This window comes from Tyto alba, unplaced genomic scaffold (assembly GCF_018691265.1).
Source record: "Tyto alba isolate M040663 unplaced genomic scaffold, T.alba_DEE_v4.0 Super-Scaffold_28, whole genome shotgun sequence".
Lineage (NCBI taxonomy): Eukaryota > Metazoa > Chordata > Aves > Strigiformes > Tytonidae > Tyto > Tyto alba.
Window position 1 is genome coordinate 13,749,618 of NW_024881302.1, and position 142,209 is coordinate 13,891,826.

Sequence of the window (142,209 nt, forward strand, 5' to 3'; positions counted from 1 at the left end):
TGAGCACTCAGATGTGTTTAAATCCCTCTTGGTGACTCTTGAAGTATGAATGTGCTAAGATACAGAGTATTTGTCATTGTGCACACAAAATGTTTGTATCGGTGCCATCGCCTGTGGCCAAAACAATGAAACTTTCTTGTCTCCAGAAGTGGGAACAGAGATGGCCCTTACAAAGCTTGGCTCTGTTTAACATCAAAGTGAGTTTTGCAAATTTAAGATGAATTCAGCAGCTCTGAGGAGTTGCCCCTTCCTGCATCACTGGCCTCACCTTGGAAAAACCTTGTACAGAGTTAAAGCCTTTTGGAAGGGATTCAGGTAGGGGGGATCTGGGGAGCGCAACCGTGGCAGCCACGGGTCCGGGAGAGGCGCTGCCTGGTGTTTGGCAGCTCAGCACAGGCATCACTTTGGAGGGAAGGGGGGAGCTGGTCCTCTCCCAGACCTGTCCAATGAAGGGGAAGAAAACAGCAGACTGGCACTGGGGATAAAACTGTGTCATGTATCCCACATGCCAGGCGCTTTGTGGGAATGGGGGAGTGCAGAGACTATCCATCATCATACCCGGATGCTGCTGCCTAGCAGTAATTAAGCGCAGGTTTAAGATACCAAATCTACTGTAACATTTTGATGAAAGCCCCTTCCTCACGGTCACAGCACCCCAGAAAACCCCTTCACACCAGCACCGTTGTGTGTCAACAAGGTACGTGCTTTGCAGGTGGGGATCCAGGCGTCCCAGGGCCGGCCACGGCTCCCTGGCCAAGGCACCCGAGCTGCCAGAGCTGCCCGGGGAGGCTGAGTGCCGGGCTGCTTTGTAACAACAGGCAATACCCCCTTGGCTTTAAAGGAATGTGCAAGGTTGCAAAAATGGGCATTTCCTCACCAGAAATATTTCTCTCCAGTTTGTTTGTCTTTAGGTGCTGCGTAGTCCTTGGCTCAGGATCTTAGTTCCTTGGTCCCTGTGTTGTGTAACATCCAAAATCCAAGTGGAGCAGCTTATATCCTTAAATTAGGTTTGAGGATTTTTCATTGTGCAGCTTTACATTTATTTCTTTCTAATGAAATAAGAAAACCAAACTATGATCCTGAATGACTAATGCCACTGAAAAGGCTTCTAAAGCAGATGTTCCTAGGATAACAAGTGGATGAGTTATGCTTTCTGGGAATAAACGATTTTCACATACCTTAATGCTGATCTGTCACATAAAACCGCACTCTACTTACCTGTTAGAGGGAACAGAATCTCTTTCAGTTGCATGTAATTTTTTTCAATTACATCCATTCCAATTAATTTTAACTCACTGACTTCCAATAACTTTAGGTTCAAACAAATTAGAAAGCCTTGACACATATTAAGATTTTGCATTTCATCTGAAAATATCCATTTAGTTCACATAACATGCCATCTAGTTGCCTTCCTAACGCTGCTTCACAGACTCATATAAGACAAATACTACTGTCAGTTCCATTTCATGGACTGAAAAACCAAGGCACGGAGGGGATAAGGGCTGTAGGAGAAACTGGAAAGGGTGGTGGCAGCTGTGAGCCTGGTTTTGCCTTCTTGTCCCACCACTGACTCAGCCAAACCTCCTCCTTAATCACTGGCTGGTTTCCTGGATGCTTCAGGGACTGTGTGATTAGCCAGGGGAACAGATGTAAAACACAGCATGTGTATTTAAGGAAGAAAGACTGAAAAGGTATGCACAATAATGCTGAGTGCTTTGGAAATCACAGCCATTAGGTCAGATTATCATTAAATCCCCACCTTGAGCAGAGCCCAGGGGCTGGGGCCTCAGATCAACCCAGGAGCGCCACTGAACAGGGGCCCTTGTGGGGCTGCTCTGCCAGGTTTTTCCTGCTGAGGGGCTTTAGCACTCACAGAGATGTTGGCTCTGTGCTTGGAACACTCCAACCTCTGCTTAACTTTCCATTCAAGTACTAAACTTTCATGAAATAAGTAAACAAACATCTATTGGCCACTGAAAGCTGAGACACAAAACATGAAATTAAACAATCTGTAATGTATATCTATCTTTTGGCATTTTTAGAAAATTACAGCCACTAAAGGCAAGTAGTGATCTCTCATAAATTTCCTAATTCATTGGAGTTAGTGCCATGCTGAACTTTTGGGTTGGCAAGGCGAGAAGCCAGCTTACATAGGAGAATTACATCACTGTCCCTCGCATCATTCCATCATTAGTCTTAAAATGCAACACATAAATGCCACTAAACCAAAACTAACTCAAGTAATTTACCTGCACCCACTGTACCTCACGGACCTACGGGACGTTCTGTACTCTCAGTTTTCAGATATTTCAGATGCTACATTAGACACACCTAACTTACTGCAGAAGCTGGCTGGGGCGTGGGGGGTGGCATGAGCACAGTGTCCCCTCCCCGGGGAGCGAGCACCCCATCTGCATGGTGAGAGCAGAGGGGGCTCTCCAGGGAGCTACACTGCCAGCTCCAGAGAGAGGATGCTGCTGGTGGAGGCAGCAGGTTCTGCCCGAGCCTTTGGGGAGCAGACAGACGTACGGACCCAGCTGGCCAGCTGTGCACTTAGGGGCTCACTTGGACCATCTTTAAGCAAGCGTGCTTAGCCTGTGTATCAGCTCACACATGGCCCTTTCAGCACTGCTGGATGAGGTGAGCTGGAGGGCAACTCTCCTGCTAATCTCAGGAATTCTATGATGCCCAAGTGCAGCAGTGCACAGACCCTTTAGTTCCAGCTTTTTAGAAGTCAGTTCTCCAGAGTCAAGGAATGACTACCCTCTACGGGGAGGGAAACAGCAAAAGAATGTAATCTTCTCCAAGGCAAGTAAATGTTCCAACAATATCCATCGCTTAGTCAAATAACTGCCATAAAAGCAATACTTCCTCACCTCCTGAGAGGAGTTTTGCTTTAGGCACAGACCTGACTGACAGTTAGGAGACCTGCAACTGATGTAACGGAGACCCCAAGGAATTCAGACTCACACAAGGACAGAAATACCAGGACCAGGATCCCCATGAAGCTGAGACAATTCTATAAGACATCACTTCTCTTTTTAAGTAAACCCATGGTAGCCCTACCCCATTAACACTATCAGTTTTGGAAGTGAGAAACACTCAGTAGCTCCAGCCAAAGTGTATGAGTTTTTTTCTGTTGGACAAGAAGATATCAAAAATTGTCAGTGTCACCCTGTTAATCCTTAATGTCAAGATGTTTTTGCATTGAATCTTGAGTGTTGAACACCCGGGACCAGCGGGGCTTTGCACTTCTCACTTCACATGTCATTTATACAGGAAAGGCAAGTGAGGGTAAGGATGGAGTACATCTCCCTACTTCGTATCAAAGCTCTCTATATGCTGGTACAGGTCTCAGAAAAACATTTAACTTTATACTATAGCTATAGTTAGAACAAGGTTTAGGAGACACAAGTAGCTTCACTTTAGAAAATTGGAGAAGTGCCTCCTTGGGAATAGGGCTGTGTTAGCAGAGTATTTTGGATGACTAAGTGAATTTGCATGCAGACTTTGCTGCTTCAACAAAGCAAAAGAAAAGATTTTTCATCCTTTTTGGCTGTTAATTTTTCCAGAATTTGCCTGCCAGGGTAATTGTCTAGGATGGCGGGCGATTAAGATCTGTTTTGCAAACAAAAGTATAATGAGGTTTTAATATCTGGCATTTCCACAGCAATCCCCATAAGATAAAATACACAGTCAGGAAGAACAACAGACATCTCCTGGGTTGTCACCAAGGAGTCTCTGGCTTCAGTGCCTTTGTGCGGTTTATAAAAAAAATGAATTGAGATGTAAGATTATAATTATCCATGATGGCAACACAATGCTCATAATGAGGAAACAATGCTCTTTGGACTTCAACCCAGGGCAGCACCCGCCTCTTCCTCTCTCCATCCCCCTGACTAGCTGAATTAAAAATAAAATATGACCCGGAAGAGCAGGCGCAGTGCCCATCGGCAGAGGGAGCGCTCCCAGCCATGCCATGCCAGCCCCGCGGCCCCGCTCCGGCGCGAGCCATCCAAAGGCCCCCGCACCCTAATAAAGTGCATTTTGGGCCCACGCCAGCACCCGTGCAGGAGGATATTGGATTATTTCTCGCTTTGACAACAGGAAGCCTCAGACAAGGCATTTCCCATTCTTGTTCCAGCATTATGTGAATGGCTTTTAAAAGTGCTGTGGAGAAGTAAACACAAAGGAATGTCCCACAAAGGAATGGTTTTTAACAATGCCCCTGTTTTCTCCGTGTTCAGCTGCCTCCTTCCCTCACAATTCTGCTCACATCATGGCCTGGTGAACTTCTTCCTCAGTGCCCTCCTCTTGATGTCACTAACCGTGAGACCACTTGCACTTTAAAAATGGCCCTTCACCTGGGGCTCTAAGATCAATGATCCTCACCTGGCACTCAGGGCAGATTTCCAACAATATATGGGGGTTTAGATCCAGACTTGTTTTTCCAGGTGCTGCCCTGATCAAGTGTTTAACGCTTGCTTCAGTCATGGAGGGGTAACAGTTTTAAACTGAAAGAGTGTAGATATAAGGAAAAAATCCTTCCCTGTGCGGGGGGTGAGGCGCTGGCCCAGGGTGCCCAGAGCAGCTGTGGCTGCCCCCTCCCTGGAAGGGTTCAAGGCCAGGTCGGACAGGGCGTGGAGCAACACCATCCCGTGGAAGGAGTCCCTGCCCAAGGCAGGGGGTTTGGGACTAGATGATCTTTAAGGTCCCTTCCAACCCAAACCAATCTACAATTCTATGATTCTGTGATTTTGGAAAGAGCATTTAAATGATTCAAATATTGCCTGAAATTTTCATGGGTCTTCTGCAGAGGGGTGATGTTCATCTAAGCAATCATCTTTGATTTGCACCACATGGGAAATGGATCAAAGAAAAGTTAAATGCTCTCATCGGGGTCATGTAACCGTCCAGTTAGAGAAGTAGTTTCTTGACCCTGATCCCAGACCTGGCCTCAAACCATGTGGCAAGTAGATATTTAACTCTTTAGGAGGATTGCCATACTGGTCTCATCACTGGCATCTCACTCACCCACTTCTTTATCTCTAATTACATACCAACATACTTATCTTTCACCACATAGAGTGCGCACTGTGCACACACAGATAGAAAAATAAACTATGTAGTACAGCTGGGGCATGCCTTATTCTGTCTAGCGGTAAAATTTATCCACCATCATCAGTTTTTAACTATTGAGTGTAATAGAAACCAGTGTGGGGGACAAGTTCTCTTTTTCAGGGTAGAACTGCCCTGGTGTCATGGTTTACAGTTCATCCATAAAGACACAAATTGTTTTCATTTCTCCTTGCTTCTGTTCTGCAATTTTCTCCAATATTAAAGCATCTTCTGGGATAGATGTGATAAAACTGTTATTGCTAAAGCTTTCTGCTTGGTTCAGGGCACTTTCCCATGTCATCTACCTGTATTTATTTCTCCTTTGCAAGGATATAAATAGACAAAATATATTGCCCGAGGCAATCTGAGTATAGTAACTACTCCTTAAGTCACCAGATGGAAATCAATCTGTTTTTTACTAAGTAAGAGTGAATAAGGATAAGGATCCCTGGTCTGAAGGCTACCATCCTTTGGCTCATCCACGAGTGAGCTTTCGGAGAGGAGAGGAGACTACAACTGAGATTTTGATGTTACACAAGAAGTTTAGACACACATCTGCTGTTAATGGCAGTGGTGATGAACAGTGCTGTTCAGACAAGTTCACCAGGCCAATCTCACCCAAATGGTGCAGCAGTTGGTGGTGGAAGCATGCCAGGTCCATGGTTTACACTTACTGTCCCCAGGATCCTGCAGAGACTTCACTGCGCTACTATTGCCCGTACATCTACCTGCACCTTTCCTGATAAACTACATGCAGTTAGTGTTATTTGGGGTAAATCAGGAATAGAGTCTTACATCTGATCAGAAGAGTGTTCACCCTGCATTCTGAAGAAGGCAGCGAAGGGCCGTGGTTTATGGTGCTCGGGGTTTCTCAGGTGGCATGCTGTGCCTCCCCGTTACAAACAACTCCAGTGTCCGATGCCAGTGGCCTATCACTGGCATATGGCACCTTCAGATAACTAAGCCATTTGATGACAGGAGTCTATTTGTCCAAATTGGTCATAGGTCAGTGCTATAAATATTAATATTTTTAATATCTTGGTTTCTCTTTAATGTTTTCTCCTTTCATTTTCCCTATTGGAGTCAACCTGAGAAAGAAAGAGATGATTCCTGGTGTAGTATAAATCTCTGTTTTAACAGCTGAGGATGTGAACCGATATGTCTGATACCACCTAGGAAAGGAACTTCTCTGCTGTCAAGAGCTGCCTTTCCCATTTAATTGAGTCCTCCATCCTTCTGCCAAAGGAATGAGTGTCAGATTCCTCTGAATCTTCTTGGATGAATGGTTAGATCATGCTGGTTTGCAAATTTACTAAAAAAAGGAGGCAAGGCTGCATTTTTGTTTGCTTGCATTGTTTTAAGCAAGTTGATATGTTCCACAAATAAAAACGTTCTTTGTTTTATGCATAACAGTGAAAGAGGTTGGGAGACTGAAGCTCTCCAGAAAATCCATCAGGAATTCTCCAGTCTGTGTTTTAACCTGTGTCGCCTCACCAGGAGTGGGGTGTTTTGTGACTGATTCGTGTTTTGATAGTGCTGTATTTTAGGTGCTATATATCAGGTTTTGGCACCATCAGAAAAGTTCTAGTGAAACATTTTAGTGGGAGGCAGAATGGGAGGTAGACAGGGGAGCTTTCCCCTGTCTTGGTGAAAGGAATGGAAAATATCTCCCATAAAAAAAGAGAAACTGCCAGTTCACAGGAATGCAATGCAGTCTGCCTGTGGCTCTGTCATGTACTGGGTTCAGAAATTCTAAAAACTCTTAGTTTTTTTTCTTTTAGAATCAAGAGAAGCTGTATAATATTTACACCTTTCTTTAACAGACTAAGGGAGTGAGTCATCACACTTATCTCACACCGTGGTCCCTGACAGCATCATTTGAGGCACCATGCAGCATCATGTTATTCAGAGTAGGATGAGCGAGTCTGCACAAGGGCTGGCACTGGAGGACCAGATCCAGGTCTGGCTGCTGAAAAGTGACTTACACAAGAATCCTGCCATAGCAGAACCTATATTTCTGGGTTATACTCCTTCTTAAATTGCAGCATACTATTAAAGATTTGGGGACTCTTGGTGCAGTTTTTGTTTTTAAAGAAATTTTTGGGCAAAACCCAATCAGCTTTAACTTGATGAGCCAATGTTTCTTTCAAGCTTTTCACCTCATTTGTAACCTGATTGGTAGCAAATTGTACTCGAAAGATTGTTTTCATCTGATAGTTTATGCTATTCCACTGGATCAATGCAATATTAGTAACCATACAGAGCAGAACAAGCTGAAATACAGCATTGAAACTGTGCGTTGCTCTTGCCCGGGGTACTCCTCAGACACAGCTCAGCATCAGGCTCTGTCAATGCACCTTAAATTGACCTTTTGTTCTTAATCCTGCCTCCTCTGAAGATAATATCCAGGGAAATTACTGTAACTTTATTTGGGGAGGTCTAATGTCAATCAAAGAACAGGATACTTTCACATATGGAACATTATGAGATAAATACCAGTCTTGGAAACAGAGAAGATGCAGAGCATGCTATGTCCTTTCATAATGAGCTGTGACAGGGAAATAAAATTACTCATCTAATACTTCTGAATTTGGGAGGCCTGAAGAGAGGTTTCAAATAAGTCTTTGTGTTACTTTGCTCAATGACAATTACATTATTTTTATAATGTTTTCATACTAATAGATTTTTTTATATCCTTTCATATACTAATATTGACATTTCTACTTCAACATTCGCGACCTTTTATCTTTCCTACCACTGTACTCCACATATCCATTTCTCCACTGAGACTATTCCAACACTGAGCCATGTTATCACTGTCAACCAACCACCTTAATATTTGAGTATTGTATCATAGCTGCCTGTAATGTGAGCTGTAAGCTTCTCGGGACAGAGACTACAATACACATTTAGAGAGCCGTATGGCTAAAATAACAGAGAGGAGCTGAAAGATGGTCTCCTTGTTACAGAGCCTTCCTATGACCTCCTGCAAGACCTTCAACCCTCCTCCACTGAGCTTTGCCTCGTATTTTTTCACAAGAGCACTGCAGTTCCTTACAGTCTCTTCATAAAGCAGGGCAGCACATTTTGCTCTTTCCCCTGAAAGATGCCTTACACTTTGCAATTCAGGAATTGAAGCAAGAGGTAAGCAAGTTGTTTTCAAAGAGCCTCACAGTTTGACACTATGCCAGTGCTAACAGAGGTTTAAACCAAAATGAAAAGCAAACAATATTAAGCAAACAGGAGGTGATGATGGGAGGGGGAAATGAACATCCTGGGACCTGCCAAATATTTTTTGAGCCACTGTCAACCTACAGGCTTGTTTTCCATTGATTTATCACTTTATTGCTCTTAGTATCAGGATGACACAGATTCCCTCAGGTATCTGATAACCAGGGAGAATCCTTCTCTTACATGGTCTCGCATGCACTGCATACTTCACATTGGTGGTCATGCAAGCTGTGATAATGTCCTTCCTATGTATCTCAAGATAGAAATAAAAACTGGATGTTGCACAGTAACTTTGGCTACATCTATGTGCATTGCTTAGAAGTCTGTGACATTTAACATGTTAGGGGCTCTCCACTGTGATACTCTGGGCTTTACACAGGGCTCTAATTCTGGATCTGCGACAAGCTCCTTTTGCCTATGCAGTATGTCTCAAAGTTTGCTTTTATATGCCCCACCTTGCTTGTGACTTGAAGTGCAGTGCACTTAGTGATGGAGACCACATGGGAGACCTTGTCTTGGGAAACTTACTGCAGCCAGTCATTGAGACAAGCTTATCTCTTCAAAGACAAGCTAAAATTTTCAAAATCTGACGTGAGAATCACTCAATATATGTTCACCCTTGCTGCTTTGTCTAGTCTCTGCAAGCCAATCCTAATAGCCTAGAATGACTCCTGCTGGGAAACATTCACCAACATCCCCTCACTTTGATATGCATCTTTAAAAAGAGTACAAATTTAATATTAGAAGCAGAATATAACCTTTTGCCTTAAGGAGCAAGGTCATGCATTGGAGGCTCTGGTTCTCAGGTTTGGTGTGTACCTGACATCCACATTTACTGTGGTGTACCAGAGTTTCTGAGTGTGCTCCTCTCACACGAAGGGTCATATGTTAAGAAATATGCCCCAGAATCCTTTAATTAGCCAAATTCAAACTGTAGAATTGAGTGGCTTTTCCACAAGGCGTCCTTTACATTTACCCAAGAGCAGTACCACGGATGCCTGGAAGCTGGCTGTCAAGAAGGTTCTCACCTTCACTCTGGAAAGAGTTCAAGTAGGCAGTTAATATAAAATTTCCTTTTATCTTATATTTGCTTCTTGCCTATCTCTTTTCAGCCCATTAGGAATTAAGGTCAGCATCACCTCAGAGAATACATTCCACGTTGTTTTGCTGTCTCCTATTTCTTTGTGTTCACCAGAAGCAATCCTGATCTAGCCTGATCTTTGATTCAGCCCTCATGTCTGGAGGGTCCATGTAGTAAGGAGCCAGGAACACTGCATAAACAAAAAGGCCCATTCACTAAACTGGAAAGGTTATTCTCCTTAAAACTCTTACTGCTATTTTATTTTCGGTGAAGATTTGAAAATTCTCCCTACAAGAAAGACCCAGAGCTTTACCTGTCTGCAAGGCAGTGAAGTATTTTCATGTCTCGTAAGGATGCCAAGCTCTCATAGGACATGGGGTGCTTAAATCCTTCTGCAGTAATGGCTCCATCTTCTGGGATGCAATCAGTGAGCTTTCCAGGTACCTTCTCAGTTTGATGTCCCCAAATTCTCACTGCTCCCTAAGCCCTACAAGCTTGGTAATAAGGTCCAGTGAAAAATTTTTTAACCTGCTGAGCCTGCTCTCTGGTGGGAACTTCTCAGTCCTGCTGCCTCTCTAGTAGCAAGTCCAAACTTGTCAGCAGATGACTTCTTTCAGGAGTCCTACGTGCTGGAAAGCAGATTTAGTTTCATTATCATCTCCTATGAAAGCAGGATGACTCAGTCATGGGAAGAAGTAGGTCATATTAGGGATACTAACAGGATTATGATCAGTTCAGTAGGACACTCAGAAGGCCACATATTTCTCCCCCACCGCAGCTGACAAGCACCGTGTAGCACATCTCAAAGTGCTGAATGTCCCTGACAAAGGAAAGACTTAAATTCTTGTTCCTTGGCTACACACCTACATCCACCTTAAATAAATCAAAGAAAGGACAATCTCATAATGGGGTACAGGGAGCCATTGGAAACACAATGCAAAATGATTCCCATTTTACTCTTGACTCATCTCTTTATTCATTACTCCTTGAAATTCCCACCGTCAGAGCGGAGCTGGGAGTATGGGTGGGATGCAGGGCAGGGCACAGACCGCAGTCCCTACTCTAAATCTCCGTCAGCTGTCACAACAGCAGCAATTATATCCTCTCCACTGCCTCTAGAGGGTAGAGCAATCATGAGTCTCTAACAGGGCGGGCAGGTTGAACGGTGCCATTTCAGTCTCCTAAAAGCTTTAACATTTCCTTAGCAACCCAGCACAAAAATTGCCAGTCAGTGCAGCCAGCCAGCAGACCCGAGACTGGTGATACAGCAGTTTCGCAGCGCTCTGCCAGATTCATCCCGCTCCAAACATATTCATAGCAGTCTCATGGAAGTCCCAGGACTGCTTTGGCAGCAATTGTGCAGGATAAATAAAGCTCCCATTGTTGCAGATGACTCTGCTTTCAATTGCATGGGAATCCAGGACAGCAGGGACTTCTGACTGATAAAGGTTAGCACATTTGTACTACTTTTCTAGTAACACAGGGCTTGAACTGCGGCACTAAATTGCACCTTTTGGAGTTTATTTTTGGGCAGCTGTTTCCTAATTGCTTGCAGCATTTTTCTAAGCAGCTACGCCGCCGCTACAATGTTTAATTCTCGTGTCCCCAGCCTCACAGCACTGCCATTTGAATAGGCATGAGTTAATATATTCTCAGCTATAGGTATGTCTTGCTCTTCACATAAATATGGAGAGAGCCTTTGCCTCAAAAATCTTTGGGGGAGGAGGGGTTTATATCGTGGGAGCAGAACTCAAGTCTATAATCAAGGGCTTGTGTGATTTCTGAATTGTTGAGTGGAAGAAATGCTGCTCTTTTTATGATATGCTTTGATAGAAAGTCTTTTTATAGTTAAGTATGAGCCTGATCATGACCTCTGAACACATTGCTGAAAACTCTTTGGATTTCACTAGCTGTAAATATTCCTTCCATAGAATAAATTAAAAAGACCTGATGCAGCGCCTTGCATTCTACCTTAACATTACATTTATTTGTCCCTCCAGCAATTTACCGAAGTTACTGCTGCTGAATATACAGCATCTATGGAATAGAGATACAATATTTTCAAAGACAAAAAGCAGTCCATCTTCATTTGCTTAACTACCTTCCTCCTAAAACACCTAAGAAACTGCATGCAACTTCCCTGAACCAGAAATTTCCCACTAGTAGGCACCTGAATAATTAGAAGCACTATTGAAAATTTTATTCCAGCAATCTGCTCTGCCTATATGGCATGTTTTTTTGAGCCTAATCAGACCTCAGAAGGCAGTTTATATAAATCAGCCTCAGGATGGTAATATGATATCAGCCGTGCTTGTTTATAATGCAGCCTTCTACATGGTACAAAGTCTGAGTTTGATTGTTTATAGCAGGCAATGAAAAGGCATGCTTCTGCCTTGCCCTTTGATTGCTCGCCTGATCTGAACCATTGTAAGCTGCAAAAAAAAGTTGGCAGCCTTTTTTTTCTAGATGTTAAGTTCACCATGTTGCAGCTTGTAGAATAGGAGAAAAAAAGTTAAATGTAACAAAGTTAAGGCGGACAGTTTTTCAGAAGTCTAACCTCCCTCACATTGTCCAGAATGGAGTGTAAAAGCATGTGCTTCTTCATACCAGCACAGGGACAAAATTTGCCGTGGCACGCTGAAGTGATGGCTCTGTAGATCTGAGCCCAGTAGTGCAACAGCTCACTGCCTGCGTCCTTGCAGCCAGCACGCTCAGCCACGCTGGTCACAAAGAGGAGGCAAAAAGTGGAATTGGGACTGTGAGAGAGTTGTTTGTTTTCCCACTTCTCTGGATGCCAGACATCTCAATCTGCCTGCAATTTGGGGAGGGAGAAGATCCCCGAGGGAGGAGGGAAGGGAATGGAGGAGGCTGCTTCCTTTGCTCTCTCAGCATGGCAACCCATTGAGAAATAAGGGAAGACAGACAAGAATCTTGTTAAAATATAGTCAATTAGGGCTAAGGATCATACAAAAGGAAGAAATGTTGCTTATAAACAATGCTCTACAAACAGCATAAAGGATGAGACTCAGTTTCTGCACGTTATCCCGTGCAGATTCTCTGATGCCTAATAGCACAGTTGTGCTCTATTTGCAGCTTTTATACTTGGGGAGGTATGGTAGGTTTCTCCCCTGTGCAGCACTCTATTACAGTGACACATGGAGCACTCTGGATTTATTCATTTGGGAGCTAATCTCCTTGCTTCTTTTGTGAAAAATTAGAAATGTGTAGGGCATAGCCTAGCCCAATGCAGACATGCCAGGAACCAACAATGAGGGCATTTCCTCACCGTTAAAAGCAGGTTGGCACAGCTGAGCTTTGTCCCAGGCAATCACAAGTAACACCACATGTCTAACTTGGGGATCATCTCTGCTTTTATTAGCTAAATGGCAATATTTTTTCCTAAAGGACTTCGGCTGTTCTCCAGCTGTGCAGAGCGCGCCTGGCTGGCCAGAGAAGGCAGAGAGCCCTTCCCAGCACTTCTGCTCCATCCCCAGCACTGCACACATGGGGACCCCCTGTCCTCCAGTCACCAAAATAATATCCCCAACACCTGTGTCTCCATCATCCCTATCATAACTTGCCCTTCTAAAGCTCTCAGTGAACAGATCATTTGCAAGTATGTAAAATATAATGAAAATACGAGTGGCCAGGACTTGCTTTGCAGCAAAGACGTCTGTATTTCTTCTGAGCGTGCAGCACGGGAGGGCGATGCAGGCCTGGTTTATGGCTATCATAAAGGCTACGTGGAAAGTCACCTGATGCTGGTGGCTTAACACAACCGTAGTTAATAGCACATTGTTTTCCCCTTTATTGTGCTTCTCCAGGAACATGGTGTCACCTGAGATTTGCAAGATGCATACTCTGCAGCGCGTAACAGCCCCGAATCCTCCAGTGGACTGAACTGACATACACATATTGACTTCATTGAACCGCTCAGTTTTACAGCAGTTGAGAATTTAGCTTGCAAAGCCTATAGCATGTTAATTATGCTGTCTTTGTAATTTTGTTGTCAGGCTATCCTATAGCTCCCTGGGAGGAGGACTGTGTTCACCCATTGCTGTCCTGTGTTCTCCCTGCAGGATGAGCTGCTGTTGGTGAATGAGCTGATGTGTGCTTCTCCTTGGGGAGCTGCTCCAGGCTGTGCTTTCTGTGAAAGACCAGGATATTCAGAGGATTTGCTCAAGTAATTTTTTGGTTCCCTTTATCAGTTCTTGGTATATTCCTTTAACATTAGTTTTATATTTATACTTTTGGTGACTACTATGACTGCCTTTCCTTCTCTCTCTTAACATTGTTGACCGTAATAGTGTAGCTATACAGACGCATTGTTCTGGTTGGTGTACAGCAATGATTTTAAATCCATAAAGAAAAATTAGACTTAGAATTGTTATTTTGGTGCTGATCTTTTATATTAGAGTGGGATACAAATCATGGAACTCTTAATTTTCCTTACCTTGCTGCCCAGTCCCCTATGTTCTTGAATTAGCTGGCATCTCTTCCAGCTTGTCATCAGTGTGCTAAGATAGCAATAAACCTTACAGCTAATTATTTTGGGAGTGGGAGTAGGTAGTCTGAATTTGTGAATTTTTAATTCCAGATATCTTGTAGAACGATTTTGTCTTTCTGTTACAAAATTCATCTGGGACAAACTGAGATTGCCTAGAGGTTACTTTTATCCTTTTGTGCTTCTTTCACTTAACCTATTTTTCTGCTTCCTGGATTCAACCATTAAGGCTATCCAGTCCTTCAAGGAAAGATTCAAATTTCCTAATAGTGAAGTCCCTAATATTTGAAGCCTCTTCAGTTTTTACAGGACCTCTGCAATAGCTAAACTTTATTTTTTTTCCAGTGTAAGGGTTAAGGAACTGTCCCAAGCAGCAGAGGCAACATCAGTCTGCTGGAGGCAAAACACCACACAAAGGCATGCCTTCCGATTGTTACATCCCTATTCAAGTGTCTTTTGCATAGTAAAAGCATTTAGCAACAAGTACAGGCTGCAAGGAGTTTATTGGTATCATTGTTTGATACAATAAATGCCATACGTGAGCATCTAGTAAACTGCAGATTTTTAAAAACAGTCACCAAATGTGTTTTTTGAAAAAGAATCTCTGTATCTGCTAATGCAGAGCGAGATGACAGATCTATATGGGAAGACATGGTCTAACACTCTTCCTGCTCTAATAGCCAGCCTTCCTCTGTCTTCCTCTTTTTCACTGAGATGAGCCTATTTCATATAATTTCTGTGGTAATTTTTCTGTAAACAAACTCCCAATTACTACAATATGCGTGTAATTGGTTGTTGTGTTAGTTAATCATGTGGCCAAATAATCTCTCCATAAATAAAGCAGGAAGAATCACACACCATCAATCTAGAAAAACAAACGAAAATAAGATTTTCTGCATAAAGATTTGTAAAAAGACTTAATTCCCTTAGCCTCAAGAAAAGACAGAACACTTTTGTCAGCCTTGCTGCTGCTGGCTCTGGCTGTCCCCTGCTCCCCTCTGGTGCAAGCTGGTGTTCCCAGAGTGATCCTCCACCCTGGGGACTGTCAGACAGGTTCTGGGAGTATTCCATAGGCATTAGGAAACACAAGAGTTGTTATTTCATTGATCAATCTGCTTCACGTTCTGTCTTTTGGAATGGAAAGAGCTGGATTCAAAAATAACAGGGAAAGAATGAGGAAGCTCCTCTGGGCAGGAACCAGCAGAGAGCTGATGGAGCCAGAAGAACAGGAAGAACAACAACATGAGGATCCAATAAGCCTTTCTCCTTCATGAAGGTTATTGATATTTTGTCTTCCTCAAAGTCTCATATCCCCAGAAATGACTCCTGAACCAGCCTTGGCTCCCTCCAGTTTCCTTGTACGACGTTTTTTAGTGGGAATTTTCAAGGTGCTCTGAAGAATAAAGCTTTGAAGATATCTGGCCTATCTGATGATTATAAAATGGTGCGCTTTTTTTCCAAAATAGTGAGGTTTTTTCCAAAATAATGGGGAAGGAAAAGTAATGAACTTGAGTTGTATGTGACAGAGACATGAGAATATGAGTGTGGGAGTATCAGCACTGCACGAGGAGCACGTGTTTGCATGTCTTCCTGTGAAACAGCAGTTTCCTTGCAGTGCTTCAGACCACGCAGGCTACCAGGCAGAAAATCATGAGCAGGTATGCACTGTTGCACTGAAAAATGATCTACACATCAAACGACACCTCCGGAGCTGCACCGAGGTGTGCATGTACACAGGATCTGGGTACGTGCCTGTCCTCCCTGCTCTCAGGAGTGCCTACCTGGGCTATTTCATCCCTTTCTGGCAGGACTTCCACCTTCCCTGAGAAATTCCCTTCCCTTCAGGCAGTGGGGAAGCCTGAGATTCCACTCCTGCCTCCTCCCACCTCCACACGCAGCTGTAGCTCCCTCTACTTGGCCACCAATTCCCAAAATCAGTGGCCATTCTTTCAACCCTTTAAGAGGCAGCTAGGATCCTTCTAGCTGCGACTCCTGCACGTTTCCCTGCTGTCCTGCCTCTGTGTGTATAAGATAACTACTTCACTTTTCTGTCTCGTCCACTGGGGCAGAAGAGGATTGAGGATGTCCCATGAAATTCTAGCCAGTCCTCAAGCTTTTGCCTGGCAGAATTCAAAAATAGCTTATCAGTATGTCCAAGCTCTCCACAGCCAACAAAATCAGTCCAACAATCTACCTGGCCTCTAGTACCTGTCACGTAGCCCAGAACCTCTCCATCACTGTCACTATCTGATGCTTAAACAAGCTCCAGCACACTTGGGACAGCAGATTAAAATCAGCCGTCTGAGGTTACACTGCCTTCAGCCTTACTCCTCTCCAAGGCAGAGACATCTGATCCTCTGGGGAATCAGGTCCTAGATTGTCACTGTCGGCCCAATATACCAAAGGAAAATAACTCCAGCCTGGGTTGTCCTTAATATAGAACTGCAGCAGTCCCAGCACTAATTCACAAAAAGTTGTCCTTGCTTTTGAGGGCAGTGACACCTGGCAAGAGGGTGGGAAAGGTGGCTAACAGTAGTGACATCTTTAAGCATACTGACCTTTGCAACGTAGTATTTCTGGGACTGAGTGACATTGATATAAATTATTGTTCAGGAACATAGTGTTGTGCTTTGAGGACACTGGACTGGAAAATGTTTCCTAGTTCCCTGAAACTGGTACCTAGCTGTTGTACTGAGAGATGATCAGTAAAAAGTTAGAAGTATCTTTTAAAAACAACCTGTTTAAACATCAAGTTACCCTCATGTTTAAACAACACTCTCTCTATTATAAATGATTTTCAGCTCTCAAATTATAGGATATAGAGAGGAGGAAATCAATTGCATTAGATTTGCAGGTCTGCAAATGTGTATATGTAAAGTTATGCATAGGAGTATCCCCACTGAAAAGCTGTGTGTGAGCCTGAGGGTTTCATGACTCATCCTCTTCCAGCTGTAGCTGTGCTGGCTAAGGCAATTATTGCCTTCCTCGAGTCCTAAGTGGCTGTGTAACTGGTACTTCTGTCCATCCTATCTGCTAATGCAGGATTGCTTCCTACTATTTTAAACCCCTTAAGGGATAGGCTTCCACCTTTTTCCTTGAAAAGTATGTACATGATTTAGTAAGTAGCACTAAGACATTTTGCACATACTCAGCCTGAAGTTTTTTGAAAAATGTACTTTCTCCTCTCTTACCTTTACTTAAATTCTCAGAACAAATAATGGCTCTTTTTTCTTCATACCTGTGTAAATCCAAAATATTTCATAGAATAATCCACTTCTGCATTAATGTATGCATGGTTTTGCTGAGTTGTTGGTTTGTTTTCTAGTTTTGGTTAAGCTTTAATGCCATGAATGCCTAATGAGATCTTGTACTATACTAACAACATCCCAAGCAGTATTGATTGTGAAATATCAGCTGCCTGAAATGAGAAAGTTACTGACCCACAATTTTTGTGTTTGAAGAGTACATTCAGATTCTCACTGCAGTGAAGATTCTCAGTCCTACATCTTGACTACCCATAATGAGATAAATGCAGGCCTTTATCACCCTGAGAAGTTTGGGTCCATCCAGCGGGGGCTTGGTACTAGTGCCAAGCACAAACTGGTGGTCTCCACAACTGGATCAGCTGCTCCATGCAGCTCCCAGTTTGAGCAGGAGTTAATGTTTTACCAGAGAAATAAACCAGCCAGGAAGGGCAAAAAATAAAAGAGGATGGGAATGGGAAGAAAGTCTGATGGTATCGTACCAGAGACTCTCTAACAATAGGAGAGAAGTGAACAGTCTCTTCAGGGAAGTCAGTTCTAGTGAGTGGCTGGCCGTCTCCAGCAGTCTGTCTGGATTCTATCCCTGGAGTATCAGAAGGTGACAAAAAAGAAGCTACAACAATGAGAAAAGCCATGTAAGGAGGTAATTGGTATGAGAAAGGGATGGATACAGAAGCCAAGCCATATTTAAAACAAAAGGTAAGGCAACTCCAAGCAACCTCCAGTATAGCATTTCTTACTCTGGAAGATGAGTGCAAGACTACAGCAAAAGAAACTTAGAGCTAAGTAATGTTATCCTGCAACAGATGAAGCTTCTACTGGGTTGAACAGCTTGATTTCTGTAATGATGGAAACAATTTCCACAGCACAGGATGACTAAAATAGGATTTCTTTCTGTAAACCAAATCAAAATCTTCATGGTTTTGTAAATGCATGGAGAAAGTCCACATAGCTAGCTTGCAGTTGCCTTTGATGGAAATATCCCCAAGACAAATAGTTGAGGCTGCTTTGTTCAGATCAAATGCAATTTGACGTAATTTTAAACTTCAGGTCAGATAGGTTATAAAAAACAAAATGTACTGGAGTAGCTTAGCTGTTAGACCAGGTCTCCATAACAGAGTTGTGTGTTGTGCTGATACCAAGTGAAACAATAAGTTAGATAGACCTTCCAAGGGAATTAGTTTGCTCAAGTAGCACTTTACAACTTGTTTCTATCAAAAATTTAGAACAGAGCTTCATTATAAGATGCGGGGTGGAAATGGCAAAGTAGCTCAAGTCTCCTCTTTGCAGTGATTCTCAGATGAGTTCTCTGCAGCACTCTACCATGTAAAATCTAAGAGAAGATAAATAAGTGACTGATGCATGAAACTCACTTGTCACCAAGAAATATTAAGAAACCAGAGAATGAGTGGTTCCAAGGAAGTCAGCAATGGCAGACTCCATAAAGACCCTAGAACAGAGCTTTTTGTAGCAGACTTCAAAAACACCTATTGCTCTGTGAACTTGTAACAGAGTCTTAAAGAGTCTACCTTGGAGTAATTCAGTTTAGGTAAAACTTGTTGGCATTTTTACATCAAGGAGCCTGACTACTTGGATGTACTGTTTCCCAGGTGTATTGGGGAAGGTCAGTGCTTTAAGCTTTGGGTTCTGACTGACTAAATCACCAAAGAATAATCAAATAAAAGTGTCAGTTCTTCTTTACTTGCAGCTGTAGGTCTTCCCAGATTTGAAACTCAGCTGAACATCACTCAAAATCTTGTGCTTTTCTGATCTGAGGCCAGAAGTAAAAATTTGCCTTTGTTAGAAAGCTCCTGACAAGATCTTTAAATATTCCAACCTCTTGGAGCTTGGTCTGTGTTGAAAGATGGCTTTTGCTCCTTCAGCTTCTGCTGTGGAGGACCTCTGGGACTTTCTTGAAGCTACTCAGAAGCATTAAATCCTATTAATAAAGAGGAATGCCTCTCCCCTGCCATGATGAAAGCATTCAGATGAGTCCATAAGCTAACCCTTGGCAGAATCCTCCAGTTGGATGGTTATAGTTTATTGGGCTTATGGATAGAAATACGAAAAAGCCATCCCACTGAGCACGTAGAAGCACCAAATTAACACTTTTCTATCGAGAAAATAACGTGTGTTATTAAAGAAAAACTTATTGAAAGTATCAATGCACCTTGAGCATTGAGGTGAGAAGTACAATGAGTACCAAAAACAGCAGTCTGCCAAAACACTGAAGTAGCCTCCAGAGAAGCCAGGGAAATCAAGTGTCAGAGCAGGTTCCTACACGCATCATATCACTCCAGGCAACAGCCTTCAATATTACAAAGCAGTGATGATTCTGCAAGGACTTCCTTTGCCAGTCAGGAAGAAATGATGGGGGATATTAAATATACATATACATATGCTTGGTGGAAAGGGTAAATGATGACCATAGGACTCCTGCTTTTTGCTTAATGCAGCAACTGCAGACATCGAGGATCAAAAAGTTATTGAAAATTATCTTATCGTAAGGATCCCAGACCAAGAAGTGAATTCTGATCAGAGGCTATCTTTAAAAATTATCAATTCAAGGGTTTTCTATGCATAGCATATATGAAAAATTAAACTGATAATTCTCTTTCCTCTCCATTCCCTACTACTACTGACTGCACCATGCATCAGAAGCATTTCAAATACAATATATCTAAAACTGCCCAAAAGATCTTTTTCTCCCCAATTTTCTCAAAATAATGAAATGATTTATTCTTGCTAAAACTCAAGCTCAGTCAAAATGTACCCTGAGTGAAAGGCCACTTCGCTTCCAATACAGTGGACATAGGAGGTATTGCCTAGAAAGTAAGGCATGCTGAAATAATGACAGCCTGCTTTAAGCTGTGATGTTAGCACCAACTGAATGTTTAAGTAAGTTTCATATTCAAATAACAAAACAGCTTGTATTAAATATAATTAATATTCATTGCTAAATATTGAGAACAAATAAAGGCAGTCAGATGGCACATTTGGCTTTGACTTCACCACTCTGGAAATGTTAATTCATGCTCTCATCTTGCCTCCTACATGCTAATGTCAGTTCTCCTTCTATGTTCTTTAAAAGTCCAGTCTACTAAACTCCTCTGAATGTAAACTACCACTGGTAATAGGAAGAAGTGCAATTATGCGATTCCACCGGCAAACAACTCCACCAGTTTCAGTTCCATTTCAGGACCCCAGTTAAATCCATCCTTCCTATTTTTAAGTCTTCTAATGCAATTGCCCCAGGGAGCCTTCCAGATGTTTATCTCTGTGCTCCCAGCCCTGCTCTTTCTATTACTCTAATTGGTATCTTCCTTCTCTCTGCAACATTCTGCACAATTCTGGCACTGCTGTGGTGAGAAACTCCTCCTCCTCAGACCCCACATATCGGAGAAGTTTTCTAGCAATTAATTCTCAGTCTCTGCTCAAATATCTGTAGCAATCATTCCTGTTCACATATGCCTCTGAAAAGTATTGTAAAGAGGAGAAAAAAAAAAAAAAAAAAAAAAAAAAGAAAAAGTATCCGATTTGTTTCTATTGGCTTTTTTGACAAATGGCTGAAGATACCTTTTTTTATTCTGTCCTGGGTTTTTGGCTGGCTTGCACTTTGACGTCTCCAGCTTTGCTAGCTGGCAGATAGCATAGGAAAACCGGGAGGATGACAATGACAATAGGGCTGACATCTGAACAATCAGAGGGCAGAGGTTTCTAATCAAACTACTTCTTCTTCCTCCTACTGAACTCAAATTCCTCATAATACTTAGGAGACAACTTACTCTGCGAAAAATTCAGCAGTCACATCTTTATCAAAAGCCAAAGGGCTTTCACTTCAGCAGTTTCTTGTAGGAACAATGAACCTTCATCACTCTGATATTCCTTTCACACACAAACACACATTAAAAAAAATAAAAAAAAGGAAAAAAATACTTTTGTTCATTTTACTTGGAATTTCTGACCTGAAATCAAAACTGAAGACACTGAAGGACACCGCATTGGTCCTTGGATCTGCCTGCACAGAGCTCCCTGCAGGATCAGGGCTCTCATTTGAAAGTGATAGAAAAGGAGTCATGTCTTCTAGGACTTAGTTCTATTCACTTCAAAGCAAGAGGTGTATCTTCCCAAGCTTACCTTTAAAAAGTTTCTTTCTGTTACTAGTTTCACTTCTTTTAATTTATTCCCTCTTTAGGATTTTTTTCGGCCACTTAAAACAAATGGATTAATTCAGTCAATGCTGTAATATTCATTTGAAGTAAAAATGCCAACTGCAGACCTCAGTTGCCCTGTTTTATTTGGTCATTTTGTGACTACAGATTTTGTGAGGTTTGCGTGTTAAAGAGTTTACAAGAATAATCTCCAATACTGGAATCCAATCCATCTGTGCAGACTCCACTGACTTCATTGGGTTTACCTGGGCTGATCAAATTGCAGGATCAGTTCCTACATTTGTACTGAACTCTGACAGATTGTAAATAACATGCTGAAAAGAAATCAAATCGGCCTCTTAATATATGACAGATTATTCTAATATGATAGATAAAGATTCAATGTAGCCATAGCATCACCTATACTTATGTCGCCCTGCCCTGGTTTTAGAGTTTGTTAAACTATCAGGATCCAGTGAAGACCAGGGTGAGGAAGAATCAGTGGCAGAGATGAGGTAATCATTGATGTGGACTCTTGAAAGGAGGACAGGATTTGTGGAGGCAGGTTTTTCTTCTGAGGAAGAAGGTAGAGGAAGGAGGTAAGGAAATTGCAGTGGATAGATGGCACTGTAGGTCTCAGGGTGATGCCTCTGCTGCCATCAGCTTCAAGGTACACAAAAGCTAAACTCAGGATCTGGGTGGGGATTTGGTGCGTGGCCACGCAAAGGGAGATGACTTCAGGGAGAAGAAACAGCTCAAATTTTGAAGTACTGAGATTTTTCATGTTATATTCTATATTTATTTTCATTTGAACATAACAGTTTGCATAATAGTTTGCTTGCTTAGCAGCACTAATACCTGGCAGACCTAGTCAATGTCGGGAAACATTTTATTTATCAGAGACAGTACCTGCCCATCTCTGTGTCTCTTTCTGGTGACTAAACAAGCATAGAACTACATTTGTGGGTACACAACTAACTCCTCTATTTAGCAAGACCCAACTTAAATGTGTGTTGCGGTCTTCTGGATCAGCCATCTGGTACTTTGCAGAGGAGGTCTGTGACAAAGCCAGGAACTGAAGTCCCATCTCCTAAGTCTCAGCCTGGTACCTTAACTGGAAATTTTCTATTCTTGTTGTCTTCAAGACCTCTCTGGGCAAAGGGCACAGAAATTCTTTGGTATCCTCCACAGTGGGATAGAAAAACAGCCAAATACAATTACAGGTGATACTTGCTTTTGATGTCAAAAGTCAAGAGACAAACAATAGAAAATTTGCAGAAGAGTGATCAACTGCTATACCATGCCTGAAGAATTCGCCGAATTTTCATCCCACTACTCTGTGCCACCTTTTCTTGGATGTGTGATACAGAGATCGCCAGAATGTACAAATCATTTTTTTCTAAAAAAGACCACATAACTCACTTCTTTAATACATACCCAGCTCACATTCTGTCTCTGACAGTGAGTTAGCTGCTGTATGACCTGTGGTACATGATAAGTCACTTCATCTTTTGCTGCCCATTTGTAAATATGGTGATCTTAAACACTTCACCTCCCTTACAGAGGAGAGGTACAGATTATTCAAACACCACATTACAAACATTTTGAGAACCTCTGCAGGTCAAAGTGCTTTAGCAGAACAATGTGTGCTGCACAGGAGGCATCAGTTTTCTTCCTGGCAATCCCTATCTTCCACTAATAATACATTTCTTTTAAAGAGGGCTGTTGCAAATATACCTAATTGCATAGATACTTTTCAGTTCCACCTTCTGCCTTCTATTCCGAGTGAGACACCACTTTTACAGCTACCCTTAGTTGACTAATTACAGTTGTACAGAAAAAGATGGACCCATAAAGTACCTTCCATTCCCTTTTTACTTTGGATGTATATCACTGTAACACTTGACTTCATAGTTTACTGTGTCCAACAAAATCTGGTGAGAAAAAGGCATCATTGGACTTTTCAAAAATGGTAAACAGACTGAGTTACCACCTAGCAACTTAGACATAAACATATGACTTTTTAGCAAAATAGGTTTGGGTTTATTGTGAAAATGAACTTCATCGTTACTTTTTCTTTTTTTTTTTAACAGCTATGAAATCAGATGTCTTGACTCTCTGTGAAAGTCATATGAAAGATATGGCTTTGGAAAACTGCTCAGAAATATATGTTAAACCATGTAAAGCTTTGAACTGTGAGATTCACTCAGTTGTAATGGATTTACTACATATTATTAATAAGGAATAATGATTTATATCTCTCCTTAAAAGATAATATTTGTTCAATTAAAGAGAAATCATCAAACCAAAGATCTCTGAATTGAAAACATCCCTGAAAGTTTTGTAATTATGTGTTCTACTCTAGTTTCCTGAGAAAACAGAGCTTAGGTTATTGCACTGTCTGACTGTCTGTCATTCTCAACAAAATATGATAAAGGGGTAGAAGACTGAGCTAGTAAATACCTGCAAACTTTGTGGAAATTGCTGGCCTATTAAAGAACCACAGAATTATTTCAGTTGGGAGGGACTTGCAGAGGTCATTGGGTCCAGACCCTGCTCAGAGAAAGACCGGGGTTATTTGGAGATATTTGTCACTTTGTGGAATAAAAAGCCATGGAAGTCTGGGGTTATTGCAGGATGCTGAGGGTTAGAAAATGTGGAAAATACATTTACAGGATGTGAAACTCCATCCATCCCACTATTTGTGCCACAAGTTGCTATAGCTAAATACATACAATGCAGACAAAAAAATTATCTAGTTTTTCCATGTAATTTTGTGCCTTTAACAACATTTTCTGCATTTTGCCTGTTGCCTTCCTGTCTCATGTGCTGCAGCAGGCTCGTGATTATCTTATTCCCCACACTCAGCTTGAAGGCATTCACAAGAGCCACTGATCACCTGGTTCAACTAGAAGGTCTCTGATTTGCAACCACATTAATCTAGAGCACCCAAACCGATGGATTTTATTCTTTGGCTCCCTAAATAAGGTCTCCTGGGATCCATCTTTCACTCTTTAGGTACAGAGAAAACCAGGCAGCACTAGCAATGGGGCAAAGCATCAGGACCATGAACAAGGGAACAGAGAGCTTCTGGCTACAATGAGAGTATTTTAACTACTTTTATTATTGTAGCACCAAGCATCTCTGATCATGGATATGGGACAAAGGAGGAAAACTGGGAGAGACCAGAAGAGGCTGCCTGAGTGGGGAAGGCAGCCTGGTATGACTGTGGGTATGGTCCCAGGAGTGCAAGCTCCATGACTTGAGGAAGCACAGTGCTGGCACAGAGGCACGTTTGCATTGTATATTGCACATATATTCATCCAGAAACATAGTAGAGTAGCTGCACAAGCAGCAACCCCTGTTTTGCTGGTTTAGTGCATCTATATTAAGGGTGTGTGCTGGTGTAATTGCCCTTCTGTCATTAAATGGCTATAAATTTTCTTAATTATAGACACAGCCACCTGCACGCACTATGGAGCACCATAAGTGGTGCTGGAAGTAAATGCAGAGACTGGCCAGGAGAGGACATCTCTGAAGCTGAAGCCAGGGAAGCAAATGGAGCCAAGAGGGAAGCAAGATTTCCTGAAGCAGCTGAGGAACCGGGAGAAAATAAGCAGACTGGCAGAAACACTCCTGGTCTAGCTGATTCTGCCAGGGGGCAGAGGATGAGCTAAGTATCTTCCTCCTTTCCCTCAGCCCAGTTTTCTGTGGTTCCCTCCCACATTTTTCCCGGCAGGGGCCATCAGGCCCTGCTAAAGATGGGGAATATCCCAGCAGTGGGACAGGGTGAGCCTCCCCGGCTCCGCCACGGCCAGGACCTCTCACTTGGAGGGCAGAAACACAGCAGAGGCATGGGGCTCGCCCTGGTTCCTAAAGGCTCAGCCTGGCAGACAGGCAGACAAACACCAGCCTATGAGCGTTTTAAAAATAAACAGCCTGAGTTGGATTTATTTTTAAATTTGAGGGAGGCTCGGGAGCAGGTCAGCCTCACAAAATGAAGCCCATTTTTTCAATGGCATTTTAAGGATGATAGCACCTCTTTACTTCATCTCTCGTTACAATGACTAATGTGGAGAGAATGCCGGGAGGCTGCAGTCAGTTGGGAGAGCCCTACTGACCCTGAGAGCAGGCAGTAAGGGATCTCCTCTGACTCCTAATCTATGCTGAGACCTGGAGGATGAAAACCTTTGCTCAGGTGCAGCTTCACCAGATTCCCCAGGGCTTTGTGTGGGCACAAGGGCCAAGAGGGACTGGATTAGTTGACAGTATAGAAGCCTAAATTTAGACAAGATACAGTAAGTGGGTGTAGGAAATGAAAGGAAGGAGTGGAAAAGGAAGGACAAGAATAAAAGTGATAGGAATGGATACATAGATTGTATTCATCATGTTCCTGCTCGTGATCTTTATTTTTATTTTTACATATCAGTAACCCTTGCCAGGAATTTGCCCAACTCTCCTGCACAAGGAATTTTCCAGAGTAAATGGGAATCACTTGCAGAGGGATGTGGTTGTTGAGGATGGGGTGTGCAGTGCAGAAACAGATTTATTACGAAAATAGAAGGCATTTATGGAATTGCTGGATAAGTGATTGGATATCAATGCTGGAATAGAGGCTGGGTGAAATGCCGGTAGCAATGACATGGCCGGGTGGTAATACAAAAGTGACTGTCCTTTCCTTCAAAGGACAGAGCTTCTGTGTCTTGTACTAGAGAAAAGTGAATGGCAGAAGCTTTCAGGAGGGAGTGGCAGTGGGCCAGAAATATTCAGCAGAAGTATTCTTCATGTAGTTGGGATAAAATATTAGCATATGTTGAGATCTGGACTTTACCTTAGTCTTGGCAATTAATAAGATTTCTATTTCCTGCAACAATCAAATCTTAGTGCTACAATCAATGGCTGATGGTGTGAAATGCCTACTATTTATTTCAGAACTGCATTTGAGATTATGATATACATATACTTAAGATTTATTCCCTCTTAAATGTAAGTACCTGAATCAATTCTCAATATATACTTTTTTTTTTTTTTTTTTTTACTCACAGGTATTTTCACACAATATAAATGCTGCATTTTCACAACATTATGAAGTCATTTAGTCCATATTGCTGGACTCTGAAAAGATGAAGTTCACTTAAATTAGGAATATACAACCAAGTGCTTGGTTGCGAGATGCTGTCTTCACAAACTGATGATACATCAGTTCCTGTGTCCAGTTACCAACAGGAAAATTCCTGCCTCTCTCTTCCCTACTGCCCTTTCCACAGCAAAGAATTTGGACAGATGCAGTTCGCACAACTTCTGCTCCTCTAAAACAGGAGAAAAACTCAGTGATTTTTGAAAATTAGCTACCTTAAAATGAATGGAAGCCCAGAGAAGTTTTTGTATACAAAAGAATGTTTTCAATGTTTATGGTAACATCCACTTACGGTTAACTTAAGGGACTCGTTCCTTGCAGTGAATTGTTTCCCTCAGTTGTTCCTTGCCCACAAACTCAGCGTCAGTGGCTGAAGAATTATGGAATAACCCATAGCCACCTTCTGTTGTGACATACTGGTTCGTCCTGTATTGGGGATCACTTGTGGAGGGAGGACGGAGGAATGAGTTTAAACCTGCATATGATTTAGGAGGTTGGAATGGAAGTCATTAGGAAAGAGCAATTGTTCTGGGAGGTAATTATAGGGAAAGACTGGCGGTGGGGAATTCGACGTTTAGGACACTAAGAAACTAAAGAGACGTGCATCAATCTCTCTCTGAATTTCTTTCCTAATCCCCGTCTTTTGCTGAGATTTGTAAAGCCAGGTTTAGCAGATTTGTCATGTTTTTGCCTGGGTCAATAGCAACAAACCATTTCCAGGTTTGTAAATCATTTTTCTTTAAACAGCTTTGGAAATTTGAGATGAACAGGGAAAGTGTGTACTTTTTGGAAGGCAAACTATCAAATTAACTGTTTCTAAAACCTGATCTTCCCACTAATATCCTCAACTTCCATTATTTTTCCTCTTTCAAGCCGTGGATTTTTACTATTTGAGGCAGGGCTTCAGAGGTGGAAATGATATTCCTCTCCTGCCCACCCCTGCCGACTCCCATGTTGCGGAGCAGGGGCCAGCTGGAGTCCAGATAGGCTGGACTTGTCCCCTGGATTGGTTCCGATTTGCTCACTTTATAAACTAGAAAAGTGGATCAACTTTTCATTCACTTATCCACTTGCAGTCAGACCAACGCTGCCTGGGTACATTTTCAGTCCCTTCAGGAGGCCCAATTTTACATGTCCTGAGCCCTTCCCTTCAGAGACTATCCTGCTGCGTTTCTCAGGACCTTGAGGTAAATACCGGCCTGCTCAATGCACCTCTCCACAGCCTTCCAACTACTCTTTCATTCTGAAGTGAAGCTGCTTCCTTTGCTGCTCTAACCCCAAACTGGACCAGCCGGGTGTTACTCGTTCACCCGCGCCCCCGCATTCTCCTTCCATCACAGGAAAACATATGGGTCTCTTCCCTGGGAAGGGCTGCATCGGACACGCAAGCCTCATGAAACATAGTGGCATCCAGGCGAGGAACAGTCTTGTTTACAGCAGGTTTCTCTCTTTCCGCACACCATACGGTTACGTCCTTTACCTGCCGGCCCGTGCCCTACCGAGCGCAGCAGCCCGGGGACGTGGGGCAGCGGGGCGCGCTGCCAGGGAGTGGGGCGAGCCCCACCTCAGACAGGGCCGGCCTGCGTGCCGGCTGCCCGGCCGGGCGAGCGCCCCAACGCCGGGCCCCGCGCCGGGAGGGCCCCGCGCCCGGAGAGCCCCGGGCGCCAGGCCTCGGCCGCCAGGGGGCGCGCGCGGGCGGCGGGGCGCGGGCGGTGCCGGAGGCGCCGGCGGGCCCGGCTCCCGCAGGGCGAGCCGCGGGCCCCGGCAGCCGAAGTCCCCCCCCACCCCCCCCGCCGAGCCGGCGGGAGGAGCGGGTCTCCGCCGCAGCAGCCGGCAGAGCGACTCGGCGCCCCGGCCGGCGGGCAGCGGCGGCAGCGCGGGGACCCTCAGCGGCGGCGCTCGGCGGGCTGCGCGCAGGTGGCGGCGGGGAGGCCGCGTCGGCGCCCGGGCCCGGCCCCTGTGGCCCCGCCCCTCCGGCCTCCTGTGGCGGCGGCGGCGGCCGCGGCTGCTGTTCCCGGGGCGGCCGCGGCGCTGCCTCCCCCTCCCCGGCTCGCTGGGCTGCCCCTCATGCGGATGTGACATTTCACGGCGTTTACCGCAGCCGCCATTTTGAGACAGAGAAGCGCTGGCGGCGGCGGAGCGGCACCAGCGCGCCGGGGCACAGGCAACGGGGGCGGCCGGAGGGCCGGGAGCAGCGAGCCGGGCGTCGGCCAGCGGCTGTGCTGGGGCGCTGGGGGGGGCGGGAGGGCAGAGGAGGGGCCCCGCGGCGCCTCCCCGACTTCGCAGCGCCGGGGACACCTCGCCGGGGGAGGGGGAAGCGCCGGGCGCCGCCGCCGCCGGGCCCTGACTCCTGGTCTCCCGTTCCCCCCCCCCCCTTCCCCTCCTCCCGGTCCCCTCCCCTCCGGCCCCCGGGGAAGCCGCCACCCCCGGCCGGTTCCTCCTCCCCACCCCTTTCCCCCGACCGGGTGCCGCCGCCGAGATTGGGCGAATAGCGAGCAAATACGTGCGCGTCTCGCTGCCTCCGCCGGCTGCCCGCTCCCTGCCCGCCGGAGCCCAGCCGCAGCCCCCCGAGGCGGGTGCCCAGTCCCGGCCGCTGCCAAGGCCCCGCCGCTCCTCCGCCCCTTCCCCTCCCGACACAGGCCTGCAGCCCCCAGCGGGAAAGGCCCAGGCCGCCGCCGCCGAGCCCCAGCCCCAGCCCGACATGAACCACCATCAGCAGCAGCAGCAGCACCAGAAGCCCGGGGAGCAGCAGCTGAGCGAGCCCGAGGACATGGAGATGGAAGGTAAAGCCGGGGCCGGGCAGGGCCCCGCGCCCTCAACTCTGAGGAGAGTTTCGCCCCCCGACCCCCTAGCCCCCACGCTTTGCTGCCGGCTGCTGGGGCTCCCCGGGCGCCGCGTCCGCCCCCGGGAGCTCCCGTCCTCCCGCCGCTCCCCTGCGAGCAAGGCCGGCCACCGGGGTCCCTTCTCCCGGGACGCGGGGAGCTCTACCCGGCGGCGCTCCGGTGGGAGCGGGGGGACGCCGGGGAAAGTTGCGGCGGTTAGGAGCGGTGTGAGGCCGGGGGAGGTGGCCCGGGCGGGCGGGGGGGGGGAACGCGACTCTGCAGGAATTTGCATCGCGGGAGGGGGAGGGTGCGGGGGAAGCGCTGCTACAAAAGGCGACCCGCTCCCCCGGGGCGAGGCAGGCGGCCGGGAGCCCGGACCTTCGGCCTGGCGGGGACCGGGAGCCTCCCGCCGCGGGGAGGTGGGGGACGACACCGCGCAGTCGCGCCCCGAGGAGGGCCCGGCCGGCCCGGGAGGGGACGGGGGTCCGTCTCAAAGTAGTTGTGATTTCGGGGCGGGGGGGGAGGTTTTTGCCTTCCGTGGGGGCAGGGGACGCGGCTATCCCGAGGGCTGCCAGGCCCCCGGGGCTGCCGGGCGGGCAGCGGGGCCTAGCCCGGGCCGGCCCGCCGCGGGGTGGGCGGTGGGCGCGGGGCTCAGCCCTGCCCTGCCCGGGGCCGTGCGGGGTGGCGCGGCGGCTCGGCCCGGCCGCTCATTGTATGCAAGGCAGCCACGCTGCTCGCCATTTTTAATTAACCCTCCTTTGAGGGTTATTTACAGAAACCGCTGCCGGCCGGGCCTAGCGCGGGGTCGGCGGGCAGCGCTGGCCATGTGTAGCGCCTGCACAGCCCTCGGCCCGGATCCTGCACCGTCATGCAGTTGCGCTGGTTTCATAAAGGAGGCACTACATTTTCAGGCTTGTTCCCTGCTCCCGTCCGGTGCAGTCTCCGGTGGTGCCTTTAGCGTTTTTTGTTTGTTGTTTTTTTTTTAATTGTAGTGTTATTTTTACACACCCTCTCTCCCCTTTGAACAACACCTTTCGACTGAATTCAACGATGTAGGATTATTTTGGGAAAATGTACGGTAGGATTTTGTTCCCTAAGGAAGGGCAGCCACAGTATGCTGCTCGTGCTGATGGTATTTGACTTGGAGGTCAAAACCACCAACTACCTAAATATCGTTTAGAATGTCTGGCTGTGAAGATGCCAGCTCTGTTCCAACCATTTTAATCAACAGTGACATAACTATTCACCAACGCAAGATATTTTGCTTGGAAACGCGACAATCAACCTAGCAAATGTACCTTTCTGCTAAATAATAGCCACTGAAATCGGGAGGAGCAAAGGTGTTCTAGTGGAAGTTTGTCACGGTGACTGTGAGATTACGTTTCAAAATTAGAAGGTCATTACATAAAGCCTTGCTTTCTTAAATGTGAATCTATTTCATAAAATGATAGCTAAAACTTATTTACTATTGGAACGACTGTTTTGGGGTTTGTTTTAGAAGAATCTCCAAACTGGTGTTTCTATACTGTGTGATAAATATGTAAAAGGAGGTGATTTAAAATATACCTCATGTTTGTATGCATACAAATATTAACATCTTGTGGGTTATATTTTCCAGCAGATTTTTTGATAGCCTTTAGCAATCTGCTTTTTCTCAATATCCTTTTCCAAGTCCTTTAGAACATTGGCTGTATTTCATGTTTTAATTTTGATTTTTATGGGCTTGGTGCTCTATCATGCTGGACACACTGTGAAATGCTGAACATTTTTATGCAGTGTGAAGGTGTCCTGAAGTTCTCTGGATTGCATCCTCTCTGTCAGTGAGGATACAGGAGTCCAAAATACATGCGGAAGTCCCTTTGATGGTTGTGGAAGTCGTACGCTGGTGGCCACCTCCATTGGGGGGGTGAGGAAAGAGTCTCTGTGTATATCAACATAGCAACACTGAGAATCCAGCATTATCTCCGAAATCTGTTTGAGATCTATTAGGCTGCACATAGCTGATTCCGGGTGATATTACAAACTTCCTGATTTCTGAGAGCTTACAGAACTGCCCATTCATGCAAAAACAAAACCAGAAAAGTTTAGCCCTTGGAGGTTTTCTTGCAGTGCTTGTTTTTTCTTGAGGAATGTATTAAGTTTACAAAATTGCAGGATCAGATTATTGTTAACTTTGTATAAAAGTTGATGTGACTGGTATATATTCATTTAGCGTGCAAAACTGTTCATCATCTTAATGTATGGGTGTTTGTGCTTTCCTGAGAGATGCTTTCAAGCAGTGAGGAAAATACTTAATAACATGTAGTTAGCTTAATTTTAACATGCACAGAACAGTGTCAGATGCCATTCTTCAGTGAGTGATCACGTTAGATTTAGGAGGTATGCGAAGAATGTGTGGTGGAAAATTGCACATCTTGATTTTGAATTACATGAAGGTTTGCTTATTCTGTGTACAGCTATACTAGATGAACAATTTTTGATGAGTGAAATAACCATTTCAGACATAGTAATAAAAATGTGTAATTAAACTCTTTAGGATTAAGTCAGATACGGTATTTTGAGTGTCTGCTCTCATGTCCCTGTTTTTCTCTGATCCCTTTCCCTTATGACTAATTTACTCTTCCGTGATGACCTTATGGACACTCTGTGTAAATGAAAGTAGCACTAGACAGAGCTATTGGACTTCAGGAGGGAGGAAGACATTCCATTCAGAAAGAAAAATTAATCTCTGCATCATGAAGGAAAGAAGCAATGGCAGCCTTGATAAGGGGCAGGTACCTGCTCAGCAGGACCAGGTGTGATGCAGACTCACCTACCTGCAATAAATACTTAGCTAGAATGCTGTGGTGTTACAGATCACCTCTTTGTGTATTTAGACTTCTGTTACCTGTGGATGTTGTTTGTAATCAGCTTTAGTCTTACTGAGGCTTGGCGACAGTGATATGTGGACAGAGAAATGTTCAATTCATGAAAACTGGCAGAATAGATTGCGTCCCTGTGGCTAAAGGCAGCCGCTTCCCCAACTGAGGGTACAGTTGGACAAACGCAGAGTTTGCTGCTGCTTGTTTTCATCTCCTGTGCCACGCCAGCGGTTGGGCTAGTGCACCTCCCTGTGATTATGAAGTGATCAAAACTAAAAGCAAAAAGTGGGGGTTTAAAATTAAGTTTAGGTTTTTAATTTGGTTCACCCTGCAGCCCCATTTAGTGTTGTATGGATGTGGTGAGGGTTTGGCATTGGGGTGGGAAGGAACAAGAAGAGCTGCTTGAGGTGGCACAGATGCTGGCAGTTACCTGGCCAAATTCTGTCACTAGTCATGGATTTTCTGTGCATCCCTCATCCATTGCCGCATAAAAGCGTGTGATGGTGGCTACCTTTGGGCTGAAACAGAGTGGGAGTGCACAGTTGAGCTGCTGGTGCCCGAGTTTTAGATAAATTAGCAGTTCGTGGTGGTGATTAGTGAAATATCCTGTAGAAATTATGAAGGGTTTATTTGTATGCTAAATAAATTTAGTGGGAAAAAAAAATTGTTTTTCTGTACTGTAAGTAGAGTATGTAGGTTGCTTTATCATGCAAAGAATTACGGCTGTTTAGTTGCTAGTGAGTTGCTCTATAAAGTGTAATTGAATTCAAGTCCCGATACTTTATATATGCTTCCTCTGTAACATCTTTTCACAAATGTGTCTGCACTTCAAAGAACTTGGCTTAATACAAATCTACAGTTACATATTTCATAAAGCTCTTTCATGGAAAGTCTCATTTGCAGCTTAATAACTGTAAGTTTCCTTTGTTTACAGTTTGAATCTGCTTTTTTTTGTAGGTTCAGCCTCTGCCCATAGTTATGTATGTACGTGTGTTTTGCATTATGGAAGTTTCTTTTCCAAAGTAGCCAGCACAGGCTTATCATGACTGCGTCACAGTCTGTGAACACGCGATGACTGGTAGTTCAGGTTGCACACTTATGTTCCCCTTGTGTCAGCTCTGCAGCCTCTCAGGCAATGCAGTCTTTTAAGTTTTTCCCTAGTCAGGGCAATTTAAAGTTGAGATTTGAATTCCAGGTGAAATGGTGCAAGATGTTCATGAAGAACAAGAAAAAAAAAGCATGGAAGGCGTTTGTGTGTATGTATGTATGTGAAAAGTTTAAAATTGCACTTTTCTGCAGTTTCCATACAATTGAAAGTTTGTGTTGCTTGCTCTTCATTCCTGTTTTGCTCACTACTGACAGAATTTACTAGATTGTCTGACCCACTGTGTGATACTGGTCTCAAGTACAGAACATTTTTGTGCCTGTCTTCTGAATGCTTACTCCCTCTCATATTTTGTCCTCATTAGTATTCTCAATTCCTGGCAATTTAATATCATTTGCATACATAACATGGTGTTTATTTTTTTTTTGCCTGTTTCCATGCCTTTCTCCTGAAGGCCTGTATGCCTTTCTTTCCCTGAGCTCCTTCGCTGGCTTCTATATTGCTTCTAGCCAAGTGGTGATAAAGTGAGCCTGTATGTTTGAGAGGAGAATATGCAGACTAAATTCATCATAAGACTGTGGGTATCTGCTTGTTTATATGTTCTTCGTTCCCCTCTCCAGCCTTGACGTTTTTCCATTTTGACCATTTTGAGATGATGCTCAAGTGAGGGGAGACAAAAATGCCGATGCAGCAGACAACAAGCAAAATTAAGTTAATTCTGAGGTTATACCTAGGGTGAAGAACCAGGCGTGGCCTCTTATTCCCAGTAACAGTAACCCTTAGTACCTCTGGAAACAGCATGCTTAGCCTTGTGAAGGGATGTGCATTGCATCGTTCTCAGATAGCCGCTTCATGCCAACCGAGAAAGCTGCATCGGTGACTTTTGGAGAGTGCTAACTATGTCTAGAGTTTCTTCTGTGCATTCTTCATGAACTGGGTGCTCAATAGCTTGCCTGAGTTGATAAACTTTCTCTGAAAGAGAAGTGGAAATAGTGGAATAGTAGAAAATGTGTGTAAAATTAAGAGGGAAGTGTAGATAGCATGCTGTTCAGGAAGAACTATATATATATATCAGACTTTCTTACTCTATTCCAGTTGTTCCATGCCCTTGACTGAATTCAGAAGTAAAATCTGCTCCCTGTCATTACTAGGTAGCTATACTAAGTAAAGAAGCAAGTTGTGCGTGTAAAAGTCATGTAAGTTCAAACTTTAAAAAATCAGATGGAGATAGTTGTTTGAGACTTAACTGAATCGGTTTCATTGCTGCAGAATAATTTATCACAAGAAAATCTAAACAGTGCATCCAGCCTTCAGCAGTTAAACCAGTTTAGCCAGTACATCTTGCATGACATCATTCGATATTTGGGGTAAGGGTGAAAATGAACTGGTTTAGAGCTTGTGAAGCATCCAATTTTCATTAATGTAATAATAAATTTAAAATAGGGTATTGTTTGCTTTAGTTTTTTGAGGTGTCTCTCATCAGTTGCTTTAACTTTGTATGTTCTGGCTGTAGAACTTTGGTTCTGAGGCAATAAAATATTGGGTGGCTTGCAATACAGGGCATTAGCAATCCATAGCAAGTGTGCGTTTTCCCCTCAAAAGCATATGTATACTAATATATATAAAATTTTCTATGTGCTAGTTTCACGTTACCAGCAACAGCATTAACAGTTATTATAAAGTGTCTTGGCAAGTAGAATGTGGGGCTGGAGACTGGCTATCTTATTTGTCAAGTTATTAAATATATGCAGTGTTGTTTTCTGAAACTTTTTTTTTATTGGACATCTAAGATAATGTATTTTGCTCTGGTTTTAGAGGTTTAATTTGATACACTAGCAAAAAGAGTGAAAGTGCATTTAATCAGTGGCAACGTCTGTAGCATAATGTATCTGCACGTAGTGTTTGCAGGCTTAGACTTAACACATTTTAATATTTCTGCTGAACAATTTTTCTTCAGTTTGGCTTACTGATTGTAGTAAAACAAGCTCTGTAAGTTTAGAAACATTGAATGGAGTCTGAATGACTTGCCAGAAAAATGAAGAATGGTCAGTTTGGAAATAATGTTTTATTCTGGCTTGTAGTTGCCTAGTTTCCTAGGAGGCTGAGGTTTTGTCAACTTGAAATAATAAAGCTTGGGGAAATTAGTAGTTGGATTTTGAAAATACTGAAGCTGTACTGGGTATTTGCAGTTTGGAGAAGACAGTGTTAGTCTTTTACTGTAGTGTCTAGGAATCTTTGGGATTCTCTTCAGAACGTAAACACAAAATTGAAGACTTTTATATTGGACTTAATATATGCATCTAGAATAACACAACTTGATTGTTCAGCATAACAACATGCATGTTTGTTAAGCAAAATCTCTTAAAAATATGGAGATTATATTTAAATGGTAAATTTTGGTAGAACTAAAAATCCATGATATAATCAATATAGCATATCTCAGTTTGTATTTTTAACTGCTGTTTGGCAGCTCTTTTAAACATTACCAAAATAAGTCATTCCTGACCCATTTAATAGTGAAAATTTAAACAAAACCATCATGCTTTGTAGCATCAAACATCTTGGGAGAACAGGATGTTCAGTGTCTGCAAACCTGGAGTTCTCCCTGACTGCAGCTGTAAAGTGAGCTCCAGAGTGATGCCGCTCAGAGGAGATGTGCCAGGAGCATCTTATTTAAATTGGGGAAAAGACTAGTACCTCAGCTTGTTCTTGCATATATGCTGGTATGTGGAGATAAACAGTCTTCCAGGCATCCTGAATATCTTGGGGTTTTCCACATCGAAACCAGCACCGGGACTTGCACTCCAAAGTATGTTGCAAGCCAGAGGAAGGTGATGTGGATAGTGAGCTTGAATGCCCTATAAGAAGAACGTTCATAACAGATTTTTTTCATATTAGCAGTATTGCAGTGTTTTGCAACCTAGGAGAGGTGATGAGGGTTTTTTTTAAATACAATTACACCTCTTTGATATGAAATATCATAAAAGTGCTGAAAAACAGAACTTGGAGTTTATATTTTGTATCTTAAGGGATTGAATGCAGAAATCTCTTAGAGTAAATAGGAAAGGATGTCTAGGAGTATCATTTGTGTTCATAGCTCTGAGCTTGATCATCTGGTGATTTCACAAGGTTCAACTGTAAGCACATTCTTAAAATATGGCATCTCCAGTTGTGTGTGTGTGTGTGTGTTTTTTTGTAAAGATCTAAGGAAAATTTTGATTAGGGCTCTGAATGTGATGTTATACTAATACAACAATTGGATGAATTTCTGTTGAGCTTTGTTTAAAAGAAGGAATGGTTGTATGTTTCCATAAGAGACATGTTCCTTCCCATATGTTTTGTCAAGTTATTTTATAACATCAATGATACTGTTTGGCAGAACTTGGATGGAGATTTTGATAAAAGTATGAGGGTGCAAATGCATATTAAAACTTGAAGGTTTTAAATTCCAAATCCATCTTAGTGGGTTAATATTCTTACTGTTAAATAGATCAGGCATTAGTGGTGTAAATTTGTTTCATAAAGTGGCTAATTTGTGAATTATAAATATACAGACTTTACGTTTGTAGTAAATAAGTTAATAAATAAGTTGATATATATAAACATTATTTAAGAGAGGTGAAATTATATTTGTAAGAAAAGAAACAGTGTACTTCCCAGTGTGAGATCAGCATGTTATTCTGTTACTAGATAGGAAATTTTTTGTTTAAAACTTGTTTCTGAGCCATGAAAGTACTGGATTTGGATTTGGAACTGTGGACTACAGTTTCAAGCCTAGGGCATGCAGTGGTCTGTCTGCACTCTTGAGCATCTCTTGGGCGTGCAGTTGCCCATGTCCCCGATCCCTCAGGACCCAGCAGTAGCTCTGGGATGCTCTGCATGCTGGGGGAAAATCTGACCCTCCAGCTGAGGAGGAAGCCACCCTGCACAGGTGGGTTGTGGCTTGTAGTGATAGTCTTAAGATCAGAAAGGTTGGCCGCACTGCATCTGGGATCTGTATTTTCATGCATCACTGTTTTATCCATCAGATGTGACAGGGACCATTACTGATCTGGTCCTACCAGGCTGTCCCAGTCCCCGTATGACTAGAGGACTGAGTGTCTGTGCTGAATTGCGCTTATTTAGCACTACAGTTTTTGGACAGTAACCTGTTGCATTTTTTGGTCTCGATAGTCTCTGATTACTTACTGGAAAAGAAAAAAGAGATTAAAAAGTGTTTGGGGAGTGATCTTTTGTTTCTTTTCCCCACCCCCATCTAAAAATACATTCTGTTTAGGTAGTCAAGGCAGAACTGGCAATCCTAGTATGGAGGCATGGGGGTTTCTTCATCATCTGTGTTTTTTTTCAAGAATAGAGATCACTTCATTTGGAGGTGGGAAAGAACTTACATTCTCTCCTTTCCTGCTTGTAAAGCCGAGGCACCTCTCCTGATGCAGCTGACTCTTTGCTGTTGCTGTTCAGTAGTCATGAAATACATCTCAGTTATGTGTCACCATAATATTTCTGGGAGCCATAATTAGGTAACAATTTTTAGACACAAGTTTGTCTTCACAGCAAGTCTCAACTATTCATTTAGATAAAGGGTTGGATTGCTTCTGTTACAGATGTTAGAGGTGACTAGACACTCAGATGCAACATGCCGTTTCATGGGTTTACAGGCTTCAAGTCCTAAGACAATGTGAGATGTACTTTTTTTTTTTTTTTCCTAAAGGAAATCTGCTTAAGCAAAGGCTGTGTGAACTCTCTTCTATTTATTAAATCAAGCTAAGGATAGATTTCCTTCTTCATTGGGAGTAGCAAGGAACTGATCTTTTCTAAAGACTCTTTCACCTGGTTAAGTGTTAGGTGCTTAATAATATCAAGGGGTGGACCTACTTTCTGGAGAAGAGTAGATACTATTATAACACAGTGATAACTCAAACATGCCTGTAAATGATATGAATTAAAAAGTGGATCACAAGCCACATGCAAAACCCTCCTTGCTGATAGCAATTACAGTAGTGGTGTTTCACAATTTTCTTCTGCTTTCCTTTGCCTCTTCTCATTCTTCCTGTGTGGTTTTTATCTCCTCTGTTTCAGTCTGACTGTTTCAGATACTTCTTGGACTTCAACTTTGCACCAAAAAAAAAAAAATCCCCTTAAAAACTAGTATAACACATTGCAATATTTCCATCATGCCATGAAGGTAGTAACCATAAATGTAAGGTTTGTTTTTTTTTTTTCCTTTTTACTTCTTAAAGTGTCCTTACAGCTGAGGAATTAAAAATAAGCAGCAGTGAAATCAACCCAAAATCTGGCAGAAGGCAGAAATCAAAACTTAGTAATGATTCTTTTTTAAAGTAGTTTATTCTAAAAGTTTAACCAGATGATTTGATAATAGTTTGTTTCTTCAAATGTATTGCTTCAGTTCCATATTGACTTTGAGATATTTTCTTGTTCTCAGCAGATTTGTCTTGTTTTTTTAACTTGTTTTGTTCATCGGGCTCATGCTTTACTTTACAATCTGTGCCCTGAAGTGTATTATTCAAAGTAGGAGAGAGTTGGTGTGGGAGGAATAGGGTCCTCATTGGAAAGAATTCTTGGGGTTTCTTTCTAAAGGAGGGAAAGCTGTGCAGCTCCTTTGTTTACCAATGGAGCTCTGCTGGGGAAACCCTCTCTTGATCTTGATAATGGCACAGATTAAGGTAAAAATAATTGGAAAGTTGCACAAAAACGGATTTTGTTTCACCTGTGTCAGTTGCCTGTTCATAAGCAGCCCTGTTCAGCTGCAACTTTGCTCCTTCCCCTCTTCTTTGCTGGAGATACATTGTGAAATCGCGGGGTTCTCCAGTCCCTGGAGCTGAACAGAGAGCAGAGCTGGCTCCGGGGAGGAGCAGGGTGTGGGGCGTGCGGGAGCCTGGGGCTGGGCGCATTGGCATTGCCACTGAGGAAACGCGTGGGGAACCGCAGCATCTGTCTTCAGACTTTTCAACTTGGAATAAAAACACTTCAGCTTTATTGGTCAGTGACCTCTCTTGCTGGATTAAGAAAACATTCCAACTAATTCTTTAAGACCTTTCAACAGCCTTCAATGTAATGAACTGAGGGGTGTTACCATTAATGCAGTGAGAGACGGTGCCTCAAGTGGTTCTCTTCAGAATGTTTGTCTGTTGGTTGTCTTACAAATTATGCATGCCCCAGAAGCATTTGTATAAATCCATATTGCAAACTAATAATGAAGATGAATCAAAATTTAGATACTTTGTGACACCTTTGAAGGACAAAACTGAAGTCAAATCCAAGAAAAGTACTTGATTGGTTCAAGTACAGCATAGTCAAGATCTGAACATGAGCCATGGGAGCCTTCCTAATGCCTTATGTGTCCAAATGTGTAAACACATGCTTTTGCTAGTAAAGTTATACTAGTAGCACTGAATTCAACACAGAGAACATCGTAAAGGCCCATTTTATTCAATAATATTGTTGTTACCTAGCTTTTGCTTAAATTAGTGTAGTAGAAGCCCACTTGCAGTTCGCAGGTGTGCATGCTAGACCTCTCTGGAGTCAGAGGCATCAAAGATCTCCCGCATCCAAGGAGTGTCTCTTAACTGGTACAATGTCAGGTGGCTGTGCTGTGCAACAGTCCAGCTGAGAATAGTGCCTACAAGAAAGAGAAGTCTAACCCAAAATTGAGCACAAGCTGCAGGGAAGGTCCTGGATTTTGGTCTGGGCACTGGACTTCATTATATCAGATGACTTTTATATGCTGCTGGGAGCCGGGAGAAGAGTTTGTGTCTAGTTCACTCTAACACTGCTACAGAGGAGAGGTATTTTCTAGAGCAGGTTTGGTGGTTTTTTTTTGTTTTTTTTTTGTTTTTTTGACCTCTGCGCCTTCCTTTTGCCTCCTCATTTGCACTGACACAACTGTGTGGGAGCACATGATAAATGAGATGAATGAAGAAATCTGAATTCAAAATAACTTCCTTATTTTGGATTTATTTTTAACCTACCTCAGTTCACTGGTCTGCTTTATTTTTTGGCCCCACAAACAAGTGGGTCAGCTGGACTGAGAACTTGAGAGGGAGAGAAAACTTCTAAGCAATTAATACTTGTCAATTTTTTCTAAAAAAATTTTCTCAAGACCCTTTATTTGACACCTAGACTTGTCTCCCCCAAGAAATGCATTAGGGGACAGGGCTGTAGCAAAGTTCCAAGGGTATCAAATCCAAGCTTACAGAGTTCTTAATGCAGATACATGGTTTTACCATTATAAAAATTGGATGTTGTTCAGATGTAAACCACTTCTGGGGATGAAATTGCTCCCATTGCAGGTCTGCTTCTGTTATATTTTTTTTTTTTTTTTTTTTTAATTTTTGCACAAGGGTATTCCTTGTAGCTAAAAATAGTCTCTTGCATCTTGAAGATACATTTGAAGGTTCTTTAGCTTTCTTGTCTATACTAAGCGGGTTATTATTTTCTGATTTAAGTACCTATTAAAATCTCAAAACAGTTACCCCAAATCATAATCTAAATCAATTTTTGGGGATTTTATCCTCCTGTCTAAACTAGCTTCTGATCTTTTTGCAGTGATAAAAATTTCCAGGTCGCATTCAGACCTGGAGTTGGTGCTTACTGCAGCTGTTCTATCAGCCAAGCTCTCTAGCCTGTGTAATAGTCCTAATTTAAACAGGAGCCACTGGTTTCTGGAATGTGGTTGGTTCATACAAGTTTTTAGCAGGTCTGTTAAAAGAAATTTCAGAGTTAACCTGCTACCTAATCTATAAAGCTTACAGGAGAAGATGCGTGAAATTTCAGTCATTTTAAATTCAGCTTAAAGTATACCTACTGCTATTAGCATAAATGTTCACAGGTTAGACTTAAGAATATGAAACTGGCTTAGTACCAACTCACTTAATGCTAGACAGGATCTAGTTAGTGTAGCTGAAGGAAAATATTGGCAGAGATTAACTGGGCTAATGTTAATTTTTGATCTCTCATTTTTAATATACCTTGAAATGCACATTAACCACCTCAGATGCATGCTTTATTAAATCAAAGGATAGGTGCACAGTAAAAGTATTCGAAATTTTGGCAGGATACAACTTTGTAAATAGAGAGAGATATCTGTGTTTTCTGAAGTTAGAAATTCTTTTAAATGGAATTGTTGAGTAATTTATGGGTCATTTCTACTCTGAATATGGGCAGTTACATAGGATGAAAAGCTCGTTGAACTTTCAGTGTTACAATCCATTCTTGGTGGTAGTGTTGAACTGATTTCTACATCATGCTCGGAAATTTGGGGAGAGGTTGTTAAGTTAGTAGTTTACTTCTCCAGTGACGATGCATCGTACCCTCACAGCCACGTGGTGTGCCAGTCCAGTTAATCTGGCCACCATCCTGTTCCTGGCATCACCCTTTCCTTGGGAACAGTCTCCCAACTGGGTGACTGTTGCGGGGATGGAAGAAGCCTACTTTATGCCCCTGTGTTTCTTAGGTGCATCAAAGGTAGAGGAAGGGGTGCCTTGGGAGAACAAGCTTTGAAAATAGGTCACAACTTTGGAAAGGATAGTTTTGCTCTACCTACTGGTCCAGTTCAGAAGACCATCTGGAGGAGTGGGCAGCTGAGCCTTGTTCTTGGTTGCAGCCTTGTCTAGATGCTCTGTGGACCTGAGCAGAGGAGAGGCTGGAGGGGTATGTGCACCTTCCCCTCCTGCCACAGAGATGATGGTATGTTAACCACCTGCCAGGCAAGGGGTGGTGCCAGTGCTCAGATGGTATATATTAACTTCAGCTTATATTCAAAATATAGCTGTATACTTGATTATATTGAGATAAGCATGAATTTTCTGGGAGCTGGAATGCTTTTCTCACCCTACCATATTTCTCTCCTGTGCAAATTCACTCACTGAGATCTGTAACTGTAAGTCATCTGCAGAGAAATTTGGACTATCCCTGTGATATTCATCAGCAGCAAAAGCTATTTTAAGATGATATTTTAATGGTAGTTCAGTACCTGGACATACCTGAATAATTTGGTTTATGGCCTATCCAGATTGCTTAACCACTTGCTGTGTTGTAAGATTTATGAGAAAATAAAGATTGCTGTAGCTATACCACTTGTAGTGGTGAGAAATACCTTCTCCTTTTCACAGAGCTCTACCAGTTCTTTCAGATGTTTTTCAAGCAATGATAATCAAATATAAGGATTAAAGTTAAGTTGTTGGATCTGTATTGAAATGCATGCTAAGACTGTAAAAACTTTAAGAAGCACCAGTGCAGATAGCAGCACACACCACTGGCAATAAGAGCTCTTATACGTGCATCATGTACATGCTGTGGCTTCCACTGATCCTCTCTGTGTTTTTAAACAAAACTCAGAAATGCAATCTAGTTTTGAAAATCCTTAATGACCCAGAACTCATGCTTTTTGTCTGCTGTTTTTCTTTTCTGTTTCCACCTTACAATAAAGCATCATGAGGGTTATAAACCTGCATAAGCAGAGATTCTGATTGTTGGTTGTTGAGAAACTGTGTTTCTGGCGCTTGGATTGCTGCTAGGTAGGTCTCAGTCTGAGGTCTGGCCAAACCAAGTGCACTAGTATGTATAAATTAAAGTGTAGGGGTCATTTATTTGATCGTAGGTAAAGTATTCATGTAAATCAGTTATTGCAATAATAATATCAGTAATAGTAAATTAATTCTGTCTACCATAAATAATACCAATACTGTTGTTACTGATTTTATTCCTCACTTATAGAACAGAAAGTGAGAAAGCTGTATCTGGTTTGATCCAATCTTTTGCCTATTTGCATACTTACTAAATCAGTAACAGAAATCACATGGAAATTGTGCATGTCCAGCAGGCTTTTTTATGCTCAGAATGCCATTCCTCTAAAAAGCATTCTGTATTTGTATGTTAAAAAAATTAAATGGGAATATAAGGTATAAAACTATCCCCAGAACAGTAGTTGCAGTATGCAGTTGATGGAGCACAGGCAATGCTGCCGGGTATCAGGAGTTTGTCACTTCATGCAGGTTCTTAACGTCAGTGATAGCGGGATGCTGTAACTCTGCCAGAGAGCTTTGGACAGCAGTGTCTTGAGTTTTACTTTGCATGTGTGCAGATGAATGGGGGTGCATTTAGTGGTGGATCTGGATTAACCTTTCCTTTTCCCCAGTAGCTGGAGCTCAACATTCAAGTGGATGTTCTCTGTACAGCTCAGCAGGGTGAGTTCAGAACCACTGTACCTGAGTAGGAACGTTGCAGGGGTTTGAAGTGTGCTTGGACTTCAGGAATGCTGGATTGTATTAAGTGGTAGTGAAAAAGTGCTGTTGGCATTGAAATTCTTACATTTATAGCCTTTCTGTTTGCTTGAAATTCATGGAGCTGCTTGCTAATAGCATTTACAGAAAATAATGAAAAGAAAATCCTTCCCCCAACCCACCACCCCCCCAAACTTTACAAACAAACTTGGTTGTGAACACTGCATCTATTAGCAAGGTACAATGGCAGAAGCAATATTAAAAGCTAAAACTAGGTGCCTGTAAGATACATTGAAAGGTATTTCTTTTTGTTCTGGGGTCATTTATTCTGCATTACTTCTTCACTTTGAACCAAATATTTTACTTTTCAAAGAAGAGAGGATGTCATTTGCAGTGGCTTGTACCATGAAGGAACACTTTTTTTATCTTGGATTGTGCAACCCAGCAGTAGTGGGTGTGATATTTCTCCAGTGTGTGCAGTCTGGTCCTTGTGATGGTCTTCCTCTCTTCTGCCATACAGCTGCACATGGGTTAGGTCCCAGGGCCCTTCTTTGAGAAAGGGGAGTATGGGGAGATCCTACAGTGTGATAGAAGTTCTCTAATAAAATTCCAGAGATCTCTAGCATCCCACAGATTATCATCTGGATGTTCAGTGAAGTCTCTTATCTATTCACCCTATCCTTGTCTGTGTCTCTCTCTCTTTGGTCTTGTGGGGTTTCTTTGATCTTAAAAAGTGTGTTGAAAATGCATCAATAGTAAAGCATCCACAGGGTCCTTAAAATACCTGAATTTGGCCATATGAATTAGAGCAAATAAAAACATGTGTATGTTTATTTCTTTATTTTAACATTTTTATGGTCAAAGGATGTAATGGGGGGGGGGAAATATGTATCTGCTAGGTAAAAATCTAGACAATGTATTGTGTCTGATGGGGTTTGTGGACAAGCTTAAACAGGTAAAGACTCTCCTGTTACATGTGCACAGATAAATTTCCTTTTGTGTAGCTTAGCTGTTAGAAGTATGCCAGTGTTGTGTTACCACCCTGATAAACACAACACATTGCCACTTACTTGTAGGCACCTGTTTTTTTTATAGGTGAAATAACTGAATATTGTATCAAAGGTCTGGTCTGAGTGGTGTGTCCCAGAGTGCAGCTTCTCCCTGGTAACCTCCGGCAAAATAACCATTATCTTTTCAGTCCCAGTCTGTTTTGTCTTTGTTTTTGTTGTCTTTTATATCTCTTCTTATTTTTTACTGCAAAGGCATTGCATGGCATGTCTCTTCTTCTGAAAGAAGGTTTCCCCTTTCAGAAATGGAAGGATATTCCTGCATGGGTAACAATTGCAGTTAGATTATTACTGTCTCTAGTAATTTTTAAATCCTGGTCTTGTTCTTACTTGGACCAGTAACATCTGGAGCTGGTTTCGGGTTTGGTTCAGACCTGACTGTAACGACATTTAAATAGGAGCTTTCTGCTACAATTCTGTCAGTTCAAGGTATTAAAAAAGATACTGACTTTTAGATGAAAAGCCTCCAAATAATGCACAGTGCTTGCAGATGCTTTTTTTTTTTGAATGCACATTTATTTCTTAAGCAAAATCTCTTGTGTCTTCTCTGCTTCTGAATCCTAATAGATTCTTAATTGATTTATTTTTTTCTTTTTTGTGAGAAATGTCTGGAGCTGAGGAAGTGCCAGGAATTACATCCTAGACAGTTTGTGGTGTACCTCTATGTTTGGATTTATTTCTCTCTCCTCCCCTGTGATCCACTGCCATGCACCGTCCCATGCTCACCCCCATCCAAGGAAAACTGGTAGCAGTTTTAAAGTCATGGAAAAGTGGCCCAGGAAGAAGAGAGAAAATGAGATGAGGATTGTAGTAGTGGTGAGGACTGACAAAAAAAATCTACTTTTGCATGCTTCAAGAGTATACTCAAAACGCTGAGAGCATTTATGGGATAAAAGTTATAGCAGGAAATGTAAATGGACTAGCTAGAGCAAAAGGGGAGTGTGAGTAGTAAGGGTGCCTGTCCAACTGTGTTTGAGTTTGTAGTGGCTGATGATGACACAGGCCACAAATGCTACATTATTAGTGAAAAATAAAGGGTGGGGAGAAAACTTAAGGGACTTATGGTTTCCTGAGACAAAGGAAGAATCATTCATTGTCAATAGAATAAGGAATTTGAGATACAGCTTAATTTGGTGGTGATGTTTATACCAGCTTCTAGCCAGAGGCAAAGCAGGAAGGCAGTAATTAATTTTGGAAGTCCTCAAAATTTGCTTCAGATGAGTGGCGCTAGCAATGGAGCAAAAATAGTAGCTGGGAAGATTTGCCAGAAAGAATAGAGTATCGAGATTGAGAGTGTATTTGTGGAATTAGGGTGTTTTGCAGAGCATAAGAAAGATGTAATTCACTGGATGACACGCAGTAGTCAGCTGTTCTAAAACACATTTTCAAGTCTGTTTTGTTGCCTTTATGCTCTAAGAATAGCTGACCAGAAAGCTATTGAAATACTGTCTGAGCATTTGGCTCATGAAACAAAAAATAAAATATAAGATGTAATAAATAAGAAAGTAAATATACAACAAACATGTAAGCAGTGAAGTACAACTTCCTCTTCAGAATGTATTTTTGCTCAAAAATGTGCTAGTTATAACTGCTGCCACATGTGAGATAACTGGCTTTCCAAAGAAAAAGGAGAATTTTGACCAACTTGTTTTGTCTCCCTTTCAGGGAAAAACTAATTTGGGTGGTTATTTGGGGTGGTGACATATCAGGGCATTAATGAGAGTGCTGAAATATGCAGGAGCCCCAGCATATAAAATAAACTCCATCCAAAGCGTCATCCCTCCACCCTTCATCTACTTGGTTGCACTGCAAGATGAAATCTAAATTACATAGGTGCAAGGTCTCATTTCTTGAATGTCTCTCAAATTTCTGTTTCTAAAATAGTCGTTTGCATGATTTGCATAAACCATGTAGTTTTGAAGTTTGCAGCTGCAAATGCTACTGTATGTTGTATATGGTTCAAGAGGTTCTGTTTGTGATAAAGAAGAGTTTTAAAAACTCTTGCTGCTTTACAGGTGTTCCATTGTTTATCAGATTTTTTTTATTTTTGTTTGTATTCCAAGTAGCTTGATTTTGGAGCTCTGAATTTAGGTGTTCTCAGCTAGTGTGGATGTGGAGGAGTACACAGTAGTTTCTTTGCCTCATTGATTTCAGTGCATTTGTATTAGGGTTTGAAAAGGAAAGCCTCAAAATGTATGTATGGTTGTGTCTTTTTTGTATGTATATTGTTTTCTCTAGAATACAAAGTATAGCTTCATCTGTGATTGTGTTTGCTTAACTAATATGCAGACTTGGCTACAAGGTCCCATGGCAGTCTTTTTGGCATCAGAACAACGGGTTGGCTATTTAACACTGAATAGTTAAACAGGAAAAGCTTTTTTTGTCACTTCTTTAAAGTTTTCTTTTGTTTTCATTTTTTTTAAAAAAGCGACTTAAAATTGCTGACAAACAAGTGATAAAACTGTCAGTGGAGTCCCTAACTGAGGGTTATAAAATTCCCGTTCTGCATTCTTTTAAGAGTTCCTTGGTAAATAATGGAAGCTAACACCCGAGATTCTGTATGTTTTCTATACAAAACAGTTTTTCATCTGTGCTATTTGTTTGAAGAAAGTTGTTCTTCATGTAGACAGTATTAAATAATTAACACAGTTTAGTGCTAATTTTGGTGTCTGCTAACATTTGGATGTTTTCAGTACAGTAACTTACATCTTCAAAGCAGTAAAGAGAAGCTGATCTTCAGATCATTTTACAGCAATAATCAGCTCTTTCTCAGAGCCTAAATAATTATTCCCCTGCATTAACACTTGGAGGTAGAAAGGTTACTGTCAGAATAGAAAGGGAAAATAAAGGTTAAATCTTATTTAAAAGTGAATGCTGAAGAAAGCCCAAACTGCTTTGGGACCTAATGATTCTGTTGTAAAGACTGAGAAAGACTCTTGTTTCAGTCCTCTGTAAAGGCTTTTTGAGTTATTTTAATGATTGCTAGTATTCATGCTACACAGTAGGAGAAGGCAGAGCAGCCACCTGGCAGATGATTCAGTAAATTAAGGCTGGCCAGAACCTTAATGGCCGTGGTTTCTTGGGAGTGTCCAGACCCCAAAATCTTCTTGGAGGCTCTGGTGAGAAGGGGACACTTTGGATGTAGAGAAGGGGATTTCTACACCAAATGGGAGTGGGATGGGGTAAAGCATCCCCCAGTGCCTGCTCTCTGGGGCACCACCCAGAGCCTTTTGCCTGCTCAAAGCCAGAGACATCACCGATCCACTGTCCCAGCTGGGCACTCCTCCCGAACAGGCATTCTCTGCTTGTCCTCTTTGGCTCAGGGAAGTTTTTGTAGAACATGGAACAATGCTAACAGACAAGGTTGGAAAATTAAGCTTCTTAAGTAACAAGCTCAAAAACTCCTGGGATCCATGTCTTTCAGGAATTTGGGAAACTGGTGGAGAATAGAACACTCTGAAATCTGTGTCTCTGAGAACAAAAAAAAAGCTTCTTGTCCAGCTCATTGTAAAGCATCTCATTTGAAAAAGGAATGTTTTTCATTTTGCTCATTCAGCAGTTGTTAATTTTAGGTGGGAGCATAATTATTTCTTGTTAATTATAGTGAAACAAATGGTAAAATTAACACAAAGTGTAGGTTTGGGTTTTTTTTTTTTTTAGTAGGCATCTCTTAAGATCATCTTTTACCATTTTGCTTGAAATGTATGTGTTAATAAACTTAGCAAAAACTGAATTACAGTAGAAAGATAATGATTTTGCCAGCAGTGCTCCTCATCACTAGGAGGAAACAGTAAATGTTCCTCTGTTACCAGGACGTGCACGTGTGCATGTGTATCAGTTAGAGTAAAAGACTTGGCAAAAAGAAAACAAACCTTGAATGGTTGAATTGTTGTTGTTGTTTCCCCCACAGTTAATCTAGACTTGTAAAAGCGACCCTGACATGAGGTTAGGATTTATCAGTAGTGGGCAGTCCCACACTAACCGGTTCAGCTCGGTGCTGGGGGGACACAGGCACTGGGCTGGGAGGCGAAGCTGTCACTCGTGGGTGTGGGGCTGGATGGGGAGCCTGGGGCTGATCCCGCACCCTGCCCCGCACCACGATGGTGCTTCTCCACAACTGGGGTTGTTTTTCTTGAAGGGGAGGAGAAGCATGACTTGTGTGTTCTTATTTTGAATGCAAAGAGCTAAACACTTCTGTGATGAGGTTTTTTTCTTTTCTTTTTTTTTTTTTAGTAAAGTTTAAAGACAGTGCAAAACTGTTCTGAGTCAGGAATCTTGGATTCTATTTATTTATTTATTTTAAACTTCAGGCTGGTATCAGGTTTTCCAGTATGAATGTTCAAAAGCTTCTTATGGAAACCCTGCATATTTGCATAATATTAGCCACCCTGGATTGAGCAAAAAGTGTTTAACCTGATGTTTTGTGTCTTGAGGTCTGACAGTAGCAGATGCTTATCTTAAATGTTAGGGCAGAGGAGGCATGGCAACATCCCTTCCCCACTGTGCTCACCCGAGGGTGTCTGAGCCTGGCTAGGCTGCCTCCATGCCTTTTCACTGCTCCTGATGGAATCTTCCATTCATTGCTTTGCCTTTAGAAGTGAATGGGGATTAATATATGCTTTGCATAAGTTCACTATGCTTCTGCATCTTGAACACTGAATACAACCTGGTTAACAGCCTTGCTTTCCTCCTCCATCTTACAAAGGTATAGGAAAAGTAAAGAAGTTATAATGAGGAAAATAAATATCATGAAAGGTATCAAATAGCTGCTGTAGCAGTAATGACTAAGTAGACTAGGAAGTGTCTGTCTGGCCCTAGTGTGGTGGATAACTGAGGAAAAGATGTGCCAGAAGTCTGAAAAGCACAAGTGGCAGGATAAGGTGGAGCAGAAGCAATGAAAGACCCGGAGAACATGGTTTGTAACATTAGAGGACAGGTTGAAAACAAAAAGAAAAAAGTTTCTTTGTATAACATAGTAAAGCTGTGGCACTCCTTGCTGGGATGTTGTAAATACTAGTAATACCTACTGGTGTGAAAAGTGGGGGCACATACTCATGGGGCATTTTGAAGTGCAGAGGCAGCATCCACGGGTGAGGAAGTCCCAGAGCCGGGAGATGGGGCCTGGGAGAGTGCCCTGCAGCAGTGTCCCTCCCCATGCCCCTTCAGCCTGCTGTGCCTTCCTTTGTTGGCTGGTGTGGAACCTGCCTACTGTGCTTTGTGACTTCCTTGCGCTTTGTTTTGCACTAGTGCCACTGCCTTTGAGCCAGAGGGATCTGGGAAGGTGTCTTGGCCACAGCATCCTCTGTCAAAATGTTTCATAGCTTTCAGAAGTTTCACGTGCGGTATGCAAAATGATTTTGTTTCCATTAAACTCACATTTTGGTAATTTCCTGTAAAACCCCTTGTATTTTAAGTAGTATAAAATGTTCTCTGGTGGTTTGTTTTTTTTGGGGGGGTTTCTGTGTGTTTGTTTTTCTTTTTGTTGTTGGTTGTTCTACCCTACACCCCCCCCATGGATTCAGGATTTTTGTCTGGCATATACCATACACCCTTTTAGTCATTTTTTTCTCTGAAGTGAATATTATCTACTCTGTTTCCTCTGTCCTCATTCTTAACCTGTTAATGTGTTATATGAAGAAGTCAAACCAGCACACACAGCAGGGTTTATTTACAGTTCTCCCTTATAAAGAGTATCTTTCTGCTTCTATATTATAATTCAGATTATTGTTAGCACTGTGCTAAATAGAACCCATAGTAGTTCTTCATAGAAGCACCGCTTCAAGAACAATATAGCCAGATACTGTGCTTCTGAAGTCCCAAGATCTTCCAGTTGTGCGTCCCAACTGAGCAGTGTGGCATGGCACAGATCCCCACTGTGTGTACCCAGGGAAGTTTTTGCATTTTGTAGATTTATCAGATGAAGTCTGTAGATGATTTGGCTCGTGATTTCATGCTGCTTTGCTATAATAGCCACCTTTAAAACAGGCTTAGTGGTTGCATAGTTAGCCTAAAAGGAATAATTTCTTGTGAGTATATTTGATTTAGTCTCCTTTATTATTCAGCAAAGAAGCCTGGATTTAAGCTGTGTTGTCAAATGAGTAGGAAATACCATTAACTCTGCTTTCTTTTTCAGAATTGTATAATAGTTTTTAAAGTTATTTTCCCGGATCGGTTTTGTTTGTCTTTCCCTCTTTTCACAAAAGCCTAGTCTCAGAACTACTAGCTACCTGTAACCATGAGTCAGATTCCTGTGAGCCTAATTTATACATCTGTCCTTTTCTTTACACAGCAGAGAGCACAAGGAAGAAGAGGTAAGACAAGATCAGTGTTATCAAATCTCCAATAAAGACCTGTAAAAGCATTACTGAAAGTAACAGGAAGAAATGCTGAAGGTGTTAGATCCTAGGTATGAGGTCTCTGATGTGCACATTGCACAGTTTCACTAGCTTGGAGTGATCTGTCCTCTTTAAAGGTAAATGAAGGTATGAAGCTAAAAGTTAATTTTTTTTTTTCCTCCTAGTATCTGTAAAATTAATTGCAGTGCAAAATCCATATTACTGTCTATTATTGTTATTTGCTAGGAAATTATTTTTGCATTTAAACTCTAACATGGACAGATCAACAGTGTTTCAACAGTTTAAAAAATCATGTTAGTATTAGAAAGAAAAGAGGAATTACTATATTCATGCTACCTTTCCATGCTACTGCTAGTGTGAGCAAGGTTCAACATACAGTGCAGTTAGTGTTTGCTGTAAGTAGGAATTCACTCTCAAACAGAATTTCAGAATCTGAAATAATGGCAAGTAATATTTTGACTGTAATAAAGTTACTACACAGAATCAGTCTTGCCTCCAGAGCTAGTATGGGCAAATGGTATATATAATCATACTAACCCAAATAAGGCAACATTTTATATTACTGTTAAATTTTTGCTGCTTAAGCATATAGCAAGCATTCAGTCATAGTATTTACATTAAAGATATACCCCAAAACTTTCTGAAACTGTGGACTGTACTAATCCAAAATGATGCAAAAGCAAGTTCTAAAAAATGTATGTAGCTGACTGACTACTAAAAATTATACTGGTCCAGGTGGTAAAGGTGTATGCTTTTTTTATACCTTCACAAGAAAGAGGGAGGTGCTAATAGGAGCACAGTCACCAATCCCATAATGTGCTCATAGTATTGTCCAAATAAACTCACTTTAATTGCTATTTAATTGTCTTTTTTAAAACACAGAGAATGCGATCACAGTGGTATAGCCTGCTGTGTATAGTGTCATGTATAAACGTAAATGCTCTGTGATGCTTGGACTGCCCTGGTTCCATTTGAGAGCATATCCTTTCCTTTCCTGTGTCAGAAGTTCATTTTCCTTTGAGTAGTTTTTCAGCCTTTCTAGTCATGATTGCCGAAGAGCTTAAGTGTTTGTTGTTGCAAGAGATAAGTCCATTGCTCAGTAAAGCAGTAAAACATAAAGAGGGGTGTGATACTGGAAAAACACATTGTTTAGGGTGTGTTCAGTAGGTTGGGACCGAGTGCCTTGTCTTCAGCAAAGATGTAATCATACTACCATCTCTGGAATGTGCAGAGACAAGACGTGACAAGTTAGGGTAGCTGCTTCCATAGCTTTGCTGCTCTAGATACAGCAAAGAGAAGGTAGTGCAAGTCCAGTAGCTGTTGCCATAATGGGTCATGACACTTTCGATGTTTCAGCCTTTCCTTATCATGGAAGAGAATAATTTGTCTTGTCAGCTGTTCTAGTTACTGGATTTTGGGTATTACATGGGAGCCAGAAGTGGTCTTCCTTCCTTTCCTCCTGATCTGAAAGTTTTCTAGAAGTGTCACCGAAGCTTACAAAGCTCATCAGACTAAGAAAAGGAACTGTGAGAGATTTTTCGGCAGGCCTTCTCTTGCCCTGGTTAATCCCAAGGGGTTGTGGCACTGCAGAATGGGTAAAGCCAGGTTAGTGAGACAGGCGGGTCGGTGTCTTTCTAATAAATAACATCACTGTACTGAAGGAAAACTCAGGCTTGTGTTACTGTCTATGCGAAGTTATTAAACACCTGGAGCTTAAAAAGTGTATGAAAAATTTTTAAAAATGAGAGAAGTCTGTCTGTACGAACTCCTTCAGCAAGAGTATAAAGTTGTAAATATGTTGAGTAATTATAGGCGTGCTGTTAGTGTCCAAAATGAACTCTGGTTCATGCAGTCTTTCATTTAACACTGAATTATTCATAAAGCAATGAGTTAAACTGCTGAAAGCAGGCAGTAATTTAGTCACTGTTTTAGTACATTTTTTGGGGTGACTTCTTAAACATCAGCTTTTGGACTACTGAGTAATTGCATTGATAATACCTTAAATGCTTTATACATATGTATAATAAGTTAATCACTTTTTCAGGACTTAAAATTTTGTTTTGGAAAGTACCATCAGCCTGCGTCTCTCTTCAAAGATAAGCAGGTAAATGAGTTGCTGGAGCAAATCACCTAGCCTATAGAACAGGTTCTGTGTCAGCTATTTGTTCTCAGCAGTTTTTCTGTCCATGAAGTTACATTGTACCTACCTCCCTGTTTTTTTTTTTTCCAAATAAAGATAACTTTATCAGTAGTTTGAAGTTTCACATACTATTTACCTTACTGATTGGTATCTTTCATGCATGTTGTTTAGTGTTCAGGAGCTTCTTAGAGTAATAATGTCTTTGTTTTATCTAAGAATAGAATAGTCATGTAACCTATTAATAATGTTTTGGTTTTTTTTTTTTTGTTTTGTTTTTTTGGTTTTTTTTTATGGAAAAATTTAAAACCAGCCTTGCCGTCCTGTATTTTGTCAAAATGTTCTCTTTGGACAGGCAGACATAATGATAGGAATACAAGGCAACACCTATACAATGACTGATCAGTGTAAGAAGTGGTGGCTACAGCGTTACTGTCTGTCTAGTCATTGCTAAATATTTTGCAGGCATGGCAGAGATGATGAGTCTGCTTCCAGGAAGTTGTCCCATCCCAGTAATGTTTTCATCTTCATTTACTGTCTTGTGTAGCATCATCTCCTTCTGTAGGGGATTTGCAATTCACAGTCAATAATGCAATAATTATTTGTTTCAGATGACAATTAGAGGGCAAGAGACTTCCGTATAATATTGTTTCGGTTTTTTTTTTTTTTTTTGGTAAGATCTAACATTTGCTACTTGCTCTTCAGTAAATAAATGTCCTTTCTACTTTCTTTCTTTCTAAATTTGCTAAGGCAAATTTTGCAAGCATTGAAGACCTTTAAACCTTGTCTCCCTAGCTACAAGTCATCTTACTTCCTATGCACATAACACCTTTCTGCCTTAATCTATAAACTTGCCTCTTGCCTCCTGACACTTCTCTGGAAGCCTTTTCCCCTTAAGACTTAGTCATTGTCCTTCATAGCTTTCTTGTTTAGAGTTTTACATCGCTAGATATACCTTTTGACATCAGATCAAGTAATGAAAAAGTAATGAAACATGAAGGAAGAAAAATAATAGATGAAACAAAAGCATATTACCCACCATTTTGCTAATATGAGAATTAACTTTTAGCTGTAAGAGCAAATTACATGATTTTTGCAAGTCATGGAAATGTCTGTGGCAGCAATTACCTACACTTTGACATTAGTCTGTAGGATTTTGGGGATTTCTATACTGCCTTTCCCCCACCCCACCCTCATGGACAAACTAAACTCCGTCTCTGTTACTGTTTCATGCTTTAAAAATGTTTTAGGTGAATTGCTTTGATTTTGGATGCCTTTTGAAAGGCAGCCACACTACAGAAATTGGTTGATACCTCTTCAGATTTTCATTACAGCAACCTAGGACTGTCTTGAAAAATTGAAACATTGAAACTGCGTGGAACACTTTTCTTTTAATTCCTTTTCTCCTGAGTCCCTCTGTGCAGTAAGTGGTGTTTGTATTCTAACTGCAGGAAGGGATTAGAGGCCAAATAGTTTCTCTTACTTTTGAAAAGCTGAGTTCTTCTAGAGCAAATTTTTGCTTTGAACACTTCTGGTTGTTTAAAGATTGACTATTGTAAGTTAATTTCATTCTGATCGGTTTGGCTGATTTTGATGTGTGTGGTTGCTTTGGTTTTGAGGTTTTGTTTGTTTTTTGTTGTGTTGTTGTTGTTTGGTTGGTTTGGTTTTTTGAACCCAGCTTCCTGGGAGTAGTGCCTGTTAATCTGGCTTTTTCAGAAATGGTTTCCAGATTTTTGGAGAAGCAAGTCATTGGATCCCACGGGTTTTCTTGCAGGCTGTTAGTATAGTGACATAAAATAACAGTTCCCCTGCTTCAGTGGACTACCTGCAGACCACTTACAGGCATGGTTTGGGGAGTCTACTTACAGAGTGTTGTGAGTTAACTAGTTCGTATCAGTTTTTCCAGTTAAAGGCAAGTATTTATTCTTCACCTTTTCACGTTGTTATCAGTCTCCTGTTTGCTTTCAAGAAGTCATATTCTTGCTTTAAGGTTTTCTGTATGAGTCTGGTCAGTGTCCTCTTTGTACCACCACGTTTTGGTAACTGTTTCAGAAAGCACTTCATTTACTACTTGCTTTAGGAATTTTTCAATTATGTCTTTTGATATGCTGCCCAATAGTTAGAATAGCAAAGGTCAGTTTGGTGGTAAAAGAGATGATATTTAATATAGCACTTGAAATCACCAAATGTTTTTTCATTATAACTCCTAGCAATGGTGATTTAAAAAAAATATTTATTTATTAACTTGTTGTGAGATTGGCATTCTGAATTACGCACTGAAGTAGTAAATTTTTAGAGGTTTATTTGATGTATTTAAAATAATGACTTATTGTCATGGTTTGAGCCCAGAGGGCAACTGAACACCACGAAACAGTTCACTCACCCCTTCCCCCTGTCAGGAATGAGAAGGAAAGAATGGAACAGAAATGGCTCAGGAATCCAGAAAAGGAGAGAGAGGAGTGGGTGGCTTACCTATTACAGTCACCAGCAAAAGACAGACTTGTTAGGGGAAGAAGAAGAAAACATCACTTTAATTCAAATGCTAAGAAAGATGACACTTAACAGACAAGGTGGGACAGTGAGAAGCTTCACCACATCCAAAATCGCCTCCCTCCACCCCTCCCTTTTTCCCAGGCTCAGCTCTGCTCCCGATCTCTCTACCTCCTCCCCCAGCAGCGCAGGGGGCAGGGGGTGGGAGTCACACTCAGCTTGCTGCTCCTCGCTTCTCAGGAGGGGGGGTGAACACTGTACATTTCTTGCCTGTTCCACGTGGCTCCCCTCTCACTGCAGACAGTCCTCCATGAACCTTCTCCAGCCTGACTCCTCCCCATGGGCCAGGGCCCTTCCCGTGCTGCTCCGGCGTGGGTCAGCCCTGTGTGTTGCAGTCCTCCAAGCGCCAAACCACAACAGTGGGGGCCGCTTCTCCCCCTGAAGTCCTGGCTTCCTTTAAACACAGATGCCCGTCTCCACAGGCTTCAGGCTGACCTCTACTCCTCCATGGGTGGCAGGGTGGGCGGCCCTGCCATCTCACTACGGGATACAGGAGTCTCTACTTTGGCGCACCCTCCCCCCTTCCTTCTCCTTCCTTCCACTGACCTGGGTGTTCATCCTTCTCCCAACTCCTCCTCACAAGGCCCCACCCCCTCTCACGTTCCCCTTCTTAAATATGTTATCACAGAGGTGCAGCCACCATCGCTATTTGGCTTGGCCCTGGCCAGGGGTGGGTCTGCCTTGGAGCCGGAGGAGCTTCAAGAAGCTGCTCACAGGGGCCATTGCTGTAGCCCTCTCCACCGCTACCAAAAACTGCCACAGAAACCCAGCACACTTATTTTTTAAACCCTTTTAAAAAAAATACTTTATTATGCCTCACAATTGAGGAGGAGTTAGCGAGTGCTGAGGACGAGCAGCAGAGCAGGGCTGCTCCAGGGAGTGTGCTTCCAGGCAGTGCAGTGAGTACTGACACTGGGGGGCAAAGCTGGACCTGGACTGTGTTATTCAGCAAGCAATTGATATCCTTTGATGCTGATGTAGTTTGATTGCCACAAAACTGACTGCTCATTTTTCACTGAGATTTATATAGCCTGACTTTATTCATATCTCCTACCACCTTACGTTTTGTGCTAAGTCTGTTTTGTCAGGGTTCACTCATCCATTGGAATTCAAACCCACTTCTCCCAATTTATCATACATGTACATACAGTTCTATTTATGTTCAAAACCAAAAAAGTATTAAAGACCTTTTAAAAACTCTTATGAAGGCTTTTATTCTGGAATGTCCATTTAGTCCAGCAGCAGGGGAGACAGTCTTGTGTTTTCAGCTGTTCCCCTGCTAAAGGCAGAACCCTGGATATGACATTTGGAGTGTCAGAGTTTTCAAGCTGCTGGCAGCAGTGAATGTCTGACTTGTCTTCAGCCTGCTAACCCTACTGTTAGTGCAGCTCCCTCATCGTTTCTGGGACAGCCATGGAAGTTCTGCATGGAGGTCTATGCAAACTGCCTGCAGTGACATGTAAAAGTACTCAGTATTAGTGATTCCCATCGTGAGGCAGTTGTGTGTGATAAATTGTAAGCAAGTTTTTAGTATCACTATTATTCCTTCATTGTGGTCTCTTTAACCTCAAAAGGAAACAGAAATGTTTCATAACCTGCTAGGGAGGCTGCTTTAGTTTCTCCTCTGTGGCTGACAGATCCAAAAGCAAATGACAAACATTACAGATAATCTTTCAAAATTTGAATATTTGGTGTGATATGAGTCATGACTGAAACCTGTGAAATCAGTAGCTTACTGTCATCATTGTTAAAGTTGTAGCAGCATTCTGCCGTAATTTAATTGCTGCAATAGTAGAGTCATTTTGTAGCTTTTGTCCACATGTGACTGCAAGCGTGTGTTCACTGCTGAGGAACATATCCTACATCTTGGAGATAAATGAAATTCTGCAGTACCTCCTGTCTTGTAACAGGACTTAGGTTGTGCCAAAAGCCATATGATCTTGACAAAATCTTTTTTGCTTTCTCGTTAATAGGAAAAAATACTCAGATTTGAATTACTCTGAACAGTAGAGAAGTAGAGCAATGCCTCTTTCAGTGGCACTGAGTTCATCTTCTTAAACCAGCTAAATCCATCTGAACAGCTTTTTTTTGAGTACAGGTTTTTTTTTTTTTGTATTAAATTATTGGTGCTGGTTTGGTTCTGATTACTTAACAGTGTGAGTATTCAACTATGATAATGTTGAGGTCATAGTCCATAACAAGGAGAAAGATTGGTTTTCTTAATACTTTTTGTAAGGTCTGGCATCCCATGGCAAGACTGTAGTTTCAGAGAATTTTATCTCTCCCCTCCTTAGCATCAATTGCAGTAACCATTTTGCTTTCAGGCTTTCATCTCAACACTTCAGTGACAGACTTAGTTAATGAGTGATGAGAAGTGTGCACCTGCAGAGTCATTTCTATATGAGCCAGTAATTTCTCTGTATAAGGCAACTGACACTTCTTACTAACTTCCCAAACTATATTGTCGTACTCCAGTTTATTTCCATTTGCATACGGCAATTTCTAGACTTGATTTAATTTCAGCATTCGTGATCTTTCAGTAAATAAATGAAAGCTCTTGTTTTACTCAAATTCACTAATACCTGAAAGGTCTCTTCTTCAAAGGTGTCTTAACCTCCGAACTTAAACACTTCAAGCTGTATTGTTTGTTTGTAATTCAGTAGCATGAGTAGACAGAAGACTGTACATAACCTTAAATGGTTCAGAAGGAAGAGTCATCACTGTTCTTTGCCTTCTTTTTGTAATGAAATAATAGCTACAAAGTTGTACATGTTGCATTTTGGGAAGGTAGAAAACAGCTTAAGTGCTCTTCATCAAACACTCTAACAGTGTCTAAAATTCTCATAATGAAAGCTGTATTTAGTTAGTATTTTGCAGTACTGGATTTCAAGAGTTAAAACCATTCCTTATTCATTAAGGTCACTTCATGCTTTGTTTTATTACTTTCTTCATTTATGTGGCTTATGTTAACTTTTGGTTGATTAATAGCCTGCACCTTTATTCCATGGATACGATTAAAGCTGGGTATTCTGATCCAGGAACTGACAGATGACATGACTGGGGTGATGTTGACACACTGTTGTTTAAGCTGCATTAAAGACAGCAGTGTACTAATTAGTGTGTTTGGTAGGAAGGTTTTCCTGGCCAGTGTGGACAGGTATTTTTTCTATTTCTTAATCCTGTATTGTATAATTGAATAAGTCTTTGGCACTGTTCTACTTGAGGCAAAGAAAAACAGGTTTCTTAAAATCTTGGTATGATTTGACAGTTCTTTCCTGTGAGCTATTAAGGACAACAGAGGAAAATATAAATTAACGGTTTTCAATGCTGTAGTTGAAAATAAATGTTGTCATACTGCTTGCTAGTAAATCTGTTGAACAAGGACTGTATTTTGTTTGTGCAAATTATTTACTGTGGTAGTTGGATTTTACTAGAAGTTAAACATTTTCTTTATTCACAGAAGCCAAAAGAATTCACTAGTGTTATCTATGTTCTGTATCTGAAAGCTGTGTTACAAAATGTGTGTCAATATATGTCAGAAAAACCAGCAGTGGCATACATCATGATTCAGTTTATCTTATCACTAAATAGTATCTCTCAGAAGCTGCCTCTATTTATCTTTTAAGTTGATTGCTTTTGCTATGATCTCTTCTGCACTTTCTGCCTGCTCTCTGCTAACCATTCATGCTTTTGAGGAATGTAGAGCAGTAACTTGTAGAAAGCTCTTTATTTCCTTAGTTAAGGACATGTCTTTCTCCATAAAATATGGTATCAACATTTAAATCCTATTAATATTTCGGAGGAGCATTTAGACTGAATATTCCTCAGGTGTTTGCTTCAGTCTGTTTCTAGATACTAAGTTTCCTTGATGATAACTTTAAAGAAAATAATAAAAAATCCTAGAATTAATTTAGTGTAAGCAATTGTTGCATTGCTGTAGGCATGCTGTATGCTTCCAGATACAGGAGGGAAGTGACCCAGAGGACAGCTTCCTTGTTAGAGTCTCACCATGATGTCATTACAAGATTATTTAAAAAAAAAAAAAAAAAAAAAAAAAAAAGGCAAGCTGGGGAAATCAACTTGGTGATCTTTCCTTTGTACTCTTCTTTTTGTCCCTTTTCCTACTCTTGAGTTGCGGCAGTTTAAAGTTGTCTCCCCCCAGCCCTTACATTTTTTGTAATTAAGTTATGCTCATTTTAACTTGCCGTTCTACCGTGCAGCAGTGTTGCCGGTGCTGATGGTTGTTCTTGGGGGCCTCTGCAGCTGTATCGCTCAGGAGCCAGTCTTCTGCCAAACTTTTTCTAATAAAAGCTCTTAAATCATACTTGATTTTGCTTTTGTACTAATAATGAGAAATGAGAAAGGGGCACACTTTATGTATATACTGCATGTTTCAGCATGTACATTTCACTCGTGCCTCAGTGAAATCTGTTGCATTCTAGTAAGCTTCCAAAAGCCATGTTTGAGTGCGAAGTTTATGATCTTTTGTATATCTAATCCAGAAGTAAGTCTCTAACCTGATCTGTTTATCTTCATGCTCAGGGCAGAGGTTATTAGTTCTGTGGATTTACTAGAAGAGTAAATAATCGGAATAGGAATGCCAATTGTGAAAGGTGTTTTCTTGTGTGTTTTCTTGTGTAAGGTGAATTGAAATGAGGCTGCAAGAGCAATGCTCACCCTTCTCATGGCTGTGAGGAGAGGGAGGACTGTGAAGCAACCAGTGACTGATCCTACATCACTTCTTCCATGGCTTACCGTAGCTTTGGCCGTAGTCCCTGGGGTTTTAAAAGGCTGCAGTGGCTGTCACGCAGCGAAGGCCATAGCTTGTTCTACTTCTTGTCGTGTGTGTTTGTCCATCTTGTACAGGAGGAGTTCAGATAGGAGACGAGCGTCTAGGCTAGCCGGTTCCACTCTTCTCAGCCGTTCTTGCAAGCAGCCAGGCATCCCTGTCTGCAACCCCCCCACGCGTGCGGGTGGGGAGCGCGGACACGGGTGGGCAGCGGGCACGGGGGCGGCTCTGTCCATGGTGCTGACGGGCCGGGCCGGGCCCAGCGCCGCCGGCTCCCGCGGGAACCGTTTCCTTCCTGCAGGGCGGGTTACCCACGGACCGGCCCACCCACGCAGCCAATGGCTTGCGTGTAGCTTTTGCGTATAAATCTGTTCTCAGTTACAGAAATCTATGAGTTTGGGGGTTTTGTGGTGTAGCAGAATGTACGAGTTAATAGCAGGACTGGTATGGCAAAGAGAAATGTATCAGACACTTTAAAGAGTGTCTTTTAAGTAGTGCTTGGCTGTGACATGGTTGCAAGGGGCTATAGGTATTACGGTTTGATAAAAAGATTTTATTCAAGAATATATCTGCTTCCCTGTAATCATGCTGAAATGACCCATCAGCTTTTGATGCGCAAGGAGTGGTAGGAGATGTTCAGTTGTTGGATAAATCAGGAAGATGCTTGCTCAATCAAAGCAATGCATCTTTAAAACAGTGGGGTTTTAGTTCATCGAGTTGTTTCATATCTCTTAGTTTAGAGGTGTTTACATTTATTAAACAGTTACTGTAGCAAAACTTCATAGCAGTGATGGCTAGAAACTGGAAAATGCTGCTTCTAAAATGTTCATGAGATGTTAAGTGTCTTCCTTTCTATTTTTTCCCAAGTAAGATTTAAATCTTACCATTACATTTGATTAAATGTCTAGGGTTGTTTTTTTTTTTTTTTTTTTTAAAGCAGTAACACTGAAGAAGTATTAAAGTAAATCATTAACTTAGAAAATCTGCTTTTGGAAATTTTTATCTGTATAAAAATGTAAAATTCTAGAAAAAGTAATTTAAAAGTTCATTTATAGTGAGACTTGATTATGATGTTTTGGCTGTAAGGATATTTGGAAACTTACGAATCAATTTGGTGGACTTTTTGCTTCATCTGTAAGTATTCATCTACTTGAGGAGTTTTAGTTAGACACATACCAGTACAATTATTGTGTGACAGTTTAAGTAGATACTGTTTTGCACAAAAGTGTGCCATTTGTGTGTCTCAAGCACTACATGAGACAGCAATGTTAATATGATTTTTTTTTTTTTTCTCCTGTGTTAGCTGGAGATACAGATGATCCTCCGAGAATTACTCAAAATCCTGTCATTAACGGAAATGTAGCAATGGCCGATGGACATAACAACACTGAAGAAGACATGGAAGATGGTAAGTAAATATTTGATAAAAGCATGGTTTGTTGACTTGTTTATTTTTATGATTTTTGAGGACAAAATGGTCCATGTCTTACCTGTGTCCTCTGAACTGCAGCTCATTTAAAAAAAAAAAAAATGAAACCCTCTGTAGTTATGACAGCTGGGTTTCTGTATAGACATCCTTTTAGCATAGCTGTACAATAGCGTTAGGCATCCGAGGGCTTGGGCTTTTTTCTCTTTCTAGGTACTCATTTAAAAATTGCTGAAAGTGACACTGTCCATTGTTATATTTTGTGATACATCCCTTTAACAGTACTGCAGCTGGTGCTTTACTGAATAGTAATTTTGTCAGTTATGCAATTCCTTCAGGACATTTAGAATCCTTATCTGTCCTGCTCTCTTGTCAGGTGGCAGCTGTGATCAGTTTGTCTTTGTATGGCAAGTCAGTGGCAACTGTTCTGTTGAGGAACATTCCCCCCACCACCCGCGTCCCACCCCCTTTTAATTGCAAATACAAAGGAAGAAGTATGTATTGATGTCCTGTTAATAAAAGGGTACATGTTTCTGAAATCTTCTTGTTGGTCTATTAAGTGAAAATAAAGGTGTAGTTTTTTCTGTTACAGAAGATCAAATAATTTTTAAGTAGATGTGTCTGGGCTTATTTAAAGAAAGATAATGAGTTTGTAATTCACTTAAGTCTGTTATTATGTTTAGTGAGGAAAATGTACAATTACTCCTTTGCTTAGGAGAGAATATGGGGAGGGAGAACTAAATAAAATTGAACTGGGAGAAGGGAGACAAAATATGAGTGGGATTTGTTCCCCTCTGATTCCTTATTTCATGCTGTCTTGTGAGAGTATATTAAGGACTAGGCTTAAACATTTATTTAGATTTGTGCAAAATGTTGAGTTTGTTTAAGAAAAGTCAGAGCTTGAGGTTGAAGGTCAAAAAAGTGCATACTTTCATGTATTCAAGTAACATAAAATACTGATAGAAGATAGTAATGTTCCATGAAGAGACTATGGCTTAAATTCAGGACAAAAGCACCTCATGGTTGAATTGCCTCTGTATCATCGACAAAGATAGTTTCCTATGATCAGATTCTTGCAATAAAGTAAAAATGAGGTCTGCTTAGCCTATGATTTTATTTTTTTGTCTGATTGCTCAGAGTAACTACCTGAGGCTGAAATAGGGAAGTCTGTTTTTATCAAAATCAAGTTACCTCTTATAAAAGATGTTAAATGTCTTTGTTGGGACATGGTATTTGGAGTATGTCAAGAGAAGATCATATGGATTAACACTGACTGGCAAGGACAGCTCTGTGGAACTTCTGTTCTCAGTAATGATGCGGATAGGTAGAAAGCCTGATAGTGTTTGCTATCAATACAGCCAGTAGATAACACATTGGTCAGTTAGTTCAAAAATTTGTCCAGAAGTTGGTCTGTATATACTTGTACAAATTAAGCAAAAGTGAGTTAAGCTGCAGAAGCAGGTGATGAAAGCCAGGCCATATTGAAGATAGCAGGTAATCAGATGTTCACCTCTTCATCCAGAGTAACATGGACTTTTTAACCAAAAAACAGTTTATGTCATTTAGCAAATATTCGACTCCTCTCAGAGAAGTGGATATGAAGGTGTTGCAGTAGGGAAAAGAAGTAACTGAAAGTATTTGCCAAAAGGCTTGTGAAAGCTTCTGTGTTTATGACGGTACTCATATCTCTCTGGACTTTCAGTATGGCTAGGAGCTTTGGTCCACTCTGCTGTGGGACATCTTTCACTGTTAAAATGTGATTATTAAGCAATACTCTAATAGTTCTTTATTATCATATTTGAATAAGGAGTGTCTGGCTACATCTTGGTGCTGTTATAGCTCTGCATTGGCACGGGTAGAAAATAGTGTTATTGCAAAATGTTGTAATTGCAAAAACATTCCCGAGACTTGCATCACATAAGTGGATGATGCCTCTTTTCCAAGTCTTGTAAATCAGATTAGTTGCTTGCTGTTGCATTATTTACACATCAGTGCAATTGCTCTCTTGCTGTTTGTTCTCCTGCTACCTTGTTTTGCAGCAAAATGCACATGTATAATGGACAGCTTGGAGATTCACAAGATAGGAAAAATGGAGGGAGACATTAGCCTCTTTGATAAACATGCTGTTTTCCATTGCTGTTATTCATAGAAAGTGGGATCAATCTGACCTGATAAAGAATGCATGAAGAGAATTTAGATACCTCTTTAGTGAAAATCGTAATGAGTTTAATGGTTGCTGCAAACGAGGTGAAGAGTAGCATAAAAGGTTGATGCATCCAGCTGGATCACAGAAAGCAGCTTTCTGGTGACTTCTTGAGTCCAAGAAACTTTTGAGGTGGTTTCGTTCTTCCTGATTAGCACAAAAAAAAAAAAAAAAAAAAAAAAAAAAGACTGATAAGATTGGAAAAAAGTAGTTTTCATCCCCTTTGCTAGCAACTAACCACAGTCATTGTGAAGAACACATAATGGGAGCAGCAGTGGGCAACCACCAACAGGACTTTAAAATAGGGCTGTGCTTTCTCAGAAGGTTTGACTGGAACCTGCTGTTGCTGTGTATGCTGTCTTGGCAATTAAAAAGAACCAACTGAAGGAATGTGGTATGCTTCATACAGAGAGTGACTTAATGAACCAGGCTTTGTAAGCTGAAATAGCAGCTTCTGCAAATAAAATAAAAAATAAAAACAAGGTTCCGATCAAATTTTGCTTGCAAGTGCATCAGTATTCAAAACAGCACATAGAATATATTCTCTCAGAAGTTAAAGTTCAAACAGAAGGTCCCTGGCTAAACATAAACTCACAACTTTGCAATTACCTACTGAAGTCTCATTTCTGTGAAGAATTGCAGAGGCTAGGAGGCTTTCAGAAGCATCAGTCTTAGCCCTGTGCTAGTATTGCATGCTGTATTTGGATCATTATTAAAATATTCATAGAATATTCAGTCAGTTTCTCCATTAATAATTCAGGTTCAGAATATTTTAATAACCTCAATGTACTTTAAAGGTAGAAACATTTACTAAGAGAATAAAGAAATCTGCTTTTCTCAAAGGTATAAACACTTAAATACGTACTTCAGTCTTAAAATGGATCATGTTCTGTATTTGGATTTCTGATTTGAAGGATCTTTCTCTTATCAAGGTGCTAAATCTGACATTCATCAGTGTAAAATATATTTTCCACTAGCAGACATAATCCACTGCATGTAACTTCACCAAGAATTGTCAGCTGGGTCTCTTCTTTTTACCTTGTGTTCAGGATCATGTGTCATATTTGTAGTTCAGGGATTTATAGAAGTCTTACTTGCCAGTCACTACTAAATTGTTCTGCTGCCAATTGCAACTTTTTATTGGAAACTGGTGGACATATTTGTGATGGTGAAAAAGGGTTTATTTATGTGCTCCGAATACTCATCACGTACTATTTAAACTTTGTTTTTTAATATCATTCATGTTGTAATTGATTACACTTGCTAAAAATATGGGCTTTCTGGAAGGTAAGGAAGGTTGTTATTTTGGGGAGTTGTGTTTTGTATTTTTAAAGAAACTTATAACATAGGCCAACCCTAAAATAGGAGGCTGCATTTTTGTGGAGTAGTTACTAGAGATTGCTCACATCTTCTACTGAGAAGAGTACCTTTCCCTGGTGAGCTCTCATGCACAGCCTTTCCTGAAAAGAAATCAAGAAATACAGGCAAACTTTCTCTGAAGCATCTGCAGATGCTGCGTGGGCTGCCTTTTTTAGCTGACACCGTAGCAGCACTGCTGCATCCTTGTACTGAAGTGCTCTGAAAGCTGCATCAAAGCAGGCAGAAAGCAAACTCGTTCAGCTCATTTTTTGGAAGCGTAGACTAAGCCCAGAAGTACTGATCTCGATTGTGAATAGAGAGGCGTTCTGGAGCTGGTTCGAGATACGTGTGATGCAAGACTGATCTTTAAATTGTTAACTGTGTTATGGATTTCTTTGATTCTGCCTGTGAATCAAGTTTGAGACCATACAGCTCCTTTGGGTGCAGCCTGTCTGGCTCTTGGTTGTAGAAGACCAGCTCTCTGCTCTGTCAACAGGCTGTGAGTAGGTAGAATGGGTAAGGAACATTTTTTAAGTAGATGATAGACAACTGGTTAGCTACACTTACATGTAGGGAAAAATAGGAGAATATAATCATTTGAACTCTTCCATTACTGAGGAAGCTGACAGCACAGGGTAATGTGAAGGTCACTGCAGGTGCAGAGGAGAGAGGGAGCTGTTTTCTGCTCTAGTACTATTACTTTCAAGAGATAATTAGGAATGCTTAGGGCTGTCCAGCCATACACAAATAAGATCAACTGTGTTTGCAAGATCAAGATCAGAAGTAGGACAAATGCTTGAAAAGAAAACCATTTTGCAAGGGAGAAGGATTAAATCTGTTAAAGCTCCCCAGCAGCTGTGGACAAAACTTGTTAATTTTCTGTATTGAAGTGTATAATCTTTATATTGTTGCATGTTGTAATCAAGAGAGTTTCATTTTTTAAGGTAGCAATCAGGACTCACCTCGTTTTCAAATAAATCATTCAACACTGTTTCTGGTGCTGTGCAAAGCTTTCTGAGTGAATGACTGCTTTGCATGTACAGAAATAATACATTTGTTGAATACCATGCACCTTGTCATGCAATTTCATGATCTGATTTCTGGCATGGTGACATTGTACCTCAGTGGTTTTTGTCACTGCACGTGTGACATACCTGCTTCAGTTCTGCATCACCCGCAGGTGGTGTGAGAATAGCAGTCTGACCATGGGTGCTGTCTGCAGCCCTGTCTGCTACTTGAACCTCCTCACACCCAGTAGCAAATCTTTCCATGTTACACAAGGTGTTAGGTTGGAACCATGGAGAAAGAGGGGAGTGTCTTGTGCATACTCTGTCCTTCATCCCTGCCCTGTAAAACTGTTGGGATAAGTTTCAGGTTTCTCCTCCCTGTGTGCGATGTGAGGCGTGTCACAATAAAGAGCACCCAGCCTTGTGCCTTCCTGAAGCTGTCACAGCCTCCAGCACCCTGTTATAGCTGTGTACAACAGAAGCAGAACAGATTGTGGTATATGAAGAACTGAGGATGTGGGAAGAAGGCAAAATTAGTTTAATTGTGTGTGTCAAAATAAGCTACTTAAAAAAAATAGCGTCTCATTTAACTTTGTTTTAGACCACTAAAAATCTCTGAAATTCTCGCATACCACAAAGAATATAGGACCCTACTCCTGATCTATTCTTCAGCAAACTGGTTTGAAATTTAAAGAAAACCCCACAACCAACCAGTGGGGTTCATCTGTTTTGAAAAGATACTGTTGCAAGCAGAAAACAACTAAATGGTGGCATGGTACCAATAGAACAGTTGAACAGATTATGAAAATCCTTTGCACGTATTTGTTCATGCAAGGAGCTAACTTAAACTGGGCTGTGAAGACACTACACAACAAGAAGAGTTAAAGGGGGCTGTGGTTTATGTTGTAAAGCATTTGATGTCTCTGTCTTGCTGTACCCGCTGCTTTAGAAGAAACTTGAGTAGTAGCAAATTCTAGTGCTGAAGAATTACTTAAGAAAACAGTGTACAGAAGGAATGTGTCTTTCAGTTCTCTCTTTTGCTAAATGGTGTTGCATTGTTTTTCAAAATGAAAAAATTTAAACTTCAGTTGATAAGGAGTTCAATGCCTCTCAGGGTTTGGGTTTTTTTTTTTTTGATTGCTTCCAATATCCCACTACATAAAACATGCTCATGTTGCATGATTTTTGCGAATGATGTTTTGGAGTAAAGAGCATCAGGTTTTTCAAACAATTTTGTGTGTGTGTTACAGATACGAGTTGGCGATCAGAAGCAACATTTCAGTTTACAGTTGAACGCTTCAACAGATTGAGTGAATCAGTTCTCAGTCCTCCTTGCTTTGTACGGAATTTGCCATGGAAGATCATGGTTATGCCACGACTCTACCCGGACAGACCACACCAAAAAAGTGTAGGATTCTTCCTTCAATGCAATGCTGAATCTGATTCCACGTAAGACCCTTTTGTTTATTCTACAAGTCCTCATTTGATACTAGTTAATCTGTATTGTAAGAGATAAACTTTTTAAAAAAATAATTTTACCTAGCTTTCTGCCAGAGGAAAGAATTCTTCCAAGGGTTTGAGTCCACTCTTTCCCCCACCTTTCTAAATCCGAAAGTGTAAGAGTAATCCCCTATTTAGGTGAAGCTAAAAGCAGCTTGTGTAGCTGCAAGTTTGTGGTGAAACTTTTATATATTTCTGTTTGATTAGTGGCAGGAAGTCTTTGACAGTTTTCTTGGCATGGGAGAAGTTCCAGTTTTATTTCAGATAGAAGTGGTGCTGAAGCTTCTCTAACCCTGCTGAACTATAAATCCTGCCCTGTTAAGTGTGTGAGCAGGTAACTGCTAGCAACTGAGGCAGAGCAGTGTATGAGGTGGTCATCTCTTTAAATGGAGTTCATCTCTCATCAAGAGAGATACGAACATGTACATGTTCTTGGAGTCCTGTGTGCAAATCAGAATTGGCTCTTTGACCACTTTTGTAAATAATATGGAAATTTAAAGAGAGAAATACAAATTTCTGGGGCGTTATTGCAGCTTATTCAGCTAGAGTGCAGACCCCTCGTAAGTATCTTTTTCCAGTAGGGTAACTCGGCTCTTGCACCAAATCTGACACAACTTGTAGTTCTCTCTCAATAGTAAGTTGCTCTTCTCCATTATTTTTATAATCTAAAAGGTAAGTGCTTAGTGCAGAAGGTAAAGAAGGAAGATGTAAATGTATTGAGTAGTCACAGGAGATGTGGTTCACATGCAAGTAGTCACAGAAAAGGATAATGTGACCTTCAGAAGTATCAACCAAGGTGCAGCTGGTGAAGCTAACTAAGGAAGCAGTAATGCCACTGCATGAGTCAGTGACAAGACCTTGTCTGAACTGATATTCAGTCTGATTTTCTTGCACAAGTGGGATGAATTTGAACAGGAATGGTCATGAAGTGCTGCTGAGAAAATTAGAGTATTGGGGAGTTTATCTTGTGGGAGGGAGGGTGGAACCACCTCCTCCTTTCCTCAGCCAAAGTCTGAGTTATCACACTGTAGATACCAAGACTACTTTGAGTTGGCTTATCCGTCTGCATTGAAGTAGATTAGAAATAGCTCACCTCAGAGAGCGGTCAACTTACTAAACCACTGCTACCTGCAATTGCCTGACAGTACTTTCTTAACACTCTTGCCCTAAGAAAATCTCCATTCCAGCTTCACGTTCATAATGTGGCTTCAGAAGACCCTAGGGATTCATGCCCTCAATAACAATTAACCAAATATTAACAGCTAATAAGAAAAAAATACAACCTATATGTGGAGGTAATGTACCAAAAATCTCTAACAAAAAGAATATTTTAATGACTATAAAAAGCTTGGTTCTGAATGAGTTTCAGATGTTTCTTCTGTATTTGTAGGTCATGGTCTTGTCATGCACAAGCAGTTCTCAAGATAATAAACTACAAAGATGATGAAAAATCATTCAGTCGTCGTATTAGTCACTTGTTCTTCCATAAGGAAAATGACTGGGGTTTTTCCAACTTCATGGCCTGGAGTGTAAGTAATTGGACATGTATCTATTACTATATAGGAGCGGTTTTGAACTTGCACTCACAAGCACTAAGTTACCTATAGAAAAGGGGGTTTTCCAAGCAGTTATTTTTCTGTTATTGATGTAGATTCTTCTTCAGTTTCTTATAGATTCCTGCACTTAACCATTGTGGTTTGCTTTTACATAAGTTGTGATTTAAATATTACCTCATTATTTTCTGTGTATTTGAATGCTTGTTTTTTGTTTTCACTGTGTGATAATTCTGAAGCAAGATAGATTTTCTTTCATTTCCCTGTGTTATTTGCATATGTGTACAGTTATTTAATGCCCTAATAATACTACTAAGGCTTATCTTAAATTGAGACAGCTTTTTGAGCATTTTCAAAGGTTGGGCCTTTCATTTTTAATCTGTCTGGAATATTGTCCAGAAGAAGCAGAACCTTTGATTACTGACTTATTATCCACAGAAAATTGAAGTAGTACTGGAAAATCTTAAAAGCCAGGAACAAGTTTCCTGTATTGAGACACTAATAAAGAATTAAAGTTTATTAAGCTGAAAACCAGCTTTCTTGGTATCCTTCAAATTTTCTTCTTTAGTTTATTATTACTGATAGTTCAGACTTCGAAATTAGAAAGTGATGTCTAACAGGATGCTTCACTACAGTCATGTTGCAAGCTTCAATTTTCACGTTTGTGTGTCATTGCTGTTTCACAGGAAGTTACTGATCCTGAAAAAGGCTTTATAGAAGAGGACAAAGTTACTTTTGAAGTCTATGTTCAAGCAGATGCTCCACATGGAGTGGCGTAAGTATCTCTGTTTAAAAACAAAATTCTATATTCTAATATTTTTGTGTTGCTTCTTCAAGTATTTTGTGTTAGTAATACCTGTAGCTCTCATTAGACATTCTGACTTTGTCACCTTTAATTGCCATGTGAGAATTCATAGTATTTTTCGTCAGTTACATAGAGGTGTTTGTATAGGTTAAATTTCCATTTGCATTAGTCAGCATAATGTTGTGGAACTTTAACTTCTCTATGAATTGATTTGTGATTTAACACCTCTGCAAATCTAGCCTCACCTCAACGTTTCTGATCTTGCAGCTGATAAGGGTTAGAGACACAGGTGGCTCTGCTATCTAACTTGCCTTGGTTTACAAGTTGTTTTAAAACAACTGCCTCATCTGGACTGTTCTACTTCATGTCACTTGTAAACAGAGTGGTTGTACTGAAATGCAGACTTAGCCATAAAAGTGCAGCTTTGGGTTCCAGTACACTTTCATAATAGACAATTTTTCTGCCATATAGAACATCTTGAAAAAGAAAACCTAACTAAACCACAAAGCATGTACTTGCAAAAAACTGTTGTTACTGGCAGGCAGTAGTGAAATATAGTTTATTTGCACCTTAAGTAACAGTGAAGAGTAGCTGATAACTACCAGCAGTGCCACCTTCGAACAAATACTCTTTATTATAGTTAATACAGAACTGTCTTGGTTTTAACCACTAACTATTTTCTAGGTGGGATTCAAAGAAGCACACAGGATATGTTGGCTTAAAGAACCAGGGAGCAACTTGTTACATGAACAGTTTGTTACAGACTTTATTTTTCACAAATCAGCTACGAAAGGTAATTCATATGTGAAAGAAAATTAGATTGCTAATTGAAATACCCAGTATATTTGTAAATCCTTCAAAACAGAGCTGCATGTTCCCTTTGCCTCCTTCATCCTTTTAGAAATGTTGTAATTACATGGTGTTGCCCATCTCACTTGAGCCTGAATACAGGAAGCTGCCTTTTATAGTCTGTTGAACATAAGCTTTTGGTTTTTTGTGAAAGCAGAGTACCTGATGAAGACCTGAGCTTAAGGGGTGTTTCTTAGACTGCATTATGTGTTAATGTTGCTATGAATTGGAGTGGGGAAGGATGAGGATGACTCTATATCTTGCAGATGAGAGACAGAAGTAATTTCCCTTTCTTGAAACAGTTAAAGTAGTCAATTACAACTTCTCAGCCCATAAACAATGTGAAAAGATAAACATGTATGACCTTTGTAGTTCGCTTGTTTAGTCTTTGTAATTGATATCATGCAGTTGAATTGCCTGTTATTATGGTTAGCATCTTCCTAGTGATGGAATGTGTTGTAATTTCAGTAATTTATACAACTTAATTTTATATTTGCTTCATTCGTATGTTTTTTATTTACTGTAGATGTTACTTCTTTGCTGGAAGGAAGAACTGCTTTAAATATCAGATTAATAAATATCTCACCCAAACTCAGGATGAAATATACTACATAATATATCATTTTAAAACAGTGTAGTAGCCTTAATGGGATAAAACCATAAATGATGACTTGATATTGGAGGTGGCCATCTGGAAGAGTGCATATACCTGGGGAAAAAATGTAACTCTGCACTGTTTAGTTTATTGGAGCTGTCCTATTGATCAGAATTCATCCTTTTGCGCATTCCTGCGCTTATTGTATGTCTCTTGGTGAAAATGAACTGTTCTGACTTACGCTTTCTCTTGTGTATGCTAGTTGTTACATTTCCATTAAGCTTTCTGTTCTTCAAAATTTTCCTTTTTAATGTACTTACTTTCCACTGTCTTAGATTTTTCCACCAGCTTATCATTATTTATATCACTGTGGCCTGTAAGTGTCCCAGTTGGGATTTTTTTTTTCTCTTTTGCAACATGCTGCTTACTCTGAAGCATTGCGAAAAATAGCGCATCAAACTCCAGTAGACTGTAACTGAGATCTTACCAGTGCCATGTACAAGAAATAAATACTTGACTTGTTTTACATGATGCACCTATTTAATTTTTGCAAGAGATGTAATTTACTCGTTCAGTTTATCATTCATTATAATGCCTGTTCTTTTTGCTCAGCACTCATAATGTTTGTGCATTTTATGTTTTTGGACAACTTCACTTTGCTCTTGAAAGAAAAATGTGTTTTTATAATAGCTACATCTAATGCAATTGAGTAATTCCTTTCAAGACTGTCTTGTAGTCAGTAAATCAATATGTACCATGAAGTCCTCTTGTTTTGTGAAGAAGAAATTCTTTTTGTGATACGGATTTGTTTCAACTGAACTGATCTTTTCAGGCATTCCCCTGCACTTCTCCCCTATCCCCCAAATAAATGCCAGCTTTTAGAGAGTGTTACTATCTGGATAGCGACCATATGAGAAAGCTTGATTTACTGCCTGGTAACTGCAGCTTCCTTTATGGAAACATTACCAGACATCAGCTGAAATGCCCAATTCTTTGCTCATTCTTCAGGTTGTCAGACCCCCTACAAACAAAACAGATCGCAGCAGTAGTTTCAGACAGTTCTAATACTCATTTGCTGTTGTTACAGATAAGGAAGAATCAATAGTTGTCTGAAAAAATGAATTTCAGCAATGTTTTGGTTTTCACTGTGAGCAAACCTGTTCCTCTTAAAATTGAGTAAAATAAAATGTGTAATATCCTCAGTTTGCTTATTGCCAATTCCATGATTTCTGTTAATTCTCCTTACTTAGAAGAAATAATGGTCTCTGCTGTTATTTAGGGCTTTGTTAACAGAGAAGTTGCTGTCAGGAGTAGAGCTGGGAAAGCAATGAAAAATAGCAAAGACAAGCATGTACCTATGCAAAGTTAGACTGGTGAAGTGGGGGTGAGGATTGGTGAAGAGGTCCATCCCTCTTTGCTCTGTTTCCAGATAACAGTTGAGAGGTTCTTGGGCACTTGAAATGAGACCTCCCTTTGTTATTAACCAGGTAGCTTCAGTGGTAGGGAATATAGCGAAGGAACTTTCTCTTCTGAGTGTATCTTTATTTATCTGTCTGTGACTGGTAAATGCACGCTTAAGTATAGTCCGCCTAGGGAGGGGACAGTAGTAACTCCCCAAATGAGTCCAGGTTTTATCTTGGACAATGTTACAGGAGTCTTAACGTGTGTCATTACCGCCTCTAGCCAGTCAGTACTTGTGGCTGCATCCAGTCCATTTTAAAACCCTTTGCTAGTTCCCCTGGAAAATTCTCTACAATTCATTAGAACATTGCAGTATGTTTATGTAACTATACTAAAATGATAAGTACTGGTCCAGTACATTTCTTCCTGATCTGGCTCTCTTCAAGTTGTCCAATATATCTTACCTTACCTTGGAATTTCATACACAGTGTCTTCTTCCCTTCTTCAAGTAATGCTCTTGACTTTAAGCAGTGTGTTCAAGCTTATCTGTAGCATTCTTTTACCATGTAAATATCTAAAATTTTTCTCATATCTCTATCTGTTGCTTATAGCCATTGCCTATACATGTCCCTGCCACTTTTTTGTGTTCATTTCCTGAGGGAACTTCTCAGGTCTTAAATTAGAGATTCTGCTTTTTTCAAATGTATCAAAATGCATCACTCCTTGATTTTGAGGTCAAGCTTTTGGAGTTTGGGAGGGTAAGGCGTAAAAATAAAGATTTGTGGAGGATCGTATTTGAAAAGTGATTCATTTAACTTGGAGAAACACTTAAGCTTTGAGAAATGGGCTTCAATACTACTAATACACACAAACAGAATGAAGAAGCAAGGAAAGGCTATGTGTTAAAAGTTTAGTTTGTAGTAACACATTTGGAATTTCAGAAGAAACAAAACTAGTGGGTTTATTCAATGGCAGCAGGAACGTAGTAATTCTAAATTGTAAATTATTATTTTAACAATACTTGGGAGAGATAGGAAAGGACTTAGTTGTCCAGATGGTATATGAGGAAACCAAATAGGAGCTAAATGCAAAGAATGTGATTTTGATTAATTACTAAGGTTTTCTGAACTCCCATTTATACCTTTTTGATGGAAGAGTCAACCACTAGGTTGTTGTAGTATCATCTTGGTTTGTTATGAAGACGATTTAGCATTTTTATATTTATTTTGTGAAAATGTATAGGTACTGACTATATTTTAATTTTTTCATTACTTGATTTTTGTATCTTATTTCTGTTTGTTTAAACGTGGCAAGTAACTTACTATTTGGTTTTTAAAAAGCATTTATACGATGTTAAAAACAATGAATTATAGAGATTTGGAAGATTTGAGATTTGGTCATTGAACTATTTCCTGTTTTGACCTTTAGCCAGTGAAGAACAGCTCATAAAAGGGTTCATAAACCAGGGCAGGGAGAGGTTAAGTTAACTCTGAAAGATACTGACTTGTTTTGATGTTTGAAAAAATAACTTTTGCTTCTAAAATCAAAGATATCATCTTAGCTATTCATATTTGAATTGGAGCTTGCCCAATCCAGCATGGTTAATTTTAACTCTCCATTTGGGTAATAAAAACAGACAAACAATTGAAAATAATTTTATTAGCTTATGATCGTTTTGAAATTGTATGTTCTCATATTAGGAAAGAAATTTTCATCATCAGGGTGGTCACAATAGCTTTACAGTAGGATGTGTGGAGGGGTTGTGGGATCTCCATTCCTGGAGATGCTGAGAACTCAACTGGGCATAACCCTGAGCAACTGGACCCAGCTTTGAACTTGGCACCTGAATGAGAAGGAACAAAGTTCAGAACCTCTGGAGTTCTTTTCCAGACTAAATCACTATAAACTCTAAACTCTTAAAGCAGTGCTTAGCTCATTAGAAAAGTTACTGATGCAACTACATGAGAAAATACTATTTTTTGTTCTCTTACTTTTTCCAGGCTAGACAGGTAGTTAGCCTGATGGATTGGCAAAAATGAGGGCATGAAGGATTATTGAGTTTCAACAGTTAAAACTTGTTGGTGATGATAAAATCGAAGATGCTATTTTCTTCAACTTATGAAATTCAGAAAAGCAATTTAAGCAAATTTCAAAATTAAAGCAGAGCAAGGAAGACTTTTTTTGTTGCCGTTTGGGCGATGCTGGGCTGTTGTTCTTACAATTATCATAACAAAGTAGGAGTTCTGTTGGCTGTCCTTCAACAAAAAGTTGATAAATTTCAGCTCATTTCAATTAATCTTTTCCCTTTTATATGTTTAAGTCCTACTATTAACATTGTAGCTTACAACTAAGTAGAAACATAACATTTGGAGGCTACTAGTGTTCAATCATGATTCTGTTTCAGATGATCTCTGCTTACTGTTAAATTTGGGAAATCAAATTTAAAACTTAAACTATCACATTGCTTTACAGTTGCATAATTATCCAGTGTTTTTCTGTCTGAATATAAGGGATTTGCTTTCCTTAGGAAACTGTTCAGTAAAACAGTTTTATTTCATCTTATTACTGTAGCTATTCTTCTGATAGTGTGTTCTTCTAAGCATTTATGTTGCTGTACTTTTGAAAAATTTTGTAGATATTCAGAATTGCAGTAGGAAACTGGCCTGCCAACTTCTTAACAACTTCTCTTTTTTTGGCCATTTTTATTTCTTCCTTTGTTTTTTGTCATTTCCTTGTGTTCTCTTTGCATCAGCTTTGTCTTTATCTAATGTGTGTTTCATCTGGTTCTCATCAGCTCTGTACTGAGCTTTCATATTACAATGAATGTGTTTCCCCAACAATTCAGCTATGGAAGTACCAACCATGCTCTGTCTATAGGGAGCTGAAGTACAGGATCAGTTATTGGTGCTGGACACCTCTGAAATGTAGGCTGGTGCAGAAACCAAATGAGAGCTACTGAGATCCAGATCAGAGCTTCACTTGCAGAAATGTATCATTCCATCCTGTTTCACATGCAAAAATTCAGATGGCAGTTTTTCTGTTTCTTAGCAGGTTATTTTCTCATATGCTACTTAATATTGGAGTCTTAATTTTTTCATGTGTTTTTACCAAATGTCCTTCCAGAGTGGTCTATGTTTTCTTATGTTCATGCTTTCTAAATGAGCATCTCTCTGTAATTATCTTCTCTTTGCTGTTGCTTTTTCCTAGATATATTGGTACACACTTTTTAAAAAGTAAATCTCATTTCAGTGCCTGTTGAACTCTTCTAATGCCTGTTTGGTCTATTTGTGTAATTTCTTTGTTCTTGAACTGTTACGGTGTTTATTTGTTGGACAGCAATTACATTAAGCAGGAATGAATGTATTGGGGAATCTCAAAGCTTTCTCTGACATCCTTCTCCTCCACATGGACTATTTCTGGTTTTTTTCGCTTGTTGTACTTTATGGTTTCACTTGGTTGGGTTTTTTGTGTTTCACTCACAGATAGCCAAGCTACAGCACAAAACTGAAGTTATTTTCAAAAGCCTATTGATCAGTATATCTGATCCTGCTGTGATTATTGCATAGACATACCAGGTGTGATAAGTTGTTTGAAGGTGTTGAATGTTTTAGTGTATTTACTTTTCTAGGTGGAATAAGGAAACTAGATAAAATAACCATGAATGGAATCTGTTGCTCACATCTTTCTAACCACTGTGCTCAAAGAAGAGTCATTCTAGACAATGTTTTTACACTATAATATGAGATGTTTTTCAGACTCCTTTGAAGTGATGATTAAATGGAGTTATATGAAGGAAGTCACTGAAGAGGAAAGAATGCATTAAACAATATGAGCAATAAACTTTTCCTTAGATACTAATTGAACTAAATGCTTTTTCAGGCTGTGTACATGATGCCCACAGAAGGAGATGACTCATCCAAAAGCGTTCCTTTAGCATTGCAAAGAGTGTTTTATGAGCTGCAACATAGTGACAAACCAGTTGGAACTAAAAAGTTAACAAAATCTTTTGGGTAAGTTTCAGAAATTTGGACTATTTATTGAGCTATTACAGGCTTCATAAAGCTTTTCTTTAAAAAGTTTTTATTTAAATCGGGCTATTTTTAGAGAGATGCAGAGAAGTGTTAATATAGTATTATGTTAATTGCTAACTTTTCTTCGTTTACTTGGATAGGTTTTTATTTATAGTCAATACTAAAGACAACTGATTCAAAAGTCAAGATTTTTTAAGGAGGGGAGCGTTACACAGTCAGGCATGGCTGTTACTAGCAGAGTTATAATTCATCTGTTACCTGAAAATTGTGTGATGCATTTGACTTTTTGCATTTGTTGTTGAAACATTGCAGTTCATGTGTTGTTAATGTCTGTCTTCAAATTTAAATCTGATACAAATTTTAGAGAAATAGGAGAGACTTGCACTTGCATATTGTGACTGTTGTAACATTTTCTTATGACATATCAAAGATGCACGTATTTTTGCCTGTGCACAATTTAGAAGCATTTAATGCTTTATACTGTTTTGTGATTTAATGCTTAGGAGGAGTATGTATTGCATGAAGTAAGGGTGTCAAAGCACACACACATTCTAGCACCCTCTTTTCATCCATAAAACAATTACAAAAAGGCTTGCTTTTTATTTTAATTTTTGCCCGGTATCCAGTTTACTGCCTGGTATTTTTTCCAGTGTCGTGGTACATCTTGTGAGGTGGTGTTACAGGGTGTACTTTTAAATCTGGAGTATCTAGACATAGAATTAAACAATCTAGTTGCACTGAGGGTGTTGATTTGCTTTATTTGTTTTGGGTTTTTTTGTTTGTTTGTTTGCTTAATTGGTTTTGGTGTTTTTTTTTTAACTAGCTTGATATTTCACTTGAGCACAAGCTAGGACAGAAGATTAACATTAGCATAACCTTTACAAGCCTTTTCTTTGCATGTCGAGTAAGCATGGAGTAGGGTTTTACCAACAATTGTTCTAAAAGATTGTATTTTGCACTACTTTGTCGCGTTGTATTTGTAGACTAGCCTTTTGTAGTAATACTGACAAGCATTTTTTAATTCAAAAATAGGTTAGGAAAATGTGTATCATCCTTTTCACATAGCTGTTCTAATGTCCACCCTGCATCTTCTGCTGAAACTTGTAGTAGTTCTCTGTCCTGATAAGACTCTTCATAACCTACTGTCTTTGTAACCTTTCCTTTTCACCTTTCAGTGGAATTTTAAAATTAAATCGGTAACCTCAGTGTTGTATGTTTATCTGGTCATACCCCCTTCCTACTAGCACACTGCATATTTACTTATCAGTGCTCCTGCTTCCATGTTACACTGGAAAGACTTGCTTGTATCGTAAATACTTCATCTTGAGTTAAGATCCCAACTGTGTCATCTTTAGTAGCATGAAGAGACTTTTCCCAAGGGTGTTGAAGATGCTTGATTTTGTATCTGAGAGCAAGGTTTTAAAAATGTGTTCATGCCTGCCTTCATTCTTGGGAAGGAATTTTTGAGTATGTTTGAAGATCTGGTCTCTTTCTCCCCCATTAAATCAGAGGGGTTTCTGACCTTGTCAGACCTACCTATATGCTGTGTAGGGCATAACTTTTTACTTGGTATTGTGAGTTTCCTAGTAAGTTTGGCCTCTTTCGGTAGAAAGTAATGCTATTGTCTGAAGGAGCCCTTTTTTATTCTAACATTAGCATGTAACCTTTTTCTTTTATTTTTGTCCAGACAATTTGAATTGCTCTCAGGCTTCTTAAGAGTTGTTTTTTTTTTTTTTTCACATCAACCTGGGACTAGATTGTAAACTGGAAGAATTCTTCTCAAATTCTTCCTTGGCTGGCTCCAGCTGCCATCCCAGTCCCCAGACCCACAGAGAGAGAAGGCAGGTGGGCACAGAACAGCTGCCAAAATGTCCCATAAGTTTGCTGCCCCTTCCTCTCCTGCTAAGCAAATGCTTCAGAATTAAAAAGAACATGTGCATCAGCCAATACTGAATCTCAGAGTCTTTAAGTCTTGCTATGTATTAAATTTTTGATCTGTAAGGAAATCACAGAGACATCTTTTGAGCTTTCAGTTTTCTTCGTAATACAGTAATTTTGTATTAATTTGCCTTACCAAGGTGGGAAACTTTAGACAGCTTCATGCAACATGATGTCCAGGAATTATGTCGAGTGGTATGTTTTTACTATTTCTTACTGATCTGTGATGCATAATGTTGTCATATATATTATGTGTATATAATACCATTTAGTAAAAATCCTAGTAATACTGGCACTGGTTAATTTAAATTAGGTCTCTAAGACATAGAGTTTTTGCCTTGATTTATTTCTCTTTTAAGAATGGGATTGATTGTGACCTTTTGTGGGTGAGGAATTTGTAAAGGCTAGGCAAAGCTGAAAATAAATGGAACGTATGCTAGTGGTCCTTATATAGTAATGGAGGGAAATGCAGTTTTGAAGATGCAAATGCATCGTTACATTTATGAGGTTTTCCAGACTCAAAGGAATGTGGCTGGAATAGACCTCAGTGCTGTTTTTCAGGGGAAGAGGAGGATTTAAAGGACTAGAAAGGAGATGCCAGTATGAATAGACTAGCAATTCATTTTTATGCAAGTGACTTAGAATTTAATGAGTGAAGTAGTCATCTGTGTGTGAATAATGAATTAAAAAAATGTAAGTTTATCCTAAGTTAAAACTAATTTTTCTTTCAGCTGCTTGATAACGTGGAAAATAAAATGAAAGGCACATGTGTAGAAGGCACTATTCCTAAATTGTTCAGAGGGAAGATGGTGGTATGTATTTAATCTTTTTTTCTTTTTTTAATAATTTTAATTAACTCTATTGCTTGTATACATAAAAATTCTGTGGTTTTTGTTTTTTGTTTACAGTCTTATATCCAATGCAAGCACGTAGACTATCGATCTGAACGAATAGAAGATTATTATGACATCCAGCTAAGTATAAAGGGAAAGAAAAATAGTAAGTGATGTATGGTGTTATGCACTGATCAATATTTCAGCATGTTGGACATCTTTAGTGCCTGTTGATTTCAAATGGCTTTGTTGGTGCTCAGCACTTTGAAATATCCTTGCTTTAAAACACCTCATTGAAAACATTTCTGCAGAAAATGTTTTGCGTACATCACCTTGTTTCTCTTCTCCCGCTTCCCTTTCCTGGTCCTTCCTCCTCAGTGCTGTCACTGGTATCTTTTTATAAAACTCGGTGAATTCTAAGAGTTTTCATCGTGTCATAAAAGTACATACTGTGCCTTGGTGGTAAGAGTAGTATTGTCATAGTAGGCTATAATTTATATATGAAGATGAGGTTGGAGGAAATAGATTTTTATTTAGACCTGACCGTAGTAATAAGCAAATAAAAAGAATGAGCTAATCAGAGCAGCATAGCAGTGATCCCTTATCATCACTTTACCAAGTACTTGTCATACAAGACTCAAAAAAGGACATGCAAGAGTCCAGCAAATAGAATCATCTAGCTTGATACTTAACAGTTGCAAAGTGAGAATAGGACATTTGGCAGACAGTTGTAACTATGTGATTTTAAAATCTGTTGAGATTCTTAAGTATGCTGCTACAATTTCGTGAATTTCTTGACATTGCTAAGCTATATGAAACTTTTTTTTTTTAAATAGACAGAATTATTCAAACACAAACTCTTATGTCTTAAAATGTGATTTGATTAGTATATTGTTAAGACCTCAGGCCAGAGTAAACTTACATTTTTCTTCCTTCTTCCCTACAATTTCCCAATCTTTTTTCATTTAGTTTTTGAGTCCTTCATTGACTACGTTGCAGTGGAACAGTTGGATGGTGATAACAAGTATGATGCAGGAGAACATGGCTTGCAGGTATTTTTCTTTTTTTAACTTGGTTTTAAATTTTATTTCTGTCCTTAATAATATAACTTTGGCTATGGTAGACAAAAAATGTTGCAAAACCTATTCTGGGTTGTATCAACTGACTTTGATTTTTCCTCCTTAAACAACCTGTAACTTAGCTCCTCTTAATTGCTATTAGGTTTCTTACAAAGGATCTTGGACTCTAAACCAATCTAATTAATTAGCATTGAGTTCTACTTTTATACCAGTAAGCTTTTAGTGACTAGAATGGTTAAATTCTCTACTAATCTCAAGACTGTGAACTTCTTCCTCTAAGAGTAGTGTGTTCTTCTGTGTGTCTAGTTAAAAAAGCAGCAGAGCTCTAAAAGTAACTTTAGAGAGATCATTTTTGTATCATCCAACAAGAACACCAAATTAACCCGTGGAATTTTAAACATTTATGTGTGTGCACATTTTCCCAAGCTTTTCAGCTGTACTTTGCTTCACCTTGTGTTGGAAACTATAGTCCTTTATAAAAAATGCTGTTTTACTAAAGCTTACTTCTGTAGCTTCCATATATACCAGGTTTTGTCAGTAATGTTCTATATATTCTTTAGCTGTTCTTCAGAAGGTACAGCGTGGTAGCAAGATACTTCTTGGCAGGAGATAATGAACATGAAATGCTTAACTGATCAAAGAGGAGTTTTCACCTCTATTATTTTTTAATTTTATTCATTGCAACTTGTTTTTAATACAGTGAGGTGTTCACATGTGCTTGTATGAATGGCTTAAACTTAAATGAACTGAGTTCTTTTAAGTGTTACTGGAGTAGCTCATGGGAAGGTTGGTGCAGCATTAGGACAGTTAACTTTCACCCAAGTTTTGAACTGTTCTTTGGTGTACATTGTGTAGTCATCCCTATAAAATAAAAGGCCATAGGAGAAGTGTCCGCAGCAAACAAGTATTTTGAGTTGCTAAAAATCTTGCAATTTCAACCCTCTATTTCCTTTAAAATGTCTAGGAGGCAGAAAAAGGTGTGAAGTTCCTAACATTGCCACCAGTATTACACCTACAGCTCATGAGATTTATGTACGACCCTCAGACTGACCAAAACATCAAGATAAATGATAGGTAATTTCTTTTGTTTGCTTTTTGTTTGTTCGTTTGCTTTTTTTTATTTATTGTAGGATTTGGACCTGCGAATGTATTTTACCAAAATATTTTGCCAAAACCCTATTTTTGATTCAACTCCAAGAGGAAAGTGTGTGTAGTCACACCTGGTGGACGTCCCCAAAAGATGCACTGATTGAATGTTAAGGTTATGAATGACAAATTGAATACTTACATAGTCATTTGTAGCTGTTGTTATGAATCTGAAACAGGTGAATGCATCTTTTAGCTCTTTGTGGAACATTCATCTTGCTATGTGTGGAAAGACAGCCACAGGAGTAAGTAGGATGAATAAGTAGTCCTCTGCTTTCCCCCCCATCTATTTCTATGTCCACTCACTGTTAGTATAGGCTGATAATTTCTGAAGGAGATAAGTTGTTGGTTGTGAACTAAATCTGTGTTGCAGTGCTTTCAGTCTCACCAAGAAGGTGAGAAGGGAGCAGCCAAAAGACAGTTCAAAGTAATGTTCCAGTCCAGTGGTACTTGTGCTAGAAAAGCTGTATTTGTGTTTTAAGCTTTTCCCTTGACACAGTGAATCCACAACCAGCACTATTTCAGTTAAAGGACTCTTACCTTGTTTCTGAGGGCATGCTTTTTTCAGATGTTCTTCTGAAGATTATTTTTATTCCATATTAAAACAATATAAAATCTGCCACTGTATGCAGTATATCCTGGATTGAAGTGGCATTGTAACAGTAACTTGTTCAAGTTTTGTAACTGGCTTTAGGACTAAGAACTGATGTCCTACATAATAGCACATGTCTGTCTTAACTACAATACAACTGTCTTAATTCTTTTCAAAACAAGGTTTGAGTTTCCTGAACAGTTGCCACTAGATGAATTTTTGCAAAAAACAGATCCTAAAGATCCTGCGAATTACATTCTTCATGCAGTTCTAGTACACAGTGGAGATAACCATGGCGGACATTATGTTGTTTACTTAAATCCAAAGGGGGATGGCAAAGTGAGTATTGAAAGCACTTAAGTATATTTGTGTTTTGCAACTATATACTTGCAGTTTTCATAACAGGCAAATCTTTGGAATTTTTGTTCCGTAATAGAAGAGTGTGCTGGCACACTCTGCCCACACAGGGATTGGGCTTCTCTGTGTAGTTCTTAGCTTGATACTCTTTCATTTGGTGCATATTCTAGAATATTTGGGAAACTTGGTTTATATTTACGAAAAGAAAAAACAGTAGCCCTTGTGTCTAGTTTTTGCTTTTTAGAGAGGAGCCTGTATTTGGAGGCATTGAAGAATCACTTCCCTTCTTAAGAGGAGCAGCTTTGTCTTTGCTAATGGCTTTTGGCAAAAGACTTTTAACTAAGGAAATCCCTTCAGTTGTGTGTGTATATGTGTTGAAGTTCTATTGCAATCAAATTTTATCCAGCATTTTTTTTAGGCAGATTTTATGCTGAAGCAAATACAAAACTTTCAAATCTTCCTGTGACTCAGAAGTTCAGTATCTTTGCATGTCCCACTGTTACAGGTTTAGGTGACTTGATTGGATCAGATGTTGATAGGTCAGGTACCTCTTCCCTTGAGTTGAGTGGTTTTGTGTGTACATGATTGTTCACAGTAAAAGTAGAAGTCAGATTTTGCTGTGAATGTGTTGCTATTTGTCTTTCACTCTTAAATGGTTTTGTTTTAATTTAAAATTTGCTGTAAATTACTTTAAATGTACATATGATTACTAAATATCTTGTACATCACTGCTTTTTATTTTATTTTACAGCAAAGTCAACTTTCTGATTCATAAAGTAATGCTAGGTATTTGAATAACAGTCTTAAGAAAAAGTTCTTTGATATTCAGTGTAAAATGTTCAAATATTTCAGTAAAAGTTCAATATTTATGGCATTCCTTATGCTGACTGCAAGCAGCAGGTAGCACAAATTATAGTGAACTATTTTTTTTTTAAACTCATGCTGCTTGAAGAGCAATTTTAGTTACTTCAAAGAGTTGAAAGACATGCCAGAAATAGGATTAATTTATCATTCAAGAAACGTGTTTATGTGTAAATTATATAAATTTTTCTTTCTAGTGGTGTAAATTTGATGACGATGTTGTATCAAGATGTACAAAGGAAGAAGCGATTGAACACAATTATGGAGGTCATGATGATGACTTATCTGTACGGCACTGTACAAATGCATACATGTTGGTTTACATCAGGGAATCAAAATTAAGTATGTATACTCTGCATGTGTCGAAGTTAGATTTACATAGAGATTTAGGGCTACAATTTACTTCTGAATTGTGGACCGTCTTCCTATACAAAGGGACTTTGTTAGTTATAGTTGTAATTTATAGATTCCATGGGACCAACCAGTCTCTTTTTTATTTTTGGAAAGTATGTGCTAATGTCACCTTGTCTTAGCACAGTAAGGCAAGACTGTGTATTTGTAAATCGCTTCAGCCTTGATTGTTTTAAAGGATGAAAAAATTAGTGAGCTAACTTCAATGATGGAAGCTAAATCAAATGTATTATAAATATGTAGGTATATGTATACTAAAAAATTTATGGTAAATATTTTTTAATCCTGAAATGAATATTTAATTCAGAAGTCTATGATACATATTTAATGGAAGTAGTGAATTTTGGATTGGGTTAGAAAATGCTTCTTTTGCCAAAACATGATGATATCAAACCGTATTTTAATTAAAAGATTTAAAAAGCTGGTTTTGACTTCAAATCAGAGGGAAGTCAAGTGTGTATGAAGAAAACCCTGTTTGATGTAAATCTTGAAATAACATCACAAAATCTGCTTTGTAGGTGAAGTTTTGCAGCCTGTCACGGACCATGATATTCCTCAACAACTTGTAGAAAGGCTACAAGAAGAGAAAAGGATAGAAGCTCAGAAGAGGAAGGAGAGGCAGGAAGCTCACCTCTATATGCAAGTGCAGGTCAGTTTTTGAAACAATCAGGTTGCAACTACATTACCATTAAAAGTCAGAATACTGAGCCACACAAGACAAACCTTGATTTTAATCTTTTTAAAAAAACTGTTTAGAAGTAGTGTTTGAAGTTAAATTATGATTTTAGTGCTTGTAAGTATATTTACATATGCAACAAATCCTAATGAAACAAACAGTACTGTATGTTACAGATATTTCTATTTTCTCTAGAAGTTATGTGCCTACAAGTAAAAATAGTAAGTTCAGGTGAAAGGAAAAGGACCAAGTTTCTTAAATGGCTGCCCTGCCACTGCACTTTTATCTCCTTCAGGAATTGTTTTCTAAAATTAGAATGTATCTAGCCATAGGCTGCAAGCCTGGACTACTGCCAAACTGAGCTCATCAAGTAGAAGCAGAAGGAGAGAGTGCTTATATTTGCAATTATCTTTTTGGAAAATCCAGATGGACTAGATTGTTGAATTGCCTTAAGGAACCCTGTTTATGGCTCTTTCCAGAGCCCATCTGGCACAAGAAAATAGAACCTGTTTTCCATTTGCCTCCATGTTTCCTTGCATCTTCTTTCTGGTGTTCATAAGTAAAGATATGGGTGAAGTTTAGGCTGTTGTACACTGCATTTACACTAGAACTGTTTTCAGTGGAGAGACTGGCAGAGTTGCACCATTTGTCTTTCTGTTAACAAAGAATGCATGGGAGCTGTGGGAGATACAGGAAACACTTCAGGCCAGCCTCTTTGCATTACACCAGTAAAATAATTATGTAGCCTTTTTTAAAGTGCCAAGGTTGTTAGAGCACATGTATCCAAGATTGGGATCTAAGCACAGCTGGTTTTTAATTGTTCAGGATTTGTAAGAATTATTGTATTTTAATTACTTACACTGATTTGACTATCAATCAGAGGTTTTTCATTTCATTATGATCTGTATACTTGCAAATTTTCTTCGTGAGAACACAGATAGTGTTAGCAGTGTGCCACTGTGCAGAGAGCTGGTGATGTTGCATAGTAAAACCTCATGAGAAGGTATTGCACTGTGCAGCTGAGTTAATATGAATAGTAACCTTTAAATGCAATTTTTCAGATAGTGGCAGAGGATCAGTTCTGTGGTCACCAAGGCAATGATATGTATGATGAAGAAAAAGTGAAATACACTGTTTTCAAAGTATTAAAAAACTCCACGCTTACAGAATTTGTTCAAAATCTCTCTCAAACAATGGTAAGTTTTCTGTAGCTGAGTAACTCTGTACTATATACTGTTTGTACTAGATACTGAGTATCTCTATCTGTGATATACTTTATTCCATTTTATTCCATTATAGTTGCTTCATAGTTTTTATCTACTCCAGGTATTGTGAGCAGTCATAATTTAGACCTTTTGAAGTAGAGGATCTGTTTGGGTTTAATACATGCGTCTTAGTCTTTTTTTGTTGTTCTGTTTCCTGTCACAATTTTTATTTATTTTAGGGATTTCCCCAGGATCAAATCAGATTATGGCCAATGCAAGCTAGAAGTAATGGAACAAAGAGACCTGCGATGTTAGATAATGAAGCAGATGGCAATAAAACGGTAAATATTCACTGACAGAGGACGTTATTTCTGTACATCACCAATGATTTTTAATTCTCTTTAAGAATCTGTAAGTTTGGGACATAAGATTTTTCAGGGTTGTAATTTAACTTGTATCTGGTAATCTTTGATATTGGAGAAGACTTGAAATTTAGTGGATTGATTTGGAGAGGAGGGAGGAGTGTGGTGCATGATTTTTCTTCCATTAAAAAAAATCATCTTTGTTAGTTTTATGTTAGGTTTCAAACAGAAGTGTCTTTTTGAGTCCTTCATTATCTGGGCAAAATATCTCGATTTAATGAAATGTGTTGCTTAAAATGTAAAACATTGTGTCTAAATATCACGGAAAACAGTGATTGTTTTCACTGTCCTGTTATTTCTGAAGTAATTTTCTTTCCATAATAAAGATAGCTGTAGGTATATTTTTTAAATGAAAAAGAAATAGGCTTGATTTAACTAAAATCTCTCATTTGTGGTTCATTAAAACTTCTTTGGTGTTTTTATATGTCATTGTTTTTCTTAATTTAACTTAATAAAATTCCTGTCATTAATGCAACTAAAAAAAAAAATAATTCTCCCACTCATAGAATGTCATAAAGTTCTTGTATCTGATGAAAATGCAGATATCAGGTTATATTATATTCTCCAGAGACTTTTTTCTTCTTCCACATCTTTCTACATAGATGATTGAGCTCAGTGACAATGAAAATCCATGGACAATATTTTTGGAAACAGTAGATCCAGAGATGGCTGCTACTGGAGCAACATTACCCAAGTTTGATAAAGATCGTAAGCATATGTGCTAAAACTTCAGTAAATACAAAATACTTTTATTTTGGGTATATCTCAGAAAATGTTGTGAACTCCTTTCTTCAATGATGACATTGATGTACCCATCAAACTGCAGGGCTGAAATTATTTTTTTCTCATGCAGTTTTTGACTCATTTCTCTTCAAGACATGTTTCACATGTTTTTAGAATCACTGAATACCTTTTATATATTTATAAAAGAAGTTGATTTATTGAAGTTCAGTGTTTAACAATATTTTAAGGGCATTAATCAGATCAGTAAATAAAAGATGCATCTTTGTTACTGTTTAAAGAAAAATATCTAGGTGATACCCTACCCTGCCCTGTGACCCCCGCCCCAACATACTCAAGCAAGCCTTACTTAAAATAAAATCCTGTTTCTTAATTTGTAGATGATGTAATGTTGTTTCTGAAAATGTATGATCCGAAAACTCGGAGTTTGAATTATTGTGGACATATCTACACACCTATATCCTGCAAAATACGTGAGTTCTAAAATTCAATTTCATTGTTAAAATTGAAATTCTTTAAAGACAATAGATTGCATGTACTTCTTTTAATATTAGTTTTATCACTGAAATCAAAAGGCCATGTTGTCAGTGAATCTTTCTGCAAGGCTGAGAACATTGCCTTAATACACCATTGGCTGCCAGTTGATTTTTGTTATAGGTTTGCTGAACATAAACAGCTGTTTCAGACTTGGTGTAAAGCTTTGTGATTTGATACTGCTCTCCGGTTTAGTTTTTTTCTTATTTTGCAAGGGGTATTTTTGTGGAATGTACTTCTGTAATGACTTTAAAAACAACTCTTCTACAACTTTTCACTATGGTGGCCTGGGAGCAGCTGCTCAGACTGAATTGGGCATCATCCTTGATTTTCAAATAGGTCAATTTAAAGAATTCAGCAAATGTCCACTGAGTGAAAATACTTCGAGTTATCATTTTGAATGTCTCACTTTGTTGACTTGTACATGCTTTCTAATTTCGTATTTTAGCTGTCTTAATTTTTTTTTTTTTTTAATGAGATTAAAACTTTTCTCTGGGGAAGGAACAGTGTTATTTCATCTCTTTGATCTTGGATGGCCTTGCACATATTTGTGTTGTTCATATGAAGTGGAAGGAAAACCTTAAAGTCTATCTCTGGGTTGAATGTCAATGAGGGAAGCTTTTATCTGGAAGGCTGTCTTTCTTAGGCATTTTAAAACTATTCATCCAGGGTAGAAAACTTGTTTTTCTCTGTTTTTCAGGAGGTCTCACCAGCAGTTAAAGTACAACGCATTTTACATTATTTTTCTTTTCCAATAGGTGACTTGCTTCCAGTTATGTGTGAGAGAGCAGGATTTCCACAAGAAACTAACCTTATCCTCTATGAGGTTTGGATTTATAGACTTTTTGTAACATTTTTGTCTTTTCCATGCTGTAACTAGAAAAAAAGAAGCTTTATTGGTTAAAGAAAGGTTGCTCATAACAGTGGTGATTTATAAATCATAATCACTCTTTAAGCTGTAGTTTTGAAGTCTACAGTGCTGCAAGAGAGTAGCAGCAGATAGTTAACTTCAAACCAGATATAAAAGTAGACAACTAGAAGTGTGAGGCTTTAAAACCAAAAAAATCTCTACATGAAGTCCTACAGTGTGCAGCTTTGCTGTGCTAAATCTGTGCATGTCCTCTGAGTCTCAGTGTTAGAGGAACTAATGCTGCTAACATTATTGGCCATTGTATTTTTAGTGCCCCACCTTAGACACCAGAGTTGAGAAAATGTTGCATCTTCTCCTTCCTTCCCGAAGTTAGAAGTCAGCAAAGAAAATACTTAGTCTGCTAACGTGTTTCTGCCCAAATACAGAAATAGTAGATCTTTATAACTGCTGTATTTATTGAGTGCTGAAGATGCAGATCTTGCCAAGGCAAAGTCCTTGCTATAGTGAGAACAAGGAATTGTTTTTTTACTATGATTTTTGTTATCAGTCACGCTGCTCTCTCTGGTGGTTCCAGGGGAGCATGTACACTTCCATCCTAAAAAGCAGAACTGTCAGGTACTCCTGTTCTCTGCAGGTCAGGGTTACAGTTTGATTCCAGTTTGTTTAGACATGTGCTTTTATCACGAGAGGTCAACCTGTAAGTGTAAATATGTAATATGTATATAGATATATATAAAAAAAAAGCCATATTAAAAATGCGTATATTATAAGAGACAGGTGAATTGCTGTACAGAAGTTCTGCAATATTAAAATAAGTGAGCATAACCAGTGTTCTACAAGCTTCTGGAAGCTTCATCAGTAGAAAATGTAATCGCTGAATTTTGGAATAGGTAATGCTGAATGATAAAATACTTTTGAAAATTAAGATAACTTGAGTGAGATTTCAAAGGTAAAAATGAGCAGCCAGCTTCATCAATAGCAATTAGATGTATCTGGACCCTAACTAAGGTTACATTTGATTTGCATATATATCCATTTGTTTCAGTTGAAAGAAGATACAAGCTACCTTTTCTGATGATTTTTTCACTATTGTAACCTTTGTTCGTGTCTTTTGTTTATTCAGTGATCAACAGTTTTTGTTCTTCATTGCAGGAAGTTAAACCCAATTTAACAGAAAGGATTCAAGACTATGATGTATCTCTTGATAAAGCTCTTGATGAACTCATGGATGGCGACATCATAGTGTTTCAGAAGTATGTATTTTAAGGGACCAGCTTCTTACAGTGAAATCATCTGGTTCACTTTGAAAGCAGAACTTCCTTTACCTTAGCATTTTAAACAAAGTTTTCCAACAATAGACATGTTCTCAGCATTTCTCATTTGTTTATTCAAAGGAGAAATGAATAAATATTGGTGGTATTTTAATTACCACATGCCACATTATTTAAGGAAAAGAAGGTTGCATCCTAGTTTAGAAACCTAATAGCCTAAATTAGGTCTCAATATTACCAAAGAGTGTGGTTCGGCAATGCGTCTGAGTTCTGCAGCTTGTCACTTGGAGCCACTGTAACTGAGACACTGAGGAGCCTACCAGCATTTCAGACCTCAGGCTCAGTACCATTACCACTGTGCAAGGCTCTCGGCTTGGAGCTCCTTTCAGCCTAGAACTAAACTAAACTGCTTTCCCTTTTCTTTCCTTTTACTCATGCTCACAGTAAGCCCCTTACTGGTTTACAGTGATGAGATGCTCCCAGTCTGTCTGAGCATAAGCGACTCATAGGTGTACTGGTGCTTCAACTGGAGTTTTCTCCAAGGGAAAAGGAGAACTCCTGCATCTTGTATCCATTAAAGGGATCTTTCATAAGCTGGTCAGGGCTATAAATCGGCATTTCTGTGCTCTCACTCCTGATGGTCACACCCAACTGTGTTGCTCTGTTTCTCTCCATGGGCTGACAGTGGGTGGAAGCCAGCTAGTCTATCTTCAGCACTCTTACCCCAGATTATGTGAGATGAATGTATTTCTCATGTCATGCCTTGGAACTCGCATTCCCTGTTGACCCAGTTGGTGTTATGCACCTTTGGCTGGCTGCTGACTCCTGGGTAAGTGCACAGCTTGTACCCTGGTGCTGTTTCTCCACTGAGAAGATGGGGTACCAGTTAGTAGTGACCCAAACCTGCGTCGGTGCTGACTATTGCTTCTGTCGTTCAAGGAGTGCTGTTGTACATCTGGCCTCTCTGCAAAGCAATTAATACAGGAGTATATGGAAAGCACATGTAGGCAGTGCTAATACAGACACGCAGTAATGTGCCAGGGTGGGAGGGGGGCACGACTACTGCTAGAATGCTGCTGTGAAACAACTGGATTGAGAGTAGTGCCAGATTGCCAAATGAGTGAGCACAGCATGCGAGTGCATTTGCCCTTGCACCGCACAGAAATACTCTGGGTCACTACTGACTGTATTAGTTCTACTGTGTACGAGTGGTGGCTGTTTAAAAAGGTTTCTAAACTTTCTGTCTCTCTCGACTGTTGCTGACTTACTGTAGAACATGTTTTTAAAAGCTCTATCTGCTGGTATGTGTAACGATGTGATATGTAATGGTATTATCATTTGTTTGCTCTTGTAGGGATGACCCAGAAAATGATAACAGTGAGCTACCAACAGCTAAAGAATACTTCCGAGACCTCTATCATCGTGTGGATGTCATTTTCTGTGACAAAACCATCCCAAATGACCCAGGCTTTGTTGTTACTTTATCCAATAGGATGAATTACTTTCAGGCATGTGTCCTATTTGTTTCTCCGCTTTTCTTTCTTTATTCTGAAAGTAACTTTATTATATACACTTTTAGAGAAGAGTTGAACTGTTCTTGTATACTTTTTTCATTGTGGTAATGAAAAATTGAAGGAAGACTCTAATGCTTGTGGGAAGAAAATACTCTAAAACTCCCTGGTTTTATTAGTAATGAGTTATTTGACAGTAGGGTTCTTCCTGATATGCCATTCTGCTCTGTCAGGGACAGGATATTCTAGTGAAATTATGCGTTTGCTTTCTAAGTGACATGTAAAACTTGCTCAACGTGTTTAACTGTTAAAAGGAAAATGCCTTTGGAATCTGGTGATACCTATTTTCTGCTTGTAATATCACCAACAATATTCATTTCGTAGACAATTGCATTGCTTTCTTCGCACAATGCTGTTTAACGCTCAGTGGCACTAACAGATCAAATCTGCTGTGTTCATAAAGGGTGACTGGAGGCCTTGAGGAGAACTGGACAATGAAACTTAAAAAAAAAAATTAAAATGAAGTTGGTCTGCTCTGTTAAAAGCCTGAGTAGATTTGGCTCCCTGCAGTTCTCCTGGAGTTGCTTTTATCGTTGTCAAAAAGATCAGTTAAAACCAGACAGTTTATTTTCTGTCACCAGAGGCAGGAACTTTGAGCACCTGCATATGCAGGTGAAGTCAGGGATGACTTCTGCTATCCTGTTCTCATCAGCATCATTTGTTCTAATAATTTTTGGCAACTCACTTTCATTTATTTAATTTTTGCTTAGAATTGCAAATTCTTTATAGGTTTTTTTGGTAAGGGAAAAATAGGCAGAGAATCTCCATGCTTTTTGTGAGGCAGTGCTAGGAGATACACTGATGGGAATAATGTGGTCATACTACCCAGCAAGCTAACTTCCTTGGAGTGAATTAAAGAACAGTGGCAATTACCAAAGAGCAAGTCTTATTTCCCCAGTAATACTATAATTAAAAAAAAACCCACCATGAAGACAGACAAACAAACCAAAAAACCCCACCAAAACAAAAGAGGTACTAGTAGAGCTGTTGTGGATTTTGTGGCCTTTTGGGGACACGGATTTATTGTAATAAAACAGACAGTTTCATCTTATTTTTTTTCTAGTATATCTTATTCTTTGTCAGCTGTTCAGAAGGTAAAGATACTAGTTCATTTTGTCTTGGGGAAATAGACATAGTGGGTCTGCCTCAGAATTTCAGTAGCATAATGTTCTTGACATACAAAGAATGATTGTGATTGTCGAGCAATGTCATAACTGTCTGAAAAAATGCAGAGCTTACAAAAAAATTTATTTGCAGGTTGCAAAGACAGTTGCACAAAGACTTAATACGGATCCAATGCTATTACAATTTTTCAAGTCCCAAGGGTAAGATGAATTTCCTTAGTGTTCTGTGTCTAAACTATTCTTTAAAATACTTAACCCAAATACAGATAAGTAGCAGTTACTTTGTATCTTTTTCCAGGTTGTTAACTAATTCTTTACCAGTAAAATGCTAGTGTTCTGGCATGCACAGGTTTTAAGTATTGCAATGGCTGGCTCTAGACCCTTAAAGAATTGCACATTTTAGTAAATGTCACTGTAAAAAGATGCATTTTAAAGGATCATTGTTTAAATTTCTAAAATCATTAATTTCTTCAAAGCCTTACTGTATGGGACAAATTATTAAGCTGATGCGAGTGCTGTTTCAGTGAATGCAGATTTCTAGAATGGAGGAGAGCAGAAACAAGTGCCCATAAAAGTAGGACTTCTGCTGATTTTACAGGTTTAAATGCAGGAGTTACTTCACTGATTTTTCCCCCTCTTCCCCCAAAGTCTGCAAATAAGATTTTTATGAAGATGACTATGATCTAACAAGTTCGCAGCTGCTAAAAGGAACATTTCTGGTTAAAGTGGTGTTCTTGGGCACAGTTATATAAAACTATTTGAATCTGTATAAAACTATAGCAGAAAACAGCATATTAGTAGTTATATGTATATGCTGCAGGAATAATACACAAAAATTACATCATCTTTTGTATTCATGTAAACGTAGATTGCTCTTTATTAACCTGTAGGTATCTTCCTTCATCATCAATGAGACTGTCATAATTGGAGTAGCTCTTTATAGTTTGCAGTGCTGTGGTCACTCTGGAATTTGCTGTGTCATATGGCTCCACAAATTAACCTTTCACAATCTAAAGCATGTGCTGCTGTACTAGTAGTTTCAGAGGAATGTAGGTCTGCCACCCTGAAGTATTACAGGTGAGATTGTAAACATCCAAGAGACTTAACACGCACAGTGAATGGTGTTTCTGTTCCCATACACTCACCTGTTTTTAAAAATCGCCAGAGCACTGAATATAATGCTGTTTAGCCTGTGCTAGCAGTTTTGTGAAACTGGAAGCCAGGAATAAAAACGTACTTGGTACTTCAATTTACTGAGGAGTGGTGGCTTGTAAAGAGATGTTTACGTTTTTCTTTTTCCTTCTGTAGTTATAGGGATGGCCCTGGTAATCCTCTTAGACATAATTATGAAGGTACTTTAAGAGATCTTCTGCAGTTCTTCAAGCCTAGGCAACCTAAAAAACTTTACTATCAACAGGTAAGAGTCTTTTGTTTTTATTGGTGCAAGTTAAAAAAATTCTGCCCTATACAAGTATGCCTAAAGTGTTTTTCTTTTCTTCCTTAAGCTCAAAATGAAAATAACTGATTTTGAAAACAGAAGAAGTTTTAAATGCATATGGCTAAATAGCCAGTTTAGGGAAGAGGTGAGTGAGGCTGGCTGTTACACACTTGCTGTCTTTTTCTATGTCAAAGCTGGTATGGCTGTGATTGTGGTTCACATGTCCTGTTGCGTCTCAGTAACACAAAATTAGAACAAAATTGTAGGCTCTGTAAAAAAAAAAAAAAAAACAAAAAAAAAAAACAATAACAAAACCACCCAAACTACCAAAAAAAAAAAATTGTGTTAGTTCTTAACAAAATGTTAGAAGATAACATAGGTGTTCACGTTAGTAATTGTTATCTTTTAAAGATGAATTTTTGATAAAGAAAATAGTGTGTTCTATACTTATGGTTGTTTACCTTTTTTGATTCTGTAGGAAATAACAGTATATCCAGATAAACATGGGTGTGTGCGGGACCTGTTAGAAGAATGTAAAAAAGTTGTAGAACTCTCTGAAAAAGGTTCAGGGAAATTAAGGTAAAGCTGGAAAATTTCTGTTTCTTTTATTTGATCATGTAGATTTTATGCAGAAAAGTACCTGTAGAATTTAAAATACTGTGGAAACCTTTATTATCAAGTGAAGTCTGATGTCAAATTAAAAATAAAAAGCTTCCAGATTCACACTGTTAAGAGTTCGTATTAACTACGGACATACATTTTATATAATTATTTATTTTGTATTTCATAAAGTTCTTTGAGATGTGTAAATTCATCAACTGCGTTTAACTCACAATTTAATAATTGTTTCAAATTCGAGCATTTCATCCTGTTCACTTCCCAGGAGTTAAAAGTGAGGTAATTTAAAGAGAGTTTAAAAAATAATCTAAATTAAAGACCTTTGGCTTGTAACTGCACAGTACTGGTTTTTTTTGCCATGAACCAGAAGTAATTTAACCTCTTGTAACTTCAGAGCTTAATTTTTACTAAAGACTGAATTTAAAGTTTTACAAATACAGTAGTAGCGTCTTTTTACATCCTGACTACAATAATCCTTATCAAGGTTTGAGAAGGAGATGTTGCATTAATTTTATATTTTTTTAATGCTTTTCTTGTTTGTTTATTTTAAAGGCTGCTAGAAATTGTAAGTTACAAAATAATCGGTGTCCATCAGGAAGACGAGCTGTTAGAGTGTTTGTCACCTGCAACAAGTCGAACGTTTCGAATAGAGGTAAATATTACTTTCTTAAAGAAACTAAGGCTTGGCTTTGAGAGAAAAAACTCTCTCACGTGGTAATTCTCTTTTTATGGATTCTGATTTTCAAGTACGGTGATACTTGCAGCGAGCTATATTACATGATAATATATATGTATTTTTAAAGATAATTCTTCTAGAATGTTTCCTTTGTTCCATCTGCTTCCCTATCATGATTTAATTATTTTTTGATGTATGTTTATTATAACAATACATGAAGATTTGGCAAGGGCTTTTCCATAGGACATTTTCTGACTTATCTATAATTCCAATGTTTGTTTGAGGACTCATGATATAAACATTTATTCTTAGAACCCACTTTCATATTCTAAACTTAAGCATACTAGAAGACTTTGTTTCCTTTTCTGTTAAGTTTGAGCTTCATGAGCCAAATTTTGATACTTACATGATTTTTCTAAGCACTTCATTCAAATCTGATAACTTGCCACAAAGATCAGAAATTTAAAAAAAAAAAAAGTTTTCAGTGTAAACTGTAATGCGGAGACAAGAGGACTGTGATACTGCTGTCAGCTACTACTACAGCTGATAGAAGATTTCATGTCAGAAAGGTAATTTGGGGAAGCCAGAAGAGTATTTACTCAGTAGGGGAAGCTGAAATGCTGTCATGCCAGGCATGAGCAATTCTTGTAAAAAGACTGTCAAACAGCATGGTTCTTTTAAATAGACTTGTTTTACTTACCAGTAACAGTACATCAATTATGCTTTTAGTTTACTTAATAAGTTACTGTTTGAGGAAGTTTTAGCTGATTGCAGTCATAATTTTATGTCTGGATCTAGGAAATTCCTCTGGACCAGGTAGATATAGATAAAGAAAATGAGATGCTAATCACAGTGGCACATTTCCACAAAGAGGTTTTTGGGACATTTGGAATTCCATTCTTGCTGAGGATACATCAGGTACAGTAAGCCTCTCTTTTTCTTCTCATGAGATTATATTGATGGTGTTTAAAGTACTGTCAAATTGCTCAGTATAAAAAGTGTATAGGAAAATACTGCTCCTGTATAAAATGTTCTGCCCCATATATGCCTTTTTATGGTTAAATAATTTACCACCTCTGTTCTCTTTTGCATATACAGATTGTTTAGTGTTTCAACGAGCCTGCACATTATCTAGAAAGTAGGAATTTGGCATCAGCCAAGGGCTTGAAATGCTATCAAAGCAATACTATCCCTTCCCCTAATCCCCTGCAGAATATTCTGCTCCCCGCTCCCCACCCCCCCCCCCCCCCCCCCCCCCCCCGCCCAATAAATCTAGAATCCTATTTCTAATACCACTTTAGACATTGCAATGCAAATTTGTTGGGAAAATGGGCTAGGCTGTGGTTGGTTGGCTTCTTACTGAGACACATGATTATGAAAAATTAGTTTCTTTCTTCCACATTTTCTAAGATGACTTTGCATTTCATAAGTTCTGTAATTTGATGTGCTTTGTCTTCTAGAGCTGGAAGTTAATACAAGAGTGAAAGCTAATTTTGAAAGTTTAATTTAAAATCTTAAGTTTTTATGTGGTGCTGCTCCAGCTGAATGTCACACTGATTCTTTTAATATCAAAGTGTATTTCTGGGGGCAGTTAGCAATTTGCTTCTAACCTTTTCTGGTTCATGTATGTTAGTTTGTATGGAAATTATCTACTTTTATAAAAGTTCTGGAATGAGAAACGTGTCTCCGTGTCTGCATCTCATAGAATTTTACTAGTTTCCCATATTTTTGATCAATGTAGAGTAAAACCTGTGTGTTGATTTCTTGTGGAAACCATTTGCACTACATTTCCCTGTCTATGACAGTTGATATATATTATTGATCTTTAAATTTATGATATCCATTACTTTTTGGGGGGCAGTTTACATACACAGCATGCAGAAACATACTACAAAAAGTTATTAATTGAGGGGGAGCATCACAGGTGTAGAGGTTTTTAAAAGTGATATGCTTAGAAAGGACATATAAATTTTGCACATATCACTAGTAGTGCTTTGTCTGTCTGTGAGACTGTTTGCGTAATGAGGCATCAGTAAGACTTTTAAGTTGTTGAATCTATAGCTACAAAAGTTGACACTTGTGTAATTTTGTAAATAACTGAGAGATTAAGGCAATGTATTTCAATTAAGCTTGAAGCAGGAAATACTAACAGTATGGTTTTTTTACCTAGATTTTTTGTTTTACATTAAAAATCTTGTTGTAATTATTAGGGTGAACACTTCAGAGAGGTTATGAAGCGGATTCAGACAATGCTGGACATACAAGAAAAAGAATTTGAAAAGGTAATGGCAAGTTGGGAGTTTTTACTGCTGATCATAGACCTTAAATGAATTTATTTTAAGAAGTTGGAACACCACAGATTTGGGATAAGTGTAGATTTTGATCAGTAGAACAGTTGCTTGACTTAAATAATGTTTTTTCTGAAAATAGTTAGGTAGGATGTATAGGAGTAGTATTTCTGTCCTGCATCAAGAGAGATACTTGTCAAAGCATTCAAGTAACCTAGAAAAGTTTAGATGGTGCAGGACCTCTAGAGGCCACCCACTTGAGTTGCCTGCTTAGAGCAGAACTAGCTTAAAGTTAAGTCAGGTTTCTCAGGATGCTACCGTGTTGCAATTTGAAAACTCCCAAGGATGGGAATTCTGCCGCGATCTGGACAGTGTATTTTAGACCATTACTGCTATTGCTGTAAAGACTTTTTTTTTCTTGGTGTTTCCTTAGATGTAATCAGAATTTTTCATCTTGCAACTTGGGATGGTTGCCTCTTGTCCTTTTGCTGTGCAGCTCTTTGAGAAGAGTCTGCTTCTGTGTAACACCCTTCAGTCAGTGGGAGACTAGATGCCCCTGTTAGCCTTTTCTTCTCTGGGCTAAACAAACCCATTTCCCAGCTGCTTATATGCCATGGGCTCCTGCCCCCAGCTGTCTTGCTGGACTTGCTGCAGTTTGTGCCATCTCTTTTTCCCTGGAGGGCCTGAGCCTGGACACAGTACTCCAGATGCAGGTTCATGATTTTCTGAGCATTTATTTTATACCATTATCCAGATTGTTGATGAATGCTAAGGATTGGTCTTCTTCAACCCCTAAAGAATACTACTTATAACCACCTGTGAGTTAGACTATGAAATTAGACTTGAAGGCTTTATTTTAATGCAGTATCTTACCAGTTGGTTGGTTTTTTTCCTTTTCGTAGTTTAAATTTGCAATTGTAATGATGGGCCGACACCAATATCTCAACGAAGATGAGTATGAAGTGAACTTGAAAGATTTTGAGCCCCAACCTGGTAAGTTGTTAGATAATCTGACTGTTCTTTTGACCTGCTGAATTTGCTCTGCCAGTCATTATAATGTGATTATCCTTTGCTCAGGATGCAGAAAGAGTTTGTTCTCTGTACATGAAATACATTATATGTAATTATACGTAATACTAAGCAAGTATTTATATACACTTGTGTGCACGCTTAAATGTTAAGTGTATGTGTTAGTCTGAGAATATGTATTTTATAGGCATATAAATAATTAAGTGATCTGTTTCCATGTGAGTTAAAAGTTTGTGTTTGAGTGACCAAATAGGTCAAATATCAGTACAAGGTACTTTTCAGAAACGAGTTACAATGCCAGCTGCACCTTATTGCCCACCTGCTCCCTTGTACATTTGATTCTCACATTGTTATTGGAGCATATGTTTAAGTTATTCCTAAAAAATATTAAGGTGCATTCTCATGAGAATCTTATGCTGCAAAGAGATATTCATTGAAGATATTTCTTGTTCACTCGTGATATCTTCAATGAATCTGAAGAATCTAACAAGAATATTACATGTGTGAATAGGATGCTGTTTAGATTTTTCTTTTCTGAAGAGATGATTCACCAAGTCACAAATGCAGCTCTGTTCTGAATATGTCTGTAGATGTTCTACGATCTTGTTTACTTGACTGATACTTAAAGCTCTCTTCTCAGGAATATGCACGTAGGGGAAATCAGGTTAATCCTTTAGGTGTTCCATCACAGTCATCTTTTGAGAGTTCCAGTTGGGAATGGCACCTTGGAATCTGCAGTCAGGGCTCTGTTGAAAGCCTTGAATTCATCAGCATTTTTTTTCCCCTAGTTTAGTGGAGTGTTGCTTTTTGTGAGCTGCTCTGTCTGGTAGAAACGAGATTGAGGACAGCTTGGTCTGTGCAGTTCTATTTTTCTGATGATTAGGAGCTCTGTTTTTTGTTGTCAGGTTATGCTAGAGCCCAGCTTTCTCTGACTTTTTTTAAGCTGTGTTCTGGATTTATGTAACAGTTGTAAAGAAATCTTGTAACTGTCCGTTTATTTCAAAACCTGCAGAGAGTTAGACCTGTACTGTTACTGAGTACTTTGCAGGAACCAAGCAAACATCCTCTCGTTGTGGTATGTTACACAGCCAGGTTTATGGCTCATGGCTGTGAATATGAGGGAACTTGCCAAAACTTTGAATGCCTGCATCTGTACAAATCATCTGTGAGCAGAGAAATACATCACCGGAGGGACCCCTTTTTCTGCACTAGTTGTGAGGGGTCTCTGGGTGACAAACTCAGAGGGGGACACTTTTCCATGGACAGAAACACTCTTTCTTGTGTGCTCAGAGCAGGCAGAGTCCTGATTTTATTCTGCGAGTCATCTGTCTTGGGGGCAGGAAGGGGAAGGCAGTAGTCTGAAAGAACTGTCGGACTTTCTGAGCAAGGCAGAGCCAGTATTGCCAAAACAATGCAAAAGACTAACTGGGTATCTAGGTCAAAAGTACAGACCATGGCAGAAATTGGAAAAGGGAGAACTGGAATTCTGTTTATAGGAGTTGCAAGGAATGTGAGATTAAATGGTTTTCATTTGAGAGTTCACAGAAAGTTACCCCTTTGACATAATACACTGATAGAAGTCATTCCCCTTTGAAATTCTCCTATGGGGTGAATAATGTGAGGCTCTAATGCCTTCTTATCTAAGTAGTATTTCAAGGTGTGGGGCTCACATGTTTCTAGAAATACCAAATTTTAACACATGCTAGACTAATTGATCCAAAGCGTTGGCATTCCCTAATTTGACATAGCTGGTGTCAGTAGTGTCCATCTGCTTTTACAAAGATGCACGCCAGCAATGGCTGTGCTGACACTAACGGTGCAGGACTTTTGTTTCTTTCTTTAAAAGACATTCAGGTGATCTCAGCAAGATTGACATTTCCCTTTTATATTTGACGTTGACCATTATGTCAAACAAAAAGACAAATAATTTTGATTGAAGAAAATATACCCAGAAGTGCAGTTGCAGGCAACCAAAAAGGTCAAGTGTTTTATGCTTTAGTGGTTGCAGTTGATGGCTTTGAATGTAGGTGTGCTTTTCTTGCTGGGGGGCTATTTAGTTTCTGTCATTATCATTTCACTTCAAAGAATTTTTGCTGCTCTGCATTGAGGGCATCTTAAAAGATAACTTCTCCCATTTGCAAGAATTATGTAGACTCTGTTTTTTCATGAAAACTAGCAGTAGATAAAACCATACTGGGTTGAACAAGTGACAAAATCTGTATGTTTTCTTTGCAAACTAAATATGACTAAATTTTTTTTCTCAGAAAATAGTGGTCAGTTACGTGATTTCTTAATTAACTGATTACTTGCATTTTACAGGAATTTAACAAATATTCCCTCTCAAACCAGATGATAAGGATAACTTACTACAGCAGAGATAACTTATAATATGGCAAATACTGTAGGTTGTCAGATGATGGATACCTTCCTGGTTCAAACACGCTCAACACTTTAGTGAAAGCTGGTACTTTGTTGTGCCTGTGGCCATAAATTATAATGGTGGTTTTCTTGCTTTAGCACACGCTTCACTGCTGTAAACTCGTATAAGTGACTGAAGAGGAGAAAAACCAGCTACCTGATCCAGAAACAGCTGTAAAATGTATTATTGGAAGGAAAGCAGCGGTTGGGAAAACTGCCCTGTTGGCTGTCAACTGTAAGACTTCTGCAGTCCTTCCTAGCAAATTGTGAACAGGGCACACAGGAGTAATTTGTATAAAGGAAACTTTCCAATTTAGTCTTAAAATTTCATTATTTTTTTTCTCTTTTCTTTTCTAGGCAACATGTCTCATCCAAGGCCATGGCTAGGGCTTGACCATTTCAATAAAGCCCCAAAGAGAAGTCGCTACACTTACCTTGAAAAAGCTATTAAAATCCATAACTGACTTAACCAGATTGTCAAGGCAAGGGACAAAAATAAGTGTGTGTGTGCACCTTTTTAACAACTGTAGAACTTTGGTACACGTGCACTATATCTGAAGTCTTCAGCAAGAGGATTTGCTGCTGATGTTAATTTTATTTTGTTGAGGCTGTTCAGTTTGGCTTCTCTGTATCTATTGACTGCCCTTTTTGAGCAAAATGAAGGTGTTTTTATAAAGCTTGGATGCCAATGAGAGTTATTTTATGGTAAACGTAATGCAAGGCAATTGTCAGCATAATGAGGGAAGAGTTTAGTAGAACAGTTGACATTGGCAAAATATTTGTCTGTAGTACGTTTATAGATGGCATAAGCTGGCTGGCTGCCCTTCCCGGTATGGTGTTAACCATCACTGCAGCTAGTAAGTCTTATGTTTAGACTCACATCAGATTTATTTCCTTCAGTTATACTTTAAATGACATTTTTGTGCATTTGTAAATGCAAAAAAACTCACATCATCAATAAATAGCAATCTCTACTTCATTGTGTACATTGTTGGCACTTATTCGGGATTTTTGTCTCCTCCAGCTGCATAGGATCTTTTTTAATAAACTAGTTTTCATTTAATTTAGTCACTACTTTGCATCCCGTTTTGCCAAGTGGATGCCCTGAGTCCTAAAAAGAGAGATTTGGGTCTTTTTATTAAATTTTCAATCATTGATAAATACAGTTGTGATTTATTATGCCATCTTCTGGCAAATAGAATGACACTCAAAAGTTGGCAAAAGGAAGTGAAAAGATTATAAATATCATTAATTTAGTTAACATGGGAAGAAATGGGAAAAACACAAGAAATAGCCTCTTAGCACAGAGGGCATGCTCACTAGTGTTTAGTAAGCTGTTGACTTTGTATAAAAAAGGAGGAAAAAAAAAAAAAAGAAAAAAGGAGAAAAAAAGAAAAAATGAAATTGTATATTTAATGAATGAACATGTACAATTTAACACTTGGAGGTTAATTTTGTTGGGTGAGTCTGCAAGTGAATTTCACTGATGTTGATATTCATTGTGTGTAGTTTTATTTCAGTCCTCAGACTGCTTCCTTTTATTTTGGAGCTAATGCCAGCCGCGTGTCTAGTTTTGAGTGCAGTAAAGATAGAATCAGCAATTCACACTTTAATTTTACATTATTTTCCAGTATTTTATTTTGTTTCTGTAGCCGCAGTGTACAACAACTCTTCCTGTATATTGCCTTTTTTTGCTGGAAAATGTTGTATGTTGAATAAAATTTTCTATAAAATTTTTTTCGGTGAGTGATGACATAGACATTGAAGAAGATTTCTTCTCTCCTTGGAACTAGAGTTCGGGGAAATGTTTTCATTTGTGAGGTTTTTCTAAAGGTGTGTGGTTTTATTCTGAAGTGTTGAGAATTGTATGACCCTCATATGGGTTGTTTGGGGGAAAATTTGTGGGGTTTTCTGTTTAATTGTTTTGGGTTTTGGAGGTTTTTTTGGGGTGTGTTTTTTTTACCTCCTAACTAGTCACATTTGAGCTTAACAAATAAAGGGTTTTCGAGGAAGGAGCCATGTACAAATAAGACAAATGGAAAAATATTTATTAGTTTGTTTGTAAAGCTTGTAGTAGAGTCTTTGTGGTAGACTTGACTCTGCCTGCCTGTACAAAATTTTGTGGTCCAGATTCTCAAGTCTAATATTATAAATGGTGTAAAGTGAAATCTGGAGTCTTAAAGGTAAGCTCTCTTAGAGTAATAGATTCCCACCGTAATGTGTTCCCTGTATTCATAACCAAAACAGAAAGTGCTTAGAAGCTTCCCTTTCTCAGACCTATCAATAAACATTTAGTAGGGGTTGCGTACATGTGATGGCCTTTATACTGTTTTCTGAGATGGATTCTGGTGATTACTGAAAACACCAGCAAGTATTTTTAAAATAAATTTTAAGATCTATTTCATTCTTTTAGCTTTAAAATTAATTAATTGCTTGAGTTTTAGGTATGTTTGGATTTCTTTTTAATTTATATCTTGTAGTGCTTTTAACTGTCTCTTACTTACAAAGCAAACTAGCTGTTTACTTTTTTTTTTTTTTGGTCATCTGAGTGTGTAGGTTACAGGTAGAGGGAAGTGCTTAAATGGCATGTCTAAAGTGGATAGAGTTTTCATTTGATCTGTATTTGCATCAAACTGGTGAGAATTATAACACCATCCAAGTGGTGTTTTTACTAGTACTTGGATTGTCTCTACAGGCTTTCAGTAAATGTCAGGATTTGTATTCAAAGTATTTCTGTAAAATCAGAGACTCTTGTCAGCAGCAGTAAGCCCTAATTCTGTGAATTTAATGTTATGGTAGACTGATAAAATTGAACTTGTATCTGAATGTCACTAAGTTTTCACATTCATTTATAAGGAAATATCTTTAAAAAATCACAATACTTCCTATTTCAGAAGAAAATATTGCTAACAAAGTAAATTTCGGGTGCCTTTTGATTTTTAGATGACTAGTTTTTATGTGCTTCGATATTTGTGCTATTCCCACACTAGTTTTGAAAAGACGATACATAAAGGCATTCTGTATGCAGTTTTCAATAACTGAAGTGCTCCAAAACAAAAATTCTTAAAAAAAATTAACTTGTTATTCAAATGTGGAAACACCTATGAAGAGAAGAGGAAGACAGGAGGTTTTCTCGGGTGCAATATGTTTGTTTAGTTATTTCTAAAAAATTCACAAGAATAGTCTTCAAAATTACCGTGCTTTCCATTTCTTACTCAGATTTTGGAATTATCTGCATAATAGACAGTGAATGCATTAAATTCAGTTAATGATAATACAAGTGTTAAGCAATAAGGATGTAATTTCATGGTACACAGCATCAGAGCAACATGATGTTAATGGCCCATCTGAATTCTCCCTACGAGAAAATAGCGAGCGTTGTTCCTGTAGATTTACATATAGTGCCTTTTATCCTAAAGGAGTCCAAAGCGTTCTGTGAAATCTAAGCAAATCACACCAGTGACACAGTTGCCGACTAGAGAGTGACAGCCAACAAAAACACCCTTTATACAAGAAGGCTTGCTTAGCGACACCAGGACAAACGTGTGCTGCCGCAAGACGCGTCGGAGGGATCGGGCCGATGTCGTGCCGCAGGACGTGCAGAGCGTGCAGTGCCCCCCCCCGGGATCTACCTCAGCGCCTGCCCTCCAGAGCTGGCACGCCAGCACCCCGCCCCGCACCCCGCCGGAGCTCCGACCCGCCTGTCCCGCGGGCTCCGGGCTGGCTGCAGGCATCCGTGCCCAGAGCTAAGCTACGCTGTGTTTTTGCTATTTAATATCCTTTGTGAGAAAGCGTTTTCTGTAGGAACTGTATATATTGTAAATAAAATAGACTAGGACAAACACTGGATTGGTGCCTGGTCCATTCATTTTAGAAAAGAGTGGGAACGAAAGCTAAGGGGCTGCTCGGAAGTCCGGGTGATTTTGGTTAGATCAAAGAGAGAAATTTTGCAAAATTCAGCCAAATTGTCAAGAACGACATTCGTAGTTTAGGGAGAGCTGGTCAGAAGGTAAATGCTTCAGGGTTCTGTACTCGTTTGTTCTCAGAGGAACTAAACAAGCATTTGGAAGGCAGAGTGTCGGTGTTTGGGGTGAAAGTGGTGTGGTGTCATTTGGTGTTGGCTTTTAAAACCAGACTGGTCTTTAGGGTCAGAAAAAGGGGAATGTGTTCATGTGTGCTATGCCTGAATCTGGCTTCAGAGCTGTGCTCAACTTAATTTCTGTCCTGGATGATGTTGAAGTTAGCTGTGTACCAAGCACAGCAGGAAATTAAATTTACTGAGGCCCAGGTTGTAGCTGGAATCCTTTTATTTTTTATTAAATACTTGTGTAAACTATTGTGCCTCCAAATATTAGTGTAAAAATGTTCTAACTACTTCTGTTAAATGTCTGCTACGCATCTTAAATCATATATATAATTTCTTTGTTATGTATGTATTCCTGTGTGTGTTTTGCACCTTTCTTCCTAAATATTACTGGCTCAATGCGTTATTTACCACTACTAAATGGCAAAGCCTGCCGTTTCACAGCCAGATTTTAAAATGGAGAAAAACCTCAACATTGTAAAACACATGTGAAATGGTATGAAGCCTGCTGGGCTGACATCTTAAGTGGCTGCTTGTGGGTTTAATCGTTGTGGTATTACTTCGACCTAAAGGGAAATAGGTTGGGTCACCAGAGGATGGAGAGTCACTGGCCCATGTACCGAGTGGAAGCCGCTCTCGGGGTTGCCCTCATGGCAGGGGTGGGGGCTCTGCGCTTCACGCGGGGCTGCGGAGGCACCACAAAAGCGCTGTAACAGAAATTCCTCGCTCCAGAAACTGCACTACCAATCCTGTACTCCTCTTGGAGGTTGTGAGTTTCTAAATGCACAAAATATAAAAGTAATTCCAACACAGATAACCATTTGTTTCTGGGGGCTTGCTGTGGCCTCCCCTGGGCCCGGAGGAGGGCCGGGGAAGGGTTTGTTAGGTGGGAGCCTTCTGCCCGCAGCACCTGCTTCAGGCTGCGCGACGCTGATCGATTTGGGCCTTGCTGCTGGAGGTGCGTGGAACGCTGCATCACACTGTGCTTGCTCTAAAACCAGTTTTTGCTTGGTTTCCAGCAAGTTTTCTTCAACAGTCTCTCTTGGTTTTGCTGTTCTCATGTTCTTCAGCAGGTCTGTGTGTGTCTCTTCAGCTTGTGGTGTCTGTCAGGCTGAGGCCAGCTGCCTGCTCTGGGCAGGGGTTTGGCAGCCTGGAAGATAGAGTTGCTTAACACTTTTTTTTATTTATATTGATCCAAGTGTACTCCTTCACGTCTTGTAGTCTGAAGACTGGAGTTTCTTGTACTTCTTGAAGCAAAAGATCGCGCACGCGTGTACGCCAGTTTAGCTAAGGCCAGTTTAAAACGTGCCGCTACCGGTGCTGCAGGGGAGCTCCGGGCCGTTCGAGGCGGCCGGGCCCTGGGGCGTCGCTGGGCCGGGGGGCGGCGGGAGCGGGGCGGGAGCGCGAGCGCGCCCCGTGCCCCGCCAGGGGGCGGGCGCGGGCAGGGCGGCGCGCGCTGCAGCTCCCTCAGGCGCCTGCACGCGCCGCGCTGAGGGCCGGCCCCGGGCCGGGAGTGGGGTTGCGCTCTTCCGCTGCTGAAAGCTCCGCCTGGTCGTGATTTTTGTGTGCGTGTGTGTGTCAGAACTGTAGGAAAAAGGGTCCAGGTGAGCGGGGTGTCGCTCCGGGGGAGCTCTGGGCTGGGCGCTGCCAGCTGCGGTTGGACGTTTCCTCCCCCGTCCGCTCCTGGGGCGGGCGGCCCTGGCTGTGCAGCCGCCGGCGCCTGTCCGCCCCGCCGGCCCCTTCCCGCCGGGTGCAGTGAGGAGGGTCCTGGGCGTCCCTGCGGCAGCGGCTGCGGGGTGCGCGGGCCGGCGAGCGAGCCTCCTGCGGCAAATCCTGCCCTCGAGAGATCTCCAGGATTCTGGAGCCGCTAAATAGCTCTTCAGGGACACTCTCTTCTTATGGCTTAAATTCACCAAATAGCTAAAACAAAGAGTTTGATCAAACTTAACGTCAGGTTAAGTGGGAAGTTTTAAAGTTCTTTTTAGCTGTGGCGTCCCTGCCGCGCGTGGGCAGCGTACCTCAGTCATCATAAAATGCAATGGTAGGGAAGCAGCCTGAGCACTGCGTGCCACACATCCCGCCTGCCCACAACAATTATGGTACCAACATGAAAATATTTATGATGATAAAAGGTTGAAATATAGGGTTTTCTTTTATTCCTCTGTTTATCTTTCCAGCCAGCAATAAACAGCAGCAGCTGCCACTGCTGCCAGCGTTGAGCAGGCTCTAGGCACCTTTTGGGCAAGTAAATTACAGAGATTGACTTTGGGTGAGAACTGTAAGAGTTCTCTGTACATTGTAAAGCCCAATAAAGCCTTCTTTGGGAGACGATGCGCTGTAGTGGGAAGACAGGAAAAATGAGAGCCTTGTGTTGTGGTTTTGATGACTTTTTCTCGAACTGTGCTTGCTGGTTTTTCTTTATGTGTTTGCCTTTATGTTCGTGGTTTGTTAATGTAAACAGGGTGCCCCAGTCTTACCTGCATCTCCACTCTGGATGCAACGGGTCACAGAAGCAATGCAGACAAGAGATGTTTTGCCGGTATTGTTAACAATACCAGGTTTATTTTCTTTACTTCGTATATAACACAGTAAAGACAGTCTCATAACTTAGTGTTTAATTAATAAATAATCAGCTATACTGTACCACCCACAGCCCTGCAGGGGTAGGTCCCATACAAAGAAGAGCAGAGAAAAATGAAATCCCGACCAGTCAGTTCAAGTGCATAGAAGGTGAGTGCTTCCCCTAAAACGTGCGTGTCCAAACCTCTTGGTTATTGGTGGGTTGAAGAGTCCAGAAGAGTCTGTGTCCCAGCTGGGTTGGAGATTTGAGAGGTGGAGGAGTAGCACTGAAGTACTCACTAGCTGGTCACTTCACAGCTCAGGGCAGTGATTCAAATAGAGCATAAATTCAAGTGACATTGTAAATTAGTCTTCAAGGATTTTTGTTTTAAAGTCAGTCCAGCCATGTGATGGTAAACTCCAGATAGATTCACCAGCAAGGGAGCTGCAGAACCTAGGCCTACTCCTATATGTTTCTTAGCAGTAGTTTTACATGTAGAATCTTACGCCATTAGGAAACAGAGACCTGACATCATCTAGTTGCATAAACTTTTGTTTCTATAGTCTTTTGTATCTGTAAATATGAAATTGGCAGCATGGGCAGTAGTGGTCTGCATCCTTGAAGATCTTCACAAAGAAAGGTACAAAGCAGCATCCAAAACAGCACCTACAGCCAAAGAGGAGATGGGCATGCATGGAATGACTTTCAGACTTCTCTTTCTGCTGGCTACATCTGTGCTTTTTCTCTGCCTTATTTTGCCTGCCTGAATCCACTTCTCTCCCAAGTCTCTTAATGTTTAAAGTATCTTTCAAAAAATTAATTGTTTTCACTGCTATCATCTTATGCATTAGTCTGATTCTAATTTACAGTAGGGAAGTAGGCAATGTTGTACTAATTCTTGCCTGTCTTATGGAAAGTAATAATATGGTTAAATTTAGTAAGTTTGCATCCTCTGTAGCCACGATGACGGAATGACTTTTTTACCAAGTAGAGAAGGGCAAACTGTCTATACAAGCAGTAGCTAGAACTTTTATTTTTTAACCTTCTGCTATGAAGAATCTTCCAAGTATACATAAAAGCTTACCCAACCATACACAAGGTGGTGCACAGAAGGTAAGACAGTCTGCCCAGTCTGTAGGTGACCTGCGTGGTGATGTGCTGGCGGCAGGAAGGGCATATTGTGGATGTTGGCTTGCTTGAGAAGATTCCTGCTACGATGATCGGAGGCTGAGACACCATGTAAACTGAGTTCAAGAGGAAATGAGAAGCAGCAAGATTAGAAGCACAGGAAATCTTTTGCAAGTTATCAAATCTTAATTGGAGAATGTGGGTTCTTAACATGGCTAATCTACATTACTATTTCTGATTTCATGTATATTAGTACAAACCACTGTACTGCTTGTTCTGTGCATCCCTATATGTAGCTGCTATCAGCAGCCAGTATTTACTTGGATAAGGACATATACAGGGAATTGCCGATGGGATAATCCCCATGGTCAGGCAGTCTCCACCACCCACTGGCAGACATACTCAGACATTGAGAATTTATCTCCTGATATTTAAAATGACGTGAAAATGCATGTCCTCCCTGAAAAAGAGATTTGAAGGATATAGAGGAGCTTTCTGGATCAACTTTTCAGTAGTTACAAGAAATTCATCAAAGCAGTTAACATACAAATGTCATCAGTCAGATGCTGGAGCTGCCCCCAGTTAGTAAAGTCTGTAGCTTCCCTTGTGTTTTTTCAGTCTGTACCTGATTCTGTCATACTCCTTGAGCATCATGCCCCTTGTAAGTACAGGAAGGGTATTTTTTCAGAACTGTTTAAAAAATACAATTTTAAGCATCCTAAAACTAGTTTAGGGTACATTCACACTGTAGCCTGAAGCAAAACTTCAGGAGTGGGAAGGTCCTGTCTGTTAAATAGATAGGATATCACATATCTGAGTTTGATTGCCTTCCCGTCTTAGGGATCTTTAAAAATTGTGTCTCTTTCCCTCCTGTAAGAGATGTTATTTGACTGTTCTTTGAGCTCCTCCACTTCCATAAAGGTGACCAGAACAGGAACAACAAAATACAGTAGATTTAAAATTATTTGTTCTGAAATTTGTAGCTCCTAGCTGGTTTTAAAAAATGGGTCCTTCTCTAGATTAGCTAATACTGGAAAAAAGAGTCTGAGTCTTTCACCTTAGTTTATCTTTCAGCATTTCTAGGGAAATTTTCCAGCCTCTTAGATTGTGGTTGGGTCAGAAAATTCCATCTTCTCTGTTGATTTTAAAACTAAAAACATTTCACTTTTGTTAGCACATAGAACCACAAATATTGTCAGAAACACAGTCCCCTGGCACTTACCTGGTTGCTCAATTGTGGCTGTTTCTCGACAGGAATAAGGTGGGGGGGAAGGATACTCATAACCCCCTATGCAAAGAAAAAACAGGGCAAAAGGTAAAAATGCATACAGATTATGCCTCCTGAAAGCCCCGCTTGGAGTCTGATGAGAAGCTGCATGGGGAGGTGCCTCACAGGGGAGGCCTGACACGGCTCAGTGAAGTACAAGACAGGGAAAAAATACTACTGAATTGATTCATGGGTTTTTAAAGCCAGAAGAGCCCAGAGTGACTAGTTAGTCTTGCTTTCTATACAGTGTAAGCCAAGAAACCAAATCCTTTTTTCACCACAAAAGCAATAACTGCATCTATCCCAGCATAACACTGGAATAAGACTTGGTCTTAATTTAAGGACTTCATTGATAAAGGATCCACAGCACTTCTAACTAGTTTCAGTGATTACTCTCCTTACTGTTAGTATTTAGAGCCTTCTTTCTAATCTGAATTTTTTCTGCCCTCAGCTTCCATTCAGGTAATTTAATCATACACTTTGTTCTAGAAAAAAGTTAAAGAACTTTTTCCTTTTGTTGTGGATAAGGGAAAAGGGGAGCTGGTGACTAAGACGCCTCATGCTTTTTTAGTTCTTTTACAAATATTACAAATTAAGAATGCAGTCAGCCTACCTGAGCTTGAAATAAATGAATGTACTAAAAAATACACCCATGAATACATTCAAAATAAATTAATGTATAAAACCTTACAGCCCAGCTAGCATGGATGTGATATCAAAGTACCAGACTGGTCTATAGCAGGACAGTCCCTATAAGAAGTCTTGTTTGGTCAAGCCCACACAGCGTCAGAGAAGCCCTCGCCCTCAAGCAGAGCAGCCTGACCTGGGAATCCAGCCTGCGTCGTTGAGCCTTTTTGAAACAATGTGAGTCCAAATAGGGTATAAACCCACAGGGGTACAAAATGGGATACAAACTTGGAATTTTCCGTGGTGAGACAAAATACAATGGCAAAGTTTAAACAGTGTTAGTAGTGTTTCTTTGAATGGCTTGCTAGAAGTGAGAGAGATTTGCAATGGCATGTGGTGGTGGTAGTGTGTTTACTTTTTGGGTTTTCTTTTTTTTGGGGGGGGCGGGAAGGGAGGCAGAGTTATTTGTAGAAAACCAAGTTTGTAAAAAGATAAAAAGTAAATAATTTTCTTCTGATCTAGAAGAGGAATGTGCTTAATGAAGTGAGTTATCACTCAGTTCATTTTTGTGAAGGTCCGGTTTCCTGTGCAAGGACAAGACCCTGCAACTTGGTGTTAGATGTGTTGAATCCCTTGGTTGAGCAGCCCATAAGTGAGACTGTTTCTCTCCAACCTCTTGCAACCTCTTTCAAGTTTAGAAAGAGGCTAGAGAGGTCTGTGAAGACAAAAATATTTACGTAGAGAGCTGATCAGAGTAAAATGCTCTGAAAATGAGTCAAGTTTAGACGGCCAGTACTGGTACATCTCACCTTATTAATCACCTTCTGACCTCCCATTCTGGTTTCTGCTCCAGCCCTGTCTGAATGACAATTTCCTCAATAGCAGGAAGATAACAAAGGTAAAATCAGTGATATCTCGGTGTGTCTTTCAATGAGCGTGGGCTCGAACAGGCAGAAGACAAAGGAGTGTTGTGAGATACTTGTGTAGGTGTGAGGGAAGTGCCTAGTTTCAGAGAGAAAAAGCCAACCCAGCAGAGTAGCAGCTGTTGATGCCCACTTGCAGTCACTTGCAGTCACTGAGCTGAATTGCCAGCTTCTCAGTCATGATGTTTCCCCATGAGACAGCAATGGATAGGGCTTGTTCATCCCTGTGGAACCTGGCTGCAGAACTGATTCATCCAGGGAGGAGGACAGCTCTGGGCAGCAGGAGTGTTTGGGAAAAGGCCAGTCCTCTGGAAAACTAGATTGTAGTTTAAGCAAGAGATAGCTTGTCCATGTACAAAGTTTGCTGGCTGAACATTTGCTCATTAGGAATATGGAATTATTGTAGAGATACATCTGCAATTCCTTTTCCAATAAAGCATGTGTTGTTTGAAAAATTATTAACTAAATGAACAAAAATATTTTTTGCCATCTTAAGTGATGTTTCTGTTAGGAGAATTCTCTACCCCAACCCTGGGATTTATATGCCGGCACAGGCGCTTTCTAAACCCATCATGTCCTGGCAAAGCTTGGCCCCTTATGATCTGTCTCAGCTACACTCTGGAAACCAACCACTGTTTGCCACCCAACCACCAAGAGGGTGCTCTTTCCAAAACCCTCCCAGTGAAGCCTGCTTACCCACTTGGCTGCAGTACTCAGGTGCAGAGGGTTCTTGCATGTAGGGTTCATGGTGCGGTTCATACATAATCATAGGAATTTCCACATGTCCCTTCTCACTAGACATCTCTGCAGTTTACCTGCCAAAAGTAGTGCAAAATAAAATCTACTGTAAGTGACTTTCACTGCCCTGTGTTTGTCAGTGCCTGCTTTTGTAATTCCTAGTTCTCACACTCAGATTTTACTTAGAGGAAAATTAGCAGTTCTCGTATTCTGGCTTTTTTATATACTGAAGTGCAGTCAGTTCCTGTTACACTTCATGATGAGGAAGATGGGAAAGGAGAGCAGAAAATATCATCTTTACATATTTCTTTGTGCTGGAAAGCTAAAAATATCCCCTCAGAAAACACTATTCAAAGTGTGTAAAATCGTGACTGAAAGTGTTACCTTTGCAGAAAAGTTAACCTATTTTTTTTTTCTATGGATTGTCAAAATAATTGAGGAGGGGAAGAGCACACTTTGGAGCACCTGTGAAAAACCTTCATGTGTCATTAAGTCAGAGCCTGCAACAGGGCACCTGTGGCAATTTGGATCTTTCATTGGGTTATTGTGCAACCTTATCATCACCATTACTGTGACCAGTTTTGTCCTGTGAAACTATCATCTCATCACTGGTGTGACATGCTTTTGCTGGGCAAGATCATTATTAAATATGACTGTGCTGCCTCAGGCTCTGAACAAGATCATGTCACAAAATATGGGTGTTTTGCAGGTGTTAGCAGGAACTGTTCCTCACTATAAAGGAGAGTGGGAGGAAGAGGACACAGCTGGAGATGTGTGTATTACTCTAAATGGAATGGTGTTAATTATTCCTAGCTGTCCCTTGAACTAGTATTAACTGGTTGATTTCCTCCTAACGTTAACTGTAGGAGTCCTTTGCAGAAGAAAGGTATAGCCTTTCACACAGGTCATCAAGGAAGGTCAGTCTAGGGAGAGAAAGGAGCAAAGATGTTCATGAAGGGTTGCTAAATTTGTCTGGTGCAGGCTCACTGGCTGCTCAGATAACTCCACATAGCTCCTTGCATTCTAGCTAAATGTCATGTGTCGCTGTGCAGACACCTTCTCTGGTTTGGGTCAGGACTGTGCTTGTCTCGCCTACACGCGGGTGATGCAAAAGTGAGGGGTTATATTGTTAAGAGACGCTTGGATAAGTAAATAGAGACTGAGGAATGTAATGTTTGGCAAGTCGGCACAAGCTGCCTAAACATGTGAGGTCAAACTGGAGTAGGATAGAAATTGCTGAACAAGGCAAGATGCTCTCAACAGATCTGTCTTCAAGGTGTGTTGGGGGGCAGTATGTATGGGGGATGCCAAAAGAGAGGTGATTAGTAGTACTGAGATAAAGCATCAGACCTTTTAGGGAAGAAGAAAAGGAGGAATTTGAAAATATTCACTAGGGAAGAAGTGGTGTAATTTTCACAAATCTGGATGAATGGGAAGTGATATGGAAAATGGTAGCAGAATGAATAGTAAAGGGAATATGTAGGATGGTGTGGATGAAAAATCACAAATACAGCATTGGCTATGATAAGGCCAAAGATGCTGGAGCAAATTGCTAATATATGGATTGGAGAGGAGGGATGGGGAAAGGTGCATCTTGCTATACTTGTTATGAAGAAGCTAAAACAGGTGATTGGGGATGACTGAAGTATTAATAGGCCATTGTTGAAGCTTCATGAAGATCCCACTGAGAAGAAAAAAGAAAAGCTGAGAATCAAGAGAATGTGGGTAAGATGCAGCTGACTGCCAAGGGAGAGTAATGCTCTACAGATAAGAGAGACAGTTTGTCAGTAGTAACTGTGGGTTCAGGAGCATGATGATAGACAATATTGCATTAGCCAGTGTTGGACAAGGGCTTTTTCCTTGGGACAAGGATCAGTGAACAAAATTACAGGGTGTCTTTTCAAATTTTTGGGTTATTGCTATCTTGGTACTTAAATATCATACACTAAATACTGGGTGGTGTCAGTTAGGGTGACACTTCTGCTGAATTCATCTTACTCGCTGTAAAATAGGAAAAAGAGGAAAGGGCTTTTGAATTTCATCCAGTGACTGTAGGCCCTGGCAAAAGACCTGTCATGAGGCATGGAGTAGGAGGGAATAATAATGGTTAACATAGTGAGAGCGTTGCAAGTTAATAGCTGAATGCAAGCAATCACCTACTAATCCTTGCTCCACCCAGTGAGGTATTAGTGTAATATCACCAGTTAAATGTATAGGACAAGAGTTGCAGAATTGAATCAGCAGCAGAGCCAGAAATAGTGTGGGAGTCCCACTGGACAGGTTTGTGTTTGATCTACTAGAGCTGTCAAGAACAGCAGCTGTGGGCCATAAGATGTTGAAAAAGTTGGTGCCCTGAATTTACTTGATTTCAGTGTCTTGATATGTGCTTCTAATAGTGCTGCCAGTAGCTCTGTGTGTTGTGATGGAGGGCCTACCCCAGAGCAGATGAGCTGGAGGAACTGGATGGGCAGCTGGGCCTCAGCTTCTGCAGGAGCTTCTTCAGCCTACCTGGGAGAAAGTACCAGGGTGTTAGGTACCCTTTGAGTCTGAATGCTTCAAGTCCAGAGGTCCAGGAAGTGCATTCTCCAGGGTGTTTTCTGCAAATCAATTGATCCTTTAATTTGGCATATATGTGGTTACTCTCTGCTCTTGGTTGTAACCATGCCTGTGATGCCTGAGAGATCTTTGGGGCTGTGACCCCCAAACCTGTAAGTGTTAATTGCTATAGATTAGAGCTAGAGACTTTCCTTTCCTTTCTCAGATGTAATTGTCTGCTGGAGAGGAACGTGTGGGAGAGAACAGACACTGTTAGTAGCTCTGTAGGAAAAAGTCATAAGGACAAATATCAAGCAGCAGTTCCTGAAGAGTAGGCAAATAAACTTTCCTCCAGAAACCAGTAACATCTAGGAGGCCCTGAGCAAATGGAGCTCTCTGTGAGGGTAGAGCAGACCCTTGTGCACTCCTGCAGTTAGTTGGGGCTTGGCTTACCTGAAGCACTCAAGATTGACTCAAGCAACTGCAAATTGCTTGATTTGCAGGCAGAAATGTATAGTCCCAGGGACACTGAAACAAGTCTGTGCCTTCTCTCCTCTGAAGGCTTCGTCTCTTTTATGTATGGGTATAATTGGTTTGTACTGGAAAATAAAGCTCGATAAGTCCTGTGGAAATTAGTATTAAAAAAAAAGGCAAATCACACCCTGGGGCATATACACAAAGAGCCAGTTCAGGGAAAGGAAGGTGGAAATGACAAAGCCTTTATGTTCCAGGAAGGACATATCCTAGGGGAGAATGGGCAGTGGCAGTTTCCATCATCTTCCTCTGGGTTTGCTCCAGGCACTTGTGTTCTGGTGTGAAGAGCAGTTGTCATTGAGCCAAGCAAAGCTGCTGAACTGTAAAATTCCACAGCAGGGCCCCACTCTCCAGCTCTCACGTGCACCTCTGCACATTTCCTCCCGAGCATCCCTGATGGCTAAATAATCCCACAGATGAGAACAGTTCGACATGTGCCTTCAAAGAGGCACAGGCACTGTCATTTGAGCTTTGTAAAGGGGAAACTGAGACACACGGAAGACAATCTTTCCAGGGATCCTGAGAGAGTTGTCATTTGACCTGCCATGTATGGTTCAAATAGTTGCAAAGAGAACAGTGACTTTCATCCCCTCTTCGTGGTATTTTTCAAAAAGGTTTTTTGGGTTCTGCATGTTTGCAGTGGTGGGCAGAGAGACAGTCCTGACTATGCAAATTGGTTTTGACCTTTCAGATATACTTTTTCCAGTTCGATTTCAAGTCTGTTGGAAATACGCTTTTCCTACAAACACTTCTTCAAAGACAACATTGTAGTATTTGAAATGGAAGCATTCATGAGCCTGGAGAGTCCCATGAGGTTCATGTCTGTTTTGGCCTAAGTATAGCTCAGCAGAACATGAACTAGGAGCTACTCAACAGTCATTTCAGAAATCTCATTACTTGAATGCTGATGCGTCTTTGCTTTAGTCTTATAAGCCTGTGCCAATGAAGTATTTATGATTTCATTTGAAAATTGAAGTTTACTGCAGTACTAATTCTTCTCCATTCAGATTCAGAAATTATAGTGTGAAAAGAAGAGGAGGCAGATAGGATTTGGCAGATGCATTTTTATCAGAGTCCAGGTAACATTTCCCTTACCTCAGTATTCTGTTTTGTTGCAGTTCCTCCTCAGAACTAGATTGATCTAGTTAAAAAAATGATGCAGTACATCTGTAAAAACTGATCAAGATTTATGAATTTTTACCTTTTTTTTTTAACTTAACCAAGGCTTGTCTTAGCAAGAAGGTTAATTGTTGATCTCGTACTGCAGACTCCAAATGAAGTTTCTAAAAAGTTTTCAGAAGTGCTTATCACTGGCCTGTCTCTATTCCACTTGAAGCAGTAGAGCTGCTCCCAGGACCGAGACATGAGCGTAACAACACAAAGTACCTAGCACTTCTGGGAGCAGAGGAGAAAATGTAGGGACAACTTGGATATATGAGAGAGGTACTAACGTTGCAAAGGGCTGTCTCTGTGCCCTGTCTGTGCTACAGCTGGCAATAAGGGCTGGATCAGTATTATGTCATATGGCAGGATGTTATCATATTTGGCTATCACATCATGTACCAGGATAGCATCCAGAATCTTAGGCATGACAGGAAGCAGTGACTTTATAAGAAAAGTGTTTAATCTCCATTCCAGCTCCAGCTGATGGTCAGTGTGGGATTTGCCATTGAATTCAGTCAGGGCAGGTTCAGAGATGGAAAAAAGAGAATGTGCAATTTGGGAGGAAACATTAAGTGATTCAAGTATTTGAAGAAGGTAGGGCAATACCTTCAAAAGTTTTGTATTTTGGAAGATTAACTTTGAAACTCTATAGTAAGTGATCTTCAGATATCATGGACATGTGGTGATATAGCAGTTTTTACCAGTGATCTGTTGTCTTGTAGAACACTGGTCCAAAGGCTTTCAGTTTGCTGTAATGTGTTCTTGTTCTCCTGTCATCACTAGTTTAATGTTTTCTTGGGCATTTAGCCCTTCCAGCTGTGTTCATAAGACCAGTTCGATTTCTGCTGTTTTAAAGAGTGACTGTAAAATGCCATTGCTGGCATGCAATTACATCTGTGGCTTGAACAGTATCAAGTACCTCTGTTTTCCTTTATTGAAGCAGTTAATTCTAGTTTTTGGCTAGCAATGAAACACTGAATTCCTCACTGGAGAGATCTTTTCCCTTTAGCCTTGAGTTGGTGATTTATGGTAATATTCACAATATGTTGAGGCTTTTCAGATGTTTGGGAAGAAATAGTTCCAGCTCTAATACAGATAAACAAAGAGTTGGGGAGCAACATTCAGGTATTTGTTTATCCTTAAAATAGAAAATAAAGGAGATGACTGCTGGCAGAAAATTAAAAGTTGGACATTGAAACATATCCAGGATGTCTGAAGTAGACAGCCTTTTCAATGAGATGAAGGGTGCTCTGCCGATTCCCTGTTTTTTACTCATGAATTTAATTTTTAATCCTACAGTTACTCTGGCTTTTAAACCTGTATCAGGCTACCAGCTTCCTTTCTCAAGAAAATATAGCTATGGGGGATTCAACCAAACATGAACTGTACTTCTTGCAAACTCTTCACCTGGTTCCCTTGGCTTATCTGTTGACTGCATTGACTCACTAGCCAATATGTAAGGTCACTGCTTGAAGTAGACACTGGGAGAAGTCGGTTGTTCATGTGCTGAAGTCATCAAGATGTTTTTGTCATTGAGCCAGGGAGCTGGACAGAACCCAGAAAGTCACTGTGTAGATACTGCTTCTCCTCTCACATGGAGAGAGAGATACTTATGTGTATTCCAAGTCCCCATGGCTTACGTGGAAGTTTAGAGTAAAATGAGCATAACCATTGTTCACAAAATCAGGAGGAAGCATACACTGAAGAGTGAAATGTTGGTGAATTGAGCTCTACTGAGAAGGAGAAAACTCTTTGCAAATTTTTCCATTCTGGAGAAAACCTTTTCTCCTTGATGGTTTTGTAAATGGTGGGACAGACACAAAGAGACTTGGAAGGTTTGGGGGGTGGGGGCTGTTTTTTGTTTGTTTTTAAAAGTGCAACCCAGTGTTTGTTTGCTGTGATGTGTGCCCAGAGGGCTGGTCGCCTGGTTACTGGGCTTGTGCAGGCAGCAGGCAGCCTAGCCCTGCCTATGTGGACTCACAGGCTGCTGGATAAGCAGGGACTCCCTGGATTTTCCAGTCCTGTCTCAGGTCAGACATTTATATTAGATTATTCCTTCATGAAGGGAGCTCAGGTCTATAATTTAGTGCATTTACCGCTCCTGTTGCTCTCACCTCTAAAGCAGTTAAAAAGACTGTAAACTTTCACAAACCTTCTAGCCTGAAATTATTCCTGGTAGTTTATTCCTGTTTGTTATGGTGCTAGCATCATGCTTTTATAGAAAAGCCTTCTCCTCTCAAGCCAGCCCAGAGAACATTCCTGTCTCTTTGCAGCCTTTCATTCACAGGGCTAAGCAATGTTGCTGAGTCCTTCTCATTTCTGTACAGTGAATTCATCCTTCTTGGCCATCAGTGACCAATGAGCTCTGTCCTCAGCCTCTATAATGGTATGAATGTAATCTTATATTTAATGGAAATGCTGTCTTTAGAATAATCCAGTAGCACTTTTTTCCTTTTCCACAGCCATATCGTGCTGATAGTTTGTATTTATGCTGTCATTAACCAGCAGCAGGTCTTTATCTTCCAATGTCATTTTGTACTAGCGAACTCCCAGCTTGTACCTGAAATTCGTGGTATAATTTTCTAAATGGACTGCTTTGTAGCATTATAATACATATAAATTCTGTCACAGCAGTTCCCTAGGTTTTCTCATTCTGTGTAATAGATTTTCTGCTTCCATAATTTGTTTCTTCATTCATACATTTTATTAACCACTCCTATATTTCTGTCAAGGTTATTAATTAAAATACTGAATAAGTTCCATCACAGATTTCAGCATTAACCTTTGATGTAAACCAGATGTATCTCTTAAATATTGTTCCTTAATTTACTGTTTGAGGTATAATCCCTTGCTTCCTTCAGATGACTGACTTTGCTCACATTTAAAGGGCCCTTATTCTGAAGGATGAGCACAACTGAGCCCTGTGATTGCATAAGAACTTGTCCCTCCCTAATTATCATTCAAAAAATAGAGTACTAACCACTAAAAGGAAGTATTGTCCAGTGGTTCGTGCATTAATTTGGACTGGGGGTGGAAAAAAAGCTGGGCTCACTTCCTGTTCTGCAGCAGTGACCATGAGCAAATTAATTAGTCTTGGGACACTGCAACCATTCTGCAGTGATAAGGTCTATGTTTGGCTATGCCTTGTCTTAAAATTTGAGCAAACATCAGAAGATAGGAAGTACTGAGTTTAGACTCAGCCTTTGTCTTCTATTGACATAATTTTGTCTTTCATGTTCCTGCTAGCTGTCAGAATTGAGGGCAGTCTTACGCAACTGTTTCCAGCACTTCCTTGTTACCTTAATATTTGATGTTTGCCATCTTTTCATTTGATTCTTTTATGGATTAACATTCCCTTACTGACAGCACTGAATCATGGGTAGCCAGCATTTCATTTTATACCCATGTAAAAATAATGTCCACAACCTGTCCTTCAGTTGAAAACTGATAGAAGTAATGTGTCATGTAGCATCTGGACCTGGTTTAGCAACTCTTAACAAAGTTGTTACGTTAGTCAAACATTCATTTGAAGAAAGCAGGTGTGTGCCCTGCTTTTATGCATGAGCTAAACCTTTCCTATGGTAATTTGTTTGACTTCCCATTCTTGTTACTGCTCTCATCTTCACCTTATCAGAAAGCTTGTTTTCCCATTTTCCACCTCTGATCTGTTCTAGAAGAAAGCTAAAATATCTTGAGAAAAGTCTTTGCCTCCAGATTTTAGAAACATGAGAGAGCTTGCAGATTTTGAAAGCCTGACAACTTAATCGTAATGAATTAACAAGCAAGAGCCACAGCTGTCATACTCCTTGAGCTCTCTGTCTTAGTCCTTGCCACCTCCCTTTCCCTGTTTCCTAAGGAGTAAAACATAGTGTTAATCCCAAGTAATTTGAAAGCTCTTACCTTTAGGTAGTTCTGGCAAATCTGAGGAGCAAAAACGGTTCAAAAGTTGATCACTTCATCCATGTCTTTGCAATGCATCTGTATCTAGGAAAGAAAGCAGCACACATGACCAATGACATGACCTGCCGTCATGCCTCAGTAGCGTATCCAGTTGAAGATGTGAGCAAGTCAGGTTGGTAGACAGGGTATAATTACCCTAGTTCAGCAGCAGTCCCAGCCAACTGCTCACACCTGCTCTGCAGCAAAGGGAATGTTGTGTGACAGGCTTGCACCAGAGTTTTTTCATGGATAGTTTTCCAATATCCCAGAAATTTTACTTCATGGTAACCTGAAAGCTAGATGAAGACAATTAGAAGTGTGGGAATGACATGAGGACAATGGAGAGCAAAGTGTATATCCTAGCCCATTGTGCTTCTATACATACCATCACAGAGAATGACTAAAAGCCGTAGGTACAGTTGTATATGGGGCTCTGATATTTTGTTATCAAAGTTAGTGATCACTTTAACTTACTGACTGATTAAGTATTTGTGCTTAGATCCACAAAGATACCTGTGCAGAGTGGTAAACATGGACATTATAGCTAGGTTATCCTTGGTAACTAGATTTGTAGCTAAACTGTACTTTTTTGTTAAATAGATGTTTTGTCTCTATGGTGGATTGACCTGGCAAACTGCCAGATGCCCACCCAGACACTCTTACTCCTCCTCAACAGTACACAGGATGAAAATAAAATGGAAATGTTTGGTCAAGATAAAGACAGGGAGATTGCTTACCAGTTGCCATCCTGGGAAAAACGGACTTGATTTGGGGAATATTAATTTCATTTACTGCCAATTAAAATATATTTGGGTGGTGAGAAACAAAAACTAAAGTACCTTCTCCAGATGCACAGATTTGGCATCTTCAAGTATAACGGTGGCTACATGAACTTCTTAGTAAGGATTATTCTTGCTTCGTCCAAACCCACTGTGAAACCGTTCCATGCAAAGACTGTTCTCCACAACAGGAGCCCATCTGCAGTGCTCCCGACAAGGAGAGAGCATGATACATCGGGTTTGCCTGAGGGACTCACATTGCCAGTCCAAAACATGCTGTTCACTCAGCTCCTGGGCAAACAAAGTCTTACTCAAGAAAGGGCTGGAGCAGTGCAGGAAGCCCCTGACCTTGAGAGGTCAGGATTGCACAGTAATTAGCAAAATAGTAAGGTACAGCTGAGAAACTGCCAATGGGTAAAGCAAAAATAGCGTGAACAGTTGAGCACTCCAAGTTTTCATGGCCCTTTTGTCACCATAACTTGTAAACTCTTTGAAACAGATATTTTTTGTTGTTAATGGTGAAAGCACATCACCTGCCTCTCATCTGGGCTTGAAGGTCCAGGTACAGAGCACTTGTTCAGATTTGTCTCACTGGCAAGAATGGTGGCTCAGAACTTTGTATGCTACACACATGCTATGGTTTACATTCAACCACCATCAAAGTAGTTGTGGACTCCCCTGACAGGAGCCACATCTCCAGGCTAAACTAAAATTATGAAAGGATGGCTGACAGTAACTGTGGCTGATCCTATTTTTGCATTTCAAATCTATGCTCTTTCACAGGTTTCCTGTGTGATATTGGGCAAGTTTTTCACTGCTCTGTGTTCACTCCATGTAAAGGGGATAATAGACTGATCATATTATTACACAGTTTTAATAGAGATGTTAAAATGCTGCTTTACCAAAACTGAAAATCTTTGGGAGATACGTTATTTTGACAACATTTTCTCAAGAAAGGTTTATTTCTCAGGGTTCATTGGTGACTTCTGATGAGGGAGAAAGATCACTCCCATGTGTATGGCTAAATATGGTAGCGTACTGAGGATATTTGATGAGGTTAAAAGTCAAGAGATACAGCTAACAATGTTTAAATACAACAAGTAGTAACAGGGTGTTGAAGAGGCTGAAGGATGGGATAAATCAAAGGAATGAGACTGTACTGGAGAGTGTGAGGAGGAAGGAGTGGCAGAGAGGAGCTGCCATGGACTGACCACAGCCCCCATTCCCCTGGCAGTGCTCAGGGTAGGTAGAGGAGTCAGGAGTGAAGCAGAGCCTGGGAGAGGGGGAAGGAAAGGTGATGTGTTAGTGTTTGTCTTCTTGTTTCCCACTACCTGAAATTATTTATTTTAATTGGCAATATGTTAATTTTCCCCACGTTGAGTCTGTTTTGTCTATGATGGTAATTGGTAAGTGATCCCCCTGTTTTTTTCTTGACCCATGAGCTTTCTCATTTCTGTTACTCCTATTTTCTCTCCCTGTCCTGCAGTGAATGAGTGGCTGGGTGGGAGTTTGGCTGTTAGCATAGGTTAACCCACCACAAACCTCTCACCCTAGGTGTGTCTTTACTTATTCTGTTCCTTGCAGATGTAGTCATTAATAACTCATGGTTCCTGTGGGATACAAATACAAGTTTTTCAGTCAATAATTGCCTCAAATTCTTCAACAACAAACCCATCTGTAAAAATATGACCATCTGCTAGCACATTAGAGACATTTGTAAGTTTTTATTGGAAAAAAATTTATCTGTGTTTGTTCATGATATGCTTTGCACAGGTGAAAATCAAGAATGAAGGAATGATGTTGATGAAAAGAATAATAAAATGAATGAAAATTAAAAGATAGTGAGCCTTCTGAGACTGACATATTGTGAATGAACCCAGAACTCAGAGGAAAGCAGAGAACATAATGGAATATAGAGAATATATATCAGAATACATCTCTGGGTATCCTTATCTGTGCTGGTGAATGTCCTGCTGGCACTAGAGAAGCACATAATGTGCTTTTAACTTTTCAGGAGTTCCATAGTAGAACTTACCTGTTGGTATAGACAAAGGCTGGATCAGGTTTAGTCACTGCATGTTCATACTGAAACATACTATTCCTTTAAGAGGTGTTTTAAGGTCTAGTGAAAACACTTTGTATTGAAGACAGAAAAGAGAGGAGTCGAAACAGTAACATCTGTAGAATAAAATGGAGCCAATGACAGTCCCTTTATATTATTATTTATTTATATATATGGTAGCTAAATATTAGTTAAATGATGCTTGTGAGATAGTCTCCTGTGATCAGAACCTCAGCAATAGGTTCGTGAGCATGTATGTGTCTATGGGGAAAAAAGCCATGGATACCAAAAAGTGCATATGTTTCTCTGTTTTCAAGTTAAGTGTCCATAGCATGTGAGACTGGGAAGAGGAATGGCTACCAAGATGTGTGCTGCGGAGACTGCCTGTGCAGGATTGCCCGCCTCCCCTTCCTGCTCCTGCCCAGCAATGTGGGGAACCAGTTGGATACTTGGGACAGACTGGATTTTCTTTTCTTCATGGAAACATTTGATAAGGTAGGTTAAAGAAAGATTTTAGGATGGCTGTGATTGCATATCAGATTAATATTTCTTTGTGGCAGGATATTGTAAGACTATATATTTTTTATGAATTTTTTTTTTCTTAACATATAGTGGGTGTTCTGGAGGGCACAGTTTAGAGTCAACCACAGTTCCCTTCTTCGTGTTGACATATGTTTATATGTTAACATATAAAAATGTTAATTTAGCAATTGTATATATTCTTCTAGTTTATGTTGTGAAGATGGTAATCACTAGACCTGAAATCTTTCACTCTGTACTTCTCAGTGATCATAACATTGAAATCAGAGACACTACCATGAAGCAGGAAATGAATCTGTGGGAGAAAGGGCCCATTTCTTTGAGGAGGGGCATCTTTTTCTTTTTTTTTCCCCTGAAGAGTAGAAGAAAAACAGTGATGAAACCATGAGTGTATCCAAAAGTGCTCATGCACAAGAAATTCTTGCTGTGGTGTAGGGTGGCTTAAGTGCTTAACTATTTAGAACAGTTTAATATGCTTAACATACTGCCAAGTTGACACTCATAAAAGAACCAGAAGTTGTTTAACCTCCTAGGGCTGTTTACAGGCTTACAGGAGGCAGGCACTCACTTGAGAGCCAGATCTGTTTCACCTGTTCCAAGTGGCACTGGGCATGCACATGTTCTCACACCTTCAGCCTTTATTATAGGTGAGATGAGAGGATGCAAAGACCTTGTCTCCTGTCATACATGCTTTCCTCCCTGCTGTGGTCACCCACTAACCTCACCATGATTCTTCAGCCTGCAGGGGAAATGGGTGATTTTATATTTCTGTTTACATGCATATCACTGGCTTTCTTTTGCAATCTTAATTAAGCTGTTTGCTCTGAGAGGAACAGTGTGATGCTTAGCAAAGAGAAAGATTATATCCATCCCCTTGAATTATTATATCAGTCCCCTGAATATCACGTATGCTATCAGAGACAAACAAGGGTGTAATAATCATTATAAATGAGTCCATCAAGAGCTGATTGCTTTTACTATCGTCACAAAAGATAGCCTCCTGTTGTATGTAGGAGCTAAATTGACAATTATTTTGGGACTTCTTTCCTATTTTTGCTTACAGTCTCTCATATGATGGGACAACTGGATTAAAGATTTTACTTTTTTTTTCTGTGTGGTTGATAGCCCTAGTTCTGACTGTGATGCTGTAACCATGGAGTTAATATCAGAAGGACCACTGTGTATGATAAAGGCTGTAAATCCTCACCCGGGGAAACCAGGTAGAACCAGAGCACTTCTGGATATTTAGCCCTACACAGGACCGTATGTAAAGCAGTGTCCTGGGGAAGCTGCCCCAGTGAAAGTTCTGAGAGGTTGGCAGCTTGGCCCAGGACCAGGAGCATCCCAATGAGGCACACAGGACAGGGCATACGGCCGGGCAACTCTCCTCCTTGGCCAGGCCTTGTTCACACCACATATGAGGGTGGAATTGAACACAGTGGAGTTTTCTGTATCTCTCCATCGACTTTAGGGGGGACCTCAGCCAATTGTCTCATGCTGTGCTCCTAACTTGTAGGTGGATGAAATTGTGAGATGTGTTCCTCTCTTTGCTCCCTTTTAAGTAGTCTGTATGTTCTTTGAAGCACAATTGTCTCTTTCTTGCTGTTTTCTGTTCAAGGTCTAGACCAATTGACTGAAACCTTTGTTAAAGCATGACAGAAATAAAGTTGAATTGAGATCTTATTGCAGATAACCCATATTTTGATATAGCTTCTCTGCCACTGGAAAACTAACGATGAATAAAGGTCCTTTCCTAATAAAGCTTGGAGAAAAATTTGAATCATCTTTTGAGTTATAAAAAGCAGAGACCTTCTGCATACAATTCCCCTCCTGTTTATACCAGCAGGTATTTGTTTGCAGTCAATGGTATTTGGAGCTGGAATTGTTTTGTAATTCAAGAAATCTCAATGTCTGTGAATATCCCTGCTATTGTCTACCATAAATATAGTGCAGGTAGAGAAAATTCCTCACCCAATTAAAATGCCAGGATACTATAGCTGAGCATACATCCTACTGACTGAGGACTTGCTTGTCCTGTTTGGTATCCGAATGCAGCATATTTCTTAGAACACTGATTACGCAAGAAGGATGACTCGAATATGAAACATCATTCTTTTCAGATAAGAACTAGAGATGAGTTGCTTTAATATGCAAAGTAAATATTTGAGTGACACATGGCACATAGCTCAAAATAAAGCAGAAACCACTTATATGCAATGGTTTACAAATGAGAAATGATCTCTAATATGAAAGAACATACATAGGCTTTTTCTGGTTATTTGCCTATTGAAATAAGATATAGAAAAGAGAACCAGCCACGTGCAATGCAAGAATCTGAAAAATCACTGTACATTCTGCAACTAATCTGTTCAGAAACCCCAGCCTGCTATAACTGGATTGTGTGCTTACCCACAGTGGGGACCATTACTTAGTTTTGTTAGTAGCATAAAAGTAATGATTTTCCTTTACTTTTTTTTTCCCCTTTTAATATAGCACTTCTAAAAGCTCTGAGTCTGGTGTCAGAAAGATGGGTGTAGCATTCACATAGTCTTACTCATTGACGATGTGAGGCAGAAAAAGCTTAACAGTTTAATTCAAAGTTAATCACTGAATCAAAGGAAAATGAGTGAACATTTGCCTTGGTTTGCAAGGAATATCTTTATGAAAAATGTTTTATTGTTTCCTTCTTTAATTTGGGGTGTTGAAAAATATCCACAATCCTAACTTGGTATTTGAAAATTATATTTTTGAAACAGTACATGGAAAAAGTCAGTGAGAATGTTCCAAAATTGATGGAGAAGTTATTTAAAGTATGTTGTTAATTTTTGCTCTTTTTGACCAGTTTGGCTGTTAATGGTTTTTGAGGTGGAAACTCTGTCCTGTTAGCTGAGAAGTCAAGTCCTCACATTCACAATAAATTCTGCTTTCATGCTAATACATCTCTGCTACCAGCAGTAATATTTGTGCTTCCAACCTGGCACCATGCAGTTTGGTTTGGACAAGACAGGCAAGGCTCCAGGAAGTCAGCTGGGAGCTGCAAGGTTACTACTGAACTCCTCATGCCGTGGAGTAATGGACCACAGCATGAAACACTACAACAGAGAAATCCTGCTATAAGAATGAAATTGCATCTACTAGTTATTATCATACCATAACAACTGCAAGAGCCAAAACCATAAAGGAATAGACTCACAGACTGGAAAAAATACAGAATTGAGAAATTTCATGCAGAGAGGACAAAGCCCATTCTGCTGGCATGACCGTGGTGCTGACACTGGTGATTATACAGCTGGGATGTGTTTGGCATGTCCAAGAGTTATAAAGTTTTCTGCTTGAATTAATGGGCTTTCTGACTTTTCTAGACAATGGGAATCAACAGGATTTCAATCTACATGATGCATATGACAAAACCACCTTATAGATCATCATACTGGTCTCAGAAGGAAGAGGGCTGGGCCATTAGCCCTTAGGGTCATTTTGGAAAGTTTATTATCCACAGCCAAGTAATTAACTTCAATAGTAAGGGCTGAGATGCTGGAAGGAGCTCTATCGCTAGAGCTGGCTTGCAAGCCAGAAATGTTTCTGATGTAAGAAAGAGTATGTGGTCAGATTGATTGAATTACTGTCTAATTATGAACTTTGGTTCAGTCAGAAGAATAAGTATCTCAGTATTTCAGTTGTCCCTAGAACTCTATTTTGTTTTAATTATAAAAGTGGACAATGTGGAATGGAGATTGAACATAGTTTAAATAGGCTAAAAATATCTGTTCCTTTGCAAAGACTGTGCTGACTTTGCACAGGCTTTTCAAAGACTAGCTCCAAGTGCAATCAAAATATTTTAGAGGTTGCTTCCCTCCGAGGGGACCCTGCCATACATGAACAGGTCAGTGCACACCTATCTGGTACTACAAGGGAAAAGGACGAGAGGCACAAGTACAGAGAATACCACTGCCTGCTACCTCTCATGAAGAAGGTCTTCAGGCCCCTGTAGCCAGGAGGAGTCCGAGGGTAAAGGAGGTGCTGCAGGGTCCTTTTCCTGCCTGGGGGAGGCTCCCAGAGGCTCTTGAGTCCCCTAATGAACTGAGACAATAATTAACCTTAGTCCCAGTGTGGGACACTGCACTGACAAATATACCCTTTTGTCAGTTTTGAGCATATATAGTTTATGAACATATGTGGATTTTTTTTTTTAAAGATCTGTGTTTAGTTTTAGATAGTGCTGTGAGGAGCAGGGAGTTGGATTTGATGATCCTTATGGGTCCCTTCCAACTTGAGATATTCTATAATTGTATGATACTAATGGTTTCAGCCTTTAGAAGCAAACAAAATGATCTGAAACTGATTTGTTTGTTTGTCCCCCCAAGAGAAGAATATAACTTTAAATCTTGAACTCCTGGATCTTCCTTCGATTTCCTCACTTGAAAGAAGTGGTATGTTAGAGCATCATATCTAAAAGATAAAAGATGGGGAGAGCTCAGCACAGCTGCTATTAGTTGTGGTTTATGGCTGAACTACTAACATAATCAAAGATACAAATCCTGATTGGTTAAGTCGTGGAAATGCTAAGCATTCTTGAAATTTCTATGTTGAGATTTTCTTGGAAGATTACTTAAACTGCTCGGTAAGTAGAGAATGACATTGTATATATCCCCTTTTTACAGCAGATGATCACACCTTTTTTTTTTAGCCCTTTCCTTTGATTGAGCTTCCAGAGCACTTAATAAAAATCTGCCAGAAAAGAGGTTCCACTTAGGGAGAACATCATTCCCTGTACCTCTGTGCTTGGCAGGAAGGACAAAACAGCTTTTCTGTGTGACTGGTGTGTTGATGAAGATGGTGTTGGTCAAAGAGTAATTTATGCAAGTTACTGTGAAGCATGCAACTACAGTTATATGAGAATGTTACAGTAATATGTAGAAAGCAAAGTCATAAGGGTAAAAAACTAAAGTATAGATTAATGATAAATTGATTAGTAGAATCAATATTGTATTAAAATGGAAAAGTCAGACTGAAATTGTGCAGATACCAAAGCACTTGCAGTACAGGACATGAATTCAAAACCAGCAAACTCTATACCGACTTTCATCGGGGCTCAGCTCACCCGGCAGCTGGGTGACTGCATGCTGCCACCTGCAGTCTGCATTGGTCCAGATCTCTCTGATTCAGTCACTGACAAAACAAATACAAATCTGTGAAGCCTCTTTAATTTTTAGAAGCCTCAAGTTTAAATGTATTCATATTTGCGATCCTGAAATATCTGCTTTGAAGTGACTTTACAGCATAATTAACAAAAATACAGAATTACAAAAACAAAACTCAAAAAAACCGCAGAAAACACCAGAGTCATCTACTTAGATCTTTTACCATTCATTCCATTAAAAAATATAAGAAGAAATGGTGTTGCCTAGTAGTGGTCACTCACAAATAGTCTTTAATCCAGTATCTTGTCTTGCTATGTGCTACATGAAGACTACCATTTAAAAACTATGATTCCTTTCCCTTGCTGAGTTCAGAATAATCCATTCAAGTATCTGTATAGGAACAGGATGAAGGGTTGGGGTTTTTTTCTATAGCTGAAGTTGGAGCTAGAACTACAGTCCTCCATAATCCCCTTTCTTATAATTTAGGTACCTTTAAAGTTATTTTTGGACTCACTCCCAGAGCCCTCTCACATCTCAATGACCCTACTGTTGAGCCTTAAGCAGTGGCTGAGGTATCAAGTCCTTACTAATTAAAATGGTCCCATCTAATTTATATGCAGTGCTTTTCTTGATGGAAACAAAAGATGTGATAGGTCACTGTAGAGGAAGTTAGTCCTCTGCCTGAAACAATTTATTGAAACTGTTGTCCAGCAATGTTCAAATGTTTATCAGTCTGTATCTGGAACTGTGCAAAGAGGGAGTTAAAGAGAGTTAAAGGTGTGCAAAAGTAGTACAGGAGATCAGAGAGGGAATTATCCTGAAATCAGCTGTAAGTAGGATGGTTGTTAAGGTACTTACTGTACTATAGAACTTGCTTAACACTCTCCTGTCAGGCTGTGAAAACACATCCTTACGTTGGTGTATGTCCCTTCTGAATTTATAAGTCATTTGTGCTTGGTGGAGTAATTCAAAGCAATTTTCTGCTATTTCGGGTTTCAATCCTATTTAACTGCTGAAATTCTACCCTTTTTAATGCAGTCCTTATTCTGCAGGCACTGTGACATGAAAAAGAAGTCATGTACCCTGGAGAGGTTGCTAGTTGTGATCACTACAGTAAAGTGAAAACCAGACTGGGCCACTTTCTTTTTTAGCATGACAAGTATTCTGCCTGTGCATAGTGTACCATTGTTGGTACCTAACTCACTGGGCTACCATGTCATTCCCTTGGACAGTAAACTGTTCTTACAATAAACTGGCTTACTGAGAGTGCCATTAAATATCCCTTTGGTGATAGTAAAACAATTGAAAATCACCACCTAAAGACCAGAATTGACCAGGCTAGTTAGTCCAACAAGTGCAGGAAGTGGGAATCATCCTGGCTGTCTGTGTGAGTCTGTGCATTTGTATATAAAAGATGACAAAAAATAAACCGAAGAAAGAGTCATTGTGCTCTGAACTCCTTGTTTTTTTTTCCTGGAAGGTCTTTCAAATGTTGACGCCAGCAGATGGAGATAACACCAGCATAGCACAACCAAAACTTACTGGTTTGCATGTGTTGTTAGGAGGCACTGTCAGAGATGAAGATGTCTTTTTGCCCTCATAGGGTATCTTGAACACAAGCTGAGTATTCCAGTTATGCAGTTTAGCTTAGTTTTCAAGTCTCTGAAGCTCTGTAATGCCATTTTAAAGTATTTTTGAGTTATATTAGGCTGAAAAAAGAAGATATAGGGAACTGCTTCAGCATGAAACTCTGACATGAGTCAGCTGCAGTAAGTTGTGCTGTGCTGGAGGCTGAAGCTGTTATTCAGTTAGGAGTGATTTGAATTGAAGCCGAGTCCTGAGAAGGGCTCCTTGGCTTTGAGTCACAGCTTAGTAGCCCAGTCCCACCCCCAACACCTGTCTTCAGTCCTCTTCTGATCCCTCTTCAGGTAAAAAGAAAATGTTCATGTGATGGTCCCAGTATACACACACCTGCCACCTCCTTGAACTGGGAAGTAGGTACTAAAACATCGCTTCAATGTATTTTTACTTCAGGATCATTCCAGAGAGCAGTATTTTCTATGCAGAAAATTGATCAAGAATGTCTTTGCTGCCTGCCTTACACCTGTGGGCAAGTAAGGATTGTGAGCAGAGAGAAATGGCAAAATCTGTCCTTGGTAAAAGAGGTTTGTCCTTCGTTTGCCTTCCGTCACAAGCAACATGCTATGGACAGTCCTTCCTTCAAGGACTGAAATTACAAGCACTCACTCACAGTGCTGTTACTGTCACATGAGCACCAAGCACATCATTATTACCAGAGTACGGTCAGCCTCATTCACTCCCAGATCTTTCCTGTATTTTACTAGGCACTGTTTTTAGGAGGATTTCACTGCTGTACATAAGGTGATCTCTTTGCTTCTCCGATATTTCTGACAGACAAGATGCCCAGTGATTTTGTACTGAAGGTTCAAAAGACACACTGGTGTTCCTAACCAAACTGTTTAACTTTTAGAGCATAAGGAATTCATGCAAGTGCTAGATCAGAGAGTGGGTTAATTTGAACACAGCATGCTTCTCTCAAGCAGCCCTGTTTGGAGGGTGAGTGTTTCTTTTCAAAAAATAATAGTTAAGCAAGAGTAAGTTAGATTATGTACCTCTGGAAATACTTTGCTCTGCTCTGTCTCCCATTAACTTGCAAAAATACTGGTCAGAGCAGTATATTATAACGCATCTGTTTCCTGGTGTCTCTATCAATTAGGAATGTATCAAAGACATTATTCAAGAAATTAAAAGATAATAAAACTTTCGTTGCTGAGCCTAGTCTTTGTCCCTGGCACCCAATTAACCTTTTTTTTTTCTCAGGAAATGGCCAAATGAATGATTAATAGATCAGCCAGTGTCATTGTTGTGAAATGCAGTTTTTTCTGTGGAGCAAATAGAAGTACTTCTCTTGCTGCGCTGTTGCTTGAGTGCTGCTCTCATTGGCTTATGGTAAAATGGCTAATGGTTTCCTGTAGCAGATAGGCCAGTGAGATGAGAAGCTCAGAAATACTACTTTTTTTTTTTTTCTATTTTTTTTTACCCCCATTTGTCAGCTGTGACAATTTCCCATCTGACCTTGCAACCTGTCTCTGGATTGTTGTAACAGCATTAATCAGCAGAATTGACAAAACCCAAATTACATGACTGACAGCAGAGAAAGACCCAGATGTTACCTCATCAGTGCTTTTGCATGGGTTTATCAGACACATTCTGCCTCATCTCATTAGCTCTCTGCTCTTAAACAGTGTTCGTGTATTGGGCCATAGTGTGGGGCTTTGCCAGGGTAAAGCAGAATGTGGAGGGCAGAAAGAGAAAAAGAAAGGCTGAGGAAATGAAGAGTAGCTTTACAGATCCAAACAACTTACTGTCAGATCTTCTGTTTTACAGTTTAGGAAGGTATTTCTGGGTATTTCAGTAGTTCTGTGAGGAAGGAGACACATGAGCAATGAGTTGGAGTTCAGATTTGGATCCTTCCTCTCATTCTCTGAGAAGAGAGACTCTAATGAGATCTTTTGGAAGGAGGTGTGTTCGTAGCATATGTCTGTCTCTGCAACACACTTTTTGCAGGGGGAGCAGTGAACTAAACCAGCATGTACTCAAAACACACAAAAATGTGTGAAAAATTATATCCTTCCCAATTAATCTGGAAGGATGATTGATCAGTACCCTGTCCTGCTGGCATCCTCTGAGAGGAAAAGTCACTTTTAGGACAAAGCCAGGAAATGTTGATTTAGGCTTTTTATGCATACTCTTGACAAAGTCACTCACCATGACCATAAAAACAAGGCTGATGCAGAAGGAAAATGCAAAGATGGGTTTCTACATTGCTGGGAACCCTGTACCACCGTCCTGTCCCCCTTGTGAGCCAGCTTGGTGTGCCAGCTAGTAGTAGTGCAGCATTTCCAAACAGGGTTTAAAATCGTTTGGACAATTTTTTGAGTAATGTCGTTGTACTGTGATTTAACGTCCACAGCATCTATTCCTGTCCACCACTTAAACTTATAAAGTGTTTTAAGGTGTAGAGCTGCAGCATCCTAATCACTGAGGGATGGCTTGTGTCTAGAACATACTACACCCAAAGACAAAGCTAAAAGCAAAAGGCAATTTCTAATGATGGTACACAGTAGATAATGTGTTTAGCCTTAATCGTGTTTACTGTAAGTGGAGCCTCTAAGGGGAAAACCAATGTAAGCTGTTTCTTAGTCGAGAATGGAGTCACAAGATAGGCGTGTTGTTTAAACAAAAGTTGCTGTCTGCAAGTGAGCTTTTAAGTCTTTTAGAAGGCAGGAATGTGGTGTGTGATAGTTGCAGAGTAAATGTTTACCTGTTACAATGATGCTGACTACAAAAAGCCTGACAATAGTGCACAGCATCGGCAGAAATTGAGACATCCTGGCCTGGAGGCTTCCGAGTTCTTGAGACTGGGAGATCACTGAGCTCTTGGCCCTGGGACAGTGAATTTGCACTAACTGACAATATCTTACTTTTCTCTGTTACCTTAAGAAATAGTCCATAGTATCCCAAATATTCTGTATTCCAATATCCCAAATTAAGAAATAGTCCATAGTGTCTCTGCAGGCCACCGACTGAAGAACACTGTTATAGACTAGACTTACATAGCAACATGAGAAGCACCAAAATAATAGCAAGGTTGCTCCAGTGCAAGAGCTTTTTTCAGGCTCTGTGGCAAGAGTAGCCATGTAGTTAATTAAAAAGAGAAAAGGAGAGAGAGGAAACATCAAAGCTGTCAAGCTGCCTAGTCAAAGGGACATTACTGTTGTGCTCACTCTCCCTCTCCTTTTCTCCAGATAAAACACACTGAATCTTGTACTTTCTATGCCAAACAACTGGCTGCCCCCAGATCTTCTGCTTGAGCAAGAGCACAGTAATTAAAGAGCAGAGAAATGTGTGTAGTTTGAGAAGATGGATAAACCGCATCAGTCTGTGGCCTGGGACACAAAGGGAGGGAGTCTTGTTATATGGTCAACATGGCTGTTCCTCAGATAATGAGCTGTGAGCTGGACAATTCAAACCCTTCTGCTATTTAAGCTGAAAGATCTTCCTTTTGAGTTCTCCCATGTGACGGTCTGAAAGCTGGACTACAGACTGAATATCTTTACCAAATTAAGGAAAATTAGGAGAATGAATGCTGCAACCCACGACTATGCAATGTTTCTGTTGATTCCTAGTTTTAAAGAACAGGTGTTGATGGGGTATCTAAACACTGTCAAGTTTAAAATTCTTTATTTGCCAGTATTGTCAGCATATTTTCCTTTGTTACAAAAGCACCTAAGTAAATAATTGTGAATTTGAAAATGTAATTAATATCTGCATTTTTTTTTTCTTTTTGTCGTGAATAGATTGTGAATAACTTCAAACAGGAGTGAGATCTGAGACTGGCCAATTTTTTCAAAAGAATAACTGAGTCTGTAAGTCATCACTGAACAATTTGGTACCTGGCAACAGAGTGGTGAGGCTGAAGGGCTGTTTTTTCAATTGCATGGACAGAGTGAAAAATTGAAAACAATTTTACTTTGAAGCAGCTCAAAACAAAACATGAACTGAATTGAAAACTATAGATTGCACCAAATAGAACATTGTATTTGGCATAAAACATCTATGTCATGATGCAGAATTTAAGATATTCACAAACTAATAATAATAATTAAACTAAGCTGTCTACACCTGTTACTGAGGTGGTGTTGCCAGAGGCTGTTGAATGACAGCTTTGGTGGAATTGCAGCGGATTTAACATCAGAGTGGGAAATCACCTCATTGCTCACTGTAACGACTTCAAGGAGTGCTTCTTTCTGTGTCAGCCTTAAGATTTTATTTCTCTCATGCCCACTGAAACATTTATGTGTCTGGACTGAGTATTGCACCACATACAAAGATTTATATGATTAATAAAAGCATCCTTCATACAGCAAATTCTAGTCTGTCAGTCTGGAATTTGAGGCTGCAGGTGGAAGATTAATGGAAAAACATTAGGCTACTGTCCTTAACAGTAGAAAATTTTAAAAAGAGACAAAGAGGAGTACTGTGTTACTGTTGTCACCTGGATACACCTCTGATACCTAGAGAAACACTAGAGAAGATCAAGAGCCCTCTTCTTTCTTTGGTGCTTTTTATGTGTGATGTTGATTCTCCTGGTGACAACACTCCTATTTACTTCATCTGAAACTGGATTAAGTCCTGGGATCATCCTAATATGTAACTGAACTGAATACAGTGTCATTCTGAAAAAAAAACAGAGCTGGTAAGTGCTTCTGCTTCATGTATATTTTCTCTTTTTCCATGAGTCTTAAGGATGTAAAACACCTCTCAGAGCTGTCTTCATCATTAATACATATAAAGCTGAGTATGTATGTATGGGGTTATTGTTCTTCAACATTATTATATGGGAGTGGCTTACTGTGAAATCTTTTCCAGAGTCAAAAGATATTTAGAGTTTAACAGAAAGGAGTTCAACACCTGAAGGCAGCTATGTGGCTGTAAAATGAGAGAAATTGATGAGGTGGAAACTGGTCTGATGAGCTAGTAGGAAGTGTTCACTTGATTTCCTTTTAAAAATATAATTTAATTCAAGCAATGTATCTGGGAATTTCTTATACTTTCCTACTGATTATTTTTTTTTTCCAATGAGGAAATATGACTGTTGGAAGGAGAGTAAGTATAGAAAATTCCCTGATTAGAGCATCCTTATCTTGGCCTTTTCCTTGTCAGCTGCCATGGTGTTGGCATAAGAGCACCAGGCACTATTCCCTAAGAAAACAACAAAGATGTGACATTCCTGCACCACATTTTCCAACTACTTGAAGCTCATCATAAGCAGAAACCACAATCATCTTTAGGTTGCCATCTCTGTGCAAAGATCTTTCTTATGTTCCCATTCCTTTCTTTTCCCATTTCATACACTAGTGTGATATAAACACAAAATCCTTTTATCCTTGCGTTTATGATACAAACAGGAATTGATTGGTTTTGGTTTGTTTTTTTTTTTTTTCTTTTTTTTAATATTGCATTAATACCTTCACATTTTCTGAAAACAACAGGAAGCTGTTGGCCAGCATGACATTCTTTGTTTATTTCAAAAATACGGAGCCAGGGGTTAAGTCTTCTCAAATAACTAAGGGAATCAGACACCTGGAATTGTCAGTTTAAAGAGTAAAAAAAAAATACTGTGATGCCTGCTCCTGCATGCCCAGATCCCACTGTCAAAGGATCCTGGACTGTCACTACAGAAAGAATATTCATGAACCTTTTCTCTGTGCTATGAAAAGTAGCCCTTAGATAAAAGGAAGGAAAGGTGGTAACTATAAGAAGCAGATGTTGTGAACACTGCTGTTTTAATCCTCCTTTTGCTCCTGCCCTGTCCTCACCATGAGGGTAGGAGGAGGGAGAAGCCAGTGAGATACTGAAGGCTCAAGCTACCCGCATAAGCAAAACCTGAATTTTTGAAGACGCAATTTTCTTAAACAGTTCTCTCCCAAAATAGACCTAGGCAGGAAGTAGTGAAGTGGATGGCAAAAGACTGGGAGCAAGGTAGCTGAGTATTTCTTGTTTGCTATATCTGTTTGAAACAAAAGGGTTGGAAAGTATTTCCGCTTGATGCTGCGATCACGGTCATTGTTGGGAAATGTGGTATGTTTAACATCATCACAAGGGCCTTTCTGTCTAATCAGCACCAAGAACAACTGTAACCAGCTCACTCTGCTGAAAAATATTCTAGTAGCTCATTGGTGCTGTAATAGCTTTTGCAGAAACAAGGTCACACTAACACAGTGAAACTTAGTAAGTTCTGACCTTAGCAGGCACCAGTTCAAGTAACCGATTAGTTTGCTGGACAAGCTATAGCACCTTCACAGTTGCTCTAGATCCTTCCCCCAGTAATGACTATGGGGTAGTTTCAATAGACATGCATCTAATGGAGATGGCACTGCCTGAAAATTTTACATCTTGTTTGCTTAGTGCAACATTTGCTCCTTTTCTCCTTCGAATTTGTACAGGAGATTTTGACTTGTCTTTCACAGACACACACACACACACACATACAAACACCCCAACACTTTTTCCAATATTTGATCTCAGGATGAAGATTCAAAATTAGATGAATGCTTTTTATTCTGTTTTCTAATTGTCAAGTTATTTGTCAGGGTTTGGTCTTATCATGTACTCAAACTTGCAGAAAGTACATTGAAATATCTGCATCAAGGATTCCTTACATTTTCCTGTACCTTATATGAATGTTTCTGCTGATATAAAATACGGAAAGTGAGCACATCTGTGCTCACTCAGTGCAGTACCTGTGCAGTGCAGTACTCCCATGCGTTCAACTAAATATTGACTTACAAGCTTAAATAGTTATTGTATTGGGACCTTCTTTATACAATGATTTGAAAGATTTCCTCTGAGGTGGATGCAGCAGCAGTTTAAATGGATAAGTATGCAGTTATACACGAACATAATTGCTAATGTTCCTAAGCGTTTTCCATCCCAATAAACTAATATCCACTTTCTTATCAGGTATCTGATCTACACAAGCTCTCTCTGAGAACTGTACATTCATATTTAAGCATGTTCACCTTTATCAGCTCATCCTATTCATCTCTTTGCAAGAAGATGACATCAGTTGTCACTATCCTGGACTTAATCCAAAGGATTGTACAATAGTCTATATTGTACAGCACTTTGAAATAAAGCACAGCTACATTTTTTTCCTAGTCTCTAGTCTGTTGTGCAGTAGAGAAATATGAAGTACCATGAAAAGAACCTGTGAACATTATGGAAAGCATAAACAAGTGTCTTTCATAAGGACAAGCTGCAGCTAAAAAACCAACAGCACCACTGTTTATTGGGTGGGTCTAATAAGCCAGATCAATCCTGTTGCTCTGTAAGGAGAGTTTTTTATCCTTGTGTACACCATTCTCCTCTTTCTGCAAACCAGAATTCTCACTGAATCTCTTTCAAATCAATTTTTTATGTCCTTTGAGTCATCACAGAATAAATCCCTTCTATTGTTTAGACATGGGTATTTGCATCATGATGTAAGTGTCAAATGCAGAGTATAAAACTCTGGGCCCAAAGGAAAGCTGTGCTAATGAACTATCACAGTTAAACTTATATCCATGGGGCCCATAAGAGAAATGCAAGGGTAGAGAGCATCATTATCTGTTAACATTGCCATCCTCACAAATTTTTCTGTATTATGAGCTTTGCTCAGATCTCATTGGGAGGCAATAGAAATGTTATTATTGGTTTCAGTCAGAGCAAAATAATTTCCTAGGAAATTTTCTCTGCAATAAAAGATGTCATAAAACTCAACACGTCGCCAAAGATATGGGAGAAGTAGGGTTTAGTCCATTCTTCTGTCTGAACTGATCTGAGCCTACATCTGGCGTGTGTACCTCTTGTGGATCTATGTGGTCTTCAGTCTTGGAGCTCTTTATTGATGCAGTTCCTCTTGCTAAGGATAATTAATCCAGCTGTGAAGGAATTACAGTATCAGTCTATTGATGAGGGGAGTCCAGTACTCAAGACCCGATTCAGATGACTTGTACTGTCTGTTTGAGCCAACAGAGACCAGCTGAAGGACACTGAAGTACAGTCTTCTTTCCCCTGGGAATTGCCTTAGTTGGAGGTTCCCACATTCAGCTTGAGTGCCCTGTCCCATCAGCTACTAAATAAAGTGAAAAGCACCAACCCTCTGGCTATTGTTTTGCAGAAGGAAATGAGATAAATATTTGGCTCCTGAAGGGAGGAAGGGTTAGGAACCCCAATCAGAGGAGGAGGAGCATTTGGCTGAAAGTACCTAAGTTCTTCGGGTGACTTCAGACACACTTTTCTGATCTTCTGTCACTTATATTACATCAGCCCACGCATACTCCATGTGGTTCTAAAACAAATGGTGTAACCTACTGCCTGGCCAAACCCAAAGCCCATGAGTACTTTTGCATGCACCCACTGCACACTTTGTACGTGCCAGGTCTGGAAGCAGACATCTCTTCAATGCATGTGTGGAACTTACACCTGTCCACTGTCTTCCAAGAAAGAATTTTGCCTATTTCAACTTTGTAAAAGTTTCCATTTCATTTAATTCTAAGTGAAAAAATGCCACCAACATGAAGGATATAAAGAAAAGGCTTTATAAAAGCCAATTTCTTTTAAGACAATCTACCCCTTTTATGGCTTACAGTGTGCCTCTAATGGAACAGCACAGAGAATTCTGCCTCCCCTATTCATTTCCTAGCAAGTGTAGCTATTTAGTGTTTGGTGTGAGAAGCCTCTGCAGGTCTTCAGCACTGCCTGATTGTACTTTCTGAGACTCTTCAGACTTGTATCTAAAAAAAGAATTGATTAGGAGGATGAATGCCATGTCTGATCATTAAATATTTAAACCTGGCAGGCTTTCAAGAGTGGCAGGCTTGCTAGCCTGTGAAAACACCCTTGTTTCACCAGATCTAACTTGTCATTGTTAGTTTTCAGAAGACTTGAGGTAATGCGTACATGAGATTTTATATCCATTGGTTTTTAAAAGAAAATGAGGACAGAGATACAGAGAAGGAGCATGCCTTTGTGTCTTGTAGATTGGAACAAGTAATCTTACATTAAGAAATGTAGCCGGGAGAATGCATTTTTTCTCTCCCTGGTGTGGAAGTGAAAATACTAATGGGATCAATGCCCAAAATGAAATGAACACGAATATTCTAACCCATATATCACATTGATCACAAACACAGGAAATAGTATCTTGTTACATGGACTGTGAATGCAGTTTCTGCTACAAACTTCTGGATACAGAAGTACAGAGAATCCTCCAGACGCTAGGGCATTTGTGTCTTGTACTGATCTCTCTCCATTGTATTATTTTCTATCTCTGTTTTCTTTCACTTAATAGTTCTAGCACCATGGGAATTTTTATCTAATCCTTTTTTCAAGAAAAAAAAAATCCTGTTGTTGACAGTTTTTTGTGCTGTGCAGGATGTTGCATTTACAAGCATTTTGGAAGAATCTAGATGCCCAGACAATTCATACTGCTAGTAAGAGACAGTCTTTTTCCAAAAGAGATAGTAATCTCAGCCCTAGGGATGTAAAGATATTTATAACAGTTTAATCACAGCTATCACAAAGAATCATCTGATAATGAACAGAGCTCTTTGCAGGATGTAAAGTTTAAGCACAGACCTGACCCCTGTGTGCAGTTTGGGATCTAAACAGAATAGACTAACTGGGAAAAGAGATGAATGGTACATGTTCTGAAGATGGCCAGATAGTGAGGGAACAAGAAACATGTTACCATAAACTGTTCATGAAAATCACCAGCCTTTATATTTCAGCTCCTAACAGCTGCAGCTGTCATACATTGAAGTTGCTGCCGTTGACAGTGTTTGTGGTTTTCCTCCAGGCAGTTGCCATTTATTGAGGCAGGTCATAAAAACAACCCAACCTACTTGTGTAATAGGATTGTTTTGTAGGCTCTTTTTCACAATAAAGATTTTGCTATGTGTTCATTTGAACAAAGCGTAGCTTCCATTTTTTTTTTCCCCTATAATAACTATCAGCATATCATAATAATGAATTATGTGATCATGATCATAATTATTCATCATTGTTAATCATTATCAGCCAGTATGTGGTAAAACAAATGTAAATAACAGCAGATAACACAACATGATATATATGCTACATTTGTCAATGATTGGCTTAGTAGTCTGACTGGTTAACTAGCAGCCATCTTCTGATCATGACATCTGTCAGAAATAGTAAAATATGAGTCAGTTTGATCTCTGCTCCAGTTTAAAACTGTAAATCTGTATAAAGGCCATAGTAATAAGTTTGTTGAGTAGCTGCTTTTATATTTTGTATTCCAAAAAGTAGTTTCCTAATTCAATGCTATATACTAGTGAGGCATAGTATGGCTCTGGTGGCATGCTGTAGTTTGTACACTCAGAAGGATAACCACTGTTCAGTGCTTAATGATTGCTTCGTGCCCTGCATTGCTCTTGTAGATTAACTTCTCCTTAATACACCGTACCTTAGAAAGGAAACTTCAGCTGGAATGCTGCATCTTGTCTTCAAATGTTAATGCCCTTTGCCTATCAGTTCCTGGCCTGACCCTCCAGCATGCATAATGCAAAGCTTGGCACAAGTTCACATGTGGATCCCTGTAAAGAACAGGAATCAAGCTGGCTTCTTGCCTTCTTATGGCAGGTTTATAGCAAACAGGCCTGATTGTGAGTGCAATGCTGAATCTGCAAGGGTATCAACTGGAAATACAGGTGAAGTTTTCAGGGAGGACAGAGGCCAAGGCGGCTTGAGGATGTGAGTCTCCACAGAGCAGCTAGGCAAATGGACTGGCTGGTTGAAGCAACTTGTGATAACAATTGAGAGTAAATCTAAACAATAGGAGTAAGGGATAGAAGTTCCTAACTCAGGAGGGAGCAGGGGATAATATTTTATTTCTGTCAGGTACTCAATATTTACAAAATAAAAAGCAAGTGGCACAGTCAACTGTTCTTCTTTAAGGTCTTGTTTTCCTACAAGAATGCGGTATGGGTTATTTTAAGGATGCCTATTGCATGTGAAGTGAAAACACAGAGAAGACAAGACATATTGGTCTTAAAACACCACAATTTCCCTGGAGCTTACCTTGCTCTAAAGCTCAGCTTTTCTGTGTTTCTACTTTAGCACAATCTATATACATTATTTTTCCTGAAGTATGCTTTTGACTGGGAAGATGGGTGATCTGAAAGATCCGGTTTTGCAGTCACCAACTACTGAATAGCAGATGACTGCCTCAGAACCAATGGACAGTCAACCTGGCTGACCCTAAAATATTTGGTAGCTGTGTAGCCTCTGTCTGATTTCATGCATTAAAAGATTCCTCTGCTCATGATAAACATAACCTTTCTTTAGAAGGAGTGGAA

At 40.0% G+C, this 142,209-nt stretch overlaps 2 protein-coding genes across 5 annotated transcripts; one reads left to right on the top strand and one right to left on the bottom strand.

Annotated features, from left to right (window-relative positions):
* Nucleotides 1-28,485: 28,485 nt before the first annotated feature.
* USP7 (ubiquitin specific peptidase 7) lies at nucleotides 28,486-105,085 on the top strand. Its single transcript, XM_042798360.1, has 31 exons — nucleotides 28,486-29,268; nucleotides 61,717-61,821; nucleotides 67,659-67,857; nucleotides 69,299-69,437; nucleotides 70,148-70,236; nucleotides 70,951-71,059; nucleotides 76,991-77,121; nucleotides 79,221-79,275; nucleotides 79,812-79,892; nucleotides 79,989-80,079; nucleotides 80,883-80,965; nucleotides 81,957-82,066; nucleotides 82,913-83,069; nucleotides 84,146-84,290; nucleotides 84,878-85,008; nucleotides 86,097-86,231; nucleotides 86,480-86,581; nucleotides 87,265-87,370; nucleotides 87,784-87,876; nucleotides 88,696-88,763; nucleotides 89,961-90,061; nucleotides 91,434-91,587; nucleotides 92,908-92,975; nucleotides 94,083-94,191; nucleotides 94,280-94,357; nucleotides 94,691-94,791; nucleotides 95,383-95,482; nucleotides 96,305-96,424; nucleotides 97,717-97,788; nucleotides 98,697-98,787; nucleotides 101,599-105,085. Exons 1-31 carry the CDS (start codon nucleotides 29,187-29,189, stop codon nucleotides 101,703-101,705), a joined length of 3,312 nt encoding a protein of 1,103 aa, XP_042654294.1. The 5' UTR covers nucleotides 28,486-29,186; the 3' UTR covers nucleotides 101,706-105,085.
* Nucleotides 105,086-107,854: 2,769 nt separating this feature from the next.
* LITAFD (LITAF domain containing) lies at nucleotides 107,855-120,842 on the bottom strand. 4 transcript variants are annotated; one of them, XM_032983594.1, is made up of 6 exons: nucleotides 120,702-120,842; nucleotides 115,004-115,076; nucleotides 112,527-112,645; nucleotides 110,236-110,301; nucleotides 108,970-109,129; nucleotides 107,855-108,551 (listed from the first exon to the last, which is right to left on the bottom strand). In XM_032983594.1, the coding sequence occupies exons 3-6, from the start codon at nucleotides 112,630-112,632 to the stop codon at nucleotides 108,443-108,445; spliced, it is 441 nt and encodes a 146-aa protein (XP_032839485.1). In that variant the 5' UTR covers nucleotides 112,633-112,645; nucleotides 115,004-115,076; nucleotides 120,702-120,842; the 3' UTR covers nucleotides 107,855-108,442. The 4 variants fall into 4 exon arrangements, with proteins under 4 accessions (XP_032839485.1, XP_032839487.1, XP_032839486.1 ...); XM_032983596.1 differs by lacking the exon at nucleotides 115,004-115,076 and adding an exon at nucleotides 115,077-115,165; XM_032983595.1 differs by lacking the exon at nucleotides 115,004-115,076 and adding an exon at nucleotides 115,077-115,182.
* Between the last annotated feature and the right edge of the window lie 21,367 nt (nucleotides 120,843-142,209).

Bases quoted from the DNA above. Each gene is read 5' to 3' on its own strand.
- LITAFD (XM_009971650.2), bottom strand. From the start codon at position 112,632: ATGTCTAGTGAGAAGGGACATGTGGAAATTCCTATGATTATGTATGAA. The intron at 109,130-110,235 runs GTAAGTGCCAGG...TCTTGAACTCAG, and splicing joins AGCCACAATTGAGCAACCAG to TTTACATGGTGTCTCAGCCT. The intron at 108,552-108,969 runs GTAAGCTTTTAT...CTTTGGCTGTAG, and splicing joins ACCACCTTGTGTATGGTTGG to GTGCTGTTTTGGATGCTGCT.
- USP7 (XM_042798360.1), top strand. From the start codon at position 29,187: ATGAACCACCATCAGCAGCAGCAGCAGCACCAGAAGCCCGGGGAGCAG. The intron at 29,269-61,716 runs GTAAAGCCGGGG...CTCCTGTGTTAG, and splicing joins CGAGGACATGGAGATGGAAG to CTGGAGATACAGATGATCCT. The intron at 95,483-96,304 runs GTAAATATTACT...GTCTGGATCTAG, and splicing joins GTCGAACGTTTCGAATAGAG to GAAATTCCTCTGGACCAGGT.